This window comes from Pongo abelii, chromosome 15, assembly GCF_028885655.2.
Source record: "Pongo abelii isolate AG06213 chromosome 15, NHGRI_mPonAbe1-v2.0_pri, whole genome shotgun sequence".
NCBI lineage: Eukaryota > Metazoa > Chordata > Mammalia > Primates > Hominidae > Pongo > Pongo abelii.
This window is the reverse complement of record NC_072000.2, coordinates 53,806,861-53,951,039: the sequence shown is the minus strand read 5'-3', so window position 1 is coordinate 53,951,039 and position 144,179 is coordinate 53,806,861. Positions and strand designations below refer to the sequence as shown.

The 144,179-nt window shown below is 41.7% G+C and overlaps 3 protein-coding genes, 1 long non-coding RNA gene and 2 other non-coding genes across 11 annotated transcripts; 3 read left to right on the top strand and 3 right to left on the bottom strand.

Moving 5' to 3' along the window:
* The first annotated feature begins 7,084 nt into the window (after positions 1–7,084).
* LOC112128853 (U6 spliceosomal RNA) lies at positions 7,085–7,190 on the top strand. Its single transcript, XR_002911309.1, has one exon. It is a non-coding gene; the product is annotated as a U6 spliceosomal RNA (small nuclear RNA).
* A 4,788-nt stretch (positions 7,191–11,978) lies between these two features.
* On the bottom strand, positions 11,979–15,928 carry ARF6 (ADP ribosylation factor 6). The gene is made up of 2 exons (XM_002824721.5): positions 15,790–15,928; positions 11,979–15,689 (listed from the first exon to the last, which is right to left on the bottom strand). Exon 2 carries the CDS (start codon positions 15,206–15,208, stop codon positions 14,681–14,683), a length of 528 nt encoding a protein of 175 aa, XP_002824767.1. The 5' UTR covers positions 15,209–15,689; positions 15,790–15,928; the 3' UTR covers positions 11,979–14,680.
* Positions 15,929–46,056: 30,128 nt separating this feature from the next.
* LOC129049894 (uncharacterized) lies at positions 46,057–48,985 on the top strand. The gene is made up of 3 exons (XR_008513269.2): positions 46,057–46,393; positions 46,599–46,781; positions 47,665–48,985. It is a non-coding gene; the product is annotated as an uncharacterized LOC129049894 (long non-coding RNA).
* Positions 48,986–55,329: 6,344 nt separating this feature from the next.
* Positions 55,330–130,687, top strand: NEMF (nuclear export mediator factor). 5 transcript variants are annotated; one of them, XM_024231393.3, is made up of 33 exons: positions 55,330–56,107; positions 56,927–56,995; positions 57,140–57,242; positions 62,838–62,963; positions 67,842–67,990; positions 70,512–70,579; positions 74,266–74,352; positions 75,228–75,301; positions 76,450–76,520; positions 76,601–76,676; positions 77,379–77,441; positions 79,309–79,386; positions 79,473–79,681; positions 79,928–80,119; positions 80,381–80,444; positions 82,749–82,837; positions 92,787–92,890; positions 93,595–93,657; positions 101,559–101,671; positions 106,142–106,199; positions 106,710–106,768; positions 106,864–106,984; positions 108,747–109,026; positions 109,766–109,808; positions 109,936–109,985; positions 113,510–113,663; positions 119,858–119,935; positions 120,088–120,285; positions 122,669–122,701; positions 124,086–124,186; positions 124,271–124,314; positions 124,402–124,481; positions 124,693–130,687. In XM_024231393.3, exons 1-33 carry the CDS (start codon positions 56,049–56,051, stop codon positions 124,768–124,770), a joined length of 3,234 nt encoding a protein of 1,077 aa, XP_024087161.3. In that variant the 5' UTR covers positions 55,330–56,048; the 3' UTR covers positions 124,771–130,687. The 5 variants fall into 5 exon arrangements, with proteins under 5 accessions (XP_024087161.3, XP_024087162.3, XP_063571906.1 ...); XM_024231394.3 differs by lacking the exon at positions 93,595–93,657; XM_063715836.1 differs by having other exon boundaries at positions 124,402–130,687.
* LOC112128848 (U6 spliceosomal RNA) lies at positions 68,878–68,980 on the bottom strand. The gene has a single exon (XR_002911304.1). It is a non-coding gene; the product is annotated as a U6 spliceosomal RNA (small nuclear RNA).
* Positions 90,454–141,269, bottom strand: KLHDC2 (kelch domain containing 2). 2 transcript variants are annotated; one of them, XM_054530639.2, is made up of 14 exons: positions 140,541–141,269; positions 137,504–137,583; positions 134,479–134,596; positions 131,152–131,267; positions 130,847–130,928; positions 130,612–130,695; positions 129,447–129,527; positions 129,316–129,374; positions 128,828–128,937; positions 128,372–128,444; positions 126,692–126,779; positions 126,555–126,607; positions 94,749–94,870; positions 90,454–91,450 (listed from the first exon to the last, which is right to left on the bottom strand). In XM_054530639.2, the coding sequence occupies exons 1-14, from the start codon at positions 140,691–140,693 to the stop codon at positions 91,317–91,319; spliced, it is 1,353 nt and encodes a 450-aa protein (XP_054386614.2). In that variant the 5' UTR covers positions 140,694–141,269; the 3' UTR covers positions 90,454–91,316. The 2 variants fall into 2 exon arrangements, with proteins under 2 accessions (XP_054386614.2, XP_002824766.1); XM_002824720.6 differs by lacking the exons at positions 90,454–91,450; positions 94,749–94,870 and adding an exon at positions 126,011–126,319.
* Positions 141,270–144,179: the final 2,910 nt, after the last annotated feature.

The following is a 144,179-nucleotide window of genomic DNA, read 5'->3' as shown; positions in this document are numbered from 1 at the left end:
GCTCACTGCAAGCTCTGCCTCCAGGGTTCACACCATTCTCCTGCCTCAGCCTCCTGAGTAGCCGGGACTACAGGTGCCCGCCACCACGCCTGGCTAATTTTTTTTTGTATTTTCAGTAGAGACAGGGTTTCACCGTGTTAGCCAGGATGGTCTCGATCTCCTAACCTCGTGATCCACCCGCCTTGGCCTCCCAAAGTGCTGGGATTACAGGTACGAGCCACCGTGCCCGACACCATTTGAGATTTTTAAAGTTTCAAAAATAAGCCAAAATACAATGCATTTATTTCAGTTATGGGCTCAGGGTTCCGAAGAAATAATTCATGACTAGGAAAAAAACTCCAGCATATCAAATAGAAATATGATGTGTCAGTAGCTACCAGCATTCTAGGTTTATCCTAAATCCAATGAGTCATCAGTTATTAACCTCAAAAAACTTGTTTTAAAGGCAGATTAAGAATCACTATTGGTTACCTAGAGCTAAATATATACACAGAGATACTGATACATTACCCATATTTTCAAATCACTGCATGTCTTTTGGTTTGAAGAATATACCCACTACGTTTTTCTACTGAATATTTGTTGAAACAATACAAGAATCCAGCCGGGTGTGGTGGCTCACGCCTGTAATCCCAGCACGTTGGGAGGCCCAGGCGGGCGGATCATGAGGTCAAGAGATAGAGACCATCCTGGCCAACATGGTGAAACCCTGTCTCTACTAAAAATACAAAAATTAGCTGGGTGTGGCGGCACGCACCTGTAGTCCCAGCTACTCGGAAGGCTGAGGCAGGAGAATTGCTTGAACCCAGAAGGTGGAGATTGCAGTGAGCTGAGATCACACCACTGCATTCCAGTCTGGAGACAGAGCGAGACTCCGTCTCACAAAAAATAAAAATAAAAATAAATGAATCCAAGTAATATTACAAGGTTTCTCAAAACAAAAAAGAAACTTATTTTAAATTCACTGATATCAAGCAAGATTTTTCAAATAATTCAACATTAAGCTCTCCAAGTCAAAGCCCCAGAAAAAGGAAAGTTATGGTTTATAGTCACTGACTCATTTCCTTAGATGATTCAACCTCGTGGCCTTAACACTGACTCGTCTTCCTCTCTCCCTTCCTATTTTAATTCAGAATGGGGGAAAAATAAAGCTTTTAATACTTTAGAGCTAGCTTTTCACATCATAATCTTTTTAATAAACCAAATCTTTCTACAAGCTTTTATACACTTTTAAAATTGAAGTCCTATCATATAATTCAATGAACAGTGGATCAAACTCAGAACATGCTACACAGACTTTTCTAAAAGTTATCGAAAAAATTCAGGAATTTTTTTTCCACTTCTTAAAAGTGAATAGTCAAATGGTCACTGGCACAAAGATGACTTCATTAAAATGTATGTTTTCTGCTACCATGCACAAACCTCTGAAAATAAGCCTGTCCTTCATCTTGTTTTTTTCATGTATTCTTTAAATATTTATACATCATAAAAGTTGAGTTCCTCATGAATAAGTTCATGAGTTTACCTAATGCAAAGTCCAAGACACAAAAAGAAATGAAGAGAATTAAACACAAACACACCAAAGGCACGTATTCACATGCCCATGACTGTGGGCCAAATGCACAGCAGAAACAGGATATATCTAGCTCCTCTCCAAGTAAGGGCAAGACAAACTGTAAAGGGTTCAGTAATCACCTGGCACTAATGTTGCTGTTGAAAAAGAGCAACTTGCAAACAATGCCTTCATCAAGAACACATAGATAGGTATAGCTCTAACTATAATAATATGATGTACCCCTACCTAATAACACAGGATGGGAGACAGCAACAGTTTACTCTCTGCTTTCTTGCCCCTTGTGCCTCACCCCCTACCTCAAAGCCTTTCTCTTCAACCAGGCCCTCAGGTGCTATTGAATAACTAAAGAAGAATGATTGAGGGTTATTAAAAGTTGCCAACTCCCTCACTCATTGCAAGGAAGCACCTTCCTCATATACTTCAAATAAGACCCCGCCCCTCCAAAATGTTGCTTTGTCTTCAGGAGCACGCACAAGCACCTGACAGGGAACAAATTAGAGGAGAGAACATATCCTATCGAGAGAAGATTGAAGTTCAAAAAGAATTCTTTAGAATTGACATTCAAAAGTCATTGGGACCTGGCTGGGCACCTGTAAACCCAGCACTTTAGGATGCAGAGGCGGGCGGATAGCCTGAGGTCAGGAGTTCGAGACGAGCCTGGCCAACATGGTGAAACCCTGCTAAAAATTCCACTAAAAATACAAAAATTAGCTGGTGTTGTGGTGCATGCCTATAGTCCCAGCTACTCAGGAGGCTGAGGCAGGAGAATCGCTTGAACCCAGCAGGCAGAGGTTGCAGTGAGCCGAGATAGCACCACTGCACTCCAGCCTGGACGACAGAGTGAGTGAGACTCCATCTCAAAAAAAAAAAAAAAAAAAAAAAAGGCATTGGGCCCTTCCTTAATTAGAAAGATTGAGTGAAATGGCCAGAAACTAGTTTGCAGTAGAGACAGGAGGCAATAGAGAAGCTGCTAATAGGAGTGTTCCAGAAAGCTGGTGACAAAGAGAAGATGATAGATGTTAAGGGTGTGATAGCCAGAGGGAGATGTGTGTTAAAGTTTATAAAAACACTTTAAGAGAGTCATTTAATTTTCAAAACATTGTTCAGGTGGGATTATAGGTATTGATGGTTGGGGGGTGGAGTGTGAAATGAGGAACACATGCTACTCAGTTTTCTAGAGGTAAGGAAAATTTGCAGAAACAATGCATTTGAAAAGGAAGTAATCTTGGCCGGGCACAGTGGCTCACGCCTGTAATCCCAGCACTTCGAGAGGCCAAGGGGGTGGATCACGAGGTCAAGAGATAGAGACCATCCTGGCCAACATGGTGAAACCCCATCTCTACTAAAAATACAAAAATTAGCCTGGCATGGTGGCTCATGCCTGTAGTTGCAGCTACTCGGGAGGTTGAGGCAGGAGAATCTCTTGAACCCGGGAGGTGGAGGTTACAGTGAGCTGAAATGGCACCACTGCACTCCAGCCTGGGTGATAGAGTGAGACTCTGTCTCAAAAAAAAAAAAGGAAGTAATCTTAATGCTGTTAGCTTTTTTTTCCCCCATAGTTAAGAGTCTCCCCTTGGAATAACAATGTCCAAGTAATTGTAGTCGCATTATAATTACAAATGTAGATGATGGTGTCTCCTGTCTCAAAAATGTAGAAAGTGAGCTTATGGTGGCTGTAACTAGATATTTGTCCAGTAAAATCATAATAGTTAGTGATATAGCTGAGACTAGACTCAAAATTTATTTGTATTTATCATTCAAATAGCCACGGAGTGAAATTTAAAAGAATTTCTAATATGGAGGCACCATGCTGATTAGCTTAATCCCTATTTAACTAAAATAGTTACATTTACTATGAAACTTCCCTTAATATTTGCAAACTTAGGTTTAATACTTTATCAGCACGAGTTCTGAATTGTAGGATATTTTCTTCCACAGTAATTTAGGAGTTAGAGGAAAAAATATCTACAGGATGAGAAAACGGAGTACAGAGTTAAATAACAGTACATATTACTGAATAAATATTGTGTGCCTGTCAGCATGCTATGGGCTTTAGATGTAATTCTCACAACAGATCAGCACAATAGGTAGTATCATCTTCCATTTCACACATAAGAAACTTGATGCACAAACGTGTTATTTGTCCATGATACCACAGCTAGTAAATATACTCAAGCCTAAGTCTTGTTGACTTCAAAGCAATAGCCTTGAGGAAGAGAGGCTCCTAACAAATTGCTGTGTGTGTGTGTGTGTGTGTGTGTGTGTGTGTGTTTTAAGCATTGAATCCAGTAGGACATGGTGGCTGTGATGCAACAGATCTGTCATTAATCCGATTTATCTTGCTAATAGAGCCTAGTATGGCACCTGGAACTTAGTAGGGTTTCAGTAAATGTTTGGTGAATAAATGAATCAATATATATACAATATTTTAATCATTTCAAATATTATTTCTTTGGGGAACCTAATATAAAACATGTAGGCTGGGTGCGGTGGCTCACACCTGTAGTCCCAGCACTTTGGGAGGGCGAGGCTGGCAGATGACTTGAGGTCAGGAGTTCGAAACCAGCCTGGCCAACATGGTGAAATCCTGTCTCTACTAAAAATACAAAAATCAGCCGGGCGTGGTGGCATGCACCTGTAATCCCAGCTACTCGGGAGGCTGAGGCAGAAGAATTGCTTGAACCCAGGAGGCAGAGGTTGCAGTGAGCCGAGATTGCGCCACTGCACTCCAGCCTGAGCAACAGAGCAAGACTCTATCTCAAAAAAAAGAAAAAAGAAAAAGAGAAAAAGTATAAGGTATATGTTTTATCCCAGAGACTTGACTTTAGGGTCTAAATTCTTTCTGTAAAGGGCCAAATAATAAATGTTCTAGGCTTTATGGGCCATAGGGCCTCTGTCACAAACTCTGCTGTTGTGCAAAAGCAGCCATAGACAATACACAAATGAATGCCTGTGGCTGTGTTCTGATAAAACTTTATTTACAAAAACAGAACAGTGGGACCAATTTTGTTTACAGGTCATGGTTTGCCAACCTCTGGCCTAGAAAAATTCATCATATCTAAATCATCTCAACTGGTATCCCCTACTATAGTTACTTAAGTTGCAGGTACAGTATGGGAAAAAAAAAAAAATCACCCTCTAAGAATGAGCTGTCCAGTATGATTGCCACTAGCCACATGTGGCTATGGAGAACTGAAATGTGGCTAGTCTGAATTGAGATGTGCTTTAAATGCAAAATACACATTTGAATTGTGAAGATTTGGTATGAAATAAAGAATGTAGAGCTGAGCATGGTGGCATGCACCTGTAGTCCCAGTTACTAGGGAGGCTAAGGGCAGAAAGGATTTCTTGAGGCCAGCCCCGGCAACATAGCAAGACCCCAGTCTCCAAAAAAAAAAAAAAAAAAAAGTATGTAAAATATCATTAATAATTATTTCACACTTTGGGAGGCTGAGGCAGGTGGATCACGAGGTCAGGAGTTTGAGACCAGCCTGGCCAATGTGGTGAAAACCCCGTCTCTACTAAAAAATACAAAAAAAAAAAAAATTAGCTGGGCATGGTGGTAGGTGCCTGTAGTCCCAGCTGCTCGGCAGGCTGAGGCAGTCGAATCACTTGAACCCGGGAGGCAGAGGTTGCAAGACTGTCTCAAAAAAAAAAAAAAAAAGGGAGCCCGGTGGCTCACGCCTGTAATCCCAGCACTTTGGGAGGCTAAGGTGGGTAGATCATGAGGTCAGGAGATTGAGACCACCCTGGCTAACACGGTGAAACCCCGTCTCTACTAAAAATACAAAAAAAAAATTAGCCGGGCGTGGTGGCAGGCACCTGTAGTCCCAGCTACTCGGGAGGCTGAGGGAGGAGAATGGCGTGAACGTGGGAGGCGGAGCTTGCAGTGAGCCGAGATCGTGCCACTGCACTCCAGCCTGGGCGACAAAGCGAGACTCCGTCTCAGGAAAAAAAAAAAAAAAATATTTTCATACTGCTGACATCTTGAAATAATATATTTGATATATTGGGTTAAATAAAACTATTAAAATTAAATTCACTTCTATTTTTTAAATGTGAGCACTAAGAATTTTAAATTACATATGTGGCTTGCATTATGTTTCTATCGGGCAGCACTGCTCTAAGAATAGTTACAAAAGAGAGAATCCCTAACAGATTCAAACTCTTTTTCAGCACTGCAAACAAAGTACTTTACCCAATTATCAATGTCTCTCCATTGAAGTATGCTATATATCCTGATTTCTACCAATGGTGTTGTCATTATCTTTTATGTAAGAATTAAGATCAAGGCCAGGCCGGACACAGTGGCTGACACCTGTAATCGCAGCACTTTGGGAGTCCGAGGCGGGCGGATCACGAGGTCAGGAGTTCAAGACCAGCCTGGCCAACATAGTGAAACCCTGTCTCTACTAAAAATACAAAAGAAAAAAAATTAGCCGGGCGTGGTGGCAGGCTCCTGTAATTACAGCTACTTGAGAGTCTGAGGCAGGAGAATCGCTTGAACCTGGGAGGCATAGGTTGCAGTGAGTCAAGATCGCGCCATTGCACACCAGCCTGGGCGACAAGAGTGAAACTCCGTCTCAAAAAAAACAGATCAAGGCCGGGCACAGTGGCTCACACCTGTAATCTCAGCACTTTGGGAGGCTGAGGCGACCGCGTCATCTCAGGTCAGGAGGTCGAGACCAGCCTGGTCAACATGGTGAAACCCCATCTCTACTAAAAATACAAAAATTAGCCGGGCATGGTGGTGGGCGCCTTGTAGTCCCAGCTACATGGGAGGTTGAGACAGGAGAATCACTTGAACCTAGGAGGCAGAGGTTGCAGTGAGCCAAGATCATGCCATTGCACTCCAGCCTGGGTGACAGAGCGAGACTCTATCTCAAAAACAAAAAGAATTCAGATCACAATTGTTAACTCTTTCTTCCTCCATAAGTAACATATTTCACCAATTTATTTCATTATCTCACTTCTTTCTCATTTTCTCTACAATGTACTTGGCCCTCATTTTCTCAACTGAATTATCAACAAAGTCTCCTGAAAGGACTTCTTTCTTCCAACCTCTATCCATAATCTTGATACATGATTCTGTACAAAGCTACTAAATACTCCTAAACACTGTGACTCTCTCCTGCTATCTATTTATCTATCTATATGCACAGAAAGATATGTGTGTATATATATTTATTTATTTATTTATTTATTTACATATGTAAAAATTCAGTGGCTCCCATTACACACAAAACAATATCCAAACTACTTGGTAGAGTTCTTGAGGGTTCCTAAATATCTTTTTAAACTTACGTTTTGAATCATACCTCCTTTCCTACCACTCAAAGTCAGATACAGGATTGTAGGTAAAATATAGGATGGCCAGTTAAATTTTAACTTAAGTTTTAGTATATAATTTATATATATAGTATATATAATTTAATATATAATTTTAGTATATTGCTTGGGATGCACTTGTACTAAAAAAATAGTTTATCTAATTGAAATTTAACTGGGATGCTCACTTCAGCAGCACATATACTAAAATTGGAACAATACAGAGATTACATGGCCCTTGTGCAAGGATGACACAAATTCATGAAGCATTCCATATAAAACTTTTCTTAAAAGAAATCTATATATAAGTATACAAATAATCAGCTGAGTGAAAATTTTCACTTTTCCCATTTTCACAATGATCTGTCAAATTCACTATCAAGCAGTCAAATTTGGTTTTTACAGAAAAAAAAAGTCCCCTAAGTGCCTAATACTGTGTTTTCCACTGTACAAAAGAGTGAAATTATACAAGGACTCAAAACTTATTGATGGCCGGGCGCGGTGGCTCACGGCTGTAATCCCAGTACTTTGGGAGGCCGAGGCGGGCGGATCATGAGTTCAGGAGATCGAGACCATACTGGCTAACACGGTGAAACCCTGTCTACTGAAAATACAAAAAAATTAGCCGGGCGCAGTGGCGGGCGCCTATAGTTCCAGCTACTCGGGAGGCTGAGGCAGGAGAATGGCCTGAACCCGGGAGGCGGAGCTTGCAGTGAGTCGAGATCGCGCCACTGCACTCCAGCCTGGGCGACAAAGCAAGACTCCGTCTAAATAAATAAATAAATAAAACTTATTGATGATAAAATAAGAAAATTATGGGAAATTTACTTACGGCCAGGTATTTATAAGAAAACATACAACAAAAAAATACTAAGAACATGAGTAAGCACTGGTTCACCTTAGTCACATTCATAGTACAGCAGAGACTACCTGAATCCAAATTCAGGCTCTGCTACTTATTAACATATACCTCTATATGCGTCAGTTTTTTCAACTATAAAATGAGAGCCCTATCTCCCACGGTGGCTGTGAGGATTTAGAGAATTAATACCCATTCAATGCTTAGAACAATGCCTGACACATGGCAAACATTCAGTAAATGCTAACTCTTACTATTCTTAGAATATTTCTGAGTTTGATTTCCTTAGGCCTAACTCCAACCTAGGACTTATTCATAAAACCAACTTTTAAAAATAAACACGTGGGCCAGGCGCGGTGGCTCACACCTGTAATCCCAGCACTTTGGGAGGCCAAAGTGGGTGGATCACCTGAGGTCAGGAGTTCGAGGCTAGCCTGGCCAACATGGTGAACTTCCATCTCCATTAAAAATACAAAAAAAAAAAAAAAAAAAAATTAACCAGGTGTTGTGGTGCACCTGTGGTCCCAGCTGCTTGGGAGGCTGAAGCAGGAGAATCTCTTGAACCTGGGAGGCGGAGGTTGCAGTGAGCCAAGATCGCGCCACTGCACTCCAGCCTGGGTGACTGAGCGAGACTTCTTCTCAAATAAATAAATAAATAAACAAACACATGGGCAGGGCACGGTGGCTCACACCTATAACCCCAGCACTTTGGGAGGCCGAGGCGGGTGGATTGCCTGAGCTCAGGAGTTCGAGAACAGCCAACACGGTGAAACCCCATCGCTACTAAAAATACAAAATTAGCTGGGCGTAGTGGCGCATGCCTGTAATCCCAGCTACTCGGGAGGCTGAAGCGGGACAATCACTTGAACCAGAGTGGGGGATGTTGCAGCGAGATGAGATCCAGCCACTGCACCCCAGCCTGGGCGACAAGAGCGAGACTCCATCTCAAAAATAAATAAATAAATAAAATAAGAAATAAAGACATGCAGAGAAAGCACTTTGGTTTGCCTTATTATAACAAACTTCAAAGATCCAAATTTCTGCTCTACCACGTTTTTTTCCCCCTCATATGCTTTAACCTTCTCAGGCTATTCAGCTGTAATGGAGAACAACTTTTATAATCATAAATAACTAGTTTCACATAGGTCTTTCTATGAACTACAAATGTTTTCATTTTTTTAAAAGCTCATTTGTAAATGTCCTCAATAAAATTTACTTCCATAACTTCTGCTAGATTAGATTACTTTGTAGTAGTGTAAAAGTTATAGGTTTCACAACTTTGTAATAGTTTAAATAGTTTAAAATATAGATTTCTCATCCTACTAGTAGAAATTATTTAGTATGATTTAGTATTAATATATAACCCTCTAGGCAAGAAATAATCCATGTGTGAAACAAATTTTCCTAGTTTATACTGGTTAGAGAAATAATACTGGAAGAAACCAAATATCATGCACCATAAGTTTCCACATCAATGAAAGACTTCCCCTTACAAACTTTCTCCATAAAAATAATAGACTTATGACTTAATTACGGCAACAGTGGATAAAAAAGCCACAGTTAAACGATGTTATCTGAACCTACACCAAACTAATCTAGGTTATCTGGAAGAAAGGACACTTAACAGAGAATCACATTTAACTTAAATCCAAAGACCAGTAAAACTACCACAAAAATAAAAGAAATATTTAAAATGAAGTGACTCACGCAGTTTTAAACAACTGTGTTAAAATCAAAACTGAGAAACTACTGATTTCACGCATTTAAACTCATTTAGAAAAAAAATCCAGGTTAAACTACTCAATAACAAGTCTTAGCTCACTAAATGTATAAAATGTGGAAATTCTATGTCACTGTGTGCTAAATTTTTTTTTTTTTTGAGACGGAGTCTCGCTGTGTCGCCCAGGCTGGAGTGGCAGTGGCCCGCTCTCGGCTCACTGCAAGCTCCACCTCCCAGGTTCATACCATTCTCCTGCCTCAGCCTCCCGATTAGCCGGGACTACAGGCACACACCACCTTGCCCGGCTAATTTTTTGTATTTTTAGTAGAGACGGGGTTTCAGTGTTAGCCAGGATGGTCTCAATCTCCCGACCTCGTGATCCGCCCGCCTCAGCCTCCAAAAGTGCTGGGATTACAGGCGTGAGCCACCGCGCCCGGACTGTTTCCTAAAATTTTGATTAGATTCATTTAACAATGGTCTTTCACTTTCAATTATTCGATTTCCTATAAATTTTGATAATGTTTTAAAAATTGGCTTTACACTTGAGGTTAAGCTTTTCCTAAGAGCCAGACAGTAAACATTTTAGGCTTTTCAAGCCATATACTGTCTGTCACATATTCATGGTTTTCTCTTACAAACTTTACAAATCCTTTAAAAATGTAAAAACCATTCTAGCACAGTCCCTATAAAAAACAGGCTGCAGCCAGATTTGCCCTTGGCCCGTTTTCCCACCTCTACTTTACACTATACTATTCACTTTCTGTGTGACTATGTCGATTATACCAATATTAACATTTCCTCAAGTATTTGCTCAAACATCACCTCAATGAGGTCTTCTCCGAACACACCTACCTGTTCCCTAATATGTGTACATATATAACATATTGTATAATACGTAGCATATAACCTAACAGACTTTTACTTATCATCTGATCTTTGTTCTCTGCCCCCAACCCTCCAGGTAAGTTCCATGAATACAGATTTTTTGTGTTTTTTTTCACTGTCGATCTCCTGCACCTAAACAGTGCCAGGCATATTAGTAGGCTCTCAATAAAAAAATCTACCCTCACACTTATAAAACAAATACTATGGACAAAATATGTATTCTATAACAAATGAAAGATATTCAAGGACAAAACTGACAAATACTTTCATTTTTAAATTCTTTCAACTAGTCATAAAACATTTCAAATAAAGGGGGAAAAGATTAAAATTTTTATTTTCCCACAATGTGAGGTTAGTTCTTATAGTCTAATTCTCTTGAAATTTACCATTACTTGAGTTATATTTAATTGCAAATTTGCTTTAATTCCTAAATCCCGCTCCAGACTTGTTCTGCCTTCTTTGATCTCACCTCTGTGTTCCTTGCCTGTTCAGCTCACTAATCTAGTCTGGCAACTTTGGTTTGGCAAAGCAAGAAGTTGCTTTGCCTCTTCTATGGCTCCATCTCCCAACATTCCATTTTTGTAAACTCTCTAATATTGTAACCTTTACTAATCCTTACCATTTAATTAAAGCAAAAGGCTAGATACTATTGAATATTATACTCCAAATATATTATGTTCAGTGACTAATCACTTAAAAATTTCTTATAATTGCTGTATGTGGTTTTACAAATACAGTTTTTACCTATAAGGAAAGATACAACTTACCTTACTTGTAATCCTGATACACATTGCGCAAGGTACTGAGAAAATAACTTTTGGAATTTTGTAAGCTCCATCCCCATTCAGATTATGGCTACTTCTAAACTTATATTAAAACATAAAAACCCATTCATGGGGAAAATATTTTCTACTGCTAGCACTGAAAAATTGATACTATGTCACAGTATCTTAACCACAGTACTAAATATATTAATAAATATTAATATGGGGTTAAATCATACTAGAGATCACATGAAGACATTTTAAATTCAAACTATAAAAATTGCTAATATAGGAGGAAAGGCTTACAAGAATGTCTTTCAAACCCTTTTATCCAACAAGTTATTCATCTTTTACTTTTCTTTCTTCCAACCTTATCCTGTATGATACTATTTTACTTCCTAATGAATACAATTTTGCCATTTCAATAGGACAAACAATTTGAGCTCTAAAAGAAACTTTGAAATCCAAAAGTCTATAAAGAATTAAGACCTGAACTTAAGACTTAAGGCCAATTCTTTAGACACAATTCTGTACTTCTAAAAATGCTAAGGTTGTAATTTGGAAAAAAACAGAATAAAGACTGCTATGGGACCTCAAATTTTAAAAATCGTTTAACTGTGGTATTCTAAATTATCATACAATCAGATTAAGTTGGTGGAACTAAAACAGGGCAAATTACCTCAAATAGCCAGCATTTACAAGAACCAAATTGATTTTTTTTTCTTACAAAAGTCAGGCAACTTCCAAATTAAGTCACTTTTTACCATATACCCTGGAGAATAACATGGCCCGACACACCACACGTCCCACTTATCTAGTTCAAGCGAGTAACATAACGTGAGAAACTGCACTGTGTAATTCCTTTATTTTCTGCATATTAGTGCTTTACCAACACTACAACCATAAAGAACACAATTCCAAGTACTGTACTTTTTAGTTTGGGGAGATCACAGTCTACAGACTCATTTACTTATATTAAACAAGATTAACCTCATTCAAAACTTACTGCAGTTTATAAATTCACATAAATACAGAAACAGATGCAATTAAACAACTTCAGGATCTTATTTTTAAAATTCTTGGATTATAATTTTTTCTGCAGGCTATAATTACCTGCTCCAGTCACCAATGGTTATTGTTCAATTTAACTACATCAATTATAAACCTCTTATATCCTTAAAGAAAATTTTAAGTGAAAATTACAATTTCTTACCAAAAGGTTTAGGGTTTTCCAAATTTCAAATATTTGCTTCCCCCTCCCCCCTTTCCAGTCGAACATTTCAAATAAACTAAAAATAACCACATCTCACCTGCAACATTCAATAATAGCAATCACTTGATGTATAAAATTTTAACTATGCCCCCAGTTATTTTAAGACACAAAAAAATGGCCGCCTACCAATCTGTCTTCACAAGTTAGAAATACTACATTTAAGATTTAACATGAGGGTTTCAAGTTTCCTCCAGTTTAGGCATTTATACCTTTGTGCTTGTTTTGTTTCAGGATGTTACTATAGCATTGATATTGGATAACCCATATTTATATACTTTAAAATGCAATCATTTAAAACACTAAGAATTACATTTATGGTGGAGCTTTGGAAATTTTAGAAAGCAACCAGTGTTCTTAGATGTGTTTATCAGCCTCATTTCTAGAGCTTTTTCTACTAAAGTGAAACTGAGAACTTCATACTTTAGCTGTATCTTGAAATCAAAAAATCCCTCTGCACCAACAGGAGCCTACATGAGAATACCCTTTTGCATCTGCTTTAAGTAAAATGTTTGTCAAGAGTTTTACTTTGAATAGTTCTTTTTTTATAGTCTTACACTTCTCATACATCTTTGGTAAAAGCTCCATTATACAATATGGCCAAAGCGTGAAGGACCAATACTGTCCAACTATACCATGATACCCCGCTCAATTTTAGTTTTCAGACACCCTCATAAACAAAACCCACTCCACCTTTTCCTGTATACTGCCTTTGCAGTCTACATTTCTGAAATTCCCTATTTAATTCCTTGAGGATCACTAAAATTAATCCTTAAGGCTATATAGGAACCAGATGCTGCTTTACAATTCTGCATCAAGCATTAACATTTGGTTCAAAATATTATCATAGTGGTCGCAATCCAGTTACTGGTCCTAACCAGCTAACCAAGTAATCTTGTTAGGATCTGGATATCACCAGCGAACACACTGCTTACACATGAAAAAAAATAAGTTTACATTCATTGTCATCTGTAGGTTCTTTCTCTTCATCCTACGTCCCCTTTAATAGTCATCCCTCAAGTCTACACATCATTCATTCATCACGCTTCCTTCCTTAAAGGAGACAGTGTACTATTGAACCAACAGGATATCTTTTTTATTATTTGCATGAGTTAATCCTACAAACAAAATTAAATACCTCTTTTATAAAACATCTTTTCCAGTGTTCTAATTGATGGAGATGCGGATCACTCATCTATAAAAAATGACTTATAGCTTCAGCTTAATCAGTTGCTATAATGTGAAAACAGGAATGTGTATTTTTTTCAACTAGGTAAAAGGTGCATATAATTTGAATTGTTAAATGCTTTATTAATGAACAAAGTAAACCTTTTAGTAATTTTTAAATTACTGGTCTTAGGCGTTTGAAACAAGGTAAAAGTATTTCTGGAAAGAGTCTATTTTCAAAGTTTAAAAAAGAGGAAAAACAGCAAAGTGGCTAACTTTGCAGTGGAAAGAAAAAGTGTCCTTCATGGGTTACACTTTCGTATTTTTATGCAGCGTTAAATTAGCTACGTTATGGGGAACTTGGGTTTTATTCCTACTCATGCATGATGTATGTTTCAGAACTTACTTGCTGTCATTTCAGAGAACTTCTTACATTACCTGTTTAACATACTGAGGTGCAACTGGAACATATTACAATATTACTCATTATTTGCCACTGTGGGCTAAGTTTACTATACTGATCTTAGATATAAAAGGTCACATTTGAAATTACTAAGTTAGAACTCATAGGGAAGGAGGGGGGGAAGGCCTTAAATATAAAAGACAAACGGCAGTTTGATTAAGCAATAATTTTCAGTTTACTAGATGAAACAGACTTGCAACATAGTCTGCATGAATGCAAAATAAGCCATCTACAGCAAGTGATAAGGAAACTGGGCAAAAAAGCAAAAAAGCATACATAGGAAAATGAAAGATTCTCTCGAAATAAAAAAAATCAAACTATTATTACAAAGGACTTTACCAAGAACTGCTGTGTTTCCCCCATCCCATCTGCTGGAAGTCAACAAGAGCGTCTAGCAACTTTGTGTTCATGTCAAATCTCAGATCAGAGCATCCTAACGCAAAGCCAAAAAAAAAAAAAGGAAAAAGAAAGGGAAACAAACAAAAGAGAAAACCCCCAAGCCCCCTCCCCACCAAACTGTAGAACAGTAACTCCAGAGTTCAAATTCAAAAGAAGAGAAAGTGGCGATTGAAAGAGGTGATGGTGGCGATAATCCTATGAATGGGTTTTTGATTTCTCTCCTTCCAGGGGATGGGTGGAGAATGCTCATTAAGATTTGTAGTTAGAGGTTAACCATGTGAGCCCCTCATAGAGTCCGTCCCCTGAGGTGGCACAGGAGGGCTGCACATACCAGTTCCTGTCCCGAATCCGGGTCAGGCCCAGTTTCTCCTGGATCTCGTGGGGTTTCATGGCATCGGGCAGGTCCTGCTTGTTGGCGAAGATGAGGATTATGGCGTCCCTCATCTCCCGGTCATTGATAATGCGGTGCAGCTCCTGGCGAGCCTCATCGATGCGGTCGCGGTCGGCGCAGTCCACTACGAAGATGAGACCTTGGGTCCCAGTGTAGTAATGCCGCCAGAGCGGCCGGATCTTGTCCTGGCCGCCCACATCCCATACGTTGAACTTGACATTTTTGTAAGTCACCGTCTCCACGTTGAAACCCACAGTGGGAATGGTGGTCACCGACTGGCCCAGCTTCAACTTGTACAGGATTGTTGTCTTGCCGGCCGCGTCCAGGCCCAACATGAGGATCCGCATTTCCTTGTTCCCGAAGATTTTGGATAGCACCTTCCCCATCGCGTCGGAGGAGCCGGGGCCGGGGGCATTCAGGTGTCCCGGGTCCCCTCAGCCAACAACGCCGCCGCCGCCGCGAAACCGAAAGGAAGCCTCCCGGCCGCGAGGGCGCCTTTGCGGCCTGCGTGGGAGTTGCCTCCTAAGGGCAGAAGCCCAGGCCCGCCGCTCACTCGGGCATCACCGACCGCACAACTTGATTCCTCCAGTCGCCGCCGCCACCCGGGCCCTGAGTCTGCGCCGGGAGCCGCCGCCCTGCTGAGGCGCGGCCCGGCCCGGAACTGCCCTTCCCCCCGCAGGCGCCGCGCGAGCGCCGCCGCGGTTCCCGCTCCTCCGCCTTCCTCTCACCGCGAGGGAGACTGCAGCCCTCCGGCCCGCCCGCCGGCCTGCGAGCACTGGGCTCACCACCGACCCAGGACACCCGAGAGGCAGCGCGGCTCCGGGGCCCCGTCAGGTCAGGGATCCTCGCGGGAACTCGGTGCGCTGCCTGCAGAGAAACAGAGAGGGAGAAGGGAGTTACCGCCAGAGCTCCACAGAGGAGCGAAGACCGAGGTGGCCCGCCTTTCCAGCTCGGCCCAGGGGGTTACCTCCAGCCGCCGCCCCGAGCGCGGGCTCCCTCCGGCCTCCAACTCCTCCTCCCAGTTCTGCCGCCGCCGCTGCCGGAAAAGGCGCCGAGGAAACCGCCTCACTTCCCCTCCCGACCACGCAGGCGCAGTAGAGGCCGACCGTTCGGACAAGAGCGACCTCTGTAAGGAGAGCTGCCCGCGCGCCTAGCGTCATGGGCGCCACGCGCCGGAGGGGCGGGGCTACGGGGGCCTCGGAGGGCTCGCAGGTGCGGCCGGCCCAGAGCCTTCGAACCTCGGGCTCTGACCCGCGCCCACCTGTGGCTCTTCTAGAGTTTCCTTCCCTGCTTTTCTCTTCTGCGCTCTGCCCTCCCCTGCCCACCCGAACCAGGGGAGCAGATCTACTGGGGGGCTCCACAGGGTGGGGCCCACGGGCAGCCTGCTCTCTCCACGACCCGAGCTGCCTCCAGGCCTGTTGCCAGACCTCGGTGCCCGCCAGATGCTCTGCGAGTTCCCTCCGCCCGCCCCAGCCTTCCCGCACCCTCCGCGCACCCTGAACGTCCCCGGGAGGCTCTGTTCGTTTTTTTTGTTTGTTTGTTTGTTTTTCCTTTATCGCAGCCCCTTCTTGGCTTCCTTTATCCCTTGAATTTTGTATGTTTCCTGAAAGACACGTGGGAGGCCAGTGTCTCGTGTGGAATCTGCCAGTCAGTGCAGCGCTTTCCCGGAGTTGAGTTTACTCTGCAGCTCTTTTGAATGTTTGAGCCCTGTCTGCCTATAGGTCTCGTCAAGAGCAGCCCATGTTTCTTAAAAACTGCAGTATTATCAAGAGTTCCTGTGCCTTGCCGCGTTTTCACCTTTTTAGACTGCGACATCTGTTCATCTTTAAAATATAATTTTATCTTATATGGTTAGTAGTAGTTTCTCACCCACTACTCATTCTTAACTTTAAGAAGCCTAGATGGTAAAGCATGGAATTTAGAATATAGAACGACCGCTTGTATGGCCTGGATCTGGGCACTTAACCTTACTAAGTTTATCTCGTGTAAACTGACCTTGCTAACTCACGTGAGGCTTAAATAATACAACGTGGAAGACCTCAGGGCACATTTTTGGTTTTTTTGGTTTTTGTTTGTTTTTTGAGACGGAGTTTCACTCTATCGCCCAGGCTGGAGTCCAGTTGCACAATCTCGGCTCACTGCAGCCTCCTCATCCCGGGTTCAAGCAGTTCTCCTGCCTTAGCCTCCGGAGCAGCTGTAATTAGGGCGCCCACCACCACGCCCGGCTAATTTTTGTATTTTTAGTAGAGACGGGGCTTCACCATGTTGGCCAGGCTGGTCTCAAAGTCCTGACCTCAGGTGATCCACCCGCCTTGGCCTCCCAAAGTGCTGGGATTACAGGCGTGAGCCACTGCGCCCTGCCGAGGACACATTTTTGTATCAAATGGTTAATGATAAAATTAGACTTAAATAACGTGAAGCCTTCAAATATCAAGGGGAAAAAAACAGGAAATGGGTATCTTTGTTTAAAAAGCAAGATGCTATAAACAGCATATGGTAACATACTGTTTTTATTAAACAAATTTAAAAAATTAGATAATGGTAGATAAGTTATGATAACCTTATAAACGTCATTTCAGCCGGAAATAAACTTATTAAACATTAATATTCTAACAACTATTTCATTTACTTTCCATTTACCGTAAGATGAAGCACTGTCATAAAACTGAAAAGCTTAGGAGTCTGAAGATTGGGGTTCAAGCGTCATCCCCAACCCCACCTCTCTATTTTTGGGACAAGGTCTCGCTCTGTCACCAAGGCTGCAGTGCAGTGGTGCGATGTCAGCTCACTGCAGCTTCAGCCTCCTAGGCTCAAGAGATCCTCCCACCTCAGCCTCACGGGTATCTGGGACTAAAGGCGTGCACCACCACGCCTGACTAATTTCTCTATTTTTTGTAGAGACAGGTTTTGCCATGTTGGCCAGACTGGTCTGGAACTCCTGGCCCCAAGTGATCTGCCCGCCTTGGCCTCCCAAAGTGCTGGGATTACAGGCATGAGCCACCGCGCCCAGCCCTTTTTAAATTTTTATCTAGGCACCTGGGTTATGTTTCTGTGTTTTGTGTTTTTGTTTTTTGTTTTTGAGACAGAGCCTTGCTGTGTTGCCCAGGTTGAAGTGCAGTGGCTCGGTCTCGGTCTCGGCTCACTGCAACCTCTGCCTCCTGGTTCAAGCAATTCTCCTGCCTCAGCCTCCCGAGTACCTGGGACTACAGACATGCACCACCACACCCGGCCAATTTTTGTATTTTTAGTAGAGACGGGGTTTCACTGTATTGGCCAGGCTGGTCTCAAACTCAACGTCAAGCCTCAAGTGATCCGCAGGCCTCGGTCTCCCAAAGTGCTGGGATTAGAAGCGTGAGCCACCAGACCTGGCCTGGGTTATGTCTTAAATTTTAAACAGATGAATGCTCCAACAGCTAAGTATAGAAAAATCTTCCCTACTTTTCGACTCAAAGCCTGTAAATGAAGAGATTTCTGGAATTTACATGCAAACCAGGCTTCCCTAGAGAATGCCATTTCATAATTTTTTAATCTCTTCAACAACCACATATGTTTATGATATTCCTGACTAAAATAGTATAAATAAAATACTATAATTTTTATTCATTTATTTATCATTATTTTTTGTAGACACAAGACTTCACTATAACCCAGGCTGGTCTCAAACTCCTGGACTCAAGCAGTCCTCCTGCTTCAGCCTCCAAAAGTGCTGGAATTACAGGCCTAAGCCACTGTACCCAGCGAATACTATATCTCATAAGAAATACGTTTACTTGTAAAAAAATGGCTTAGACCTAATTTTTGTTGTTGTTGTTGTTTTTCTTTGAGATGGAGTCTTGCTTGGTCGCCCAGGCTGGAGTTCAGTGGCGCAATCTCGACCCACTGCAACCTCCATCTCCCGGGCTCACGTGATTCTCCTGCTTCAGCCTCCTGAGCAGCTGGGGCTACAGGCATGTGCCACCAAGCCCAGCTAATTTTTGTATTTTTAGCAGAGGGTTTCACCATATTGGCCACGCTGGTCTCGAACTCCTGACCTCGTGATCCACCCGCCTTGGCCTCCCAAAGTGCTGGGATCACAGGCGTGAGCCACCGCGCCTGGCCCTCTGTTTTTAAATTGGAATTAATGTATTCTCTAACAATAGTACCACACACTGTTTACCCTAATTTCTGAATTCTTATAGCTCTTAAAAATCACTCATTCCATAAGACCCTGTCAGGTATTTCTTTTTATCCCATCAAGTACCAAGGATGACTCTGACCACATGACAAAGGTGGTCTGACCATGCACTTGTTTGATGATGATTTTATCCCATTTATCATTTCAAACCCTTAGGTCAGACTTACCCAGAGTTGAACACTATTTTAAAGAAGGGATAAATCCTGGGAAATCTATTAGCAGTAGAAATAAAGTGTAAATAAAAAGTTATAAGAAAGTGTATCTTTAGAAAAATTGCTAACCCTGCCAGACATAGTGATTCATGTCTGTAATCCCAGCTATGCAGGAAGCTGAGGCAGGAGGATCCCTTGAGGCCAGTACTTCAAGGTCAGCCTGGGCAACATAGCGAGACCCAATCTCTACCAAAAAAAAAAATTTTAATTAGGTCTCAAAAATAAATAAATAAATATAAATAAATAAAAACAGAGCCGGGTGTGGTGGCTCACGCCTGTAATCCCAGCACTTTGGGAGGCCAAGGTGGGCGGATCACGAGGTCAGGAGATCGAGACCATCCTGGCTAACACGGTGAAACTCCATCTCTACTAAAAATACAAAAAAAAAAAGAAATTAGCCGGGCGTGGTTGCAGGCTCCTGTAATCCTAGCTACTCAGGAGGCTGAGGCAGGAGAATGGCGTGAACCCGGGAGGCGGAGCTTGCAGTGAGCCGAGATCGCGCCATTGTACTCCAGCCTGGGTGACAGACCAACACTCCATCTCAAAAAATAATAATAGGCCAGGCGTGGTGGCTCACTCCTCTAATCCCAGCACTTTGGGAGGCCGAGGTGGGCGGATCACCTGAGGTCAGGAGTTCGAGACCATCCTGACCAACATAGAGGAACCCCATCTCTCCTAAAAATACAAAATTAGCCGAGCGTCGTGGCACATGCCTGTAATCCCAGCTACTCGGGACGCTGAGGCAGGAGAATCACTGGAACCCAGGAGGCGGAGGTTGCAGTGAGCCAAGATCACAACACTGCACTCCACCCTGGGCAACAAGAGCGAAACTCCGTCTCAAAAATAATAATAATAATAACTTTAGATGCTACATAGTGCTGTTTCAAAGAGAGAATAAATGAATTAATAAAAAATGAATGGGGAAGAGAAAGAAAAGAAACAAGAAGAAAGGAAAAGAAGGAAGGAAAAGAAGAGAGTTGTATTGAAAAGTAGAGCTTGGCAGTGTTGTAAACGATATCTTAATCCAAAACCCAGATTTAGGTTGGAAAGGTAAAATTCCTTAGAAAATTATAACCAGGTAGGTTCATGTGAAATTTCCTGCTCCATATCCTCTGTTTAAATTTTACTTTATAAACACACATTATATATATACCAAGAACAAACAATGGAGCAGCTTCTATGGTGTTCAGAACCTTTGAACCATCAGCATATAATTGTCTGTAGTAGCTCCTACTTTAAGATACAGTTCTGAGCATAATGACCAAGATTTATGAGTGTGGAAATGGTTGTAAAATCCTAAGTAAATGTTACAACAATTTTACAAGAACTAAGCCGGACACAATTTATGAGTTTGTTTCCATTTCAAGTAAGAAAGATTTATCTTCAGTAGAGTTAGAAAGAGACTCTGTCTCAAAAATAAAAATAAAATCGATTATATGTCCACAAATAATAGTCAAATAGCATAACCTGCTGAGTTAAAGACTGGCTTCAGGCCTGGTGTGGTGGCTCACACCTGTAATCCCAGCACTTTGGGAGGCCATGGCAGGTGGATCACCTGAGGTCAGAAGTTCCAGACCAGCCTGGCCAACATGGTGAAACCCTGTCTCTACTAAAAATACAAAAATTAGCTGGGTGTGGTGGTGCGTGCCTGTAATCCTAGCTACACAGGAGGCTGAGGCAGGAGAATCGCTTGAACCCAGGAGGTGGAGATTGCAGTGAGCTGAAATCACGCCGCTGCACTCCACTCCAGCCTGGGCGACAGAGTAAGACTCCTCTCAAAAAAAAAAAAAGACTGGCTTCAGAGGTAACATTACAGTTTCTTAAACCTGAGTCATTGGGGGCTATGCCCCTCTCTGGTGAATTAGGGCAAGAGTTCCTCTGCTGTCTCACTATGGGATGAAGGTCAGCTACCCTGTGTACCGACTTTCCAAATTAACTGAATTAATGCCAGAAAAGGAAAGTCTAGAGCCTTTGAAGCAGTTTCATTTCCAAATGTAAAAATGGGTCTTTCTGCTGCTTATTATATCTTTTTAACATTACAGGAAAAACAAATCATGAATTCAATGTACTTACATAGTTACGTTAGAAGGCTGACCTGGAACATCATAACAATTTTGATGTGGATAAATCTTTAACAGTATATCAAAGATTCTAGGTGTAGAGCAAGTTACTCAATGTGTTTAACACTCTTAGGATGTCTTTAGAAACTGCCGCCCCCATCCACAGGAATACAGGAGTAGACTCCTAGCAGTCCTGGATTTTCTGTGGGATTCCTCAGCATGTACATCTCTGGCCATACCAACTGGACCACAGGTAGACTCATTATCCTAATTGGCTAAATGGATTTTTTTTTTTTTTTTGAGACAGGGTTTTACTCTGTTGCCCAGGCTGGAGTGCAGTGGCACAGTCTCGGCTCTCTGCAGCCTCCACCTCCCGGATTCGAGCAATTCTCATGCCTCAACCTCCCGAGTAAGTGGGATTACAGGCACGTGTCACCACACCTGGCTAATTTTTGTAATTTTAGTAAAGATGGGGTTTCACCATGTTAGCCAGGATGGTCTCGAACTCCTGGCCTCCAGTGATCCACCTGCGTTGGCCTCCCAAAGTGCTGGGATTACAGGTGTGAGCCACCATGCCCAGTCTGGATTTTTATTCCTAAGAATTTAGAATCAGATCTGAAGAAATACTGTGCCAGTCCGTCTTTTCCCAGTGGATGCATCTTACTAACTAGAGACTGTGTAACAGCCATATTCCTGTTTTGAGTACTGGCAGGCAGACAGAGGTTAGTTTTCAGGGAGAAAGAAAGAAGCAGATGTGTGGAGAAAGCAGAGATGAAGCAGAGACTATTCCTGACACTCCAGACCCTTACTAGGGTCTGTCTGCATACCAATCACTGAGTTTCATGAAACACCCTAGTTTTGGGGGGTTTTTTTGTTTTGTTTTGTTTTGTTTTTTGAGACAGTCTCACTTTGTGGCCCAATTGGAGTGCAGTGGAGCGATCTTGGTTCCACTGCAACCTCCGCCTCCCGTGGTTCAAGCAAATTCTCGTGGTTCAAGAGATTCTTGTGCCTCAGCCTCCCGAGTAGCTGGGACTACAGACGCGTGCCACCACACCCGGCTAATTTTTGTATTTTTAGCAGAGATGGATTTTTGTCATGTTGGCCAGGTTGGTCTTGAATTCCTGCCCTCAAGTGATCTACCCACCTCTGCCTCCCGAAGTGCTAGGATTACAGGCATGGGCCACCGTGCCCGGCCACATTACTTTTCTTTTTGCTAAAGCAAGCTCTAATTGGCTTCTGTTACATATAAACAAAGGCAATAGTTTTACAAAACATGTCAAGAAGAAGCAATGTGCAAGCAAAACAAAATTTTAAAGTAAATGCATCAAAGTCATAGATGTTAATACTTCAAGAGAATTATATGTATATGACCACCATTAGAATTAAAGGGGTAGGGTGGGCTATTGATAAATCTAATTCAGTTTATAAAGAGCACTGAAGTCCTGGATTTTTTTTTTTTTTTTGAGACAGTGTCTGGCTTTGTCATCCCGGCTGGAGTGCAGTGGCACAGTCGGCTCACTGCAGCCTCTGCTTCCCAGGCTCAAAAGCTCAAGAGATCCTCCCACCTCAGCCTCCCAAGTAGCTTGGAGTACAGAAGTGAGCTGCCACATCTGGCTAATCTTTGTGTTTTTTGCAGAGACGGGGTTTCACCATGTTGCCCAGGCTGGTCTGGAACTCCTGAGCTCAAGCAATCCACCCACCTTGGCCTCCCAAATTGCTAGGATTACAGGGGGATTACAGGTGTGAGCCACTACTCCCAGCTTGACCTGGCCTTTTGACCTGTGCTTGAATTGCTTTATAGAGCGCTTAGAATAATTTAATGTATTCCTCATACCATAACAATAGTTGTCTTAATGTGGGAATAGAAAAAAAAATCACAGAGTCACTGGAGTTTTTCAGCCAGTATTATTTGCCCTAAACAAAAGGTAAGCATAAAAATTAATACAATAGAATTCACTTCTAGGGAGATAGAGTAGGCATACTTTTTCCAATTCTTTTTCTAAGTACAACTAAAAACCCGAGGCATTACAAATAAAAGAAGCATAAGAAGACTTTGACAGCTGGAGAGAAGGAGGCAGGCTGGCTAGCGACCTGGAGACCCAAGGAATGACTTAGTGGTAAGTTTCTTGCTGCTCTTTTGTCCTCATATCTTCCAAACCTGGAACTTAAGAAGTTGAAACCTTGAAATATGAAAGAAGCTCCAAGAAAGCCTTCTCTCTTTAGCCAAATGATGAGGAAAGGTCAGGAAGACAGACAGCCAAAGGACCAGAAGAAAGCCTAGAAAGGCAGAAAACTTTTAGAAAATAACCATGTCAGCCAAACACCAAAGAAAAATCTGTAGCCCCACTTCCACCAATGGTAATAAAGGCCAGGTGGAGAGCTATCAACCTAAAGGGAAAAAACTGAGGCAATCTTAATATAAGTAGAGAGTTTACTTGGGCCAAGTCTGAGGACTGCAAACCAGGAGTATAGCTCCAAGTTGCTCTGAATATACTCTAATTAGCGGTCATTACAAATGTGTTTCTTTTTCTTTCTTTCTTTTCTTTTTTTTTTTTTTTTCCTGAGACGGAGTCTCACTCTGTCGCTCAGGCTGGAGTGCCGTGGCTCGATCTCGGCCCACTGCAACCTCTGCCTCCTGCCTCAGCCTGCCGTGTAGCTGAGACTACAGGCATGCACCACCACACCTGGCGTCTTTTTTTGTATTTTTAGTTGAGATGGGGTTTCACTATGTTGGCCAGACTGGTATCAAACTCCTGATCTCCAGCGATCCACCTACCTAGGCCTCCCAAAGCGCTGGGATTACAGGTATGAGCCACCGTTCCCCGGCCACAAGTGTATTTCTAAAGGAAATAAAAGAGGCAGTTCCTAGATTGTTTACCAAGAATTTACATTAAAATAATTTAAACTATTGATTGGCTATACATTGTTCATTGTATCACAAGTTCCAGGAACATGAAGACAATGGGTGAGGCAGCTAGTCCGGAACAAAATACTAGTCAGGAACAATTGCCCCCAGCCTGGAGTGATGGCTCGCTTGAGCTCAGGAGTTCGAGACTTGGGCAACATGGTGAAACCCCGTCTCTACAAAATACAAAAATTTAGCTGGGTGTGGTGGCGCATGCCTGTAGTCCCAGCTCCTCAGGAGGCTAAAGTGGGAGGATTGCTTGAGCCCAGGAAGTTGAGGCTGCAGTGAACAGATATTGTGCCACTGCTCTCCAGCCTGAGCAACACTAAAAAAAGCCCCCAGACATGAGTGGGGAGGTGCCTGAAGGCCCATACTCCTGTCTCTGGGCCTGAGAAGTTTCACATACCTCACAGAACTCAGGCTGTTCGTAGCTGTCTTTCTTTTCTTAGAACCTAGGCATCCGTACTTGCCAGGCTCTTAATGAGGTGCCCCAATCTCTTGTCTCCTCACCAAGTTGAGTAGGGAACAGGGTTGTCCATCCCCACCAGGTGATAATGAGCCCCACCTAAATTCTTGGTGTCAATGGAGATGACTTGGGGAACCTGGATTTCCACCTTCCTTTGGCAGTAGGAGGCATCGTACCCCGCCCTGCTGGGGTGGATCAGAGGAGGCCTACTGGAAAGTCAGGATTTTCACTATAAGGAATCCAGTTCCCTCTCCCACCACTGCTTCCTTCTGATATTGTGATATATTAATAAGAGATCTATATTTGATTTTTAGTCCCGTTTCTTGCACAAAACTTCTGAGACCCTTGGAATTTCCTGACTGATAGATGTGAGGGGAACATCTTTTGTTATTCATCACGTTAACTAAAAATGAAATCCTAAGCCCCGCAACTGACTGAATGAACCACCTCTTGGCCAAGAGGACTCCAAAGAAACCTTAAAAACTGAGTTCCCGGCTATAATGAGATAGGAGGTCAGACATGCCTCTTTGTACCCCCTCCCTGTTGCAATTTAGACACAACTGACCAGCATTGATGTTAAAATAGAGAGCGTAAGATTGACAAAAAAGGTTGGGCACAGAGCCTCGTGTCTGTAATCCCAACACTTTGAGAGCCTGAGGCGAAGGATTGCTTGAGCCCAGGAGTTAGAGACCACCCTGTGTAACTGCCCAATGGGTTCGTTCACCTTGCCCACTGTTTAGGCAGAGCCGATTTATCAAGACAGGGGAATGGCAATAGAGAAAGTTATTCATGCAGAGCCAGCTGTGCCGGAGACCAGAGTTTTATTGTTATTCAAATCAGTCTCCCGGAGCATTCAGGGATCAGAGTAGGATTTTTGTTGTTGTTTTGTTTTTCATTTATTTTGAGAGGTGGTCTCACTCTGTTGCCCAGGCTGGAGTGCAGTGGTGCGATCTCACTGCAACCTCCGCCTCCCAGCAAGGGAGGCAAGCGATTCTCCTGCCTTAGCCTCTCGAGTAACTGGGATTACAGGCGCGCCATCATGCCAGACTAATTTTTGTATTTTTAGTAGAGATGGGTTTTTGCCATGTTGGCCAGGCTGGTCTCAAACTCCTGACCTCAAGTGATCCGCCCGCCTCTGCCTCCCAAAGTGCTGGGATTACAGGCGTGAGCCACCCCACTGAGCCCAGGATCGGAGTTTTTAAGGACAACTTGGTGGGTGAGGGGGCAGCCAGTGAGGCAAGAGTGCTGATTGGTCAGGTAGGAGATGAAATGGAAGGGAGTTGAAGCTTTCCTCTTGGGCTGAGTCAGTTCCTGGGTGGGGGCAACAAGATCACATGAGTCAGTTTATCAGTCTGGGTGGTGCCAGTTGATCCATCAAGTTCAGAGTTTGCAAAATATCTCAAACACTGATCTGAATCTTTACAATAGTGATATTAGCCCCAGGAGCAATTTGGGAAGGGTCAGAATCTTATCGCCTCCAGCTGCATGACTCCTAAACCATAATTTTTAATCTTTTGGCTAGTTTGTTAGTCCCACAAAGGCAGCCTAGTCTCCAGGCAAGAAAGGGGTTTGTTTTGGGAAAGGGCTGTTATCATCTTTGCTTTAAACCATAAACTAAAAACTAAGTGCCTCCCAAAGTTACTTTGGCCTACGCCCAGGAATGAACAAGGACAGACAGGAGATTAGAAGCAAGTTGGAGTTGGTTAGGTTCAGATCTCTTCCCCTGTGTCAGTTCCAATTTTGCAATGGCGGTTTTACCTGAACACCACAGGGAGACCACCCTCCCACCCTCTGCATCTATAAAAGTAAAATAAAATAAAATTAGGTGGTCATGGTGGTGCACACCTGTGATACCAACTACTTGGAAGGGTGAGGTGGAGGATCGCATGAGCCTGGAGTTCGAGACTGCAGTAAGCCATGATTGTGCCCTGGCACTCCAGCCTGGGTGACAGAGCAAGACCCTGTCTCAAAAAGACTGACAGAAGGGCACAGTAGCTCACGGCTATAATCCCAACACTTTGGGAGGCCGAGGCGGGCAGATCACCTGAGGTCGGGAGTTCGAGACCAGCCTGACCAATATGGAGAAAGCCCGTCTCTACTAAAAATACAAAATTAGCCAGGTGTGGTGGCGCATGCCTGTAATCTCAGCTACACAGGTGGCTGAGGCAGGAGAATGACTTGAACCTGGGAGGCGGAGGTTGTGGTGAGCCAAGATCGCGCCATTGCACTCCAGCCTGGGCAAAAGAGCGAAGCTCCATCTCAAAAAAAAAAAAGACTGACAGAACAGATTATGTTTATGGTAATAAGATACAAATTATAAACAGGATCTAAGGCCATGCCAGGCAAGTATTAAGCCATGCACTCCTACACTAAGAATAACCTATGTCCTAACCACCACAAGGTTTTTCTTTTTCTCTAGCAGCTAAATAAGCACTGGCCTTGAGATAAACAATGTTGAAGCAGTTGCAGCTTACAACCACCAGATGCTGACCAACTGACTTTGTTCCTTAAGCCATAACTACAGCTGTGATTGGACAAGAGATTGATTTCAGTAACTCTCCTGATAAGAAGACCACTGACCAAGGACTGGGTCTGGCCAGTTTACGTAGACTGCACGCTTAAAAGTCCTTTTGTGTCCTGAAAAGACCTTTGATGAATAGGGCCTAACCGTAATACATTTAAATGTTAAGTCTGCACCCCAAGGTGAACATAGTTCATATGTAACATGCATGTTTATTCAACATGCATGCACCAGGACCACCTTCATGAATATTCATAGCTCCTCCTCTAGCCTGTTAAATATGTATGTTTAGCCAACTCCTTCAGCATAAAGCTCCTACCCCAGCCCCTCCTCTTTTGAAATGCCTGTTTCCAGGTCTCTACTGGAGGCTGCGCTTCCCAGCCTCTGGGATGGCCACCTTACAGGCTGTAACACTTTACAAGAAATAAAGTCTCCACTTCTAAATTTATAAATCTTGTGATTTTTTTTTAAGTTAACAGTAATAAGCCCATTTAACCATTCCTGAATTTATGCTAATGAGGTAACTCTTAGAGGATAGGGGTTAGTTGCCAGAGGAACCAACCCTGGATAGAATGTTCAGTCCCACACCTTGAACTCCAGGGAAGGGAGAGGATCTTAGTCACCAATGGCCACTCAATTAATCATGCCTATGTAATAGAACCTCCATAAAATCCCTAACCGACAAGGTTTGGAGAGGTTCTGGGTTGGTGAACACACTGAGGTGCTAGAAGGGTGGCACCTCTAGCAAGGGCCTGGAACCCTCATACAACCCATCCATTCCTATACCTTGCCCAATGCATCTCTTTCTTTGTTTTTGTTTTTGTTTTTGAGACAGTCTCACTGTGTTGCCCAGGCTGGTCTCAAACTCCTGGACTCAAGCAATCCACCCACTACCACTTCTCAAAGTGCTGGAATTACAAACGTGAGCCACTGTGCCTGGCCCCAATCCATCTCTTTCATTTTGCTCTTCCTGAATTGTATTCTTTATAATAAATGGGTAATTGCAAGTAAAGTGCTTTCCTGAGTTCCTCGAGCCATCCAGCAAATTATCAAGCCCCAGGAGGGAGTCATGGGAGCCCCTGATTTATAGCCAGTGGGTCAGAAGTACAAGTCACAACTTGGAATTTGAGACTGACTTCTGAACTGGGATAGTCTTGTGAGACTGAACCCTTAACCTGTGTGGTCTGTGCTAATTCTGGGTAGTTACTGTCATAATTGTAGTACACCCGACTGGGATCTAGAGAGCTGGAGAATTGCTTACTGTGAGGGAAAACTCCACACATTTGGTGTCAGAAGTTTCATGAGTGTGCAGGAAAACAGTTTTTTTCTTCTTCTTTTCTTTTCTTTTTTTTGAGACAGAGTTTCATTCTTTTGCGCAGGCTGGAGTGAAGTGGTGCCACCTAGGCTTACTGCAACCTCCACTGCCCTCCAGGTTCAAGTGATTCTCCTGCCTCACCCTGCCTAGTAGCTGGGATTATAGGCGACTGCCACCACACCCGGCTAATTTTTTGTATTTTTTGTAGAGACAGAGGTTTCGCCATGTTGGCCAGGCTGGTCTCAAACTCCCGACCTCAGGTGATCCACCCACCTCGGCCTCCCAAAGTGCTAGTATTACAGGTGTGAGCCACCATGCCCCGCTGGAAAACAGGTTTTTTTCTTTTACTCCCTCACCCCCGATACCAGCCTCCCTTGTGGTATAGAGTCAGTGAAAACCCCATGGGAAGCATTAATGTATTCCTACGCTTTCCAGCCAGGGAGCTATCACTGGAGGCCTAGTGGGGAGCGAGTACTCCCACCCTCACCTTGTAGTAACAAGCAGCCACTCCTAGGTTGTCAACAGAGGCCAAATGAGGAACCTGGACATCTGCCCCCATCTGGCAGTAACAAGGTAGTGCTCCTCTTTCTTTGCTGGTGTTAAGAGGAGGCCAGCTAAAACAGAAGTTTAAGTAAGATCCAGCTGGGTGCAGAGGCCGGGTGGGGTGGGTCACACCTGTAATCGCAGCACTTTGGGAGGCTGAGGCCCTGCAGATCACCTGAGGTCAGGAGTTCAAGATCAACCTGGCCAACATGGTGAAACCCCATCTCTACAAAAAATACAAAAAATTAGCTGGGCATGGTGGCATGCACCTGTAGTCGTAGCTACTCCAGAGGCTGCGGCGGGAAAATCACATGAACCCAGGAGGCAGAGGTTGCACTGAGCCGAGATCATGCCACTGCACTCCAGACTGGGCAACAGAGCGAGACTCTGTCTCAAAAAAAAAAAAAAAAAGAGAAAAAGAAAAAAGCTGGGTATGGTAGTACAGGTTTGTGATCCCAGCTATTTGGGAGGCTGAGGCATGAGCATGAGGATCGCTTGACCCCAGGAGGCAGAGGTTGAAGTGAGCTGAGATGGCGACACAGTGAGACTCCATCTCAATAAATAAATAAATAAGATTCATTGCTTAACAATGGGGAATCTTAATTAAAAATTAAAATTAGGCCAGGCAGGATGGCTCACACCTATAATCCCAGCAGTTTGGGAGGCCAATTCGGGTGGATCCCTTGAGGTCAGGTGGTTGAGACCAGCCTGGCCAACATGGTGAAACCCTATCTCTGCTAAAAACATAAAAATTAGTTGGGCGTAGTGGCATGAACCTGTAATCCCAGCTATTTAGGAGGCTGAGGCAGGATAATAGCTTGAACCCGGGAGGCAGAGGTTGTAGTGAGCCGAGATCCTGCCACTGCACTCCAGCCTGGGCAACAGAGGGAGACTCCATCTCAAAATAAATAAATAAATAAATAATTAATTAAATAATTAAATAATTAAATTAAAAATAAATAAGATACAGAGTCTTATAACATAATACTCAAAATATTCAGGTCACCACCAAAAATCACTTGTCATAACAATATCTCAAATTGAATGAAAAAAGACAATAAATGTCAACATCAAGATGAAAAAGATGTTAGAATAATATGACAAAGTTTTTACTGCAGCCAGCATAAAAAATGCTTTAATTAGCAATTATGAACACACTTGAAACAATTAAAAAAATAGTCTCAGCAAAGAAATAGAAAGTCTCAGCAGAGATAAAGAAGATATAAAGAAGGGCTGGGCACAGTGACTCACACCTGTAATCCCAGCACTTTGGGAGGCCGAGGCAGGAGGATCATTTGAGGCAAGGAGTTTGAGACCAGCCCGGACAACATAGTGAGACCCCCATCTCCACAGTTTTTTTTAATTTTTAAATTCTTCTTGAGACAGAGTCTTGCTCTGTTGCCCAGGCTGGAGTGCAGTGGCATAATCTCGGCTCACTGCAGCCTCCACCTCCTGGGTTCAAGCGATTCTCCTGCCTTAGCCTCCTGAGTAACTGGAATTACAGGCATGCGCCACCAGGCCCGACTAATTTTTGTATTTTTAGTAGAGATGGGGTTTCACCATATTGGCCAGGCTGGTCTTGAACTCCTGACCTCAGGTAATCCACCCGTCTCGGCCTCCCAAAGTGCTGGGATTACAGGCGTGAGCCACTGCACCTGGCTCCATCTCTACAATTTTTAAAAAAATAGCTAAAAGAAGTCGGAATTTCTCTAAACAGAAAGGAAAGGATTTTTTTTAAAAAAAGGAATGTTGGTACATCAGGAAGCAAGAAAGAACATGGTAAGCAAAAATATGGGTAAATGCAATCGATTTTTCTTCTCTTGAGTTTTCTAAGTTATGTTTGATGATTGAAGCAAAAGTTATAACTCTCCAATGTAGTTCTAAATGTATGTAGAGGGCATAGTAAAGACAATTATTGCTCAAGTCCTTGCTCATAAAGAAAAAAGAAAAGGGCTGTGTGCGGTGACTCATGCCTATAACCCCAGCACTTCGGGAGGCCGAGGCGGGTGGATCACCTGAGGTCAGGAGTTCGAGACCAGCCAGACCAACATGGAGAAACCCCGTCTCTACTAAAAATACAAAATTAGCCAGTTGTGGTGGCGCGTGCCTGTAATCCCAGCTACTTGGGAGGCTGAGGCAGGAGAATTGCTTGAACCCAGGAGGCGGAGGTTGTGGTGAGCTGAGATTGCACCATTGCACTTCAGCCTGGGCAACAAGAGCGAAACTCTTGTAATAATAAATAAAATAAATAAAATAAAATAAATAAATAAGACAATTATAAGCAGAGAAGAATAAAAGAACATAAATATCAGCAAAAACTGAGGACTGAAAGACAACATATCACATATCTTATTATCAAGTGCCCATGGAACGTATACCAAAATAGACCATACCCTGGGCCATAAAACAAACCTCAACAAATATATAAAGAATTGAAGTGGAGCCGGGCACGGTGGCTCACACCTGTAATCTCAATGCTTTGGGAGGCTGAGGCGGGTGGATTTCCTGAGGTCAGGAATTCGAGACCAGCCTGGCCAACATAGTGAATCCCTGTCTCTACTAAAAATACAAGAAATTCGCTGGGCGTAGCGGCAGGTGCCTGCCTGTAATCCCAGCTACTAGGGAGGCTGAGGCAGGAGAATTGCTTGAACCCAGGAGGCAGATGTTGCAGTGAGCTGAGATTATGCCATTGCACTCCAGCCTGGGCAACAAGAGTGAAACTCCATCTCAAAAAAAAAAAAAAAGAAAAAGAAATGATACAGAGTATGTTCTCCAGCTACAATGGACTCAAAGTAGAAATCAATAACAGAAAGGTAGGAGGGAAGTCTCTAAACAGTTGGAAAATAAACAACGTGCTTCTGAATAATCCATGGGCCAAAAAGTAAGTCTCAGGGAAATGAAAATACTTGAAATAAATGAAAACGAAAATGAAAATGCAGGCCAGGTGTGGTGGCTCATGCCTGTAATCCCAGCACTTTGGGAGGCCAAGGCAGGAGGATCTGTTGAGCCCAGGAGTTCAAGACCAGCCTGGGCAACATAGTAAGACCCCATCTCTTAAAAAAAAAAAAAAAAAAAGCCAGGCTTGGTGGTGCTTGCCTATAGTCCCAGCTACTCAGGAGGCTGAGGCAGGAGGGTCACTTCAGCCCTGGGGGTGACAGGTGGCAGCTAGCCTTGATCACATCACTAAACTTCAGCCTGGGCAACAGGTCAAGACTTTGTCTCAAAAAATAGAAGAAGAAAAAAAAAAAAAAGAAAAAGATGAAAATACAACATATCAGGCTGAGGCAGGAGGATTGCTTGAAGCTAGGAGTTTGAGACCAACCTGGGTGACAAGGTGAGACCCTACCTCTATGAAAAAAAAAAAAAGAAAAGAAAAAGAAAATACAGCACATCATAATTATAGGGACACAGCTAATGTACTGCTTAGAGAGAAATTTATAGCACTAAATGCACACATTAGAAGAGGAAAACTCATAAACGAATATTCTAAATTCCCATCTCAAGAACCTACTTTAAAAAGAGCAAAATAAATCCAAAGCAATAAAAGGAAAGAAATAATAAGAATAAGAGCAGAAATCAATAAAATTGAGAAGAGAAAAACAATAGAGAAAATCAATGAGACAAAGAGCTTGTTCTTTGGAAATATCAGTTAAAGCAACAACTGCTATCATGACTAACAAAGAAAAAAAGAAGGAAGACATAAATTACCAATAACAGAAATGAAACATAAGATATCACTATAGACCCTGCAGATATCAAAATAATAACAGAATGCTACAAACAACTGTATACACATACACTTGACAACGCACATGAAAAGACCAATTTCTGAAAAGCGCAAAGTATCCCAACTCACCCAATATAAAATAGATAATTTTAGTAGCCTATTATTATTATTAATTTTTTTCTTTTTTTGAGACACAGTCTCACTCTGTGGCCCAGGCTGGAGTGCAGTGACGCGATCTCGGCTCACTGCAACCTTCGCCTCCCGAATTTAAGCGATTCTCGTGCCTCACCCTCCCAAGTAGCTGGGATTATAGTCACCCGTCACCACACCCGGCTAATTTTTGTATTTTTAGTAGAGACGGGGTTTTGTCATATTAGCCAGGCTGGTCTCAAATTCTTGACTTCACGTGATCCTCCTGCCTCGGCCTCCCAAATTGCTGGGATTACAGGCATTACGGGTGTGAGCCACTGCGCCCAACCTAGTAGCCTGTAATTATTAAGGAAACTGAATTTATAATTTTAAAACTGCCAAAAAAGAAATCTCATGACCCAGATGGTTATAGGATGCATCTTTATGTTCCAGGAGATTGCTACCCAACATTTTAATAGTTTCAGGAGATGTAAGAGGAGGGAATACTTCTCAGTTATTTTGTGAAGTTAATACTAAAACCAGATAATTCAGTACAAATAAGTGCACACACACACAAAGAATATAAAACTACAGACCTATATTTCTTTTCTTTTCTTTTTTTTTTTTTTTTCCAGACAGAGTCTCACTCTGTTGCGCAGAATGGAATGCAGTCATGGGATCTCGGCTCACTGCAAGCTCCGCCTCCCGGGTTCAAGCGATTCTCCTGCCTCAGCCCCCCTGAGTAGCTGGGACTACAGGAGTGTGCCACCACGCCCAGCTAATTTTTGTATTTTTAGTAGAGACGGGGTTTCACTATGTTGGCCAGGCTGGTCTCAAACTCCTGACCCTCATGATCTGCCTGCCTCGGCTTCCCAAAGTGCTGGGATTACAGGCTTGAGCCACCCCACCCAGCTGGACCTATATTTCTTTTTTCTTGTTTTTTTTGAGACAGAGTCTCCCTCTGTTGTGATCCTGCTCACTGCAACCTCCACCTCCCAGGTTCAAGCAATTCTCCTATCTTAGCCTCCCGAGGAGTTGGGACTACAGGTGTGTGATACCATGCTTGGTTAATTTTTGTATTTGTATTTTATTATTATTATTATTAATTTATTTATTGAGATGGAGTCTTGCTCTGTCACCCAGGTTGAAATGCAGTGGCATGATCTCTACTCCCTGCAACCTCCGCCTCCTGGGCTCAAGCAGTTCTCTTACCCCAGCCTCCCGAGTAGCTGGGATTGTAGGCACTCCCATCACTCCCAGCTAATTTTTGTATTTTTAGTAGAGATGGGGTTTCACTATGTTGGCCAGGCTGGTTTCGAACTCCTGACCTCAAATGACCTCCCAAAGTGCTGGGATTACAAGTGTGAGCCATCTATATTAATAATTCATACAGATACAAAAATCTTAACAAAATATTAGCAAATAAAATTTAGCAATATATAAATATAATCATATACCACCATGAAATGGAGTTTATTTCAGGGATGCAAGAATGTTTGAATATTTGGAAATCATGTAATCCAATCAATGGGATAAAGAAGAAAATTTGCCTATAATCCCAGCACTTTGGGAGGCTGAGGTGGGCGGATCACTTGAGGTCAGGAGTTTGAGACCAGCCTGGCCAACATTGCGAAACCCTGTCTCTAATAAAAATACAAAAATTAGCTGAGCTTGGTGACACGCGTCTGTAGTCCCAACTACTCCAGAGGCTGAGGCAGTAGAATTGCTTGAACCTGGGAGGCAGAGGTCGCAGTGAGCCGAGATCATGCCACTACCGTGCTCCAGCCTGGGCGACAGAGTGAGACTCTGTCAAAAAAAAAAAAAAAAGAAAGAGAGAGAGACAGAGGGGGAGAGAGAGAGAGAGAAAGACAGACAGAAAGAAAGAAAGAAAGAAAGAAAAGAAAGAAAGAAAGATCACTTGATCATTTCTATTAAGGCAGAAAAAGTATTTGACAAAATTTAGCACCTACTCATAGTATAAAATTTTATGAAAAATAGGAATAGACAAGAACTTCCCCAATTTGATTTTTTTTAATCTTGAAAGAAAGAAGGAAGGAAGGAAAGAAAGAAAGAAAGAAAATAAAAGAAAAGAGGAAAGAAAGGAAAAGAATATCCCTACAGTTAACATACTTAATGGTAAAAAACTGAATGCTCTCCCACTAAGATCAGAACAAGGGAAGATGTTCAACCTCACTGGTTTCGTTCAACATGGTGCTGAAAGTTCTAGCCATGCATTAGGGCTAGAAAGTGAAATATTAATAAAGGCATATAGATAGGGAAGGAAAAAATAAAACTGTTGCTACTTGTAGAAGATGTTATTTCCTACATAGAAAATCCCAAGAAATGTGAAAACACAAACCTCCCACAATAATGAACTGTATTTCAGCCAGGTATGGTGGCTCACGCCTATAATCCCAGCACTTTGAGAGGCCGAGGTGGGTGGATCATGAGGTCAGGCATTCGAGACCAGCCTGGCCAACATAGTGAAACCCTGTCTCTACTAAAAATACAAAAAATTAGCCAGGCCTGGTGTCAGGCACCTGTAATCCCAGCTACTCAGGAGGCTGAGGCAGGAGAATCACTTGAACCTGGGAGGCGGAGGTTGCAGTGAGCCGAGATTGTGCCACTGCACTCCAGCCTGGGGGACAGAGTGAGACTACATCTCAAAAAAACAAATAATAATAATAATAATCAACTGTATTTTATATACTGGCAATAAACACATGGACACTAAAATTTTAAATACAATATTTGTATTCACTCAAAAAATTGAAATATACAGAATGTATATATCAAAAACTACAAAACACAAAAGAAATAAAATAATATCTAAACATATGGGAAGATACATTATGTTCATGGATTGGAAGATTCAGCATGGTAAAAATGTTAATTTCCTCCAGGTTTAGTGCAATTCCTATTAGAATCCTAGCAAGATTTATTTTGTAGATATAGACAAGATTATTCTAAAATTTATATGGAAATGCAAAGGAACTAAAATAGCTAAAACAGTTTTCAAAAAGAAAAGTGGGAGGAATCAGTCTATCCAATTTTAAGATTTATTACATAGCTAGTAATCAAGACTGTGTCATCTTGATGGAGGTTTAAGCAGATCAGTAACACACAATGGAGAACCCAGGAATGAACCCAGACAAACATGCCCAACTGTTAAAATGTATGTAACATAAAATTTGCCATTTTAACAATTTCTTTTTTTCTTTTTTTTCTTTCTTTTCTTTTTTTTTTTTCTTTTTTTGAGACGAAGTCTCGATCTGTTGCCCAGGCTGGAATGCAGTGGCATGATCTCAGCTCACTGCAAGCTCCACCTCCTGGGTTCATGCCATTCTCCTGGCTCAGCCTCCCAAGTAACTGGGACTACAGGTGCCCACCACCAGGCCTGGCTAATTTTTTGTATTTTTAGTAGAGACGGGGTTTCACCATGTTAGCCAGGATGGTCTCGATTTCCTGACCTCGTGATCCGCCTGCTTCAGCCTCCCAAAGTGCTGGGATTATAGGCGTGAGCCACTGCGCCCAGCCAACCATTTCAAGTGTATAATTCAGGAGCATCAATTATGCTCACAATATTGTACATCCTTCACTACTATTTCCAAAACTTTTTCAACACCTCAAACAGAAATTCTATACCAATTAAGTAATAACTCCAGCCTGGGAAACATGGTGAAACACCATCTCTATTTAAAAAAATGCAAAAAGTAGCCAGATGTGGTGGCACACAGCTGTAGCCCCAGCTATCTGGGAGGCTGGAGGTGGGAGGATCACCTGAGCCAGGGGAGTTCAATGCTGCAGTGAGCCACTTCCCTCCAGCCTGGGTGACAGAGTAGGACCCTGTCTCAAAAAAAATGAAAAGTAAGATAAGATAAAAATTCCTAATTCCCTACCCTAATTCCCAACCTCTGTCTACTTTCTATCTCTACATATTTGCCTGTTCTACAGATTTCACATAAATGGATTTATTTGTCCTTTAGTGTCTGGCTTATTTCACTTTACATGTTTTCAAGGCTCATTTATGTTGTAGCATGCATCAGAACCTTATTCTTTTTTATGGCTGAATATGAATATGAATCACATTTTGTTTACTTATTCATCTGTTGATGGACAGTTGAGTTGTTTCCACCTTTTGACTATTGTGAATAATGCTGTGACAAACATTAATGTGAGTATCTGTTTGAGTGCCTGCTTTCAGTTCTTTGCCGGTTCTATACCTAGGAGTGGAATCACTCAATCATATGGTGATTGTATGTTTAACTTTTTGAGGAACTGTCAGACTGTTTTTCACAGCATCTGCACTATTTTACATTCCCACCAGCAATGTATGAGAGTTCCAGTTTCTCCACATCCTTGCCAACACTTGTTATTCTTTTCTTTGTTGTTTTTGTTTGTTCGATTGTTTGTTTTCAGACGAGGTCTTGCTATGTTGCCCAGGCCGGCCTGGAACTCCTCGGCTCAACAGATCCTCCCATCTCAGCCTCCTGAGTAGCTGGGACTACAGACATGCACCACCTGCCCAGTTCAACCCTTGTTATTTTCTGTTTTGCTGTTGTTATTTTAATGATCCTAGTAGGTATGAAATTGTATCTCTTGTGGTTTTGATTGCATTTCCGTAATGACTAATGATGTAGAGTTAATGAATGAATGAATGCAGAAAGGGACCTACTATTTTAATAAATCTTATGCTCAAAAGGGGATAAATCACTCTTCTAGTTTATATTATTATTATAATGTACAAGAATATTAATATTTGTTTTTATAATGATAATAAATCATAATAGCATTTGTATATAATGGTTTTGATTATACAAATACTCTTGTAATATGCAATATTGTTTATCCATACATTGCAATGACTATAGACTGTCTCTTTTAACAATATTGTAACTGATGTGTAGTGGTTTTGCCTTTATTTGTTTCTTGCCACACCCCAGGCTATACTCCCCCTTGGAAAATGAGCTGTGTCACAAAATGAATTAGAACCTTGTCAGCAAGGAGTTTCAGTTGAACAGACACAGGCAGCATGTGCCTTCAGTATTCTCTGTATAAATTGGACTGCTTTTCCAGTTCATTAGCCCTAAAAGCAAACCCTGAGAAAAGTGTGAATTCCTTTGGTCATAAAATATCATACATATAGGCCTGGAGCAGTGGCTCATGCCTGTAATCCCAGCACTTTGAAAGGCCTAGGCGGATGGATCACCTGAGGTCGGGAGTTTGAGACTAGCCTGACCAACATGGAGAAACCCCGTCTCTACTAAAAATACAAAAAAAAAAAAAAATTACCCAGGCGTGGTGGTGCGTGCCTGTAATCCCAGCTACTTGGGAGGCTGAGGCAGGAGAATCGCTTGAACCCAGGAGGCGGAGGTTGCGTTGAGCCAAGATCGCACCACTGCACTCCAGCCTGGGCAACAAGAGCGAAACTCCATCTCAAAAAAGAAATGTATCATACACATAAACCGCCTGGGCACGGTGCGTCACGCCTGTAATCCCAGTACTTTGGGAGGCCGAGGCAGGCGGTTCACTTGAGGGTAGGAGTTTGAGACCAGCCTGGCTGACATAGTGAAACCCCATCTCTACTGAGAAAAAAAAAATTAGCCAGGCGTAGTGGTGCACATCTGTAGTCCCAGGTACTCGGGAGGCTGAGGCAGGAGAATCGCTTGAACCCAGGAGGCAGAGGTTGCAGTGAGCTGAGATCGCGCCACTGCACTCCAGCCTAGGCAACAGAGTGAGACTCCATCTCAGGAAAAAAAAAAAATCATACACATAAACCATAGTGTAACAGAATATATTTTTAATTATTAACAATGTGAATTGTGATGACATACTGTATGTGTAATGCATCCCCTAGCAAGTACCTATGGTGCTATTTGTTCAACCACCGCATCATAAACTGTCAACAAAGTAATATTTAAAAACTGTCTAAACCACATGCATGAAAGCTTAAAATCTCCCCCTCCAAAATAAAAGAAGTGAAAGTAGACTGTCATATGAACCTCAAAAGGCCATTTATAGCCTCAATGTTCTTCCATTTGTTCATAAGGGGAGGAGGTCTAGGGGAAGATATTACTCTATGTGGAGGTGGTGAGGAGAGTAATATCTTCCCCTAGACCTAGGGAAACCCTAGGATTTTTATACTAATCATGGCTGGGGCCAGAGGACATGCAAAATTAGACATTAACCCCATCACTCTTCTACTCAGAAATTATGTCCTGTCTTCCAGGTCCAAGATGGATAGACATAAACCTATATATGATTAAACTGTCTGCATCACGTCAAGCAAATTGTTTCATTTTTTACACTTTTATTCTCAAAACTATTATTTTCCCCCCATATTAACTAATAGTTGACACACTGGGACACCTAGCACATAGCAGATCTCAATACTTATTTATTGAATGAGTAAATGAGTGGTTTAGGCAAATAATGTTATCGTGATCCTCTCTTACCTTAGTCAGTGAAAGCTGTATGCAATTTAAAGTATTTGTTTTCTTACCACAATCTAGGCACGTTCAAATGTATATAAACACACACACACACACACATATATATACATACATATATACTTTTTGAGACAGAGTTTCGCTCTTATTGCCCAGGCTGGAGTGCAACGGCACGACCTCGGCTCACTTCAACCTCTGTCTCCCGGGTAGCTGGGATTACAGGCGCCCGCCACCACGCCCAGTTAATTTTTTGTATTTTTAGTAGAGACGGGGTTTCACCATGTTGGCAAGGCTGGTCTCGAACTCCTCACCTCAGGAGATCCACCCACCTCTGCCTCCCAGAGTGCTGGCATTACAGGCATGAGCCACCGCGCCCGGCTGGCCAGTTCAAATGTATTAACCTCAGCATATAGTCAGCTTGGAGAATAGAAAGTCAAAGAAAGGCAAATCAATTTGCCAATTATTCTGAATGTGTGACATTAGCCTAAATCTACAGAGTCCCCAAACAAAAGAAGCACTCTTCAAAGTTAGCTAATGAAAATGAAGCATTTTAAATATTTTCAAAATGAATAAATTATATACAACATAAAGCTTTTACCACATTGGTGTGAACAGATAGAATCAATAGTTAGATAAAGTGTGTTAAATATCAGGATATTAATGTATAGAGTTTTGGTTTGGGGACATGATTTATTACCCGTCAGATCAGAATCAATGTAATAAATAGTCTTGCTGTAATGGAGTTCTACTAAGATCTAAAATGTCAAAACATTTCGGCAGAACTGTCATATGGAAATCAAAGCATATTCAAATGGGAGAAAATAGACCCCGCAAGTTTATTTATAGGCCTAGCAGTGTAACATTGGATAAGGAACTTCAACTGTTCTCTCTTAGGATTTATTCTGATATTTAAAAGCCTGTCACAAGAAATGTGTTTCTGGATCGATTAAATATTGTGTATTAACCATATTAAAGGTTCTTCCTACACGCAGGGTGTTGTCCAGAAGAAAACGTGTTTTCTGTCAAACTGTAATTCCGGTTAATCCACTGCTTGTTTATTAAATGTAATGGAATCAGGGACAACCCACAGGGTATGTCCTAAAATGCACATAATAACCCGTCGCAATGAAAATCCTGCCAGCAGCAGTAGACGACTCCGCTGCAGCGAGCTGAGAACAGGCACCGTGTCAAGGGTGGGGGAACTGTCGGCGCCGTGGGAGGACGCAGCCCAGGGCTGAACCGCCACACCCAGGTGACCGAGCTCAGGCTGGGTAATTTGTCAGCCGGGCCCTCTGGCGGCCCTGCCTCTTCACCGCGCCCCGCCGGCGGCCCTGCCTCCCTCCCCCTCCCAGTTGCTGGCGGCCCCACCTCTTCTACACCCCGCCTGCGGCCCCGCCTTCCGCCCGCCCACTTGCTGGTGGCCCCGCCTCTCCCACACCCCCGCCGCCAGCCCCGCTTCTCCCCAACGCTTCCGCCGGCGGCCCAGTCCCTTGCCCTGGGACCCCAGCCTGTAGTGTTTGGAGACCCCGGCTCCTCATCTATTTCTCTTGATCTGGGGTCCGACTGGCGATAGTGTCCGCAGTGCGCCCCTTTCTCTTGGTCGTCCATGACCTCCACGTCGTCTTTTCTTCAGCTGCGTTGGGCCCCCTCCTCGGGTGTTCTGTCACGGCCCAGAAATCAGGGCCTGAGCGGCTCAGGTTCGGCCTCAGCCTTGTCTGGTACCCCTTCCCTGGGGAAAGCTGAGAAGAAGGACCAGACTCAACCTGCCCACAAGGCTTCTTCCCTTACCAGGACAGAAAGCCTTTTCATATGACTCCATGCTCTTTGTTTAACGTCTCTAAAGGACTAATTTACAAACTTTTGAGCTCCATGGCATGGAGTTTTTTGTAGACAGATTGAGACATCCCATTTGAGATGAGGTTATTATCCAATGTTTAATGCCACAAAAATAACTTTCATACAGGTTACTTTTTTTTTTTGAGACAGATTCTTGCTCTGTTGCCCAGACTAAAATGCAGTTGCACGTCTCGGCTTACTACAACTTCTTCAAGCGATTCTCCTGCCTTAGCTTCCTGAATAACTGGGACTACAGGCGCGCACCACCAGGCCAGGCTAATTTTTGTATTTTTAGTAGAGATGGGGTTTCACCATGTTGGCCAGGCTGGCCTCGAACTCCTGTCCTGAAGTGATCCGCCTGCCGGGGCCTCACAAAGTGCTAGGATTACAGGCGTGAGCCACTGCGCGCGGCCGTATAGAGGTTACATTTTGAACAAGCAAAGCCCCATACAGCCAGACACGGCCTTGTTTTTTGCACTGTTAAAAAGCAAATGGCTGGCCGGGCGCGGTGGCTCATGCCTGTAATCCCAGCACTTTGGGAGGCCGAGGCAGGCGGATCACGAGGTCAGGAGATCGAGACCATCCTGGCTAACACGGTGAAACCCAGTCTCTACTAAAAATACAAAAAAAAAAAAAAATTATCTGGGCGTGGTGGTGGGCGCCTGCAGTCCCAGCTACTCAGGAGGATGAGGCAGCAGAATGGCGTGAACCCGGGAGCCAAAGCGTGCAGTGAGCTGAGATCGTGTCACTGCACTCCGGCTTGGGCGACAGAGCAAGACTCCGTCTCAAAAAAAAGCAAACGGCCAATTTGAGGTTGTGCATAGCTGACTTAGCACTGGATACTATGCCAATCACTAATTCATAAAACAATACAGGTGAAATATATAGAATAGTAAAGTGGTGATTAGTGTGACTGATGGTGGTTCAATTTAAATAGTGATAAATTATGATGCATCAAGTCAAAAGATTATAGGGCCACCTGGTCGGGAGCAGTGGCTCACACCTGTAATTCCGGCACTTTGGGAGGCCGAGGCAGGCAGATCACCTGAGGCCAGGAGTTCGAGACTAGCCTGGCCAACATGGTGAAACCCCCATCTCTACTAAAAATACAAAAATTAGCTAGGTGTGGTGAAGCCTGCCTGTAGTCCCAGTTACTCGGGAGGCTGAGGCAGGAGAATCGTTTGAACTGGGAAGGTGGTGGTTGCAGTGAGCTGAGGTTGCGCTACTGCACGCCAGCCTGGGAGACAGAGCAAGACTCTGTCTCAAATAATAATAATAATAAAAGATTATATTGCCACCAAAAGCATAGTGACATGTGGGAAAGAAAAGCGAGACACAGATGTTTTATTTACAACATAATTTTAATAAAAATAGGTATGCATGGCTGGGCGTGGTGGCTCACGCCTGTAAGCCCAGCACTTTGGGAGGCTGAGGCGGGTGGATCACCTAAGATCAGGAGTTCAAGACCAGCCTGGCTAACATGGTGAAACCCCGTTTCTACTAAAAATACAAAAAATTAGCCGGGCATGGTGGCACGTGCCTGTAATCCCAGCTACTCAGGAGGCTGAGGCAGGAAAATCACTTGAACCCAGGAGGCGGAGGTTGCAGTGAGCCGAGATCACACCATTGCACTCCAGCTTGGGCAACTGGAGCGAAACTCCGTCTCAAAAAATAAATAAATAATAAAAATAAACACAGGTATGAATATAAATACAGATTGTAGAATAATACAGAACTCAAACTGGAAAATCAGACTCTTCTTAGAGGATACTGAGGATGGTTCAGCCCATTGGGGTGCCCTGTAGATACTTGGAGCTCTTTTGGTTCCTGCTCTGAGTTCTGCTTATCTAGGATTTTCTTCTGTGAATCTCCCTCTATTAGTTAGAGTACAGAGTATGCTGTAATAATAAAGAGACCCCAAAATATAGTGATTTAATTGAGATGGAAGCTTATTTCTCATCTAACAGTCCAGAGGTAGGAGTGGTGGAGGTTATAGGGTGGATCAGCTTCATTAATTCATCCATGGACTCTGCTGTTTTGGTTTTATTTTGGTTTGGTTTGTTTTTGTTTTGTTTTGTTTTTTGTTTTGTTTTGTTTTCCAATCCTGCCCCTTCTGCATTCACTGGTTTCTTTCCTCTTGACCCTAGGTATTTTTCCTAATTTGCATGGTTAAAGGTGGGGCACTGCAGTGGATCTACACTGGCGCCACCTAGTGCTGGAGAAGGCCAAAAGAGCGAAAGTGGAGGGCAACCGATTTCTTTTTAAGCAAGTGATGCAGAGGGCACATACAACTTTCATTCATATTCCATTAGTGAGAACTTGACCACACTTGGTTGTAAGGAAATCCAGGCAATGTGGTCTCTAGCTGGGATTTCATGTGCCCAAGTAGCAATGTATTAGCATTGTAAAAGGGGAGAACCGACTTTGGGGGACAACTAACATTTCATGATCTGCCCATTTTCTTCTGACCAACTTCCTTGAGATAATTTTCTTTCTTCTGAATTTCCTAAAGAGAGGTTCGTTTACTTCAGTTTACAGACAGTCCTTGTTTGCAATCAATGTACCTTAACTGATGCCTCATTCTTCAGGCCCTAATTTAAATGATACCTCCTAAAAGAGGCTTACCTGACTACATTCTCAAAAGCAGGTGCCCCACCTGCTTCCTACCACCATTGTTTATATCTCAGTACTGTGCTTCCTTCACCAGCACTTATCACAGTTTGAAATTATAATTTGTTTTGCTAAGTTTTTGTCTGTCTCTTCCACTGTCTCTTTTCTTCACCACCACATCTCTATCACCTAGTACAGTGCCTGTCATTGGATAAGTAAAAAGTAAATATTTGGTATTGAATGGATGAAATAGTAGTCAAGGATGACTCTGAGAGTTCTGAAGTGAGCAACTAAACATACTGATGAGCCAGGCACGGTGGCTCACGCCTGTAATCCCAGCACTTTGGGAGGCTGAGGCAGGTGGATCATGAGGTCAGGAGTTCAAGACCAGCCTGGCCAACATGGCGAAACCCCATCTTTACTGAAAATACAAAAATTAGCTGGGCGCGGTGGTGGGCACCTGTAATCCCAGCTACTGAGGAGGCTGAGGCAGGAGAATCACTTGAACCAGGAGGCGGAGGTTGCAGTGAGCCGAGATCGTGCCACTGCACTCCAGCCTGGGCAACGGAGCAAGACCCTGTCTCAAAAAATAAATAAATAAACATACTGATAAAAAGAAAAATTGGTCAAGCTTGGAAGAAGAGGAGAAGATGATCAGTTTTGTTTGCAGATACTGAATTTGAAGTTTTAAATGATTTCAAGGTGACATCCAGAAGGCAACTAAAAATGTGAATCTGAAGCTCTGGAAACAGCATCAGATTGAACTACAGATTTGAGAGCCTTGAGAATTGATTACATCACTCATGAAGAACACGGTAAGAGAACAGAGAACATTTAGGAGGGAACTGTAAGGAACAAAAACATTTGCTGGGTGAGCAGAAGAGAGAGCCTGGGAGGAAATATCAGGGGCTGTGAACAAGAACCAGGGAGAAGAAACGTTCAGGGAGGAAATAGCAGTCACAAGTGACAGAGATTGGTGGTAAATTATGTCACCTATGTCAGAAAGGGTTCCTTAGACCTGCCAATAGGAGGCTTGGGTATCGTAGCCTTAGCTAGAATAGTTTCAGTGGATTGGTGGGCTATGAACTGAAGAGAGAAGAAGCAAATGTAGCAATTGTAGAACATGGTTTGAAGAAGTGCAGCCATGAAAACAACAGACAGATTTCATTTAGAAAGACAGGCAAGGTCAAAGGAATTTTTTTGCTTTTTTTTTTTTTTTAAGAAGAAAGGCAGCTTGGAATTTGTATAAATGAAAGAGAGAGATAGGATGGGTGAAAATGATTGATGGAAGAATTTTGACCTACTGGGTTTGAGGTAGGAGGGGAAAACAGAAGGGTGCTCTTCTCTGAAGGTGTAAAGATAAATTTAGAGCAGGGAGAGCAGCAAAGAGTTGAAAAGTTTTTGTCTGTTGGCCTTCAATTTATCCATGAAGAAAGGAGCAACGTTATCTGTTACAAGGATGGAGGTGAAGGGGAAAGTCTGGACTGGTTTTTAGGAGACAAGGGGTGGGGGGTGAGGGAAAGACTATAGATTAAGAGGACAAACAGAAGGTCTGCTTTTGCAGATCTACTATGGTCGAAAATTATTTTTTCTTTCCTCTCCTCTATCCCTTCCTAACCTAAGCTTGTCGCAAAAAAGGCTTCAGGCTGCCAAATCCAAATTTTTCCACCAATATACCCCGATACTAGCTTTTTCTCCAAAAACAACGGGCAACTAACATGCAGGGCAGAGAAAACAAACAGTTGCCCCAGGCTTCCTTCGTTCGAATAGTGAAGACTGAGCTGGCCTCGGCACTGTTCAGACTCCCAACCTGTGCTACTGTGGGTTATTCTCCTTATAGTGCAGTCACCTCCTAAATGCTTGCTGAAAATAATGGAAGACTTCGGGCCAGATGTTTGCCTCTTAAGTAACGTCCTCCAAAAGATGCAGCACATATTTAAGGCCTGCTGAAGCAAGCAACGCTGAGGAACCAGGTTATTGCGTTTTTCTCTCGCTGCGTGTCCGGACGCCACACTATGAGCATTAAGCGCATACTGACCAATTTCTGTTAAGCAGGAACGTGGTGTTCGGATCAAAACACCGGGAGCCGCGGCCGCAACCGCGCCGGTAGGCTTCCGGGTCCCAACTCTGTAAGGCAGAACGGCTGCCCAGCTCGGATGACGCCACACTAACGTAGCCTCCAGACCGCCCAGTGTGGGTGTGTCCAAACCCACGTCGCCCGGCCTGGCCACCCCGCCTCCCCAATGACGTAACTGCACTACAGCTTCTAGTAGCTTTTCGCAGCGTCTCCGACCGCCGGGCGCGGTGGCGCGTGCCTGTAGTCCCAGCTACTCGGGAGGCTGAGGTGGGAGGATCGCTTGAGCCCAGGAGTTCTGGGCTGTAGTGCGCTATGCCGATCGGGTGTCCGCACTAAGTTCGGCATCAATATGGTGACCTCCCGGGAGCGGGGGACCACCAGGTTGCCTAAGGAGGGGTGAACCGGCCCAGGTCGGAAACGGAGCAGGTCAAAACTCCCGTGCTGATCAGTAGTGGGATCGCGCCTGTGAATAGCCACTGCACTCCAGCCTGAGCAACATAGCGAGACCCCGTCTCTTTTGCCCCCCTCCCTCATTGAGGGTACCTTTGTAAGTAGATAGTGTGTCTTTGAAGTTAAGAAGTTTGCCTCCTTTCCGGTTCATACGTATTAAAAAGCATACTAATGTGCGCATTTAAAGACGAGTCCTCTCTTCCTCTAAAGGAAAAAATATATAGAGAGACGTGTTACTGAGGTTTATAATTGGCTTTCTCTCTCCACTCTTATATTTATCCACTGTTTTATGTTTCCTTTAGCGCTAAATCTCACCAATTGACGGGATGCTTAGGGATTTGCAACCGCCTCATCGCTGCCCCCTACCTGCGCATATTCAAAACGTCTCTGCTAAAAGCTGTTATTACCCACAGAGCCAACAGGGGCCGCTCGTTTACCCACAGACAGTCGGAAAAAAATGGCCGCCGGATCACAGAGAGCAAAAAGTACGTTCTCTTCAAGAATTTCCGAGTTCTTCCCGCGGCCGTTCAGGATGCTGCTTGCAGTTACCAACACTATTCCCCTGCACTGAGTTGACCTGAGCTTCCCTGCCTACCTCCTGTCACGGATGTCACCTTCTTTCACCCCTGTCCTGTCAAGGTTTTTGCTTTAAAATGCTATAGACCAAAGACGGGCAAATCAACAGTCTTACACACAAATCCTTTCGTTCTACTTGGCTACAAGCAGGGCTAATCTTCCGAAGAGGAACCCCACTACTGCCTCCTTATAAGGGAAAAACTCCTCTCAGAGGAACCCAGAACGCCCTGTGATGACAGAGGTGAGGGGCCAGCGTGGCAGAATGCATCACCCTGTCTCCCCGCTTGCTTCTCTCTCCGTCGGATTGCCAAAAAGGGAAGGGCACCTAGACTCCGAAAAGTGATTGAAGCAAAGGGAGTTTAAACAACGCGCTCAGCCGCCTGGGTCTTGAACCCAGTGTTAATGAGAGCAAAAACCTCTGCATCCTCCACTGAGCTGTCCTTCAGCATGTCTCATAATCATGCTTCATTTAAAAAAAAATAAGTGAATAAGCTATGAAAGAAGACAACCTTTAAATTTTTCAAAAGTTCTTGGTGGTCTGTGATTAGAAATTTCATCTATATGAAATAACTGTTTTGGAGGGCTTACTGTTAAATTCAGGCATTTTAGGGCCAGTGGAAATTGGTTAAGCATTCACATCAGTCTTAACATTAATCTGATAATCTACTGGGAGTTTAAAGACTCTAAGCACTAAACACAGATTTTCCTCACTATCTATAAAATGAAAGAGGAAAGAAGCATTGTACTAAATTTTTTATAAAGCTAATTGTATTCCCCCCTTTTTTTTTGTAGGTAGTTCATTGCATTTTGAACAAGGATAACTGTCAGAAAAGATCCTCTTTGAATCGAACAGATATCTCCCCCATGGCTGCTTCTGGGTCTGCCCTCTGCAACCACATGGAAGAAGTCTGATTCCAGTTCTTCAGGACAACTTTTCAAGAATTTAAAAAATCACCTGCAAATGAATGCATTTTTACAAAAGGAAAATAGGTAGAGGTGCTATTTAAAAAAAAAATCTTTACCTTCTCACCAACCTTAAAATAAGAAGCAAAATAATTTTGGTATATCTTTTTTTTTTTTTTTTTGAGACAGAGTCTTGCTCTGTCACCCAGACTGGAGTTCTGGGGAGCGATCTCTGCTCACTGCAACCTCTGCCTCCCGGGTTCAAGCGCTTCTCCTGCCTCAAGCCTCCCGAGTAGCTGGGATTACAGGCACACACCACCATGCCCGGCTAATTTTTGTATCTCTTTTGTTTTTCACTAAATGGATCCCTGAATTGGACCCAGAATGACTTAGCTATGGATGTAAGAACTGCTTTTGAGTAGCTGCCTCTATTAGCCCTGAGGTTCCTACTTCCTGAATTCCATGACCTCTGGGATAACTCAGCTTTGTGGAACTGAGGTGTGATAGGCAGCATAATGACCACCTCCCCAAAGATATCTATGTGCTAACTAACCAAGGAATGTGGACAGCCCCTGAAGCTGGAAAAGGCAAGGAAAAGGATTCTCTTCAAGAGTTTCCAGAAGAAATTCAGCCCTCTTCACCCATTTGGTACTTCTGATCTCCAGAACTCTTAAATAATAAATTTGGCCGCGTGTAGTGGCTCACACCTGTAATTCCCAGCACTTTGAGAGGCCAAGGCAGGTGGATTGCTTGAGCTCAGGATTTGGAGACCAGCCTGCACAAAATGGTGAAACCCTGTCTCTACAAAAAATATGAAAATTAACCGTGTGTGGTAGTATGTGCCTGCGGTCCCAGCTACCAGGGAGGCTGAGGTGGGAGGATCACCTGAGCCCAGGAGATTGAGGCTGCAGTGAGTTGTTAGTGTCCCACTGCATTCCAGCCAAGGGGACAGAGTGAGACCCCATCTCAATAATAATAATAATAAATTTATGTTGTTTAAGCCTCTAAATTTGTGGTAATTTGATACAGCAAATTATCACAGAATAGGAAAGTAATACATGGGGGGAATCAAGCTCAGTCTGTAACTGACAAAACTCTGAGAGATCAGAAAGGTATCCTTTCAGTAACTGTCTTCTTGAACTCCTGACCTCAAGTGATGCGCCTACCTCAACCGTGCCCAGCCAGTAACTGTCTTCTTTAACATACTTGTACTTTAAAAAAAAAAAAAACTTTTAAGTTGAACACATTTTCACATTGATATTTTTTTCTGTGTGTGTGTGTGTGTGTGTGTGTGTGTGTGGACTACACTTTTAAGTTTTTAATTATGTTTAGGGTTAAGATTAGGGTTATGGTGGAATATTTTTGACATATAGTGACTTTAAACTTTTATGGGCTGGGCGCAGTGGCTCACGCCTATAATCCTAACACTTTGGGAGGCTGAGGCGGGCAGATCACCTAAGGTCGCGAGTTCAAGATCAGCCTGACCAACATGGAGAAACCCCCATCTGTAATAAAAATACAAAATTAGCCAGGTGTGGTGGTACATGCCTATAATCCCAGCTACTGGGGAGACTGAGGCAGGAGAATCGCTCAGACTCGGGAGGCAGAGGCTGAAGTGAGCCAAGAGTGAGCCATTGCACTCTCAGCCTGGGCAACAAGAGTGAAACTCGGTCTCAAAAACAAAACAAAACAAAAACAATACCCCTTTAATGTATTCAGATCTGTTAATCTAATCATTTATGTTTTCTGCTTTTGGTGTTTTGCTTTGAAGGGTCTCACCCATGCCAAGAGGATATAAATATTCACATAAATGTTTATGACTTTTATCTTTTAGAGTATGTACTTCACTGACTTAAAAATAACATTCCTAGGCCGGGCGCAGTGGCTCACGCCTGTAATCCCAGCACTTTGGGAAGCTGAGGCAGGCGGATCACGAGGTCAGGAGTTTGAGACCAGCCTGACCAACATGGCGAAACCCCGTCTCTACTAAAAATACAAAAATTAGCTGGGTGTGGTGGTGTGTGCCTGTAATCCCAGCTACTCAGGAGGCTGAGACAGGAGAATTACTTGGACCCAGGAGGTGGAGGTTGCAGTGAGCCAAGATTGTGCCACTGCACCCCAGTCTAGCAGTCTGGGTGACAGAGTGAGACTCTGTCTCAAAAAAAAATACATAAATAAATAAAATAACCTTCCTTGTCCAAAACAATGTTTTCTTATTCTAAAACTCTAATTTTTTTTTTTTAAGAGATGGAGTCTCGTTCCATCACCAGGCTGGATTGCAGTGGCATGATCATAGATCATAGCTCACTGCAGCCTCACTCCTGGGCTCAAGCCTTTTGCCACACCCTTCCAAGCAATTGGAACTATAGGCACATGCCACCATGCCCAGGTTAAATTTGTTTACTAGTAATATGAGAACTGTTAAAAAAAAAAATTCAGACAAATTAAATTTTTCAGAGTTTTTTTGAGCAAAGAATGATTCATGAACAGGACAGCACTCAGAACCAGAAGAGATTCAGAGAGTTCCACATTATGAGCAGAGAATATTCACAGATAGAGAAGGGAAGTGAGATACTGAAACAGCTTGATTGGTTACAGCTCAGTATTTGCCTTATTTGGACATGGTTTGCTTAATTAGCAGCCTGTGATTAGCTGAAGCTTGGCAGCTGTGATGGCTGAGCCTCAGCTATTTGTTACAAGAATATACTCGTAAGCTTTCGATTTGTTTACATACCAAATTGGATTATTGTTCAGTATTGAGGGACTCAAGGTATAGCAGCAGCCTTAGGCCAAATTTAATGTAGCAGAACTCTTACTTTCTTCTTTTTTTTTTTTTTGAGATGGAGTCTTTCTCTGTCACCCAGGCTACAGTGCAGCAATCTTGGCTCACTGCAACCTCCGCCTCCCGGATTCAAGCGATTCTCCTGCCTCAGCCTCCTGAGTAACTGGGATTATAGGCGCCTGCCACCGCGCCTGGCTAATTTTTGTATTTTTTTAAGTAGATAAGGGGGTTTCATCATCTTGGCCAGGCTGGTCTCGAACTCCTGACCTCGTGATCCACCTGCCTCAGCCTCCCAAAGTGCTGAGATTACAGGCGTGAGCCACCTCACCTGGCCCTTACTTCCTTTTTTAATGTATTTGCTTAAATCTGCCTATTTTTGTGTAATTTATTGCGTATAACAAACTACTCCAACATTTAGTAGTTTGAAAATACAATTAGGTTTTATTAGGTTTTATGACTTTGAGGGTCAGGAATTTGGAGCAAAGCTCTGCTGAACAATTCTCCTCCAGGTGAAGTTGATTGTGGTATTCAGCTGGTGGCTGGTCTAATTTGTAGGGCCCAAGATAACTGAATTCACATACCTCTGCCTTGACAGGCTTGGCTGTAAAGACATGCTCCTCTTCCTCTCCCTGTAGTCTCAAGGAGTCTCTACAGTAGGGTATTAGACTTCTAACATTGTAACTCAAGCTTCAAGAGGCCAAACTGGAAGCTACAAGTCTTATTAAAGGCTAGAGCCAAAAATAGCATAGTATCACTTCTGTTTACCGTGCTTTGTTGGTCAAAGGAATCACAGGCTAGCCTGGATTCAAAAATGGGAAGAGAACAGAACCTACTTCATGAGTGTTAAAGAATGTGTGGCCATTTTTAATTTCTATCATACCTACTCTAACTTCTTGGTTTTGTTGTTGTTGTTGTTGTTTTTGAGACAGAGTCTCGCTCGCTGTGTCACCCAGGCTGGAGTATATTGTTGCGATCTTGACTCACTGCAACCTCCACCTCCCAGGTTCAAGTGATTCTCCTGCCTAAGCTTCCCCAGTAGCAGGTGTTACAGGCCTGTGCCACCACACCTGGCTAATTTTTGTATTTTTAGTAGAGACGGGGTTTCACCATGTTGCCCAGGGTGGTCTCGAACTCCTGATCTCAGGTGATTTGCGCCTGCCTCAGCCTCCCAAATTGCTGGGATTACAGGTGTGAGCCACTGTGCCCAGCCTCTTTAATTTCATTTTAAAATTTATTTTGTTTTGTTTTGTTTGAGACAGGATCTCACTCAGTCACCTAGGCTGGAGTGCAGTGGCACACTCACAGCTCACTGCAGCCTCAACCTCCTGGGCTCAGGTGATCCTCCCACCTCAGCCTCCCTAGTAGCTGGGACTACAGGTGCATGCCACCACATCTGGCTAGTTTCTTATATTTTTTGTAGAGACTGGATTTCAACATGTTGCACAGGCTGGTTTCGAACTCCTGGGCTCAAGTGATCCACCTGCCTCAGTCTCCTAAAGGGCTGGGATTACAGGCGTGAGCCACTGTGCCTGGCTGTGTCGTACATATGAAACTGTGCATAAGACATACACATAATGTAAGTTTAAGGAATTTATAAAGTGAGAAATTATATAATTGGCATCTAGAAATAGAACTTCGCCTGCATCCCAGAAACCCGCACCCAAGTACCTTTCCTTTTAGAAATAACCACTATTCTGACTTCGTGGTATTCTCTTGTTATTCTTAATGGTTTTTAATACCTGAATATATCTCTAAATAATATTTGAACGGTCTTGACTACTAGAAAGTTCTTCCTTATGTTAAGATTTAATCCATTGCCCTAAAATTTTCTCATAAGTACTTTCTTTAACCCTTGGGGTTATAAATAACAAATTTAGCATTATTTTTACCCAGAAGAAATACAACTATTTTTTGCATTACATGGTTCCAATTGAATTCCACTATTCTGTTTGTTCCATTTGTATGTCTTTCTGGGAAACTATGATTCCCCAGTACACAACAATGTATTCTATCTCTGATTTACTCTCTAAGCATAGGACTGAAAAATCCCATCTCTCATTGTAGATCCCAGACATCTATTGATGAGGCCAAACATAGTGATGGTTAATGCTAAGCTTATAAGAGACTAAAATATCTTATATAAGACAGTGCCTGGGGCTCAGTTTAGGGCTACTGAAAAAATAAATGGGAATGGTTTCCTTATAAAAGGATGAGTTTGGTCCTCTTGTCTCTCTCATTCTCTCGTTGCCCTTCCACCATGGGATGTAACACCAAGAAAGCCCTTTCAAGATGCCAGTCCTTTGATCTTGGACTTCCTAGTCTCCAGAACTGTGAGGCATTAAATGTATGTTCTTTATAAATTACTTAGTTTGTGGTATTCTGTTATAGCCGTGTAAAATGAATTATGGCAACAAATAAAATTTGCATATATTTGAGGTGTATGTGTGTGTGTGTGTGTATATATATATATATTTCTTTTTTTTTTTTTTGAGACAGGGTTTCCCTCTTGTTGCCCAGGCTAGAGTACAGTGGCACAGTCTCGGCTCTTTGCAACCTCCACCTCCTGGGTTCAAGTGATTCTCCTGCCTCGGCTTCCCAAGTAGCCGTGATTACAGACGCCTGCCACCATGCCTGGCTAATTTTTGTATTTTTAGTAGAGACAGGGTTTCAGCATGTTGACCAGGCTGATCTTGAACTCCCAAGCTCAGGTTATACACCCACCTCGGCCTCCCAAAGTGCTGGGATTACAGGCGTGAGCCACTGCACCCGGCCAATTTTTTTTTTTTTTTTTTTTTTTTTTTTATTAGACAGGGTATTACTCTGAAGCTCCTGCTGGAGTGTGGTGGTACAATTATGGCCACCATGCCTTGACCTCCTGGGCTGAAGGGATCCTCCTGCCTCAGCCTCCCATGTAGCTGGAACCATAGGTACACGCCATCACACCTGGCTAATTTTTTAATTTTTTTGTAGAGATTGGTGAGGGGGCCTCATTATGTTGTCTGGGCTGGTCTTCTGTGCTCAAGCCATCTTCCAGCCTTGGCCTCCCAAGGTGTTGGAATTATAGGTGTGAGCCACCCAGCCCAGCCATGTGATGTTTTGATGTATGTATACGCTGTGAGATGATTACTGCAATCAAGCCAATTAACACATCCATAACCTCACAATTTGTATGTGTGTATTTGAGATCCACTTTCTCAGCAAATTTCTGTTTTTTATTTTAATTTAACTTTTATTTTAAGTTCATGGGGTATATGTGCAGGTTTGTTATATAGGTAAATTTGTGTCATGGGGTTTGTTTTACAGGTTATTTCATCACCCAGGTATTAAACCTAGTACCCATTAGTTATTTTTGCTGACCCTCTCCCTCCTCCATTCTCCACCCTCTGATAAGCCCCAGTGTGTGCTGTTCCCCTCCATGGGTCCATGTGTTCTCATCATTCAGCTCCCATTTATAAGTGAGAACATATGGTATTTGGTTTTCTGTTCCCGTGCAAATTTCAAGAATACAATACATTACTATAAACTATAATCAGCATGCTGTACATTAAGTCTCCAGAACTTATTCCACTTATAACCGAAAGTTTGTGCATTTTGACCAGTATCTTCCCATTTCCCCCACTTCCCAAGTCCTGGAAACCACGTTTCTACTGTCTGTTTCTATGAGAAACTTCTAGATTCCACATATAAGTGAGATCATGCAGTATTTGTCTTTTTGTGTTTGGCTTATTTCACTTAGCATAATGTCCTCCAGGTTCATCCATGTTGTTAAATCCATGCCAGTTGCAAACAGCAAGATTTATTTCTTTTTTAAAAGCTGAATAATATTCCACTGTATGTATGTATGTGTGTGTGTGTGTGTGTACATATATATTTGCACTCATTATCCGTTCATCCATTGATGAAAAGTAGATTATCCCTATATCTCGGCTATTGTGAATAATGCTGCAATGAACATAAACATATATCTTCAAGATAGTGATTTTGTTGCTAGATCACATGGTAATTCTATTCTTAATTTTGTGAGGAGCCTTTATACTGTTTTGCACAATGGTTCTACTAATTTACATTCCCATCAACAGCATACAAAAGTTCCCTGTTCTCCACATTCTCGCCAATGTTTTCATATTTTGGGCCATTCTGTATGGTTTACTGTACCGTATGAAAGTAATGCTGTGCAGTATGTGCTATAGCCATTTTTGCATCTACTGGTACCAGTTCTGAAATAGCAGCGGCGCCCTTTCTGTTTAGAGTCGCCTTCTGGTGGCAGGAATTCTGGTTGCTACCATGTGTAGCCTGCAAGCCTCTAGCAGCTCTTTGCAGCGACGCCGAGCGCCGGGCGCGGTGGCGCGTGCCTGTAGTCCCAGCTACTCGGGAGGCTGAGGCTGGAGGATCCCTTGAGTTCAGGAGTTCTGGGCTGTACTGCGCTATGCCGATCGGGTGTCCTCACTAAGTTCGGCATCAATATGGTGACCTCCCGGGAGCGGGGGACCATCAGGTTGCCTAAGGAGGGGTGAACCGGCCCAGGTCGGAAACGGAGCAGGTCAAAACTCCCGTGCTGATCAGTAGTGGGATCGCGCCTGTGAATAGCCACTGCACTCCAGCCTGGACAACATAGTGAGACCCTGCCTCTTTTAAGTTCTCACCTTATAAAGTATCCTTTCTTCCCATGCATCTATCCTAAGACAAAAGAAATGCAGAATTTACATTCTTACAGGACTATTTTCCTCACTACACTGTGAATCCCCCCTCCCACCCCACCCCCGTTGGGAATCTTCTTATTTTTATTTTTATCTTGTTTCACCATTATCTAGCTAAACACTTGCACATTCATGTTGCCAAGTGTTTATGGAGCACCGATTGTACACCAGGAATTGCGGTGAGTCTCAGGGGTATCAAGACCGAGGTTCGATGAGAATCCTGTAATCAACTGCAGAATGCTCCTTCGGAGAGCAGGACCCATCAAAATAGGAACTCCGTTTTGAGAGTTGGCCTTGATCGTTGAGGATAATCTTAGAAGGACCGAAGCAGTTCCGTTTCGTTACATTTCAAAATCTTATGTCAAAGTAAGCGCGCAGAAAGGGGTCCTTGCTCTTCTACACTGAGCCCTACGGCCCCCCGTGGGGAAATACTCCTGATAATCATCTCGAAAATTGTTTCGACCAGCAGGGGTCACTATGAAGGCTGGCCTGAGCCCAAAACACAAGGGGGCACGGTAACCAGACTGGTCCGTAAGGGTTCCAGGAAGGAATGCAGTTTCAAGAGAACAGTTTGAATCTTTATTCGAATTTGAGTTTTGGTACAATGAAGAGAGTCAACTGCAACTTGACAATCGAAATCTTCAGAAAAGCGACACAAATACGTTCGCCTCAAGGAATATTGGGTCTTCTGCGCGGCCGTAGAGCTCCTCCAAGTGCGCCTGCGCGGAAGAGAAGCGGCGTCGAGTCCGGCCGGGCAGTAGAGGAAATTGCGGTAGTGACCCTCGGACCTCGCCATGAAGACCCGCTTTAGCACCATTGACCTCCGCGCCGTACTCGCGGAGCTGAATGCTAGGTACAGTCCCCTAAGTGACCAGGCTCGTGCGGGGAGTGCAGGAGGCAAAGGCCGGGGTCCCATGGCGCAAACAGACCAGCTTGATGTGTTTCCTTATTTCCTTGTGCGTCTGTGGACTTGCCTAGGCCTGAGTGGGCAGGCGTGTGGTGTCTTTCCCGTGGCCCTTAGGATATCCCTGGGGGTCCCAGGCACCTCGTGCCCCATCCCCCGCGTCCTCCCAGCTCTCTGGCTTGCCCCGCTAGCGCGACGCTGTTGCATTGTTGGCCTGGGTTGTCCGGGTCGGGCAGGAAACGTTTGTTAAAACAGGAGACGCCAGAGTGGTCGTGTTTGCTCCAGAGGTTTCCAGACTGGAGGCTTGGTTTCTTGAACACCTCCCGCCCCTCACCCCAGAGAGGGAGAGCATCGCGGTTTTAGCTGGATTGAGCAGATTTGGACTGAGATCTGAATTCTAGTCTGGATTCTGTTATTCAGCCTTGTGAGCTTTGTCATGTTTTCGGGGCCCTCTTTTATCTTTTTTTTTCTCCCTTGTAATAAATTAATTGGATTATATTTTAGTGTATTTCTCCCCCAAAATTGGGTCATTTGGAAGATGCAAGCTATAGTGTGTTGTTCCTAGAGCGGATAGACCACTTCTGTTTTTAAATGGTTACTCTTAAGTTTTGAACTGAATCTCCAAATGGCTTTCGGACTCTTGCTCCCCGGCTGACTGCATATCCTTAGAGACTGAGATCCGCTCTTTCGAAGCTTTTATTAAATTATGTGTAGTTTTATGTTTCAGACAATAGTGTGATATGTTACATGTTTCCTTTATCTTTGCAGCTTGCTAGGAATGAGAGTAAACAATGTTTATGATGTGGATAATAAGACATACCTTATTCGTCTTCAAAAGTAAGAACATTTTATAGGCTTATTTTCTCTTTGACAATTAAGTATGAGATTACTGATTTTTTTTTTTAACCTGCATTTTAAGCCTGTTTAACAATTAGCTTTGGCATATACCCTAAAGAAAAATTCGACTTTTTTCTTCTACAGACCAGACTTCAAAGCTACACTTTTACTTGAATCTGGCATACGAATTCATACAACAGAATTTGAGTGGCCTAAGAATATGATGCCGTCTAGTTTTGCCATGAAGGTAAACTTGTTACACTTGAAGCTAAATTTTAAGAGATTGCTCACTAACAATTAAGTTTTTAATTGGGGTTTCTTTCACTGTTATGAATAAAGTGCAGATAAAATGAAGTTAAAGGGAGTGGTTGACAGATAATGGGTTGAATAAAGTGAATATTTATTAATTGACTTCTCCCCATTACCTTTCACATCCTGTTCTGCTCCAGATCTTCTGTTTCCACAGTCACTATTCGAGTTCAAGCTTTTATCACATTCAGCCTTACAGTTCCTTAATTGTAGTTCACTTCTCCACATCAAAACAATTCTAAATTAGACCAATGTTAATTTTTTGTTTGTTTTTGTTTGTTTGTTTGTTTGTTTTTTGAGAAGGAGTCTCGCTCTGTCACCCAGGCTGGAGTGCGGTGGCACAGTCTTAGCTCACTGCAACCTCTGCCTCCCAGGTTCAAGTGATTCTCCTGCCTCAGCCTCCTGAGTAGCTGGGATTACAGGCACGTGCCACCAGGCCTGGCTAATTTTTGTATTTTTAGTAGAGATGGGGTTTCACCATGTTGGCCAGTCTGATCTCAGACGCGTAACCTCAGGTGATCCGCCAACCTCAGCCTCCTGAAGTGCTGGGATTACAGACATGAGCCACCGCGCCTGGCCCAACATTAATTTTTTTAAAGTATAATTTTCATTAGTTACCTCACCTTTTATGATTTCCTAATTTCTAAATCCATATTCTATAGCCTTACATTCTTGGCTTTCTGTGTTCTTTCTCCTCCCTGCCCCACCTTTTTTTCCTAGTCTTGTCTTCCGGAGCTCACTTTTGTGAATCGTATTCCTCTGTATCCAGTCAGTATTTTTTTTTTTTTTGGAATCCTCACTGACATTAATATGTTACTAAGTCTTTTTACTTTTCTATTTTGTTTTTAGTATTAAAACACATTTTTACATGGGTGGGCATGCTACCCATTCTTTTATTGATGTAACATATAGATTGAAAATTCATGTGGTACACGAGACTTTCGAGTCACATATACTTAACTTCGAATTAATGGCTTTGTCAGAAAGTAATTTTATAACCTGGAAAAGTTACTTAACCTCTTGGAATTTAGTTTCTTTAAATGTAAAATGTGGATAGTACCTCCATCATGAAATTATTGGAGTAATTGAAATGACATATAAAACACCTAAAACAGACCGGGTGCGGTGGCTTATGCCTGTAATCCCAGCACTTTGGGAGGCCGAGGCGGGTGGATCACTTGAGGTCAGAAGTTCAAGGCCAGCCCAGCCAACATGGTGAAACCCTGTCTCTACTAGCCAGGCGTGGTGGCACACGCCTGTAATTCCAGCTACTTGGGAGGATGGGGCAGGAAAACCGCTTGAACCTGGGAGATAGAGATTGCAGTGAGCCAAGTTCGCACTGTTTCACTCCAGCCTGGGCGACAGAGCGAGACTCCATCTCAAAAAAAAAAAAAAAAAAAAAAAAAGGGCACCTGAAACAATACCTGACACATATTAGAACTCCATACATGTTCATTTCCTTCTTGCTCCGCTCCTTACTTTGGAAATGTATCTGTTATGGCATTGAGTTATTTCATTAGAGGCTTTACAGAGAAGAGCTTTACCCTGCAGCAATTTAGAGTCTGTTTTGGATTACAAATTAGGTAAGTGTTTCCATATCACAAGGGCTTTCACAAAATTCTCAGATTATTAAAGTTTAATTTATTTAATAGTAACCCAAAATAGTTCTTTTGGGGCCTGTCCTTAATAATAATGACAATAATAATGCTGCCTGTTATGTAGCACTTTTTAAGGCAGATGAATAATATGTATTTCATTTAAGTTGTTTAGCAACTCAATGGACTGTGAAGAACAAATACAATTTCAGTTTTATGGATGAGGTAACAGGCCAGTGAAATCGGACACTGGGATTGTGTAAACATCGCCAAATCAGACTACACTAATAGGTCAGTCACTTTAAAAAATACTTAGAATTCTATGGGTTAGGTGTACATGTCAATCTAAATGTATAGAAAGATATCCTCAATGGAGCAGACAATGTTAAGCACTTTATAAATCAAAGAGCTGTTACTGTTGTATGGCACAGGCAGAGTTATGTCTATTATGTGATAAATCACAGTGGTTGTTCCAGTATTCACATTTGGGGATGACAGCTATAGCTTTGTGGCACACAGCAGCAGGTTGATTTCACCAAGCTGTTGATAGGGAAATGAAACAAGCTTTAAATATGTACTATGTGTCCATCTGTACTCTCCATGATAAATAATCCCCTTTTTACTGTTCCTTTGTGTGAACTTCTGTCCTTTCAATGATGCCTTTTGTCTTTATTTTTCTTGAATAAAATTATTACTCTGGGACTCTGGAAGAACTGATTGTGATTTTCCTTTAGGGATTTAAAGATAGCCCTACATGTAGGTTACTGTTTAATCAAATCAGTATAGGTCATTCTTAAAACTACTGAGTTAAGGAGGAGCAGATAGTTTATCCTAGGAAGTTATTCTGCCTAAGTATGTAAGTATATAAAATGCGAATTTCAGTCAGTTTGAGCTGTAAGGTCTGGAGAAGAACTCTTACTTAGTTATGAAAATGTTAGCATTAATTTTTTTTCTTTTTTTTTTTGAGACAGAGTCTTGCTCTGTCACCCAGGTTGGAGTACAGTGGCCCAATCTTGGCTCACTGCAACCTCTGCCTCCTGGGTTCACGCCATTCTCCTGCCTCAGCCTCCCGAGTAGTTGAGACTACAGGTGCCTGCCACCATGCCCGGCTAATTTTTTGTATTTTTAGTAGAGACGGGGTTTCAGCATGTTAGCCAGGATGGTCTTGATCTCCTGACCTCGTGATCCGCCCGCCTCGGCCTCCCAAAGTGCTGGGATTACAGGCATGAGCCACCGTGCCCGGCCAGCATTAATTTTAATAATGAATTTATGTGTTTCTTGTTGTTTTTTTTCAATGTTTGTCAAGGAGTGGATTTTTTGTCTTTTTTTTAAAGGTGGTTTTAGATTAACTTCTGTAAAATTTGATTTGTATTTAAGTCTTTTTTTTTTTTTGAGATGGAGTCTTGCTCTGTCGCCAGGCTGGAGGGCAGTGGCACAGTCTTGGCTCACTGCAACCTCAGTCTCCTGGGTTCAAGTGATTCTCCTGCCTCAGCCTCCCAAGTAGCTGGGATTACAGGCATGCGCCACCATGCCCGACTAATTTTTGTGTTTTTAGTAGAGATGGGGTTTCACCGTGTTGGCCAGGCTGGTCTTGAACTCCTGACGTCGTGATCCGCCTGCCTCGGCCTCCCAAAGTGCTGGGATTACAGGCGTGAGCCACCATACTCAGACCGTATTTGAGTCTTGAAGAAAGCGTTGTTCCTTACTGGTCTTAACTAAGGGGTCTTTTATATTAAAAAATTAGAAACAATTGTAAGATATTTTAGAGGCTACAGAGTAGTCTTGTTACCAGTCCATGTCATACTTCAATATTTGTACAAAAAGACGGTACATGTAATCTAAAAGAATATGTATTGCCAAGTAAATTGTATTTGGATTTGACATGCTGATATTATTTTAATTGTTAATAAGAAAAAGAACCTTATGGCCAGGGATAGGAGGAAAGGGATTTAATAAAGAATGAGAGTTATTAACATTGAATTGAAATAGGTTATCAAAAGCTTAGAGATGATACCAGGAAAATTATCTTTGGGTTATACTAGTAAAGTTTGTAGGAATAAGCTGGGCACAGTGGCAGGGCACTTGTAATCCTAGCTACTTGGGAGGCTAAGGTGGGAGGATTGCTTGAGTCCAGGAGTTTGAGCCTTGCGTGGGCAACAGAGAGAGACTGTCTCTTTTTTTTTTTTTTTGAAACAGATTCTTGCTCTGTTGCCCAGGCTGGATTGCAGTAGTGTCATCTTGGCTCACTGCAACCTCCGCTGCTTGGGTTCAAGCGATTCTTCTGCCTCAGCCTCCTGAGTAGCTGGGATTACAGGCATGTGCCAGCACGCCCAGCTAATTTTTAGTAGAGATGGGGTTTCACCATATTGGCCAGGCTGGTCTTGAACTCCTGACCTCAAGTGATCCACCCACCTCGGCCTCCCAAAGTGTTGGGATTACAGGCCTGAGCCACCGCTCCTGGCAAAGACTCTGTCTCTTTAAAAAAAAAAAAAAAAAAAGGAGTAACTGGATATAAGGTGGTGGACTATTTACAGGATACCATAAGCCATAAGCTCATGGTCCATAGTTGATACGTATTAGAAATAGAATATTAGTGGAAACAATTAATTAATTTTGAACATAAATGAAGCACACAAAAGGGAAATTTGGCATACTTAGAAGTGTCATCAAAGAGACTTAAAAAAAATAAAGGGACTGGGCGTGGTGGCTCATACCTGTAATCCTAACACTTTGGGAGGCCGAGGTGGGCAGATTGCCTGAGCTCAGGAGTTCGAGACCAGCCTGGGCAACATGGTGAAACCCCGTCTCTACTAAAATACAAAAAATTAGCCAGGCGTGGTAGTGGGCGCCTGTAGTCCCATCTACTCCCGGGAGGGTGAGGCAGGAGGATTGCTTGAACCTGGGAGGCAGAAGTTGCAGTGAGCCAAGATTGTGCTACTGTACTCCAGCATGGGTGACAAAGTGAGACTCCATCTCCAAAAAAAAAAAACAAAAATAAATAAATAAAGGTTGGCTGGGCGCAGTGGCTCACACCTATAATCCCAGCACTTTGGGAGGCTGAGGTGGACAGATTACAAGGTCAGAACTTTGAGACCAGCTTGACCAACATGGTGAAACCCCGTCTCTACTAAAAATAGAAAAATTAGCCGGGCGTGGTGGCACACGCCTGTAGTTTCAGCTACTCGGGAGGCTGAGGCAGGAGAATCACTTGAACCTGGGAGGCGCAGGTTGCAGTGAGCTGAGACTCTACCACTGCATTCCAGCCTGGGCGACAGAGCAAGACTCTGTCTCAAAATAAAATAAAATAAATAAATAAAGGTTGTGGCTTTGAGTGAGGTTATTAGGACAACAACAAGGAATTTAGCAGTGGTATAAAGCAACAAAGCAAATTTTGCTATAGGTCCATCATTTTCTACTTAAAAATTGAAAATAAAAGCCTGGCTCAGTGGCTTACCCTTGTAATCCCAGCACTTTGGGAGGCCAAGGCAGGAGGATTGCTTGTGCCCAGGAGTTTGAGATTAGCCTAGGCAACATAGTGAGACCCTGTCTCTACAAATAATGAAACAATTAGCTGGGGATAGTGGCATATGCCTGTGGTCCCAATCCTCAGGAGGCTGATGCAGGAGGATCACCTGAGCCAGGGAAGTTGAGGCTGCAACGAGCCATGATCACACCACTGGGCTGCAGTTTGGGTGACAGAGTGAGACCCTGTCTTAAAAAAATGCAAATAAAACACCGTTTCAGAGTTAGCAGTGTTTATAATAAAATGTTTTACCTCTGATTATCATCTGCAATCTTATACTTTATGACTACACTGTTATTTACAACGTTTTAAATATTCCTGATGATAATGAAAAGAAGCTTATTTATAAACCAATACCAAATGGTTAGGAATTCACTTTTACTAAAAATGAATGCCTTTTTCTTTCTCTTGCTAGTGCCGAAAACATTTGAAGAGTCGGAGATTAGTCAGTGCAAAACAGCTTGGTGTGGATAGAATTGTAGATTTTCAATTTGGAAGTGATGAAGCTGCTTATCATTTAATCATTGAGCTCTATGATAGGGTAAGTTAAATTTGTGGGATATGGTGAAGGAAAATTCATTATTAATCATTTTGTAATAGTGCTATATAACATGAGTGGGGGAACATTTTTTTTCTGTGTCAAAGGCTGTTACTACCCTAGGAAATGGGTGCCACACAAATAAAATAAAATTTTCCAGTAATAACCTTCATTTTATCTGTAGGTCTGAGTTTAGGCAGACTTTAGCCATTTAGAATAGCCTTATGAATATAAGAGATTAAGATCTGAGAAGTAAATTATTTGGTACTTGACATTTCAGGACTAATATCATACAACCAGAAAATAGTCAAGTACGGTCATGCACTGATGCGCTGTATGTATAGTGATGTTTCAGTCAACAACAGACTGCATATAAACGTTGGTCCTGTAAGATTGTAATGGATCTAATAAATTCTTACTGCTTAGTGACATCTTGATCCTGACCCTGTGTAGGCCTAGGCTGGTGTGTGTGTTTGTGTGTTTGTTTTTAACAAAAACATTAAAAGTAAAAACAAAACAAAACAATTTGAAATGGAAAAAAACTTAGAGAATATGGATCTAAAGAAAGAAAATATTGTACAGCTGTACGATATGTGTTTTAAGCTAAGTGTTATTACAAGAGTCAAAAAGTTAAAAAGCTTAAAGTTTATAAAGTAAAAAATTCCAGTAAGCTAAGGTTAATTTATTATTGAAGAAAGAAAAACATCTTAAAAATAAATTTGGCTGAGCGCAGTGACTCAGGCCGGGAGCAGTGGCTCACACCTGTAATCCTAGCATTTTGGGAGGCCGAGGAGGGCGCATCCCCTGAGGTCAGGAGTTCGAGACCAGCCTGCCCAATGTGGCAAAACCGCATCTCTACTAAAAATACAAAAATTAGCCTGGTGTGGTGGTGCTTGCCTGTAGTCCCAGCTACTCGGGAGGCTGAGGCAGGAGAATCACTTGAACCTGGGAGGCAGTGGTTGCAGTGAGCTGAGATCATGCCATTGCATTCCAACTCAGGTGACAGAGTGAGATTCAGTCTCAAAAAAAAAAAAAATATATATATATATATATATATATATACATAAGCTTAATCTGGTCTGAAGTAAGCATAATTTTTTTAAAAATTAAAAAATAAAAAATTTAGTGTAGCCCAAGTGTGTAGTATTTATCAAGTCTACAGTAGTATACAGTCACCTCCCAGGCCTTCACATTTACTCACTATCACTCACCCAGAGCAGTTTTCAGTCCTGCATGCTCCATTCATGGTAAGTGCCCTATACAGGTGTTCCATTTTTAATCTTTTATACTAGGGATCTTCAACCCCTGTGCCACAGACTGGAACCGGTCTGTGGAACCAGGCCACACAGCAGGAGGTGAGCAGTAGTCAAGTGAGCATTACTCGCCTGAGCTCTGCCTCCTGTCAGATCAGTGGTGGCATTAGATTCTTATAGGAGCATGAACCCTATTGTGAACTGTGCATGCAAGGGATCTAGGTTGCGTGCTTTTTGTGAGAATCTAATGCCTGATGATCTGAGGTGGAACAGTTTCATCTGGAAACCATACCCCTGCACCCCCCATCCATGGAAAAATTGTCTTCCATGAAACTGGTCCCTAGTGCCAAAGGTTGGGGACTGCGGTTTTTTGTTTTGTTTTGGTTTGGTTTTTTTTTTTTTTGAGACAGAGTCTCACTCTGTTGCCCAGCCTGCAGTGCAAGGGCGTGATCTCAGCTCACTGCAACCTCTGCCTCCCGGGCTCAAGCGATTCTAGTGCCTCAGCCTCCCAAGTAGCTGGGATTACTGGCATGTACTACCATGTCCAGCTAATTTTTGTATTTTTAGTAGAGATGGGGTTTCACCATGTTGGCCAGACTGTTCTCAAACTTGTGACCTTGGGTGATCTGCTTGCCTCGGCCTCCCAAAGTGCTGGGATCACAGGCATGAACCACTGCGCCCGGCCTGGAACTGTTGTTGTAATACCATATTTTTACTGTACTTTTTCTATATAAATATAGAAATTTAGATATACTTAGATACACAAATACTTGCCATTGTGTTACAGTTGACTACAGTATTCAGTAACATGCTATACAGATTCCTAGCCTAGGAGGAATAGGTTATATCATATCTTTGGTGGATGTAGTAGGCTACGCCATCTAGGTTTGTGTAAGTATACTCTGTTACGTTCACACGACATTGAAGTTGCCTAAATGCATTTCTCAGAATGTATCCCCATTGTTAAGCAATGCATGACGTTGAGTCTGCCGCCTTTTATGCAATATTTTTTATTTTTTTGAGATAGAGTTTTGCTCTGTTGGCCGGGCTGGAATGCAGTGGCATGATCAGGGCTTACTACAAACTCGGCCTCCTGGGCTCAAGTGACCCTCTTGCCTTAGCCTTTCATGTAGTTGGTACCACAGATGTGCACCACCATACCTGGCCAGTTTTTTGGTTTTTTGTAGAGACGGACTCTCACTTTGTTGCCCAGGCTGACCTTGGACCCCTGGCTCAAGCAATCTTCCCATCTCAACCTCCTAAAGTGTTGGGATTACAGGGGTGAGCCACCACGCCTGGCTCTTTTATTCAATATATAATGTCTGTGAGATTCATTGATGTTGAGAATTCCCTTAGCTCCACATCCTTAGCAACATTTGGTATGATCTCTTAGAGCTCTTTATCTAATCTGATTATGAGCCCTTTGCTGATTATTTGTGTTGTAAATGTCCTTTTCTACTCTAACCTGAGTTTTTACTCTTTTCTTTTTTTTTATTATTTAATTTTTTTTGAGAATAAGTCTCGCTCTGTCGCCAGGCTGGAGTGCAGTGGTGTGATCTCGGCTCACTGCAACCTCCGCCTCCTGGGTTCAAGCGATTCTCCTGCCTTAGCTTCCCGAGTAGCTGGGATTACAGCCCAGCTAGTTTTTGTACTCTTAGTAAGACAGGGATTCACCATGTTGGCCAGTCTGGTCTTGAACTCCTGACCTCAGATAATCTGCCCGCCTTGGCCTCCCAAAGTGCTGGGATTACAGGTGTGAGCCACTGCGCCTGGCCTGGTACTAGTTTTTCAGCACTTAGTAATTTCTGGTTATCTATCTCTCTAACCAAGGTAAATGGTGGCTACATTTACTGAAGCCACTTATGTTGCAACCTGTCATTTCAGATGAATTTGGGATTACTCCCACCGTATTCTGTGACTATCTTGTAAGCAGTTGTAAGGCATTTTTGACTATTTTCATGGATGCTTCTTTGTATTTTAATTACACCTGTAAAGTAACTCTTATCTTCACTGTCAGTAATAAATTTGGAAGGTGGTATTCTTTTGTTAGCTTTATTTTCATTATGTTCCCCCTTCTTTTTTATTGAAAAGGTTATCTAGCAATATTAAATTTTAAAAAGTCTTTAATTCTAAATCTTTAAGAAGTAATTTCATTTTAGCCTACATATGCCTTCCATTTTCTAGGCTACAACTTTTCTGTGTGTCTTTGCTATGTTTTACCTAACATTATTTATATTTTCCTTTTTTTTTTTTTTTTAACATTGTTTCCATTAGGTAACCTCTTTCTACTATTTTGTTGTGTTGAGCTATCATAATTTAATTTCCCTAACTTTTACATTTAGGCTGTTTGGGCTTTTTTTTCTATTGTAAATAAATTTCAGTGAACATCTTTTTTTTTGAGACGGAGTTTCGCTCTTGTTGCCCAGGCTGGAGTGCAATGGCGTGATCTCGGCTCACAGCAACCTCCGCCTCCCAGGTTCAAGCCATTCTCCTGCCTCAGCCTCCTGAGTAGCTGGGATTACAGGCATGCACCACCACGCCTGGCTAATTTTGTATTTTTAGTAGAGACAGGGTTTCTCCATGTTGGTCAGACTGGTCTTGAACTCCAGACCTCAGGTGATCCGCCCGCCTCAGCCTCCCAAAGTGCTGGGATTACAGGCGTGAGTCCCCATGCCCAGCCATTCAGTGAACATCTTTAAGCATATTGCCTTTGGTTTTACTGGAGTGTTGGAGTTACTTCATTGGGCTACATTACCAAATGTGGAAATATGTGGGCAATTGGTATAACTAACTATATTGCTCTTGCCATGTAACTATTAATATTAAAAGACAAATTGCAGGTGAAAGTGTAATATGTTCCTTGCCTGGCTGGCTTCTGAAATTGACCACATTTTCTTTCTCAATTTTTTTTTTTTTTTTTTTTTTTAAGACAGAGTTTCGCTCTTGTTGCCCAGGCTGGAGTGCAATGGCACAGTCTCAGCTCACTACAACCTCCGCCTCCCAGGTTCAAGCGATTCTCATGCCTCAGTCTCCCAAGTGGCTGGGATTACAGGCATGCACCAACATGCCCAACTAATTTTGTATTTTTAGTAGAGACAGGGTTTCTCCATGTTGGTCAAGCTGGTTTTGAACTCCCGACCTCAGGTGATCCTCCCGCCTCGGCCTCCCAAAGTGCTGGGATTATAGGCGTGAGCCACCACGCCTGGCTTCTTTCTCAATTTTTAAGTAGTTTCAAAAATGATTTGCTTTGTTTTTTTCTGTTTTGTTTTGTTTTTTTATTTCTTTTTTTTTTTTTTTGAGACAAGAGTTTGCTCTTGTTGCCCAGCCTGGAATGCAGTGGTGCGATCTTGACTCACTGCAACCTCCACCTCCCAGATACAAGTGATTCTCTTGCCTCAGCCTCCCAAGTAGCTGGGATTATAGGCACTCACCACCACACTTGGCTAACTTTTGTATTTTTAGTAGAGATGGAATTTCACCATGTTGGCCAGGCTGGTCTCAAAGTCCTGACCTCAAGTGATCTGCCCGCCTCGGCCTTCCACAGTGCTGGGGCTACAGGTGTGAGCCACTGTGCCCAGCCTCAAAAATGATTTGAAAGAGCACTAAATTGTATTTTATTCTATTGCAGGGGAACATTGTTCTTACAGATTATGAGTACGTAATTTTAAATATTCTAAGGTTTCGAACTGATGAGGCAGATGATGTTAAATTTGCTGTTCGTGAACGCTATCCACTTGATCATGCTAGAGCTGCTGAACCTTTGCTTACTTTGGAAAGGTAAAGTGTTTTGTTTTTAAACACATTTCATATTGTATTAAAATGTACTGGGCAACATAATGAGACCCTGTCTCTTAAAAAAAAGGTAAAATGGGTCATATGTCAGAACGTGAAAGAACTGAGATAAAATATTTTGTTTTACTTAGATAGCATAACTCAATTTAGACTGTTTGAACTACATAAATGTGCATGTAAGCAATTAAGCCTTATTTGGGAGAGGCAAATGTATGTCTTTAGGTGTTTTTTTTTTTGGAGACGGAGTCTTGCTCTGTTGCTCAGGCTGGAGTGCAGTGGCACAATCTCAGCTCACTGCAACCTCTGCATCCCAGGTTCAAGCGATTCTCCTGCCTCATCCTCCTGAGTAGCTGGGACTACAGGCGTGCGCCACCACGCCCAGCTAATTTTTGTATTTTTAGTAGAGATGGGGTTTCACCATGTTAGCCATACTGGTCTTGATCTCCTGACCTCAGGCAATCTGCCTGCCTCAGCCTCCCAAAGTGCTGGGATTACAGGCATGAGCCACTGCACTCGGTTGTCTTTAGTTTTTTTAGAGGTGGTGTCTCACTCCCCCTTCCCTGAGGCTGGAGTGCAGTTGGCGTGATCATAGCTCACTGCAGTCTTGAACTCCTGGGCTCAAGCAATCCTCCTGCCTCAGCCTCCCAAGTAGGTGGAACTACAGGAGCACACCACAATGCCTGGCTAATTTTTAAATTTTTTTTGTAGACATGGGGTCTTGCTTTGTTGCCCAGGTTGGTCTCGAACTTGTGGCTTTAGCAGTCCTCCCACTTCAGCCTTCTAAAGTGTTGGAGTTACAGGTATGAGCGACTGGGCCCAGCCAATGTCTTTCTTTTTCATTTTAATTTTTTAAAATTTAAAATTTAAAATTAAAAAATATGGAACACTTAACAAATTTCATGTCATCCTTGTGCAGGGGTCGTGCTAATCTCTGTTTCGTTCTAATTTTAGTATATGTGTTGCCGAAGCGAGCCCAATGTGTTTTTTAGCTAAGTTTTGGGTTACTTCAAATAGTTATGATTTCTTGGTAAATTGAGGAGACTTATTAGCTACTCTGTGAGAAGACAGATGGGTATCTTGTGCAGAGGGCAAAGGGAGAGAAATTCTGGTTTACATAAGAAAAAGGGAAGTGTAGTGTGAGGTAAAGTGATGATTGTAGCTGTATTCATCACTTATTTTGTATTTCAGCTTTATTCCAGCTAGCTGGAAGGCCCTGCTGACTCATATTCTACAGCAGTGGTTCCTAAAGTTTAACATACATCATTTCTTTGTTCCTTCTCCACTCCCACTGCTTCACTTAACTAGCCTACATTAAATAAATAAATAAAGTTGATCAGGCACGGTGGCTCACGCCTGTAATTCCAGCACTTTGGGAGGCCGAGGAGGATGGATCACCTGAGGTCAGGAGTTCAGACCAGCCTGACCAACATGGTGAAACTCCAACTCTACTAAATTTAAAAAAAATAAAATTAGCCGGGCATGGTGGTGCATGCCTGTAATTTCAGCTATTTGGGAGGCTGAGGCAGGAGAATCTCTTGAACCCAGGAGGCAGAGGTTGCAGTGAGACGAGATTGCACCATTGCACTCCAGCCTTGGCAACAGAGCAAAACTCTGTCTCAAAAATAAAAAAAATTAAAAAAATTTACATGCATCAGCATTACCTGGAGGGCTTGCTAAAACATAGATTGCCACCCCCACCGTCTGCTAATTCAGTAGATCTAGTCTAGGACCCAGGAATTTGCATTTCTAACTAGTTCTCAGGTAATGCTGATGCTGGTATGGGGACCACACTGATGTACAGCATTCTTAAAAGTTGTTAGATACTGGCTGGGTGCGGTGGCTCATGCCTGTAATCCCACTGCTTTGGGAGGCTGAGGCGGGAAGATCACAAGGTCAGGAGATTGAGACCATCCTGGCTAACACGGTGAAACCCCGTCTCTACTAAAAATACAAAAAATTAGCTGGGTGTGGTGGCGGGCGCCTGTAGTCCTAGCTACTCGGGAGGCTGAGGCAGGAGAATGGCATGAACCCCGCAGGCGGAGCTTGCAGTGAGCCGAGATCGGGCCACTGCACTCCAGCCTGGGTGACAGAGCAAGACGCCGTCTCAAAAAACAAAACAAAAACAAACAAACAAAAAGTTGTTCGATGCTTAATTAGGTAAAGCCATTTTGGATATTAAGGTATGGCATGAAAATTTACAAACATTTAACTTTTACAGAAAAATGTCATTTTTATGTCATTTATATGTGGGCACATTGCTGACAATATGCCTTGGTCGAAAAAATACTGGTTTCTCTTAGAAAACTGCCATTCAAGAACCTGTTAATCTTGGATAAATTACTTTTATGATCCATTTTCTTACAACAGGAGGACGAATTCCTGTTATGTTTCAGATTATTGTAAAGACCAGGTGAACTGATACAGATGAAAGTAGTATGAATATGAAGATTGCTGTAAGGTTTATTTAATATATGATAGTAAGAGGCATGTCAATTTTGTTTCACAGGTTGACTGAAATAGTAGCCAGCGCACCTAAGGGTGAACTACTGAAGAGGGTGCTTAACCCATTACTTCGTGAGTATTCCTGCAAATAGCAGTGAAATGTTTGCAAGACAGTGTGGTTTTCAGGAATATATTCAAATCTTTTATGGTTTTATTAGAAAATTTGAACAAGTGATCCTTGGAGTAAGTAGGAGTTTATTGTCAAAGAAAGAGAAGTTAAACCACATGAAGTTTGAGCTTTATCTATTAGGTTTTATTTAAAAGCAATGCAGATTGTGTTATCTAGTACTTCAGTGCTAATGGTAGTATTCTAAGAAATCAGATTTTTTCATTGTGAGTCTTTGATTTAATAACTAGTTAGCTTAGTTTTTTGTTTTGTTTTTTTTAATTGGTGGGTCTCAGGGCATCCCAGCATCTGACAGGTCCTTTTGATCCCAATAAGCATTTTTGATCCCAATACACTTTTGTACTTGAGAAGATCATCACTTAGACCTATATTAAGGAATCTAGAGAAGACATAGAGGGAGGCACGTACCATTGATTACTGAGCACTAGAGAGTTACTCTTCCTCTCTTATGAAATTAGAATGCATTCAAAAGTTATCTTTAGAACTTTCCAACTGTTAGTAAAGCATGTGTAAAATTTGTATGTTTAAGCCAGTGTCTCCCTGGCAAATGCAAATTTCTTTTCTTTTTTAATTTATTTTTTTGTTTGTTTTAGAAGTAGAGTCTCATTATGTTGCCCAGGCTGGTCTCAAACTCTGAGCTCAAGCAATCCACCCACCTTGGCCACCCAAATTGCTGGGATTATAGACGTGAGCCACCACACTTGGCCTTCCCCTGGCAAATTTCTGTTATGTTTGAAATCAGGTAGTACAGGTTGAACATTACTAATGTGAAAATCTTAAGCCTAAAATTATTAATTATTTTTGAGACAGAGTCTGTCTCTGTCACCAGGCTGGAGTGCAGTGGTGCAGTCTCAGCTCACTGCAACCTCTGCCTCCCGGGTTCAAGCAATTCTCCTGCCTCAGCCTCCTGAGTAGCTGGGACTACAGGCGCATGCCACCACGTTCAGCTAATTTTTTTTGTATTTTTAGTAGAGATGGGGTTTCACCATGTTGGCCAGGATGGTCTTGATCTCTTGACCTCGTGATCCACCTGCCTTGGCCTCCCAAAGTGCTGGGATTACAGGTGTGAGCCACCGTGCCTGGCCTGAAGTCTGAAACTTTTTGAACACAGACATGATGCCACAGGTGGAAAATTCCACACTGACCTTATGTGACAGCTATACAGAATTATTTAAAATATTGTATAAAATCACCTCCAGGCTATATTGTGTAAAGTCATAAATGAATTTTGTGTTTACACTTGGGTTGCATCCCCAAGATATCTCATTATGTATATGCAAATATTCCAAAATGTGAAAAAATCTGAAATCTGAAACACTTCTATCCCAGCACATCACATAAGGGATACTCAACTTACATGTCCTCTAACTGTTCACTTTTTTTTTTCAAAAGAGTTTTGGCATTTGGCATTTCAAAAGATCTTTTGCATTTCCCAAGGGTCTCGCTCTGTTGCCCAGGCTGAAGTGCGGTGCCACGAACACTGCTCACTGCAGCTTCAACCTCCCAGGTTCAGGCCATCCTCCTGCCTCAGCCCCACAAGTAGCTGGGACTACAGGAATGAACCCCTGGCTAATTTTTCTATTTTTTGGTAGAGACAGGGTTTTACTATGTTGTCCAGGTTGGTCTCGAACTCCTGAACTCAAGCAATCTGCCCGCCTCAGCCTCCCAAAGTGCTGAGATTACAGGCATGAGCAACTGCGCTCGGCCAGCATTTCCTTATAAAATTTAGAGTTGACTTGTTACTTTCTACGAAAAAAGCCTCGTAGGATTTTGATAAGGATTACATTATTACTGTTATTTGAGACAATCTCATTCTGTTGCCCAGGCTGGAGTGCAGTGGCATGATCTCAGCTCACTGCAACCTCCACTTCCTGGGTTCAAGTGATTGTCTTGCCTCAGCCTCCCACGTAGCTGGGATTACAAGTGTGTGCCACTACACCCACTAAGTTTTGTGTTTTTAGTAGAGATGGGTTTTCACCTTCTTGGCCAGGCTGGTCTTGATTACAGCTGTGAGCCACTGCCTGGCCTGGTAAGGATTACATTAAGTCTGTGGATCAGTTTGGGGAGAATTGCCGTTTTAACTGCATTGAGTCTTCTATGAAGAGAGAATGTCTGACTGTTTATTTAGATCTTTAATTTCTCTCAGTTAGATTTATTCCTAAACATTCTATTCTTTTTCATGCTATTGTCAGTGGAATTGTTTTCTTAATTTCATTTTTGCATAGAAATACAGTTGATTTCTATATATTGGTTTTTGTATCCTGCAAACCTGATAAACTTGATTATTCATTCTAGTAGGGTTTTTTTGTGGGTTCCTTAGGATTTTTTAACATACAGGATCATGTCATCTGTGAATAAGGATGCTTTATTTCTTCCTTTAGAATCTGAATGCTATTAATTAATTTGCCTTATTGTGCTAGCTACAGCCTCCAGTACAATGTTGAATAGCAGTGTGAGACTGAATATTCTTTCCTTGTTCCTGATCTTAGGGGGATAATATTCAGTCCTTCACCAGTAATTATCATGTTAGCTGTAGGTTTTTCATAGCTGTCCTTATAAGGTTGAGAATGCTCCCTCTATTCCTAGTTTATTGAGAGTTTTTATTAGGAATTAGTGTTTAATTTTGTCAAATGCTTTTTCTGCATCTACTGAAATGATATATATGGCTTTTTTCCTTTATTTTATCAATATGAAGTATTATATTAACCAGTTTTTGGTTGCCAAACCAACCTTGCATTCCAGGGATAAGTCCTCATTGTGGTTGAAGCCCATTAAATTCCTATAACTTGCACTGACTTTTGTAAGTTAATTGTAGTCTCAAATTTCTTTAAGGACTAGAATTGTCATTTCTTTTTTTTTTTGGATCGGGGGGTGGGGTGGGAGACAGAGTTTCACTCTTGTTGCCCAGGCTGCAGTGCAATGGCACGATCTTGGCTCGCCACAGCCTCTGCCTCCCGGGTTCAAGTGATTCTCCTGCCTCAGCCTCCCGAGTAGCTGGGATTACAGGCATGTGCCACCACGCCCGGCTAATTTATTGTATTCTTAGTAGAGACGGGGTTTCTCCATGTTGGTCAGGCTGGTCTCCAGCTCCTGACCTCAGGTGATCCACCTGCCTCGGCCTCCCAAAGTGCTGGGATTATAGGCGTGAGCCACCGCACCCAGTCTAAGAACTGGAATTGTCATTTCTAAGTAACACTTCAAAATAAGTAAACTTATTGTTTTCACCAGCCACTGTTATTGAGTAGATCATTGATATTGGGATATAAATTTGTGCTGTATTTTGAATGTTAAATTTTAGGCTGGGTCATGGTGGCTCACACCTGTAATCTCAGCACTTTTGGAGGTCAAGGTGAGTGGATCACCTGAGGTTAGGAGTTCGAGACCAGCCTGGACAACATGGTGAAACCCTGTCCCTACTAAAAATACAAAAATTAGCTGGGCATGATGGTGGGTGCTTGTGATCCCAGCTACTCAGGAGGCTGAGGCAGGAGGTGGGAGGTGGAGGTTGCAGTGAGCCAAGATTGCACCATTGCACTCCGGCCTGGGCGACGGGTAAAACTCCATCTCAAAAAACAAAAACAAAAAAGAATTTATAGGAAAATACTAAAAGTAATATCCTCTGCATTTATAGCCTATGGACCAGCTCTCATTGAACACTGTCTTATAGAAAATGGATTCTCGGGTAATGTCAAAGTGGATGAAAAACTTGAAACTAAAGGTATGTCTGCATGGTACATTTTTCATTTATTTCGTTTTTTTTTAAACTATGAAAATTTTCTCTGGGAAAGTAATAAGGGAGCAGGTGGTTCTAGAATGAAAAACATTTGACCGGGCACAGTGGCTCATGCCTGCAATCCCAGCACTTTGGGAGGCTAAGGTGGGAGGATCACTTAAGCCTGGGTGTTTGAGGCTGCAGTGGGTGGTGACTGCACCACTGCACTCCAGCCTGAGCAACAGAGTGAGACTCCCATCTCAAAAAAACCCACAAAAACAAATATCACCACTCTCAAAAAAAAAAAATTGAATGAGATTTTAGTGAATGTTTTAGTTTCTGCAATATACTAAATCAGTGCACTCATAAAATGACAACAGGTGCTGGTGGTGGTGTTTTGTTTTTGTTTGTTTTTATAAAGTGATTCTGATGTTTATATGGAGGAAAAGCATGTGAAAATGTTCAGGATAACTCTGGAAAATACTAGTAATGATTTACTATTATTACTGTCTGTGTAACCCTTCACGGATTAAAATATGAAGCTCTAGTAATTAAAACTATAAGTTTTTGGAGAAGGAATAGCATAAGGATTCCAAAAATAGTTTGAAATAATATGGGAATTTAGATTGTGAACAAAGTTCCTTTCAGGTCATGAAGGGAAAGGTGGATGATTCAATAAAAGCTACTTGGACAACAGGCTGTTCAAAATGTAACCATATATCCATATATACTGATTGTAAACATGAAATCACTATCTCTAATTTTCTTGAATGCTACATTATTTCGTAAGCACTTTCCTGTTTTTCTACATAGTTGTTTAGCCATGGTTAATTGACACTTGATTGGCACTCCTTTTTTCCTTTTTTTCCCCCCACCATTAGATATTGAAAAAGTACTTGTTTCTCTGCAGAAAGCAGAAGACTATATGAAAACAACATCCAACTTCAGTGGGAAGGTAGCACCATGTATACTTACTATATATTGTTGTGATTTATTTGGGTTTTCAGAAATTAAATGTTCATTAAAGGATCATTATATATACATTTTATTTTAATTTGGAAAATTGTTATCTGTAATATGCTTATTCCAGGATAGTTTTTTTGTTTTGTTTTTTGAGACAGTCTTGCTCTGTTATCCAGGCTGGAGTGCAGTGGCATGATCTTGGCTCACTGCAACCTCTACTTCCCTGGTTGAAGTGATTCTCCTGTCTCAGCCTCCCGAGTAGCTGGGACTACAGGCACGTGCCACCATGCCTGGACAGTTTTTATATTTTCAGTAGAGATGAGGTTTCACCGTGTTGGCCAGGCTGGTCTCGAATTCCTGACCTCAAGTGATCTGCCCACCTTGGCCTCCCAAAGTGCTGGAATTATAGACATGGGCCACTGCACCCGGCCCAGGATAGTGTTTTAAAAGTTTTTGTTGGTTTGTAAGTTTTTTTCTGTTCCCTGTCTTTTATAGAAAGTACAATGTCAGGTTAGTATCGGCTCTTCAGAAAAGTTGAGGAATTTACAATTATTTCTTTAGTTGTTTTAGATAGAGAAGCACATTTTCATTTGTCAGCCCTTTTCAAAAATGTTGTGATTTATAGCTCTCAACCATTAAATATTTTTTGAATTACCCCGTAGCTTATGAGTGTTTTTCTTCCCTTTTCAAAGTATAACTCTATTTATAGAAAATTAAAATTAATATCAGTCATAGAAAGTAAACCTTTGGATTAGGTGCAAATTAATATCAGTCACAGAAACTAAATCTTTAGTTGCGGTGGCTCACACCTGTGATCTCAGCACTTTTGGAGGCCAAGGTGGGCAGATCACTTGAGACCAAGAGTTTGACACCACCCTGGCCATCATGGCAAAACCTTTGTCTCTACTAAAAATACAAAAATTAGCCAGGTATGGTGGCACACACCTATAATCCCAGCTACTTGGGAGGCTGAGGCATGAGAATCGCTTGAACCCGGGAGGCAGAGGTTGCAGTGAGCTGAGAATACACCACTGCACTCCAGCCTGGGTGACAGAGCGAGCGAGACTGTATAAAAAAAAAAAAGTAAGTAAATCTTTGTTAATTATGAATAGGAATGATTTTAATATTGCATTTTTGTAGGGATATATCATTCAGAAAAGAGAAATAAAACCAAGCTTGGAAGCAGATAAACCAGTTGAAGACATACTCACGTAAGCATATAGGCATGGGTCAATTTGCTTTGGGTGTTTGTTAATGTTCTCAAATGTGATATAATAAATATGTTTTACAGGTATGAGGAATTTCATCCTTTCTTGTTTTCTCAACATTCACAATGTCCATATATAGAATTTGAATCATTTGACAAGGTGGGTTTTCCGTTCTGTTCCTTTACCAGTTAGTTAGCGTGATATGAGCTGTTAATATCAACTTGCTTCTATTGAGAAATTGAAACTATACTTGCTTTACATTCACTGTGAATCTGGGCGTTAAAGATCAGTGTCGTCACAGATACAGGCTGTTGGAAATAATTGTTGCCACTTTATTTCAGGATGAAGGACTAGAGATTTGAATTTCATTTGATTCTTGATACTGTTTAGCCATATAATACATTTACTGGAAATCTGTTCAAGTTCTTTGAGTGGTGTTATGAAACACAATGGAATCTAAAATTCTGTGTATGCAGCTGGGCATGCTGGCTCATGCCTATAATCTCAGCACTTTGGGAGGCCAAGGCAGGCAGATCACTTGAGGTCAGGAGTTCAAGACCAGCCTGGCAAACACAGTGAAACCCTGTCTCTACGAAAAACTACAAAAATTAGCGGTGTGTGGTGGGGTGCACCTGTAGTCCCAGCTATTTGAGAGGCTGAGGCAGGAGAATCACTGGAACCTGGGAGGTGGAAGTTGCAGTGAGCCAAGATCGCGCCACTGCAATCCAGCCTGGGCAACAGAGCGAGACTCTGTCTCAAAAAAAAAAAAAAAAAAAAAAAAAGGTAAAATTCTGTGTATGCAAGTTGAAGTAGAGACTGTGCTTTTTTTTCAGCTGGTTGTTTGTCTGTTTTTTTAATAAGGCCGTGGATGAATTTTATTCCAAGATAGAAGGCCAGAAAATTGACTTAAAAGCTTTACAACAGGTATGTATTATTAAAAGCACATATTAAACCAGCTAGTCTTTAGTGGTTTGATGGGTAGATGATACAGGAAAGGGTAGCCTTTTAAAAAGAGTGTAAGAAGTAGTACGGGAACTCTCTGACCTGCCTCTTTATTTATGATAAAGGTTTATGAAGAAGGTCCATGGGGGATTTTATTGTTGAAAAGTATGTCCTCATTTGTTTCATTGAGTATTTCAGATATTCTGTAAAAAAAGGAAAATACAGTGGGAATGTGAGGCCTATTATTTACACCTTAATGTGGTTTGCTCAGAACAACCCAAAGCTTCTCAAACATTGCTGTTAAGGAGATACTGTTTTAGGGAGATTTTAAATAGGCCAGAGGAGGGGATATTGTTTATCATTAAACTGTTTCTTTTTTAAATGGACTTTAAAGCTAGGTCTTAATATGTTTTCTGTGTATCATGACTCCAAAAGAAGTGATATACAGTATTTTCCCAGCACATTTGACCATGTTTTTAGAGCGTTTGCTGCAGAACAGTTTCATAAATTGTTAATAGTCACTCTTGATTTGAAGGGGATTTGATTTTTTCAAAAATAGTCTTAAAATATGTGTGCAAAAATTTCAAATTATTTGAGGCTGGGCGAGGTGGTGCACCCAGCACTTTGGGAGGCCGAGGCGGGCAGACCACTTGAGGTCAGGAGTTCGAGAACAGCCTGGCCAACATGGTGAAAACCTGTCTCTGCTGGAAATACAAAAATTAACGGGGTGTGGTATGGGTGTCCAGCTACTCAGGAGCCTGAGGCACAAGAATTGTTTGATCCTGGGAGGCGGAGGTTGCAATGAGCTGAGACTGCACTTCAGCCTGGGTGACAGAGTGAGACTCTGTCTTAAAGAAGAAAAAAAAATCAAATTGTTTGAATCCCTGTACCACTTCCCCTTCAGTTTTTAAAAATTAGTTAATCATAGCACAATTTCAAAGCAGGTAGGCCAGTCAAATGAATTATGTACATCACGTAATTACCACATGGTGGCAGCACTTTGGCTAGTAAACTGAACCCCATGGTTTCATGGGTGTCAAAATACTAGTGATTTATTTTGGTGATCATTTTGTGGGTTTTAATAGTCATTGTTCTTATCTAAATTTTAAAAAATATTTCATCTAGCATTTAAATACTCATTAATTGATGATATTACTAGTGTTAGAAATTTTGCCCCCAATTGATAACCTTGAAATGTAAATTATATATGATAAAATGCCATATAGAAGGTCAAATAACTACCATGAGCCTTTGTCTTATTAATTTAGGGGAAAAAGTTTCTGTAAAATACTGGAAATAGTTCTGAGAAAATCAAAAGTAGCAAAAAATACAAAGTCATTTGGTAATTTATGCTCTTTAGGAATGCATTCCCTGCCAGGTGCAGAGGCTCAGGTGTGTAATCCCAGCACTCTGGGAGGCCAAGGTGGGAGGATTGAGCTCAGACATTCCAGAGCAGCCTGGGCAACATAGCGGGACCCGGCCTCTGTTATTAAAAAAAAATAAAGAATTCCTTCTCCCGAACTTTACTTTTGTGCCGTAGGAAAAAATGTCTTGATTTCTGCCTGTTTGAATAATGCCAAGGGTATTAGGGATATATCTTATATACATAGTAACCTGTCATCAAAATCCCTTTCTATATAAGGAGTGGGAGTTAGGGAGACAGGAGAAGTAATTTTGGGGCATGGAACGCATTGTAGTGGGATAGGCCTAGGGTGGTAGACTATGGGAACTTCAGCCAGCTAGATAACAGCATAGATGGGGTAAGGATAGTGAGTGTTGGGAAGTAAGAGAGGGATGTCATGAGGTAGGAGAAATCTAATTTTTAAAAAATCTGTTTTGCCAATAAAAGGAAAAGCAAGCATTGAAGAAATTAGATAATGTTCGAAAGGATCACGAAAACAGATTGGAAGCTCTTCAGCAGGCTCAGGTATTATGTTTGGCTTTCTCAGTGCTTTTTCAAAAATGTTAACTTTAACTGGCAATGTAGTAAATGTGTGTGGTTTGTTTCTTAAGGAAATAGACAAACTGAAAGGAGAGCTCATAGAAATGAACCTACAAATAGTTGACAGAGCCATTCAGGTAGTTCGAAGTGCTTTAGCTAACCAGATAGATTGGACAGAAATTGGGTTAATTGTGAAAGAAGCCCAGGCTCAAGGAGACCCTGTTGCAAGTGCAATCAAAGAATTAAAACTACAAACAAACCATGTTACAATGCTGCTAAGGTAAGTTTGACTCTTAGTCAAGCAGTTAATGCTTGTCTTTATTTTGTTATTTTAATTGTTCACTGTATTAAACATTTTTTCTTCGTATTTTGAAATTCTCAAAGAAAAGGAGAAAACTAATTTAGATTAAAATAAATAATGAAACTTTCAGTACTGTAAACCATTTATAATTTTATTGAAGAAGAAAATTGAAAATAAAAGTGATGTCATTGACGTTAGTGAAATGCTATTGAATATTTTTAATAGAAATCCATACTTGTTATCAGAGGAGGAAGATGATGATGTTGATGATGACGTCAATGTTGAGAAAAATGAAACTGAACCACCAAAAGGAAAAAAGAAAAAACAAAAGAGTAAACAGTTGCAGAAGCCTCAGAAAAATAAGCCCTTACTTGTAGATGTTGATCTCAGCTTGTCAGCATATGCCAATGCCAAAAAGTAAGTCATTTAGCTTTACATTTTAGGCCAAGTATTATCTGCAATAAATTAAGGAATTAAGGACATTTAAAAAAATTTAAAATTTCACCTGTATATGCATACTTTTTTTGGGTGAAGATACTTTTTTAAATTTAGTTTTGTTAATTATACAGTTTGTTCTGATTTGTTTGGTATAATTTGAGAATTTGTCAAGTTAGAACTAAGTAGAAAACTGAAGAATAAATATTATACTCAAAATTTAAGAGAAATATGTTTTTCTAGGTATTATGATCACAAGAGATATGCTGCTAAGAAAACACAAAAGACTGTTGAAGCTGCTGAGAAGGTACTGAGTATTTCTTAGAGTGAATGTTAGTTGTTTTTGCCTGCTTAATTTAATGGACATAATTATTTCTTCTGTTTAAATGAGGTTTTCTAATTCAAAAGTATCTTTCAAACTTAACTTTGCTTTAAATATATGTATTTCCAGTATTTTTCCCCCCCCAGGACTGCTCCTCCCCTGTTCTTCCTCATCTCAGTAAATAACACCTTCATTTTTCTGTTCACTCAGGTTAAAAACGTTTGTGATATCCTGGACTCTTTTCCCATAAATCATGCAATCCATCAGTAAATCCTTTGGTTCTTTCTTTAAAGTACAGCCAGAATCTGGCTACTACTCATTATTTCCACTGGTCAGTCCCCTATCACCTCTGTGTTTACATGGACTATGACAGTAGCCTCTTGGATCTCTCTCCTCCTCATCTTTTCCCACTCCAGTCTGTTCTTCACATAGCAGCCATTGTGACCCTTTTTTTTTTTTGAGATGGAGTTTTGCTCTTATTGCTCAGGCTGGAGTGCAATGGCTTGATCTCAGCTCACTGCAACTTCTGCCTCCCAGGTTCAAGCGATTCTCCCACCTCAGCCTCCTGAGTAGCTGGGATTACAGGCGCCCGCCACCACACCCAGCTAATTTTTGTAGTTTTAGTAGAGACGGGGTTTCACCATGTTGGTCAGGTTGGTCTCAAACTGCTGACCTCAGGTGATCCGCCTGCTTCAGGCCTTGACCCTCGACCCCGCAAAGTGCTGGGATTACAGGTGTGAGCCACCACCCCTAGCCCCATTATGATCCTTTTGAATCAAAAGTGAAGACTGGGTGTGGTGGTTGACGCCTGTAATTCCAGCACTTTGGAAGGCCAAGGCTGGTGGATCGCTTGAAGCCAGGAGTTTGAGACCAGCCTGGCCAACATGGTGAAACCCCATATCTACTGAAAATACAAAAATTAGCCTGACATGATGGCGGGTACCTGTAATCTCAGCTACTTGGGCGGCTGAGGTGGGAGAATCTAATGAACCCGGGAGGTGGAGGTTGCAGTGAGCTGAGATCATCCCATTGCACTCTAGCCTGGGAGACAGAGCGAGATTCTGCCTCAAAAAATATATTAAAATAAATAAATCAAAAGTGAAGTCCTTTTTATCTTCCAGTTGCTTCCCATCTTAATACAATTCAGAGCCCTCCTCCTATCCTGCAAGAAGGACAGGAGATCTCCTCCCCTCTGACCTCATCACCTGCATTCCTCCTCTCATACACTCTTTCTGGCTACACTGGGATCTTAGCTGTTCATAAAATAATGACACATGCTCCCCTCTCAGGGTCTTTGCCCTTGCTGTTCTCTCTACCTGGAATTTTCAGTTTGACCCCTCTCTTCATTTACGTATCTACGTAAATGAGATTTAATCAGAGAATCCTTCCTTGACCACACATTACTAACGATAGTACTACCCTGAATCTCTCTCTTTATTTTGCCTTATTTTCTTCTTGAAAAACACTCCCCACAGCCCAACATATGTTTATTTGAATATTTTTTCTTGATTCCCTGTAGAATATAGATTGCATGAAAGTAGAATCTTTGTGTTGTTCATTGCTGCATCCCAATCCCTGGAATATTGCCTGGAACAGAGTAGGCACTTTAATAGCTGTTAAATGAGTGGCCATCACGACTTGGCCCTCTGTCTACAGCTTCAACCTCATTTCTTGACGTTTTGCCCTTGATTACTACTTGCTGGTCTTTTTTTTTTTTTGCTTATAGTACCCTTTTTCCTATTCTTTGCCTGATAACCCCGTTAGTCGTTGAGGATTCAGCTTAAATGTCATCTCCTCAGAGATACTTTCTTTGACCATAATCCAGTGTAAATCAGGTTTCCTTGTTATATTCCTATAGCATCTTTAGAAGCACTCACCATTATATATTTATTTAAAGGATTATATGATTAATAGTTGTCTCTTCTAGACCTAGTGGGGTGGGAGTGGGGGCTTTGTCCATCTTGTTCACTGTTGTATCTCTAACGGCATCTAGCCTAGAACCTAGCACCTGATAGATACTCAGTATCTAGAAAATGACAAGGTATTTATTAATTTGTAGGTCTTGGGCAAATATTTTCATGTAGTAATTCTTTGGTTTAGATTATTTTAATACTTAAGGCAAAAATATTTTCATTTCTTCATTACTTTCAAGTATGCGTATTTGTGTGTGTGTGTGTGTAGATTGTGCCATTTTGTGACATTTAAAAAATTTCTCGCCCCATTATTTACTTTGGTGTTATTTAAATACATTCTTAACAAATTGTTTTTAAAACTCTTTTCTATAAATAGGCATTCAAATCAGCAGAAAAGAAAACAAAGCAAACATTAAAAGAAGTTCAGACTGTTACCTCTATACAAAAAGCAAGAAAAGTATATTGGTAAGTGTTCTCTTTCAAATATAGTTTTTGTTTTTATTAAAATTATCCATGCACATTGTTTAGAAAAGTCAAACAGTTCTACAAAGCTTGTTACAAAACCAGTAGCTCTGCAATTTTTTGTCGGTTTGTTTGAGACAGGGTCTCCGTCACCCGGGGTGGAATACAGTGGCATGAACATGGCTCATGTAGCCTTGACCTCCTGGGCTCTAGCAGTTCTCCCACCTCAGCCTCCCAAGTAGCTGAGACTACAGGCACATGCCACTGTGCCCAGCTAATTTTTTAATTTTTTGTAGAGGCAGGGTCTCACTTTGTTGCCCAGGCTGGTCTCAAACTTCTAGGCTCAAGAGATCCTCCTGCCTCAGCCTCAGTGCTGGATTACAGGCGTACGCTTCTGCACTCAGCTAGTTCTCCAGTTCCTCGCCTTTACTGCTATTGCCTGCTCTCCGAAGGAAACTACTTTTAGCTCTTTTAGTTGATTCTTTTGATATTTGCCTTTATTTATCTTAGTAATATGTTTATATTGCTACTTCTTAATTTTTCTGTTTTATATTCTTACTAACTTCCCACTGGGAAAGATGAAGATTTCCCTCTTTCCACTTCCGTTCCATTACATACACACACAGTTACAGCATAATTTTCTCAAGATTAATAGCATTGGCATCATTATAAATATTTAAATTATAGTCATATAATTTATATGTCATAGCTGACCCACATAGAATTCTGTTTTCTTTTTCCTTCCTTGCTCAGTTTTAAAAATCTTCCCTGGAGTTACTAATTGTCATTTCATTTGCTTTTTATTTTTGTTCTTATCACTAATTTATCTAAATATTATCCTCCAAGTGTGTTGAGACATTGGAATTCAATCAGTATCATCTTGCAGAGGTCAGAAGTCTCTCCTGGAGCTTTTTGACTTACTTAATTTTATATTGGTTCTCTCTAAGCATCGTACACTTTCCTTTTATTGTTATCTTGGAAGTTATCTTTACCTTCCTCTGTTTTGGAAACTCTTTTCTGGATCTTATACTTCTTTCTTGGTCGAAAGAGTGTGTGTTCCAGAAGCTTCACAAGAAAGGGTGTATAGAAAGCAAAGTTTTTGAGGTCTCCAATGTATAAAACATTTTACTCTTATAGTTTGAGTGGGCTGGGCACGGTGGCCCATTCCTGTAATCTCAGCACTCTGGGAGGGTGAGGTGGGTGGACCTCTTGACCTCTGGAGTTCGAGACTAGCCTGTGCAACATGCCGAACCCCATCTCTTAAAAAAAAAAAAATTGAGTATAGAATTCTGTGAAAATATGTTTTCTTCAGACTTTTTTTTTGAGACGGAGTTTCACTTTTATTGCCCAGGCTGGAGTGCAGTGGCGCAGTCTTGGCTCACTGCAATCTCTGCTTTCCGGTTTCAAGCGATTCTTATGCTTCAGCCTCTGGAGTAGCTGGGATTACAGGCACCCACCACCACACCTGGCTAATTTTTGTATTTTTAGTAGAGATGGGGTTTCGCCTTACTGGCCACCCTGGTCTCAAACTCTTGACCTCGTGTTCCACTGGCCTTGGCCTCCCAAAGTGTTGGGATTATAGGCGTGAGCCACCATGCCCTGCCTCTTCAGAGTTTTAAAGGTATTGCTTCATTGTAGTAACTTGAGAAATCTGGTATTATTTTGATAGTTGATATTTTATTTTTTATTTTATTTTTTTGAGACAGAGTCTCACTTTGTTGCCCAGGCTGGAGTGCAGTGGCGTGATCTTGGCTCACTGCAACCTCCGCTTCCTGGGTTCAAGTGATTCTCCTGTCTCAGTCTCCCGAGTAGCTGGGATTACAGGTGCGCGCCACCACGCCCAACTAATTTTTGTGTGTTTAGTAGAGAAGGGTTTCTGCCATGTTGTCCAGGCTGGTCTCTTAACTCCTGGCCTCAAGTGATCTGCCCGCCTCAGCCTCCCAAAATGCTGGGATTACAGGCTTGAGCCATCACACCTGGCTGATAGTTGATATTTTACATGAAACTTGTTTTTGCCTTTCTACAAGCTTGTAGATATTTCTCCCCTCCCAATGTTTTCTCCAAATTTTTCAAAATTTTACAATTGGGGTTGGTGGTGATGTTTTAATCCATTATGTTGGATACTTTGTGGGCTGTTTTAATTCAGAAACTTTCAATTCTGAGACATTTTCTGGAAATAGTTCTTGAAAAACTGCCTCTGCTTTCTTTTTTCTTTTCCTTCTGGAAATCTTGTTTTTAAGATATGGAACCCCCTAGACCAGTCCTCCAATTTTGTTGTATTTTCTGTTTTCAAGTCTATCATTTTGCTCTACATCCTGGGAGTTTCCTCAGCTTTATCTTCCACCAAATCCTTCCACTGAATTTTTTATTACTTCCTATCATGTTTTTAATTTTAAGAACTCTCTTCTCAACATAGTGTTCCTGGCAAAAAAAGAGAGGACTTTTTTTTTTGTTCTTGGAATATACCCTTTTTAAAAAAATAAATAAGTTTCTGCTTTAGTTTCTTTTAGCTCTCTGAGAATAGTTTTGATGTATTAAATTTTTTTAGTATTCTTTTTTTGCAAGTCTCTGTCTTCTCGAAGTTGTTTCTTTTTAAATTTTTAAAAATTATATATATTTAGGCTGGGCACGGTGGTGCTCACCTATGTAATCCTAGCACTTTGGGAGACAAAGACAGGTGGATCACTGGGAGTTAGGAGTTCGAGACCAACCTGGCCAACATGGTGAAAACCCATCTCTACTAAAAATACAAAAAAAATTAGCTGAGTGTGGTGGCAGGTGCCTGTAATCCCAGCTACTAGGGAGGCTGAGACACGAGAATCACTTGAACATGGGAGGCAGAGGTTTCAGTACGCCGAGATCGTGCCACTGCACTCCAGCCTGGGTGACAGAGCAAGACTCTGTCTTCAAAAAAAAAAAAAAAAAAATCTCTAAGGGGACTCTGATAATGCTAGACTTCTCAAAAACAAAAAGTTAAAGTCATGAAGTCCCCCTACCCCACCACACATACTGATTGGAGACCAGAAGTTAATGTGTTCAGCAGACATACTCCCTTTCTTCACTTAACATGGCGGTAGTCTTTCCACAATCTGTTACACACATAGACATTGTCATCCTTTTCATCCCTGCAGTGTGTAAATGAGAGGAAAGGGGCCACCATTACCTTTTTTTTTTTTTAAGTAGAGACGGGATCTTTCAGTGTTGCCCAGGCTGATCTCGAACTCCTGGGCTCAAGTGATCCTCCCACTTCAGCCTCCCAAAGTGCTGGGATTACAGATAAAATGGCCCTACCATTATTACTTTTTTTTTCTTTGAGACAGAGTCCTAGCTCTGTTGCCCACGTTGGAGTGCAGTGGCGCGATCTTGGCTCACTGCAGCCTTCACCTCCCAGGCTCAATGGATTCTCCTGCCTCAGCCTCCCAAGTAGCTGGGACTGCAGGTGTGCGCCACCATGCCCGGCTAACTTTTGTACTTTCAGTAGAGATGGATTTCACCATATTGGCCAGGCTAGTCTTGAACCCTGACCTCAAGTGATCCACCCTCCTCATCCTTCCAAAGTACCGGGATTATAGGCATGAGCCACCGCACCCAGCCCATTATTAGCTCTTGATACGATACTTTCAGAATCTGAAACGGAGAGGGTAAGGAACTTAAGCGAAGTTATGCAGTGACCAGAGGACAACGCATAAGTGCTGACAGGTTTGAGGAATGACTCTGTCATGGCACCAAACTCAAAACGTATTCATTAACTTTTCTTTGAGCCATAAAAAGGATCAAATGTGTCATTTCAACAAACACACAAACACTTGCCTGCCGTCAAACAAAAGGAAATGGGTGCCAGCCACAGTGACTTATGCCTGTAATCCCAGCACTTTGGGAGGCTGAGGCGGGCATATGACGAGATAAGGAGTTCGAGACCAGCCTGGCCAATAAGGTGAACCCCCGTTTCTACTAAAAATACAAAAATTAGCCAGGTGTGGTGGCTTGTGCCTGTAGACCAAGCTACTCGGGTGGCTGAGGCAGAAGAATCGCTTGAACCTGGGAGGCGGAGGTTGCAGTGAGCCGAGATGGTGCCACTGCACTCCAGTCTGGGCAACAGAGTGAGACTCTGTCTCAGAAAAAAAAAAAAAAAAAAAAAGGGTGGCTGAAGTGGCACTCTAATCCTCTGAAATCATTTCCCAAAGGTAATTAGCTAATGGGTATCACAACATCCTACACCCTCAGAGCAAGTGAAGGGAGGGCACTGGACCAGATGCTCACAAACAAAAACACAGATTTTGGGTACATGCAATTGCTCTACCTCAGGGACATCAACATTCAGAACTCTCTCCTTTTCAAGATGTTTCTATAAAGACGGGGATAGGCTGGGTGCGGTGGCTCATGCCTGTAATCCCAGCACTTTGGGAGACCATAGGCGGGCAGGTAACTTGAGGTGAGGAGTTCGAGACCACCCTGGGCGACATGGCGAAACCCCGTCTCTACAAAAATACAAAAATTAGCTAGGTGTGGTTGTGCGCACCTGTAGTCCCAGCTACTTGAGAGGCTGAGGTGGGAGGATCACTTGAGCCTGGGAGGCAGACGTTGCAGTGAGCCAAGACCGTGCCACTGCACTCCAGCCTGGGCAACAGAGCGAGACTCCATCTCAAAAAAAAAAAAATATATATATATATATATATATATATATATATATATATATATGGGTGTGTGTGTGTATATATATATATATATATATGGGTGTATATATATATATGGGTGTATATATATATGGGTGTGTATATATATATATGGGTGTGTGTATATATATATATATATTTAAGGTCTATAATATGTTTTTATTATATACATATGCATAATGAAATGAAACAGTCAAGCACATTAATATATCCATCATCTCACGTAGTTACTCTGTTTTTTGTGTGTCTTGTAAGAGCACTTAAAAATCTACTCTCAGCAAATTTCCAATATATAATATGGTATTGTTAACTGTATTCCTCATGACATATATTGGATGTCTAGTTACTCATGTTACTGTAACTTGTTAGTTTTTGACATACCCACATCAGCCCTACCGCACCCTCCTTTTCTTTTTTTCTTTTGGAGACAGAGTTTCGCTCTGTCGCACAGGCTGCTGAGTAGCTGGGACTACAGGCACTTTTTTTTAAATGTTGCTTTTGTCTCCATCTTTCATATTAGTGTCTGGTGCTCCTTGATTGTCTGTTCAACGTTTTACATTTTATGGTAGGGTATTAAAATGCTGATTGGAAGTTCCCTGGGTGGTTGGGCTTGTGAAATGATCTGTGTTGGCCATTTTGTGTAGAATCCTCATTGTTTTTAGCCCTTTTCCCCTTGAGCTAGTTTCATTTCCCGGAAAAGATTCTTTTTTTCTCCTGCTTGTAAGGTGAAGACCTGGCTGCTGCAGCATTTGGGGAGCCCAGTGGAAATAATAGGCTGAGAGTCTTAGGATCCAGTAATTCATTTACTTATTTGCTGCGTTTTACATATATTACTCCTGATTATATAGCTGTGCCACATTTACCCTTGTCCAGAGATCTTCTTTATACCCTTTCTAGAGAAATTAACCTCTGGCCTTCTGTTAGGAAATGGAACAGGAATTAGCCGGAAAGAACATATATGGAACTAACTGCTTCTTGAACAGACTCTCAGCCAGTCCTCCTGTTTTCATTCCCATCTTAAACTCTTATTTCCTTAAGTGTTTGTGCTGCCATTTGTTTAGCCTTTTATGAGTTTTACATTGCAAATTTAGTTATTGCTTTTTTCACCATCAGCTTAGGATTCAGCTTCTTAAGTCTGATCACAGCCGGGCACGGTGGCTCACGCCTGTAATCCCAGCACTTTGGGAGGCCGAGGCGGGCGGATCACGAGGTCAGGAGATCGGGACCATCCTGGCTAACACAGTGAAACCCCGTCTCTACTAAAAATACAAAAAAAATTAGCCGGGCGTGGTGGCGGGCGCCTGTAGTCCCAGCTACTCGGGAGGCTGAGGCAGGAGAATGGCATGAACCCAGGAGGTGGAGCTTGCAGTGAGCCGAGATCGGGCCACTGCACTCCAGCCTGGGCGACAGTGCGAGACTCTGTCTCGAAAAAAAAAAAAAAAAGCCTGATCACTTGTCCATTTGTTTTCCAGCTTTCAAAATTTGGTTATATTTGTCTCTTCTCCCTCTCTGTTTTGTTTGACATCTCTGTTGATGAATAGAATTATCCTGTAGTTTTCATTTCTGGTAATGTTCTTGTTGGGTATTGGTATCAAGGTCATATTGCCTCATAAAATAAGTTGGAAAGTGTTCCTTTTTCAATTGTTCTTAAATAGCTGATGAAATTCACCTGTGAAGCTGAGTGAGTAGTCCTGGAGTTTTCTTTGGGAAAGCTTTTCATTGCAGATTCAAATTATTTAGTAAATGTAAGGACTGTTCAAATTTCCTAGTTTTGGTAAGCAGTGTTTTTTTAAAGACTTTGTCTAAAGTTTAAAATATATTGGCAGAAAGTTTATAATATTCTTCTGCGAATTTGTCCGTTTCTCCTTTTACTTCTGCCAGTTTTTGCTTTTTATATATGAGACAATGTAATTAGGTGATAAAACTATATAACTGTTATGTCTTCCTAATGAATTGAGTCTTTTATCAACTTTAATGAAATGTCCTTCTAACTTATAACTATTTTTTCCTTCTTTGTCAGGTGTAACTAGATCAGCTTTCTTTTGGTTAGTGTTTACATGGTATATCTTTTTTATTTGTTTGTTTTTTGTTTTTTGAGACACAGTCTTGCTCTGTCACCCAGGCTGAAGTGCAGTGGTGCAGTCTTGGCTCACTGCAACTTCTGCCTCCTGGGTTCAAGCAATTCTGCCTCAGCCCTCTGAGTAGCTGGGATTACAGGCGCCCGCCACCATGCCTGGCTAATTTTTCTATTTTTAGTAGAGATGAGGCTTCATCATGTTGGCCAGGCTGGTCTCAAACTCCAGACCTCAAGTGATGCACCTGCCTTGGCCTCCCAAAGTGCTGGGATTACAGGCATAAGCCACCATGCCTGGACTATCTTTTTTCATCATTATATTTCAACCTTTCCATCCATATATTTTAAAGGAGCATCATATATATCATTGTCATTGTTTTCCAGTCTGACAGTCTTTGCCTTTTACCTGGGCATTTAATGCATTTATATTTAATGTAATCTCTGATATATTTGGGTTTAAATCCACCCACTTACTGTTTGTTTTTTGCTTATCCCATTTGTTCTGTGTCCTCTTTTGTCTTCATTATTGCCTTCTTTTGATTGACTACTTTTTATTGACTTGTTGGCTATACATTCCTTTACTAGGATGATTACAAAATACATCTTTGATTTTTCTCTCCCATTCTTTTTGTATGTCTTTGTCTTTTTACAAACCTCTTTACTATCAGTAGGGGAATGGTTAAGTAAGTGTAGTGCATCCATTCAGCAATGAAGAAAATGTACTTTTAGGTGAAAAAAGCAATATGCAGAACAGTTTGTGCTATGTCTAAAAATGTATCGGGGAAACCCACCCCCAGTATTTCAACATAGGTTGGTTCTTTCTATTTTCCGTGTCAGCCAGCTGAGAAATAAAGAGAAAGAGTACAAAGAGAGGAATTTTACAGCTGGGCTGCCAGGGGTGACATCACGTATCGGTAGGACCATGATGCCCACCTGAGCCTTAAAGCCAGCAAGTTTTATTAAGGATTTCAAAAGGGGAGGGGGGTGCGAGAACAGGGAGTAGGTCACAAAGATCACATGCTTCAAAGGGCAAAAAGGAGAACAAAGATCACATGCTTCTGAGGAAACAGGACAAGGGCAAAATCAGAAACTCCTGATAAGGGTCCAACAAAGATCACAAGGCAAAGGGCAAAAGCAAAGATCACAAGGCAAAGGGCAAAAGCAGAATTACTGATAAGGGTCTATGTTCAGCGGTGCGCGTATTGTCTTGATAAACATCTTAAACAACAGAAAACAGGGTTCGAGAGCAGAGAACCCTGACCGCAAATTTACCAGGGTGGAGTTTTTTCCCCACCCTAATAAGCCTGAGGGTACTGCAGGATACCAGGGTGTATTTCAGTCCTTATCTCAACTGCGTAAGACAGACACTCCCAGAGTGGCCTTTTGTATAGACTTCCCCCCCCCACCCCCCCAATGCATTCCTTCCCCCAGGGTATTAATTATTAATATTCCTTGCTAGGAAAAGAATTTAGTGATACCTTCCCTACTTGCATGTCCGTTTGTAGGCTCTTTGCAGGAAGAAATACATGGCTCTATTTTGTCCAACCCTGCAGGCAGTCAGACCTTATGGTTGTCTTCCCTTGTTCCCTGAAAATCGCTGTTATTCTGTTCTTTTTCAAGGTGCACTGATTTCATACTGTTCAAACACATGCTTTACAATCAATTTGTACAGTTAGCACAATTATCACAGTGGTCCTGAGGTGACCTACGTCCTCAGCTTATGAAGATAACAGGATTAAGAGATTAAAGTGAGACAGGCGTAAGAAATTGTGAAAGTATTGTTTGGGAACTGGTAAATGTCCATGAAATCTTCACAATTTATGTTCCTCTGCCGCAGCTCCAGCTGGTCCCTCCGTTCAGGGTCCCTGACTTCCCACAACAAAAAAGAGAAGATTAGGATAAATATTTTAGCTTTTCTATGTATAAAGAATCTTGAGATGGATACTCAGGAAGCCAGTCACAATGGCTCCCTCTTTGGTGTAGTGACAGGAACTGAAGGGGGGATGCAGGATCTCTCACTATCTTTTTTATATATATATATATATATATTTTTTTTTTTTTTTTTTTTTTGAGATGGAGTCTCACTCTGTTGTCTAGGCTGGAGTGCAGGGGCGCGATCTCAGCTCACTGCAAGCTGCGCCTCCAAGGTTCACGCCATTCTTCTGCCTTAGCCTCCCGAGTAGCTGAGACTACAGGCACCCGCCATCACGCCCAGCTAATTTTTCATATTTTCAGTAGAGATGGAGTTTCACCATGTTAACCGGGATGGTCTCGATCTCCTGAGCTCGTGATCTGCCCACCTCGGCCTCCCGAAGTGCTGGGATTACAGGCGTGAGCCAACGCGTCCAGCTGACCTTTTTTATATAAGTAAAAGATTTTATTCAACCATGAGTATGTGTTACCCAATCAAAAAGTCAGATTAGAAAATAGTAAAGTCCTTTCGCTATTATATTAGGGAGTTTAAGTATCTGTGCTTAGTCTACCATTTTTAACCAAAAGTTTTAAAAACTGTGAATTAAATCATACAGAAGATAATCTCTGTAGTCATATATAATGTAGCAAGTACTTATGTTCATCTGTCTTGCATGTCATTTTCTAAATGTCATACAGATAATATACTCCATACTTTTTATCTTGCAGGTATTAATCATGAAAACCCAAGTTATTTTGTCTTTTGAGAAAAGTTGTAATTTTACCCTCCTAAAGACAATTTTTGGTCTTTTGTGTTTAAAAAAATGTAAAGAATATCATATATAAAGATTAATTACGTTCATTTATTGAGAGCAGAGTGGGAAAACAACATTTCTTTCTTATTAGTGGTCTAAAGCCTATTCAGTGGTCTAAAGCCTATTCAGTGCCTCACTAAAAGAAAGCTAAACCTAAGGACCATATGACATTTTATACTTTTGCTTTATGAAATTTATTGTTAGAAGTTGAGTTTAAGAAGGCTATATGGAGTAAGGAGATAACTTTTTTAAACATAGAATTTAATTTCTTTTTTCTAAGACTGTCTTAAGAATATCCTAGGGCAATTTGTATTATAGGTTTTTAGTAAAATTCAGCTTGATGCCTTAAAAAAATTAAACCATCAACTTGTCTTAAACTACACAGGCAGGATAGCTTCCTGTTTTGTTTTGTTTGCAAAAAGGGTATGAATTCAGGCAGCTATAAAGAAAAGTTAACTTTTTTTCTTTCATTTTGATAGGTTTGAGAAATTTCTATGGTTCATTAGCTCAGAGAACTATCTAATTATAGGTGGACGAGATCAGCAACAGAATGAAATAATTGTGAAAAGATACTTGACACCAGGTAGGTAAGATTAAAATTCGGAAAAATTTTCTCTTAAATGTTTGAATCATTTATCTCAATATTAGGCATTGATTTTCTTGTTATACTCTTTTGTTTGATAGATTTAACTAGTAGAAAGATTTGATGCATGATGCTTCATGGTTTGTTGCATATGTGTTTTGATGCTTTTAGTTCTTAAGTGAATATTCCTAAAATGGTATTGCTGAGCTAATCTGCATTGTTGGACTTTCAGTACTCTATTACATTAACAGAATAACTTTCAGTCTTCAAAGTTATTGTAGGTCAAATTTTTAAAAGCTTACTGTTGCGGTGTTAAAGTTTGCAATCATTTTTCACACTTAGAAGTAGGACTTGGCCGGGCGTGGTGGCTCACACCTGTAATCTCAGCCACTCTGGGAGGCTGAGGCAGGTGGATCACCTGAGGTCAGGAGTTCAAGAACAGCCTGGCCAACATGGTGAAACCCTGTCTCCACTAAAAGTACCAAAAAAATTAGCTGGACGTGGTGGTGCACGCCTGTAATCCCAGCTACTTGGGAGGCTGAGGTGGGAGAATTGCCTGAACCTCAGGGGCAGAAGTTGCAGTGAGCCGAACTCGCGCCACTGCACTCCAGCGTGGGTGACAGAGCAAGACGCCATCTGAAAAAAAAAAAAGGAAAAAAAGAATTAGGACTTAAAGTGTCATTTTTTATTTGTCTGTATTTAAGGAGACATTTATGTACATGCTGATCTTCATGGAGCTACTAGCTGTGTAATTAAGAATCCAACAGGTAATATATTTCTTTTTATTCAGAACTCGTGTTCCTTTCTTTAAAATATTTCTAGTGTGACTGTAAGACAAAAATTTAATAGAGGGCCAGATGTGGTGGCTCATGCCTGTAATCCCAGCACTTTGGGAGGCTGAAGTGTGAGGATTATTTGAGGCCAGGAGTTTGAGACCAGACTGGGCAAGAAAGTGACACCTCATCTCTAGAAAAATTTTTTTAAAACGCTGGGTGCAGTGGCATGCACCTGTAGTCCCAGCTACAGAAAGTTGAAGTGGGAGGATCAGCTTGGGTGACAGACTGAGACTTTGTCTCTAAAACACACACACACACACACACACACACAGAGACACACGTAATAAAAAAAGATGTAATGATAAAAGGATCAGTCTATCAGGAAGATGTAACAATTATAAACATATGTGCCGCTAATAACAGAGTCCTAGAATGCATAAAGCAAACCTGATGGAATTGAAGGGAGAGAGAGATAGTTCTACAGTAATAGTTGAGGACTTTAATACCCAACTTTCAGTCATAGTTAGAATAACTGGACACAGAATCAGCAAGGAAATGGAAGACTTGTACAACACTATAAACTAAATCTAACAGACATCTCTAGAATACTCTACTTAACAGCAGCACCATACAGGTTGAGTATCCTATCTGAAATGCTTGGGACCAGAGTGTTTTTATATTTGAAGTATTTGCATTATACTTACCAGTTGAGCATCCCAAATCTAAAAATCACAGGTTCAAAATGCTGCAAAACGTTTCTAGCAAACTCCAGTGGGCATTTTCTTTGAGTCATCATGCTGCACTCAGAAAGTTTTAGATTTTGGAGCATTTTGGATTTTCAGATTTGGGGTGTTCACCCTGTATTCTTAAGTGCACATGAAATATTCTCTGGGGTAGACCATAGGATAGTCTATAAAACAACCCTCGGCCAGATGCAGTGGCTCACACCTGTAATCCCAGCACTTTGGGAGGCTGAGGCAAGCAGATTATGAGGTCAGGAGGTCAAGACCAACCTGGCTAACATGGTGAAACCCTGTCTCTACTAAAAATACAAAAAATTAGCTGGGCGTGGTGGCACACACCTGTAGTCCCAGCTACTCGGGAGGCTGAGGCAGGAGAATCGCTTGAACCCAGGAGGCAGAGGTTACAGTGAGCTGAGACGGTGCCATTGCACTTCAGCCTGGGCAACAGGGCGAGACTCCATCTAAAAAACAAAAACAAAAACAAGCCTCAATACATTTAAAACTATTGTAAAACTATTGAAATTAGACAAAGTAAGTTTTCTGACTATAATGGGGTGAAATTAGAAACCAGGAGTAGAAGAAAATGTTTTAAATTCATAAGTATGTGGAAATTAAATACCACAGTTATAAATAAGCAGTGGAACAAAGAGGAAATCACAAAAGATGCCACAAAACACTTTGAGATGAATGAAATGAAAATACAGTGTATCAAAACTTATGAGATGCAAGAAGAGCAGCCCTTGGGGGTAATTTATAGCTGTAAATGCCTATATTTAAAAAGAGGAAAGATCTCAAATCAGTAACCTAACTTTGCACCTTAAGAACTAGAAAAACAACCCAAAGCAAGGAGAAGGAAGAAAATAGTAAATATTAGAGTAGAAATGAATAAAACAGAGAATAGGAAAAAAATAGAGAAAATGAACAAAACCCAAGTTGGTTCTTTGAAAAGATAAACAAAATTGATAAACCCTTGGCTAGACTGACCAAGAAAATAGAGGACTCAAATCCCTAAAATCAGGAATGAAATAGGGAACATTACTACAGACTTTACAGATATTGAAAGGATTATAAGGGAATACCATGAACAATTATATGCCAACAGATTATGTAACCTAGATGAAATGGACAAATTCCTAGAAAGATATAAATACTAAAACTGACTCAAGAAGAAATAGAGAATTGAAATAAACCTGTAAGTACAGAGATAGATTAATAATAAAAATATAAAAAAAATACTCATCAAAGAAAACCTTAGGCCAGATGGCTTCACTGGTGAATTATAAAGAAGGTTGAATGCCAGTTCTTCACAAACTCTTCCAAAAAATAGGATCAATGGGAACACTTCCTAACTCATTCTACAAGGCCAGTATTACAAAACCAAAGATAACACAAGAAAACTACAGACCAATGCTGGTTATAAATATAGACAAAAATCTTTGACAAAATATTAGCAACTGAATCTAGCAGCATATTAAAATGACTATATACCATGACAAAGTGTAATTTATCTCAGGAATGAAAGGTTGGTTCAGTATATGGAAATTAATGTAATACAATCTACTAATAAAGGACAAAAAGCACACATGGATTATCTCAACTTATGAAGAAAAACCATTTGACAGAATTCAACATTTGTTTGTGATAAAAACACTCAGCAAACTAGAAATAGAAGGGATATTCCTCAACTTGGTAAACAAGCATTTATGAAAAACCCACAGCTAACAATCATACTTAATGCTGAAAGATTGGGTACCTTCCTCCTCCCATCAGTAATAAGACAAATGTCTGTTCTTGCCGTTTCTATTTAACATTATACCTGTGGTTCTATATAGGTCATTAGGCAACAAAAAGAAAAAAAATCCAAATTAGGCAAAAGTAAAACTACCTATGTTTACAGTTGATATGATCTCACACATTTAAAAAACCTAAAGGATCCACCAGTAATTATCAGAGCTAATAAACAAGTTCAGCAATGTCCAGGATATGAGATCAGTAAACAAAAATCAGTTGTATTTCTATACACTAACAATGAACAATCTGAAAAGGAAATTAATAAAACAATTCAATTTATAATTAGCATTAAAGAGAATAAAATACTTAGGAATCAATTTACCAAAAGACCTACAACACTTATAGATAACAAACTATAAAATTATTTTAAGGAATTAAAGACCTAAATTGGACATCCCATGTATATGTATTGGAAGTCTTAATATTGTTTTGATAGCAGTACTCCCCAGCAATCTAGGAATTCAATGTAATCCCTCTCAAAATTGCAGCTGCTTTTTTTTTTTGTTTTGAAACAGGGTCTGCTGTCACCTAGGCTGTAATAAAGTGGTGCGATTGGCTCACTGCAGCCTTGAACTTTCAGGCTCAAGCGATCCTCCCATCTCAACCTCCTGAGTAGTTGGGACCATAGACACATGCCACTGTGCCCAACTTATTTTTGTGTTTTTTGTAGAGACGAGGTTTTGCCATGTTGCCCAGACTGGTCTCGAGCTCCTGAGCTCGAGCAGTCCATCCACTTTGACCTCCTGAAGTACTGGGATTACAGGCATGAGCCACGGCCCCTGGCCCTGCATTTTATTTTGTTTTATTTTTTCAGAGATGGAGAAGCTGATTCTAAAATTCATGTGGTAATGCAAGGAGACTCAGATTATCCAAAGCAGTATTGAAAATGAAGAGCAAATTTTGAAGGACTCATGTTTTCTGACTTTAAAGCTTTCTACAGAGTAACAGTAATCAGGACACTGTGGTACTGGCATGAGGATGGACAAATAGATCAAGGGATAGAATTGAGATTCCAGAAATAAACCTGTAGTTTATGGTCAGTTAATTTTCAGCAGGGGTGCCAAGACCAATGGGGATAGAATTTCCTCTTTCTTTTTTTCTTTTAATTTTTTGTTTTTGGTTTTTTGAGACGGAGTCTTGCACTGTCACCCAGGCTGGAGTGCAGTGGTGCGATCTTGGCTCACTGCAAGCTCCGTCTCCTGGGTTCACACCATTCTCCTGCCTCAGCCTCCCGAGTAGCTGGGACTACAGGCGCCCGCCACCGCGCCCAGCTAATTTTTTGTATTTTTAGTAGCGACCAGGTTTCACCATGTTAGCCAGGATGGTCTTGATCTCTTGACCTTGTGATCCGCCCGCCTCAGCCTCCCAAAGTGCTGGGATTACAGGCATGAGCCACCACACCCAGCCTCTTTTTTTAAATAGACATTTTTTTCAACCAGTTTTAGGTTCACAACAAAATTGAGCAGAATGTGTGTGATTTCCCACATACCCCCTGCTGCATACATGCGTAGCCTCCCCTGCTATCAATATCCCCCACCAGAACGGTACATTTGTTACAACTAATGAACCTACATTGACACATCCTCATGGCCCAGAGTCCATAGTTTGCATTAGGGTTCACTCTTTTTTTTTTTTTTTTTTTGAGACAGAGTCTTGCTCTGTTGCCTAGCCTGGAGTGCAGTTGTGTAATCTCAGCTCACTGCAACCTCTGCCTCCCGGGTTCAAGCGATTCTCCTGCCTCAGCCTCCAGAGTAGCTGGAATTAACAGGCATATGCCACCACACCCGGCTAGTTTCTGTATTTTTAGAAGAAACAGGGTTTTACTATGTTGGCCAGGCTGGTCTCGAACTCCTGACCTCAAGTGTTCTGCCCACCTCGGCCTCCCAAAGTGCTGGGATTACAGGCATGAGTCACCGAGCCCAGCCAGGGTTCACTCTTGATGATGTATATAGTCTTTGAGTTTGGACAAATGTATAAAACATGTATCTGCCATTATCATACAGATTTAGTTTGGCTCTGCTAAAAAAATCCTCTGTGCCCTGCCTGTTCATCCCTCTCTTCCCCCAACCCCCGACAACCACTGATCTTTAAAGGCTGGCTTCTTCACTTAGTAGTATGCTTTTATCTTTCCTCCATGTCTCTTCATGACTTGATAGCTCATTTCTTTTTATCCCTGAATAATATTCAGTTGTCTGGATGAACCACAGTTTATCCATTAATCTACTGAATTTGGTTGCTTCCATGTTTTGGCAATATGAATAAAGCTACTATAAACATCTCTGCAGGTTTTTGTACTGATATAAGTTTTCAGTTCATTTTGGTAAATACCAAACATCAAGATTGTTGAATCACATGGTAAGAGTATTTTTAGTTTTATAAGAAACCACTAGACTGTCTTCTAAAGTGGCTATACTTTTTAACATCACCACCAGCAATGGGAGTTCCTGTTGTTCCACTGCCACCAGAATTTAATGTTGTCAGCGTTTTGGATTTTGGCCATTATCATTGATGCATAGTGTATTTCAGTGTTGTAATTTGCATTTCCTTGATGACATATGATGCAGAGCATCTTTTCATATGCTTATTAGATATTCATATGTATATCTTTGATGCAGTATCTGTTAAAAGTCTTTGGCCCATTTTTTAATTGAGCTGTTTGTGTTTTTACTGTTGAGTTCTAAGAGTTTTTTTATATTTTAAATAACAATCTTTTATCTGCTATGTCTTTTGCAAGTATTTTCTGCCAGTCAGTGGCTTAACTTTTTAACAGTAGTATGGCACTACTAGATATCCATATGCAAAAAATTGAAGTTAGACCTCTTAATCACACCATTTATAAAAATTAACTTAAAGTGCATCCAAGACCTAAACTTAAAAGCCAGAAGTATAAAGCTGCTAGAAGAAAACAAGGCATAAATTTTCATGATCTTGTATCATGCAGTAATTTCTTAGATATGATACCAAAATCATAAGTAATCAAACAAAAAACAGGTAAGTTAGACATAAAATTAAAAACCTTAATTCAGCCCGGGCACGGTGGCTCATGCCTGTAATCCCAACACTTTGGGAGGCTGAGGCAGGTGGATCACCTGAGGTCAAGAGTTCGAGACCAGCCTGGCCAACATGGTGAAACCCTGTCTTAACTGAAAAATATGAAAAATTAGCCTGGTATGGTGGCGGGCATACCAAGCTACTTGGGATCCAAGCTACTTGGGAGGCTGAGTCAGGAGAATCGCTTGGACCCTAGAGGTGAAGGTTGCAGTGAGCTGAGATGGCATCATTGCACTCCAGCCTGGGCGATGAGTGAAATTCTGTCTCAAAAAATAAAATAAATAAATAAAACCTTAATCCAAAGAACATTATCAAGAAAGTAAAAAGACAACCCACAGAATAAGAGAAAATATTTGCAAATCATTTATCTGATGAGACTAGTGTCCAAAGAATTCCTAAGTTTCAACAATAGAAAGGGAAGTAACCCAGCTGAAAAATGAGCAAGAGATTTGAATGGATATTTCTGCAAAGATACGTGAATGGCCAACAATCACATGAAACGATTCTCAGTATCATCAGTCATTAGGAAAATTGAAATCAAAACCACAAGATACCAGTCAGGCGCTGTGGCTCATGCATGTAATCCCAGCACTTTGGGAGGCAGAGGCAGGTGGATCACTTGAGGTCAGGAGTTTGAGACCAGCCTGGCCAGTATAGTGAAACCCCATCTCTAGTAAAAAAATATATATATATAAAAATTAGCCGGGCGTAGTGGTGCATGCCTGTAATCCCAGCTACTCAGGAGGCTGAGGCAGGAGAATTACTTGAACCCAGGTGGTGGAGGTTGCAGTGAGCCGAGATCGTGCCACTGCACTCCAGCCGGGGCGAAAAGAGCGAGACTCCGGCTCAAAAAAAAAAAAAAAAAAAAATCACAAGATACCACTTTATACCCACTAACACGTGTTGGTGATGATTCTGGAGAAAACAATAATACGTGTTGGTGATGATGGTGGAGAAAATAGAATACTGCTCGTAGGAGTGGACAATGATACAGCTGCTGTGGGAAGTGGTTTGGCAGTTCCAAAAAATGTTAAACATAATTGACCCAGCAATTCCTCTCTTAGGTATATACCCAAGATAAGCAACGGTATGTGTCCACACAAAACTTGTTTGCAGATATTGATAGCAGCATTATTTATAATAGCCAAGAAATGGAAACAATCCATATGTCATTCAATTAATGAATAAACAAAATGTGGTATATCCATATAACGGAATATTATTCAGATTTACAAAGAACAGAAATACTTATATGTGCTTTTAACATGGATGAACCTTGAAAAACATTAAGCTAAGTGAAAGAAGCCAAACCTAAAATGCTGTGTATGATTATATTTGTATGAAACGTCCAAAATAGGCAAAACCATAGAGACAGAAAATAGATTAGTAATTGCCAGGGGCTGGGTACAGAGGAGAAAATGGGGAGTGGCTGCTAATGAATATAGGGTTTCTTTTCTTGGATGATGAAAATATTCTGGAATTAAATAGTATTGATGGTCATGGTCACACAGCATTATGAATATACAAAAAGCCATTGAATTGTGTACTTTAAAGGGGTGAATTTTATGGCATGTGAATTGTACCCCAATTTAAAAATATTTGAAATCTAACCATAAGGGACATGTTATTGATATATGCTCTTCATGTTCATTATTCAGCCAATCTATTTTAATTTTGGAAGTCTTCAAACTTTAAATGGATTTCTCTAAATTATCTTTTCTGGAGTGAAGTTAGAATTATTGATGTGAGAGGATATTTCTTCTCTGACATGTTTTATTTATGTAGGTCATTTAAAAGCTTTCTCTGTAAATAGCAATATTAAAAATACATTTTTAATTAAAATAGTAACTTTTTATAATGGTGAAGTAAAAATGTATTAGTATTTAAGATATATGATTGACCAGCTGGGCTCGGTGGCTCATGGCTGTAATTCCAGCATTCTGGGAGGCTGAGGCGGGTGGATCACGAGGTCAGGAGTTCAAGACCAGCCTGGCCAAGATGGTGAAACCCCATCTCTACTAAAGATACAAAAATTTAGCCGGGCCTCGTGGCGGGCGCTGGTAATTGCAGCTACTTGGGAGGCTGAGGCAGAGAATTGCTTGAACCCGGGAGGCGGAGACTGCAGTGAGCTGAGATTGCGCCACTGCACTCCAGCCAGAACAACAGAGCGAGACTCCGTCTCAAAAAAAAAAAAAAAAAAAAAAAAAAGAGATATCATTGACCCTGTCATGCGGCAGGTGATTTTCATATCTTGCTCTGGAGAAAGTCCATACTTTGGTATTGAAACATTATGCATTGTTATTCCAGGAGAACCCATCCCCCCACGGACCTTGACTGAAGCTGGCACAATGGCACTTTGCTACAGTGCTGCTTGGGATGCACGAGTTATCACTAGTGCTTGGTGGGTGTACCATCATCAGGTAATAAGGGCTCTTGTCCTTTTTCTTAATTTGCTAAGAGCTACTGTGTGCCAAATTTTGAGAGTATAGAAGTAAATAAAGCAGACAAGGCTCAATAGAGCTAACATTTTTTTGGTAGAGGAAAATATGTACATAATGTCAGGTAATAAGTGCTATGAAATAGTATTTTTTAAAGCATGGAAGGGGATAGAGAGTGATAGGGGATACCGTTTTGGATGAAGTATTGGGGGAACCTTTCTAGGAAGGTAGGATTTGAGCAGAGAGGTAAATGAAGAGAGAGTGATCCACACAGTTATACAGGATAAAGAGTGTTCCAGTTATTATTGATTATTATTGGCATACTGACCTAAAAGGCCTTTCTCGTGTTCATCTTTGTTGGAATATTCTGAATTCTCTTGGGCCCTTCCAGAAAAGTAGGCATATCCTGTTCGTTTGTTTTTTAAATTCACTTGTTTTTATTAATTGCCCTTCTTTGTGGTTAATGATGTTGTTGGGTTTTTTTTGCATTTTTTTTTTTCTTTGTAGAAATGAGGTTTCACCATGTTGGCCAGGCTGGTCTTGAATTCTGACCTTAAGTGGTCCTCTTGCCTCAGCCTCCCAAAGTGCTGAGATTACAGGCGTGAGCCATGGTGCCTGGCCAGTGCTGTTTTGTTTGGTGATACTTCATTCCATATTTGACCTCACATTGCTATTGATTTCTTATCATACTTTTGAGAATTATAATTGATGATGATGTACTTTTATAAGTTCCTAAAGCTGTACAGTAGGATAAAAAGAGTTCAGTTTCATTATACTCCCTTAGATTTAGTTTCATTTTTATATCTTTTTATATTTATTATATGCTGTGCTGTGCTGTTGTCATATAGGGGGATTATAAATTGCTACCACCCTTCCTTCCTTCCTTCCTTTCGACGGTCTCCCTCTGTTGCCGAGGCTGGACTGTACTGCCTTGATCTTGGCTCGCTGCAACCTCCCTGCCTTGGGCTCCCGTGATTCTCCTGCCTCGGCCTGCCGAGTGCCTGGTATTGCAGGCATGCGCCGCCACGCCTGACTGGTTTGTGTATTTTTGGTGGAGACGGGGTTTCGCCGTGTTGGCTGGGCTGGTCTCCAGCTCCTGACCTCGAGTGATCTGCCCGCCTCGGCCTCCAGAGGTGCTGAGATTGCAGACGGAGTCTCGCTTACTCAATGCTCAATGTTGCCCAGGCTGGAGTGCAGTGGTGTGATCTCGGCTCGCTACAACCTCCACCTCCCAGCCGCCTGCCTTGGCCTCCCAAAGTGCTAAGATTACAGCCTCTGCCCGGCCGCCACCCGGTCTAGGAAGTGAGGAGCGTCTCTGCCTGGCCGCCCATCATCTGGGATGTGAGGAGCCCCTCTGCCCGGCCGCCCCGTATGGGAAATGAGGAGCGCCTCTGCCCGGCCGCCACCCCGTCTAGGAAGTGAGGAGCGTCTCTGCCTGGCCGCCCATCGTCTGGGATGTGAGGAGCGCCTCTGCCTGGCCACCACCCCGTCTGGGATGTGAGGAGCGTCTCTACCTGGCCGTCCCGTCTAGGAAGTGAGGAGCGCCTCTGCCGGGCTGCCCCATCTGGGAAGTGAGGAGCGCCTCTGCCCGGCTGCCCCGTCTGGGAAGTGGGGAGCGCCTCTGCCCGGCTGCCCCATCTGGGAGGTGAGGAGCGCCTCTGCCTGGCCGCCCCGTCTGGGAAGTGAGGAGCGCCTCTGCCGGGCCGCCCATTGTCTGGGATGTGAGGAGCACCTCTGCCCGGCTGCCCTTTGTCTGGGAGGTGAGGAGCGCCTCTGCCCGGCTGCCCCATCTAGGAAGTGAGGAGCGCCTCTGCCTGGCCACCCTGTCTGGGAGGTGAGGAGCGTCTCTGCCCGGCCGCCCCGTCTGGGAAGTGAGGAGCTCCTCTGCCCGGCTGCCCATCATCGGGGAAGTGAGGAGCGCCTCTGCCCGGCCGCCCCATCTGGGATGTGAGGAGCGCTTCTGCCTGGCCGCCACCCCGTCTGGGAAATGAGGAGTGCCTCTGCCTGGCCGCTGTGCAATCTTCCAAGTGTAAAGTGACAGCCTTTCTGCAGGTGTACCCAACAGCTCCGAAGAGACAGCGACCATCGAGAGCGGGCCATGATGACGATGGCGGTTTTGTCGAAAAGAAAAGGGGGAAATGTGGGGAAAAGAAAGAGAGATCAGATTGTTACTGTGTTTGTGTAGAAAGAAGTAGACATAGGAGACTCCATTTTGTTCTGTACTAAGAAAAATTCTTCTGCCTTGGGATGCTGTTAATCTATAACCTTACCCCCAACCCCGTGCTCTCGGAAACATGTCCTGTGTCAACTCAGGGTTAAATGGATTAAGGGCGGTGCAAGATGTGCTTTGTTAAACAGATGCTTGAAGGCAGCATGCTCCTTAAGAGTCATCACCACTCCCTAATCTCAAGTACTCAGGGACACAAACACTGCGGAAGGCCGCAGGGACCTCTGCCTAGGAAAACCAGAGACCTTTGTTCACGTTGACCTTCTCTCCACTATTATTCTATGACCCTGCCACATCCCCCTCTCCGAGAAACACCCAAGAATGATCAATAAATACTAAAATAAAAATAAAAATAAAAAATAAATTGCTACCTCAGTGCTGTTATAAAAGTGGTTTTAATTCTTTTATTAAGAAATTTTTAGAATGAAATTTAGTGTGTTTTTAATCCCTTGTTGGTTTTTTGTGTTTGTTTGTTCGTTTTGAGATGGAGTCTTGCTCTGTTGCCCAGGCTGGAGTGTAGTGGCGCAGTCTTAGCTCACTGCAGCCTCCACCTCCTGAGTTCAAGTGATTCTCCTGCCTCTGCCTCCTGAGTAGCTGGGACTACAGGAGTGTCCCACCATACCTGGCTACTTTTTCTATTTTTGTAGAGATGGGGTTTTGCCATGTTGGCCAGGCTGGTCTCAAACTCCTGGCCTCAAGTGATCCTCCTGCTTTTGCCTCCCAAAATGCTGGGATTACAGGCGTGAGCTAGCACACTCAGCCCCTTGCTATTTTAATAACTATGACTAATAAAGATACTCTCAAGATTTGGGGGTTTCACAGATGTATAATTTTTTTTTTTTTTTTTTTTTTTAAATGAGATGGAGTGTTGTTCTGTTACCCAGGCTAGAATGCAGTGGCGTGATCTCGGCTCACTGCAATCTCCGCCTCCTGGGTTCAAGCAATTCTCTGCCTCAACCTCCTGAGTAGCTGGGATTATAGGCACCCACCACCACGCCTGGCTAATTTTAGTAGAGACAGGGTTTCACCATCTTAGCCAGGCTGGTCTTGAACTCCTCACCTCACGATCCACCTGCCTCAGCCTCCCAGAGTCCTGGGATTACAGGTGTGAGCCACTGTACCTGGCCCCAAATTTTTTTTAATTATGGGATAAGTTTACTCACTTTCTGTTTTGCCAAAATAGGATATATTTTTAAAAATCTGCTATTTCATATAGAGAAAGGTTACTTTTGCCTCATGCCTGTAATCCCAGCACTTTAGGAGGCCAAGGTGGGCAGATCATGAAGTCAGGAGTTCAAGGCCAGCCTGGCCAATATGGTGAAACCCCTTCTCTACTAAAAAATACAAAAATTAGCCGGGCGTGGTGGTGCACACCTTTAATCCCAGCTATTTGGGAGGCTGAGGCAGGAGAATCTCTGGAACCTGGGAGGTGGAGATTGCAGTGAGCCAAGATTGGGCCACTGCACTCCAGCCTGGGTGACAGTGCGAGACTCTGTCTCAAAAAAAAAAAAAAAAAAAGCAAAACTTTATTATCAAAAACAGTATCTTAGACAAGGATTTTATTTAATAAATAGAGCTTTGTTTTAGTAAACATAGCTTTATGATAAGCTCATTAACCTATCCTTAGTTTTCTCATTACATCTCATGCTGGAAGAGATGAGTGGACCAGTTCTGGCTGTCATCCATGGCATTTGAAAATTATTGCTGGGCATGGTGGCTCACGCCTGTAATCCCAGCATTTTGGGAGGCCAAGGCAGGCGGATCACAAGGTTAGGAGTTCAAGACCAGCCTGGCCAACATAGTGAAACCCCGTCTCTACTAAAAATACAAAAATCAGCCGGGCATGGTGGTGCGTGCCTGTAGTCCCATCTACTCAGGAGGCTGAGGCAGGAGAATTGCTTGAACCCAGGAGGTGGAGGTTGCAGTGAGCCGAGATTGTGCCACTGTACTTCAGCTTGGGCAACAGAGTGAGACTTCATCTCAAAAAAAAAAAAAGAAAATTATTGATGTAGTGGATTCTTTGTTTTTTCCTTTGTTACTTCCAAAGGCTTATCTGTCATTAAAGGGGTATCTTTCCCTTTAGTATTGAGAATTTATACGAAATTATAAACTTTTCAGAAGACAGTGTGGCTTACTTGACTCTGACTTTACTTTCTCCTCAAGTGGAAAAAGAAAACCAGAGTATTTTTTTAAATAAGAATATAATGTATTATTGTATTCTTCAGGTATCTAAAACAGCACCAACTGGAGAATATTTGACAACAGGAAGCTTCATGATAAGAGGTAATGTCTTGACAGGAAAAATATCGCTAGACTTGTCAATGGATTATGGAGACAGGTTTGAGGACAGTTTACAAATACTCTTAGAACAGAAACGAATTACTCGGATTTCCTATATGAAGTCTGCTATGAAGTAAAGAAATTTTTGCCTTGGTGTGACAAGTTTAGTGTTTGTCATATCTTCTTCGTGTATATTTTTATTGAGGGCAGTGCACTTTCACATAGTTTAGTTACAAGGGTAAGAAAGTATAGCCTGAACTTATTTCTGAAAATAGAATATTCAGGGTCTGACTGACCCAGAGTGTCAGAGCAAGTGTGTATATTTTTTTCTTCTTAATAACTGTTCCTATACATACTGCCCAGTTCTATAAATGGGAAATGTTATTCTTGACATGGTAAAAGACAAAATGGATATGACCATTAGTGTCATCTGACACTAATTTTTTTTTGGTTTACAAGCAAAAAGTGGAGAAAACTGATTTTTAAAGCATTAATGTACATTATCTTTTGTAGGAAAAAAGAATTTTCTTCCTCCCTCATATCTAATGATGGGGTTTAGCTTCCTTTTTAAGGTACTCTTCAGCTTCTTGGTTGTTTATTTATTTTTTTCCTGATTTTCATTAGTCTTGTCTGAAGCTCCGTCACTGAAAAATAACTATTTCTTTAGGTAGATGAGTCTTGTGTTTGGAGACATCGGGGTGAACGAAAAGTCAGAGTACAGGATGAAGACATGGAGACACTGGCAAGTTGCACAAGTGAACTCATATCAGAGGAAATGGAACAATTAGGTAGTTTATAGATTTTAAGAAATTAGCTTGTGATGTTTTCTGTTACCTAGTTTTGCTTCTAAATCCTTAGAAGATCATGTCTCTTTTGGGATACTCTAAATTTCAAAAAAAAACCCAAAAACCCAAAGTACGTGCTGTTTTACTGAATTTTTTTTTTTTTGGAAATGCTAAATATACTTATTCTAGTGAATTTAAAAGTATTTATCAGGCCGGGCATTGTGACTCATGCCTGTAATCCCAGCACTTTTGGGAGTCCGAGGCAGGTGGATTGCTTGAGCTCAGGAGTTTGAGACCAGCCTGGGCAACATGGCAAAACCCCATCTCTACCAAAAAAATCAGCCAGGCATTGTGAGCGCCTGTAGTCCCAGCTACTGAAGAGGCTGAGGTGGGAGGATTGCTTGAACCTGGGAGGCAGAGGTTACAGTGAGCCTAGATCACGCCACTGCCACTGCACTCCAGCCTGGGCCACAGAATGAGACCCTGTCTCCGAAAAAAAAAAAAAAAAAGTATTTAATTGGATCCATACTAACATACTTTAATGTATGTTTATATAGTGAGACTTCAGTATTTAATGGGTAATGCATAAATGTGTTTAACAAAGATAGACTTAGGTAAATGTGGATTAGCATTTAGTTTTGGGTTTAGGAATTACAAGTGATAGATGAATTTATAAAGTGCAGTGTCTCATGAAATTTGGCTTGATTTAATAAAATATTTGTTTCAAGTAGAGAGCAATTATAGTTGCTGGAATAAATTCACCTGCTACCTGAGGGAACTAGGGAAAATATTCCCACTAAACAAACTACTTTTGTAGTTATTCTCTCTGCTAAGGTCATTCCTTTTTACAGGTAATATTGCATTGTTTCATTTACTATTACTGTTGTGCTGCAAGATTCTGTTGATTGAGGCTCACTATTTCCCTGGGACTGTATAAAGTGCCTTATTTACATTCTTTTCTTTTTTTTTTTCCCCCCCGAGACGGAGCCTCAGTCTGTCACCAGGCTGGAGTGCAGTGGCGTGATCTTGGCTCACTGCAACCTCTGCCGCCCAGGTTCAAGCAATTCTTCTGCCGCAGCCTCCCAAGTAGCTAGGATTACAGGCGCCTGCCACCACCCCTGGCTAATTTTTGTATTTTTAGTAGAGACGGGGTTTCACCATCTTGGCCAGGCTGGTCTTGTACTCCTGACCTCGTGATCCACCTGCCTCGGCCTCCCAGAGTGCTGGGATTACAGGCATGAGCCACTGCGCCTGGCCTATTTACATTATTTTCTATTCTCACAACCATCCTTGTCAGATGAGTGGTGGCGTCTCATTTTGCAGGTGAGGCAGTAGACCCTGTTACTACTATTAGACAGTGTTCCTTTTGCAGAAGAATGAGCACCTGCTATGTGGGCGTTATATAATATGTATTTAAGTTTTTATGTGCAAATTATAATAAAAGCAAAAGTTATGCAACTAATTTTGCTGTCTTGCTTTTTGGAAATACCCAACTAAGGCACGGTTGTGGTTTTCATTGTTGAAAGGGTAGCAATGTCCAAGAAATTTATTGTGGTAAAGGATTGTGGAGATCATTTAGTTCAACCTATTCATGATACAGGTTATTCTTTTGTCTAAGAGTACCCTTTGGGAATGATCAGGCACTTTTCTGTTGATTTTTTGGAGAAATATGGGAGAAACAGTGGAATATTTTTATGACATTTTTAGGAAATCACCTGGCTTGGTTGGTAGTCCCACACTGACTTTCCTTATGAAAATTCTACAGATGGAGGTGACACTAGCAGTGATGAGGATAAAGAAGAACATGAAACTCCTCCTGTGGAAGTAGAACTCGTGACTCAGGTTGACCAAGAGGATATCACTCTTCAGAGTGGTAGAGATGAACTAAATGAGGAGCTCATTCAGGAAGAAAGCTCTGAAGATGAAGGAGAATATGAAGAGGTTAGAAAAGATCAGGATTCTGTTGGTGAAATGAAGGATGAAGGGGAAGAGACATTAAATTATCCTGATACTACCATTGACTTGTCTCACCTTCAACCCCAAAGGTAATTAAAAAATAAAATGTTACATATTATTGTGTAAGCTGAGAATGATGATGAGGTAATCCTTACAAAGATATACCAAGATTGACATCAGTACTTTTACCCTCCATTGTCTTAATACTTTTTCAACATTTGATTGGGTCTCTCTGCAAAGAAATTCCCAGGACCAGGGTAGAAAAATACAGTGCATATAGAGTGGCCAAACTAGATCCAAATAGAAACAAGTAAATGGTTATAAATGCTAAAAACATAACAAAGGCAATTCCATCAAAGAAATGTGTTTTAGTCTATATAATGTTTTGCAGATCATCAGGTGAATAGTCCATAGTTATAAATGCATAATTAACGTAGGGGTAATTCAGAACAGTCTAGGAGTCAGACGGACCAGTATTGGGTCTTAGGGTGTGTCCTTGGGAAAATTACTTTGTGTTTAAGCTTTAGTTTCCTTCTTGGTGAAAACAGAATGGTATCCCTTTCATAGGGATTTGGTGAAGGTTTTATGCGTGTATACCATCTGGCAGTGCCTGACACACAGTAAGTTTTCAATACACGTTACCTATTTAAAAATGTATATGGAAGTGTGGAGAGAGGAGCAATTTGGTTGTATGTTTTTCTCACTTTCCACATTTGAAAATTTGTTGGATTGCCAGTACTTAAGAGTATGATATGGGAATGTTTTGGGACTTTGTAAATGAATGTCTTTTACAGGATAGTAGAGACTCCCTTCTGTTTATTTTCATAGGTCCATCCAGAAATTGGCTTCAAAAGAGGAATCTTCTAATTCTGTAAGCTATTTTCAGTTTTATGAAGAACATCCTATTCTCAGTGAATAATTTTCTACTTTTTAATACTACTTTTCAAAAAAGTTAATAGCAGTGATATTTGCATTTGCTTGTTTTTTTGTTTTAATAGAGTGACAGTAAATCACAGAGCCGGAGACATTTGTCAGCCAAGGAAAGAAGGTAAACACATCTGTGTTAATTAACTAAAAAGCATGTTTTTCTTTCTTTTTTAATTGATAGCTCAGCTACCACAGATTACTTAGCTGTTTAAAGACTTCCTTCATTGAATTTACCAAGATTTAGCACAAATTTTTAGTTTTTAATATTAAGCTCTAATACATTTTTCTGTTTAAGGGCCCTAATCTGTAACTATAATCAATGAAATAGACCTAGTAGAGTAAGTCCTCACTTAACATTTTTTCTTTTTTTTTTTTGAAACAGAGTCTCGCTTTGTTGCTCAGGCTGGAGTGCTATGGCGCAGTCATGGCTCACTGCAGCCTCAAACTCCCAGGCTCAGGCAGTCTCCTGCTTCAGCCTCCCGAGTAGCTGGGACTACAGGCGCATGCCACTACAAAAATTTTTATATTTTTTGTAGAGACAGGGTTTCATCATGTTGCCCAGGCTGGTCTTGAACTCCTGGGCTCAAGTGATCCTCCCACCTTGGCTGCCCAAAGTGCTGGGATTACAGACATGAGCCATTGTGCCCGGCCTTCACTTAACATTTTCTTTTTTTTTTGAGATGGAGTCTCGCTCTGTCGCCCAGGCTGGAGTGCAGTGGCATGATCTCGGCTCACTGCAAGCTCCACCTCCTGGGTTTACACCATTCTCCTGCCTCAGCCTCCCGAGTAGCTGGGACGAGAGGCGCCCACCATCATGCCCGGCTAATTTTTTGTATTTTTAGTAGAGACGGGGTTTCACCGTGTTAGCCAGGATGGTCTCGATCTTCTGACCTCGTGATCACCCGCTTTGGCCTCCCAAAGTGCTGGGATTATAGGCTTGAGCCACCGCGCCTGGCCCACTTAACATTTTCAATAGGTTCTTGGAAACTTGGACTTAAGGGAAACAATGTGTAATGAAACCAGTTTTGCCATGGGCTAATTGATATAAACAAGAATTAAGTTCCTCTGGCATATTTTTGGTCACAAAACCATCACCAAGCTTCTAAATAAAGACCGAAAACTCTTCTAATATTAAACATTAAAATAAATGTAAACTGTACATATATTTAAGAAAGATTAATGAAAGTGAGCAAGATAATTATTTACCCAATTTTTGGTAAATCAATGAGTGATGGCAGTTGTAGTGGTAGTGGGTTAAATCAAGGACTATTTGCAAAGTGAAAATTGTAGAGTACCTCCTACTACCATGAGGTTCAAAACCAAAAATGTGGCACATTCATTCAGCACTTTCATACTACATGGTTGATTGTTGTACATTTGTATGACTATAGTTTATGAATTTTTGACAATCATTTTTATTAAGTCATTCATTCATTCATTCATTCATTTTTCAACCGCTTATTCCAGTTAAGGGTCATTGGTGGCTAGAGCCTATCCTGGCAGGTCAGGGCAAAAGGCCAGAACCAACCCAGAACAGGATGTCATTCCATTGCAGGGCACACGTACCTGCACTCACTCATGCTGGGATAATTTACACACGCCAGTTAACCTGACATGCGCATTTTGGGATGTGAGAGAAAACCTGAGTACCTGGTGAAAACCCACACAGACATGGGGAAAACATGTAAACTCTGCACAGATGGTAGCCGTGGCCAGGAATCAATTTTGTTCTCATTAAAGTTATAACAACGATGTTGAATGAAATGATGTTGTTTGAGGACTTGCTCTAATAAGACCTTTTATTACATAAATGTGTACAATAATGATTTCAGTGTATTACATAGACTAGTTCTAGGGTGATATTGTCAGGAATAAATATGAATACCTGAAATTAAGTAAGTTTTATGTAAGGTAGAAGACTTGATTTTTTGTTTTTTGTTTTTTTTGAGACAGAGTCTTGCTCTGTGGCCCAGGCTGGAGTGCAGTGGCCGCGATCTTGGCTCACTGCAAGCTCTGCCTCCCAGATTCATGCTATTCTCCTGCCTTAGCGTCCCCGGTAGCTGGGACTACAGGCACCCGTCACCACGCCCGGCTAATTTTGTTTTCGTGTTTTTAGTAGAGATGGGGTTTCACTGTGTTAGCCAGGATTGTCTCGATCTTCTGACCTCGTGATCCACCCACCTTGGCCTCCCAAAGTGCTGGATTACAGGTGTGAGCCACCGGGCCTGGCCAATTTTTTTTTTTTTTTTTTTTTTTTAATAGCAGGTCTCAGGAAGCAAGTAGAAGCAAGGGAAGGGTGGAAGGGAAGGGAACAACTACTGTAGGGTGGGAAAGACTAAGAAAACTAAAGCACTCCAGGAAGAGGCCCTAGAACGGAATGGACAATAAAGCCTTTTCATTTGAGAAAGATAATGATTAAACAATTACAGAGACTGAGCACATAGCCCTGTGCTAGATACTTACTGAGTATACAAAGAGGTAAAGTATAAAGCTCATGCCTTCAAGAGGCTTTTGAGTCCTGGATTCAGGAAGTAGTCATAAATATGTAAATAGTGTCTGAAAGTGATAAAGTAGTTCAAGAGTAAGAGATTGCTGTGAGTTCAGATGTTTGGGGAAATAACATCAGAAGTACACCTTAAAAGATATGTTAGCAGTTAAGTAAATGAAGGAGGGAGACTCCAAGAAGAATTAGCATTAACAAAGGGGAGTGCTTCTTTGGGATAATATGCATAGTGCTTTGGGGAAATGATAAATAGACTGAGTTGGAAGGAAGAGAAAGTTTGTGTATTAAATGGTAGATGATATGATTGGAGAAGTAAATTTGGACTAAAAGTGGAGTACTTAAAAGCTAAGGATTTTGGACTGTACCCTTTAAAGTGATACGAAGAGAATGTGACATAGGCAAATGATTAAGGAAGATTAATATAGAAGTTAATGGCCGGGTGTGGTGGCTCACGCCTGTAATCCCAGCACTTTGGGAGGCCAAGGCGAATAGATCACCTGAGGTCAGAAGTTCGAGACCCGCCTGACCAACATGGTGGAACCACATATCTACTAAAAATACAAAGTTAACTGGGTGTGGTGGCACAAACTCCGTTTTAAAAAAAAAAAAAATTCAGAGTATGTAGACTCTGGAGGAAGTCTGGGTGGGATGTAATGAGGACCTGAACTAAGACGTTGGCATTGGGAACAGAAAGAAGAATACCACAGTAATAAAATTTACCCTTCCTTCTTAACCTGTGTGTTTTTTAATCCATTTAGTCAACCAACCAGTCAACAGATGTTTTATTGAATGCCTAAGACCTGCCAACGCTATGTTGGTACAAAGACTACAGATCCCAGTGCCTGGCCATCAAGGTGTTCAGGGGCAAAATGTGCCTAGTGAGTAAGGATGAGTCAGGGGTGACAATATGTTGAGCTTGGATGATGGAAAGAAGGATAAATCCATGAGAGATGAAAAACTTTCATCTTTTTCCCACATGATGATTTTGAGCATCTTTGTATTTTCTAACTTGGTGATTATCAAGTGAAGCAGAAGCCATGACCATTTATATACTGTATATGTGCCTTTCCCATGGAACTTTTTTAGGGCACTAAGAATTTCAAATTGTAAGAATGAAATGTTTCCATATCTTTTTTATTCAGGGAAATGAAAAAGAAAAAACTTCCAAGTGACTCAGGAGATTTGGAAGTGTTAGAGGGAAAGGATAAAGAAAAAGAAAGTACTATACACATTGAAACTCATCAGAACACAAGCAAAAATGTTGCGGCTGTGCAGCCAATAAAACGAGGACAAAAGGTAAACTTCAGGATGATCTATATGGTTCACAGTTAAGTTGTGAGGTTCTTTAATTTTTTAAAGTTGAAGTGAAATAGAAAATGTAGGCCAAAAAATAATCCTGTGTAATTTCCTTTGACTAAAAATTAGTTGAGTAGATACAGCATTTAGGGAACATAGAGATCACTATTAGAAGTTCTTTAGACTTTGAAGATCATCTGCACAGAAGCTCTCATTTTATCTGGAAGAGTAATAGGAGATTATGGCTTGCCAAAGTCACCCAGCTTGTTAAGTAGCAGAGCTGATATTTATTGAGAATTTAGCTCAGTAATTTTTCAATTTTGGTTAGAGTTCTTAGATATTTTGCTAAAAGCGGACGATGAAGAAAGAAGTACTTATGATAGAACATACTCTTTCCACACCGCCCCCGCCCCCACCCGCCTGCTGTCAGCTCCCCCAGGATAGTCTTGCCCTGTCACCCACGCTGGAATGCAGTGGTGCAATCAGGGCTCACTGCAGTAGCCTTAACTCCTTGGCTCAAGTGATCCTCCCATCTCAGTCTTCCAAGTAGCTGGGACCACACAGGTGCATGCCACCATGCTCAGCTAAATTTTTTTTTATTTTTTGTAGCGATGGGGTCTAACTATATTGTCTGGGCTGGTCTCAAACTCCCAGGCTCAAGTGATCTTCCTGCCTCACCCTCCCAAAGTGCTTGTAACTAGAGGTGTGTTAGCCACCATGTCTGGTTACGATATAATACACTCTTCAAAATGCTGTAGCAGCCAGGCGCAGTGGCTCATGCCTGTAATCTTAGCACTTTGGGAGGCTGAGGCAGGTGGATCACTTGAGACCAGGAGTTCAAGACCAGCCTATCCAACATGGTGAACCCGATCTCTACTAAATATAGAAAAATTAGCCAGGCATGGTGGTACATGCCTATAGTCCCAGCTACTCGAGAGGCTGAGGCAGAAGAATTGCTTGAACCCAGGAGGCGGAGGTTGCAGTGAGCCAAGATCACGCCACTGCACTGCAGCCTGGGTGACATGGTGAGACTCACCTGTCTCAAAAAAAAAAATGCTGTAGCAGTATAAAAATGAGGGAATTATGGGCTAATTTATCAGTGTACCCCTTTTAAAAGTTGAATTTCTTTTCAATGTTTTTTTTTTTTTTTTTAGTGACAGGGTCTTGCTCTGTTGCCCAGGCTGGAGTGTAGTGGCTATTTACAGGCATGTTTGTAGCATACTACAGCTTTGAACTCCTGGGCTCACGCATTCCTCCTACCTCAGCCTCCTAAGTAGCTGGGACCACAAGTGCATGCCACCACACTAGGCTATAATCTTTATAAAGATGTTTTATGATCTTTCCTTCTTCCATAGAGGTCAGATTTTCCTATGCTTTTTTCCAGTGAGCTGCAAATGACATGTGCATAAGGAAGGGAAGACTCAACATAATAAAAATATAAATTCCCCTCATATATAAATTCAACATGACTTTAATCAGAATTGAGATTTTAATGCTTGATAAAATAATTCTAAATTTATTTTGAAAGGAGTAAATGCTTGAGAATAGCTAAGGAAATGAGGGATTTCCCTATGAGGTAGTAAAATATTTAATGCTAGAATTTTTACAACAGCACATTATTAACGTAGGAATAGCTAGACAGAAAAAAGTGAGACAGAATAAAATCTAGACACAGGACCACTACCTGATATTTAGCATTTTAGTATGTGATAAAATAATATGCAGATCATTTGAGAAGATATGAAATATTCAAAATGATGGCTAACCATGTGAAAATGGTATCAGTGAATTGCAGGTGGAGAAAGTAAAGAACCACCAATAAAATTAAAAAACAAATGGCAAATCTGGAAAAAAAAAGTGATGAAAGAAATGCTGTGTAAACCTAGAGAATTTTTTTTACCCATCACATTAATAGATACTACATTGTCAATCGTTCAGTAAATGTTTGAGTGTACAACATGGGAATTCCAGTCAAAAGTCTTAACAGTGCTTCTGCCCTTTGACTCAGCAATTCCTCTTATAGGAATTTATCCTAAAAAAAAATTATGGGTATGCACTGAGGACGTTGAAGTTTACAAAAACTGCAATTAATCTTAAGTGTACAACAATATGAAATAACAATAAATGATGCATTTTTACAATGAAATATTCTGCAGATAGGTTAAGTTTCAAGGCAAATCCTGATAGAATGCTTATTAAAATACACTAAATTTTTAGATTATTTTCTGGGGAATTGTCATTTTTACCACTTTGAGTCTTCCTGTGGAAAACTATAATTGTGCAATTATAAAACTATAATTGAGCAATCTGCCCGCCGCAGCCTCCCAAAGTGTTGGGATTACAGACGTGAGCCACTGCGCCCTACCTATTTTTAAAACTTTCATTTCCTAGTTGCTACTTGCTGGTACATGGGAAGACAACTTTCATGTTGATCAAGTAATGGGCAGTCTTAATAGAGCACTTACTAATTTTAATACTTCATCTGTAGGCAGTCATATCGTCTGCAAATTATGGCTTTTCTTCTAGTCTTAGTATCTTTATTTTCCCCATTTTTTTTTGCAGTGACTGAAAAGCAAAAATATAGTGTTTCATAGAAGTAGTAATCGTGTATATATTTGTTAATTCCATTAAAGGAACTGTTTCTAAGATTTTATTATTGCGGGATGTTTCCTTTGGGTTGTTGGAGGACACCTTTTTGAAAGTTATTTTTAATAACGATGAGTTAAATGTTACTGAATGGTTTTTCTGTATCTATTGCATTCTTTTTGTTTGTTTTTTTGTTTTTGAGACAGGGTCTCACTCTGTTGCCCAGGCTGGACTGCAGTGGTATATGGTTATGGCTCACTGCAGCTTCGATCTCCTGGGCCCAAACCATCTTAATACCTCAGCTTCCCAAACAGCTGGGACCACAGGCATGTGCCACCATGTCTGGCTAATTTTTATTTTTATTATTTTTAGAGACAGGCTCTTCCTATTTGCCCAGGCTGGTCTAACTCCTAGGCTCAAGTTATCCTCCTGCTTGGTCTCCGAAAGTGCTAAAATTACAGGCATGGGCCACCATGCCCAGCCTATTGCATTATTTTCTCTGTTAATCAGTCAGTATGGTATATTAGTTGAGAAAAATCTATTAATTGGCCTCCAATTTCTCATACTGTCCCTGCCTGGTTTTTGTGTTTACATTATACCAGTTTCATAAAATAAGTTTAGGACCTTTCCCTGTTTTTCTGCTCTCTAGAACTTTGTATAAAATGGAGATTGTGGCTGGGCACGGTGGCTCATGCCTGTAATCCCAGCACTTTGGGAGGCTGATGCAGTTGGGTCACCTGAGGTCAGGAGTTCAAGACCCGCCTGGCTAACATGGTAAAACCCCATCTGTATTAAAAATACAAAAATTAGCCGTGTGTGGTGGGACCTGTAGGTCCCAGCTTCTTGGAGGCTGAGGCAGAATTGCTTGAGCCTGGGAGGCAGAGGTTGCAGTGAGCCAAGGTCATGCACTGCACTCCAGCCTGGGTGACAGAGCAAGACTCTGTCAAAAAATGGAGATTGTTCCTTGAAATTGGATAGCATTTGCTTATAAAACTAGACCTAATGTTTTGGGTTTTGTGAGGAGATTTTTTTTTTTAGACTGGGTCTTACTTCGTTGCCCAGGCTGGGATGTAGTGTTGCAATCTTGGCTCACTGCAGCCTCGACCTCCTGGGCTCAAGCAATCCTCCCACCTCAGCTTCCCTAGTAGCTGAGACCACAGGTGTGTGCCACCATGCCCGGCTATTTTGAGGAGGTTTTTAAGAACTAATTTCAATTTCTTTAATGATTTTAGGTTTATTCGGGTTTTCTGGGATTTTTTTTGAAGTTGGTTTTCCGAAGTTGTATTTTCTAAGAAACTCTGTTGTCATCAGGTTTTCCATTCCTCAGTCCTGTTTATTGGTAACAATATTCTTTCTCAGTTTTTTTTGAGGTACAGTGTACATAGTAGTAAAATGCACAAATCTTTGGCTCAGTGATTTTTTTTTTTTTTTTTTTTTTTTTGGAGATGGAGTCTCGCTCTGTTGCCCAGGCTGGAGTGTGGTGGCACGATCTCGGCTCACTGCAACCTCCGCCTCCCGGGTTCAAGCAATTCTCCTGCCTCAGCCTCCTGAGTAGCTGGGACTATAGGCGTGCGCCACTACGCCCAGCTACTTTTTGTATTTTTAGTAGCGACAGAGTTTCACCATGTTGGTCAGGATGGTCTCGATCTCTTGACCTTGTGATCCGCCTGCCTCGGCCTCCCAAAGGGCTGGGATTACAGGCGTGAGCCACCGTGCCTGGCCTCAGTGAATTTTTATAAGCACACACATCTGTGAAACCACCACTCAGATCCAGATACTTTACTTGGAATGTTTCCAGCATCCCAGAAGGCTCATGCTTGCTTGCCAATTTCTTTTTCTCTTTTTTGAGACGGGTTCTCACTGTGTTGCCAGGCTGGATGGAGTACAGTGGTGTGATCTCAGCTCACTGCAACCTCTGCCTCCTGGGTTCAAGCGATTCTCCTGCTTCAGCCTCCTGAGTAGCTGGCACTACAGGCACACACCACCACACCCAGCTAATTTTTGTATTTTTAGTAGAGACAGGGTCACTTATGTTGGCCAGGATGGTCTCGATCTCCTGACCTTGTGATCCACCCGCCTCGGCCACCCAAAGTGCTGGGATTACAGGCGTGAGCCACTGTGCCCAGCCAGAAGGCTCATGCTTGCCACTTTCTAAGAATATCCCCACATGACTTTTTTTTTGTTTTTTGAGACAGAGTTTTACTCTTGTTGCCCAGGTTGGAGTGCAATAGCATGATCTCGGCTCACCGCAACCTCTGTCTCCCAGGTTCAAGCAATTCTCCTGCCTCAGCCTCCCAAGTAGCTGGGATTACAGGCATGCACCACCACGCCTGGCTAATTTTTTTTGTATTTTTGGTAGAGACAGTGTTTCACCATGTTGGTCAGGCTGGTCTTGAACTCCTGACCTCAGGTGATCCACCCACCCAGACCTCCCAAAGTGTTGGGATTACAGGTATGAGCCACCGTGCCAGACCCTCACATGACTTTTGGATCCATAAGTATGCATTTCTGTTCATATACATATGAGTGGAATTTTCTGGGTTGTGGCATACATGTTGTTTGCCTTTGTTAGATCCTGTCAATCAGTTTTCCAGAGTACCTGTATCAATTTCCCACCAAGCAGCGTATGAGAGTTCCAGTTGTCCCCCATCCGTAGTAACACTTGGTATTGTTAAGTTTTCTTTTTTCAGTCATTTAAGTGTGTATATGCTGATAGCTCATTTGGCTTTTGTTTCATGTCCCTGATGACTAATGATATTGAACACTTTCTCATGTTTTTTGGACCTTTGTATATCCTCTTCCAAAGCGCCTATTTAAAAAATTGGTTTGTCCTGTCTTTCTAGTTGATGTATAAGGGTTCTCTGCAATCCTGAATACAAGTCCTTTCTCGGATATATGTATTGCAAGTGCTTTTCACACTTTGGGGCTTGCTGTTTTTCACTTTTTAATAGTCTTTTTTGATGAGTAGCATTTTTAAATTCTAAATGAGTCTGATTTATCAGTCTTTTACGGTGTTTGTGTCCTGTTTAGGGAAGTCTTTACAATTTTCAAAATGTGTTATTTCGGTTCCAGTTAACACAGTTAATCAAGACAAAAATCTCTAGGGTGGGACTTAGATGTTTATAGTTTAAAACCCCTAGAGTGATTTGGGGATGTAATCAGGGTAAAGAATCATTGGTTTATTTAATAAAATACAGTCTTGAAAGCCTCTAGAATAAGTGCTAGCCTAGCTTTGCTGCTTTATTTCCTGTTCTTCCTCCATGTGTTCCCTGACTCAAACCAAATGTGATGACTTGCTATTACTGTTCTCTTCCTTTTTAGACTTGCTTTTCCAATACTGTTTTACTTTATTTCTTCCTCACAGTTCTTTATGTTTTGTTAATGTATTCTTACTTCTCTGTGTATCTTCTCTCCACTCTATGGTAAATTCCTTGAGGATGAGGACTTCGGTTATCCAACTTTGTAGCCTTCATATTGTTTATTATAATGGTGCCTTATTCAGTAAGCATTTTTGACAGAGAATATAAAGTAACACCATTTCTTTGCAAGTATTTGTTGACATTTTTTTGCTGCTGAATATTTCCAACCAAAATCTTCTGATTTTGTAGAGTAAAATGAAAAAAATGAAAGAAAAATACAAAGACCAGGATGAAGAAGACCGTGAACTTATCATGAAATTGCTGGGGGTAAATAACATCTAAAAACATTTTTTCTTTTGTTTTTCAAATGGGCATCTAGCCCACTGCCTAGCGTATGACAGGCATTCAATACATTTTTGTTAAAATATTCACAGTATTGAAAATACAACACTGACTGATGTTTCCTCTATGAATTAAAGTCTGCAGGTTCAAACAAAGAAGAAAAAGGGAAGAAGGGGAAGAAAGGAAAAACAAAGGACGAACCTGTGAAGAAACAGCCCCAGAAACCCAGAGGTGGACAGAGGGTCTCTGACAACATTAAGAAAGAAACTCCGTTCCTTGAGGTTATAACTCATGAGTTACAAGACTTTGCTGTAGATGATCCACATGATGACAAGGTAAGTCTACTATACATGTGGGCTTCTGCTTCTTAATTAGGGTGATTACCCATCCGGGGGTTCTCAGGACGTGAGACTTTCAGTGCTAAAAACAAGACAAGTGAGTAACCCTATTCTTAATGGAATGTCATCCAGAAATACAACCTGAAAGACTAAAATTGCAGTATCTTATCTAAGCATGATAATGGTAGTACTGATAGCTGATAACAATTTTGTTACAAGCCTTTAGGAAGTAATCAGTTTTACAGAGAGAAAAACTGATGGGAACTGAGTTAAATTAAGACAGAGAGGCCTGGCACGGTGGCTCACGCCTGTAATCCCAGCACTTTGAGAGGCCAAGGCAGGCAGATCACAAGGTCAGGAGATTGAGACCATGCTGGCTAACGTGGTGAAACCCTGTCTCTGCTAAAAAAAAAAAATACAAAAAAATTAGCCAGGTGTGGTGGTGAGCGCCTGTAGTCTCAGCTACTTGGGAGGCTGAGGCAGAATAGCGTGAACGCGGGAGGCAGAGCTTGCAGTGAGCCGAGATCGCGCCACTGCACTCCAGCCTGGGCAACAGAGCGAGACTCCATCTCAAAAAAAAAAAAAAAAGGAGAGAGAATTGGGATTGTCTTGAAGATGAGTAGAAAATAAATTTTTACTTTCTCTAAGCTTTTCTATAGGAATCTATGCCATATGGTCGTACATAATGTTGAAAATGGGTACACCATTTAAGAGCCAAGTACTTTGCTTACAAAACCAGTGAGTTCGTATTTTTCCAGCTAAGATGATTGCCTAATTGTTTTATTAACAGTACAGCAAGCCCAGCCTTCTGTATATCTTCTTACATGAATATGTACATCTTGAATTTTTTTTTTTTTTTGAGGCAGTCTCGCTCTGTTGCCCAGGCTGAAGTGCAGTGGCACAATCTCGGCTCACTGCAACCTCCGCCTCCCGGATTCAAGCAATTATCCTGCCTCAGCCTTCCGAGTAGCTGGGATTACAAGCATGCACCATCACGCCTGGCTAATTTTTGTATTTTTAGTGGAGATGGGGCTTCACCATGTTAGCCAGGCTGGTCTTGAACTCCTGATCTCAGGTGATCTGCCTGCCTTGGCCTCCCAAAGTGTAGGATTACAGGCATGAGCCACGTGCCCAGCCTGTTTATTTTTTAATAACTTGGTTTAAAATACAGGCCAGATAAAAAATTTTTACTTTTGTCACCAGCATTTTTTTTTTATGTAAAGCTTGAGTTATAATTGTGTGCTCAGTTTAGTGCAGGTAATGCTTACAGGGATTCTGTATTACTATTTTCTTTTTTTTTCCCGCTGAACAGTTGTTGTTTAGTAATACTAAAACTCATTTTGGCTCTTAAAATTTGTACATTATTCTTATGTTCTATAAATCCTAGACTCACAAATACTTACTAGAGGTGTTAATTATTAATGTTCTTTCATGAGTAGGTGCTATGGTCTAAATGTTAATATCCCCCCACAATTCATATATGGGAAGCTAAATACCCAGTGTGATGGTATTAAGAGGTTGGGCCTTTAGGAAGTAGTCACGAGGGCTCTTCTGTCATGAATGAGTGCCCTTTTGCCATGTGAGGACACTGCAGTAAGGTGCCATCTTTTTTTAAGATGAAGTCTCCCTATGTTGCCCAGGCTGGTGTCGAACTCCTGGGCTCAAGAGATCCCCTGAGCTTGGCCTCCCAAAGTGCTGGGATTACAGGTATGAGCCACCACACCCAGCCTAAGGTGCCATCTTTGAGGCAAGCCCTTATCAGACATTGAATCTGCTGGTGCCTTGACGCTGGACTTCCCAGCCTCCAGAACTGTAAGAAGTAAAATTTCTGTTGTTTATAAATTATACAGTCTAAGGTATTTTGTAACAGCAGCCTGAACAGACTGAGACAGTCGGTTATCTCCAGATAGATTTTTCTTAAGCAAACAAAATTAAGCATATTTTATGGGATATGGAGAAAATTTATCCAAAACTGTTGAACAGATATTTAAAAATAAAAGTTCTGTTGACCAGAATTCTCCATTTGCTTTTCTCCTGGCAAACTTATCAACCTTAGTTGTCATTTTAAATTGTCCTTTTAACTTTTGCTGCTTTAAGATATACTTTATATGAAAGTTTCAGTTCCCACCTCCTCTACTTCAGAGAACTACCCTTCTTCTCTTGAATGACACTACTTGCTCAAGTAATAAACACAGACACACACAAACACACATACGAATCCACTTCAGTCTTAGGTAGAATATAACCTTGAGGCCCCCTATCCTGTGGGTCAGAAATGACAGTCTGGTTATATCACTGTTTCTTTCTCCTTATGGTTTAATGGTGTGGAATTTCATTTTACATTATAGCTGACATTTTTATTTTTATATGTTTGGAACAGGAAGAGCAAGATCTGGATCAACAGGGAAATGAGGTATGATTTTATGTTGGGGTTCCTACTGCAACACTGTGATTACAATTCAGTTCCCAGAATGTTTGAAACACAACTTATTAAAACTTAAAAACCTAAGACAAGACTGCAGGCTACGAAGTCAAACTTTCGGGGTCTTAATCCCAATTCTGCTATATGTAACCGTACAAACTTGGAAACATTCTTTGTGCCTCAGTTTCCTCATCTGAAGAATGGCGATAATGTCCCTACCCAGGAGAGGGTTGTTTTGATAACTAATGTATGTAAAGGGCATTTAGAAAAGTTTATGGCACATAGCAAACACTCAAATATCAATTATACTTCAGCACCAAGCATTCTGTCCTAAATCTAAGTTTATTCATATTGTAAAATAAATGGGGGCAATCTCACAGGCAGCACAGCAAATAAGAACTCTGGGATTTCTCCTTAATAATGGGTAAGAGAGAAGGCTGTTCTAGTCCAGGGTTTCTCAACTTTGGCACTATTAACATTAGGGGTTGGTTAATTCTTTGTTGTGGGGTCTGTCCCATTCATTATAAAATGTTTAGCGACATCCTTGGCCTTTACCCACTAGATCCCAGTAGCAGCCCCTACCTCTTCCTTCTCACCCCTCATCGTGTCAACCAAAACTATCTCTAGACATTGCCCATTGTCTTCTGAGGGCAGAATCTCCCCAGGACGAGAAATAGTGGTATAGCCAAGGTATTAGTCCCATTTCCATGTGATAGGACTTAAATCTATTTGTGGTTATTATTGCATCATTTTAATCCACAACAGGTTTCTGCAACTCAGGTAATATCCAATAGTTTTTTTCCTTTTCTTGAGACAGGGTCTCTGTCACCCAGGCTGGCGTTACCCAGTGCAGTGACAGGATCATGGCTCTCCACGTCTACCTCCTGGGCTCAGGTGATCCTCCCCCACTCAGCCTCTTGAGTAGCTGGGACTACAGGCACCCACTATACCCAGCTAACTTTTGTATTTTTTGTAGAGATGGTGTTTCTCCTTGTTGCTCAGGCTGGTCTTGAACTCCTGGGCTCAAGCGATCCACCCACCTCAGCCTGAGCCTTCCAGAGTCCTAGGATTACAGGTGTGAACCACTGCTCCTGGGCCTTCCTTCTCTTAAATGTAACTGTAGGTAGGATTTTGAAAATTATTGTTCTTATTACTTATTATGCTAGGCAAAAATTAAGTAGTAAAGAATATATTTAAACATTGGTCTTCAACTCTTTGGAACTATGAAGCAGAGTTTAAGTACCGCTGTTCCAGCTTAGATGGTATGTGTATCAGGAAAAGATAAAAAATATGTTGAGATATTAATTCAAGTGTTTTAGCATTTTTTTAAAAGGGCGTATAAATTGCCTTTGTAACTGTGATTTTCCCTTTTTAGGAAAACCTGTTTGATTCTTTGACAGGCCAGCCACATCCTGAAGATGTACTACTGTTTGCCATTCCAATATGCGCCCCTTACACCACCATGACAAACTACAAGTAAGTTACCATTAGTTGACAGAACGGCTTTTGTGGATTGTTTTGTAACATCTATTTAGTAACACATGTAATTCCTTTTTAAAGATACAAAGTGAAACTTACTCCTGGAGTGCAGAAAAAGGGAAAAGGTATTTAAATTTGTTTTTTTGAATTATGATTTTAAACAGTTCAGTGACTTAACAGTAGATTATTCTTACTCTTTTTTGTATTTACAGCTGCAAAAACAGCCTTGAATAGTTTCATGCATTCCAAAGAAGCAACAGCAAGAGAAAAAGACTTATTCCGCAGTGTAAAGGTAAAGTTCTCCTTCAGAAAAGGAATGTGGAGACTGACAGTACAATTTAAACTGTTAGCAGTTTTTTGTTATTTTAGTAGAAAATGCTGTCTTATTAGAAGCAGTAAAACCATTTCATCTAAAAGTTTAGAAATGTTTTTCTTTTTTGTCATAAAAGAAACATGATTGACCATACAGGATGTGAAGATATTCAGCAATTTTCTTTTTTTAGGACACAGATTTATCAAGAAACATTCCTGGCAAAGTGAAAGTGTCTGCACCCAATCTTCTGAATGTAAAAAGGAAATAGCTGAAATGAAATTCTAAAATATTTGAGAAGAACCAATTTTATAGCCTTTTGGAAGTTCAAAGATGAAAGCACCACGTATCAGGACTTCCGCATTATAAAAATGAACTAAACATTGCCTTGCTATATTCACCAAAAGGACTTAATTCTTGTTTTTTTCCCAGTTTTATATAGAGGAAACACTGTCTATGATAGGATTTCCTAAAGTATTTGTGGACAGTTAAATGCTAATTATATACATCTATAGTTATTCTACATTTTCTTGAAATTTGGGAGGTTAATACCAAGTATTCTTTTCATGATGTAAAGAAACTGAACAGTGAAGTGGCTTGACTGCTTAAACTATTGGCTTGGTAAGTCTACTGTATATAACATCTAAATATATATTACAGGCCAGCCACAAGGGGTTTAAATATTTAGGATTGTGTCTTGAAAACTAAGTATTGGAGTAGATTTTCTTCTGCTTTCATCGATACTTGTCAAAAAATATATTAGACCAAAATGTAAAATATAAGTAATAATTCTCATGACTCAGCTTAATAACTCCTAGAAGAAATTGGTGTTAATCATTTCTATTCATTTGTAGACCTTCAGGTTTGATCTTAATTTTTTTCCTTGTAGTCTGATTCAGTTCTGTACCATTTTAATTTCCACCTTTAGTAAGTAATTACCAATATAGCATGTTACAGAGTATCTTAACCTATAATACCAGAAGTGCATTTTAGGCTTACCACTAAAGACTCTGACCCACTTTTCCTCTGTCTCTTAACAGAATGGAAAATGAAGTCATCATTATTTCCATTCCTTCATGAGCTATAAAACTTATTAATTAATTAAAAAAAGACTTTTTAATTGACTGGACAACACTTGCCTGTATTCAGCATGACCACTTGCTCCAGCCCCTACACTGAAGCATTAAGGTCAAAGTACTAAACAGTTGTTGATCCCTCCACACTTTGTTTTCCCAGCTTCGTCATAATGTGAATATTAATGTTTAAAAAAAAAAAAAACAAAACCTTTATTATATTAACACTAGGTTACATAACTATAGACTACTCTTGCCATTAAAAAAAAAAATCTATAATGTTTTTAAAAAATGACTTTCAGCATTTTGATGATGGTAAGACTATAATGTTTCTACAGATATATATCCTGAAGTTACCGAAAAGGAAACGTAGCAGCCATTCTTCAGGGTAAAAAGCTCAACCATTACTTTTCTTTTACTTTAATAGAGGACAGCTACTGGTGTTAAATACATTTATTGTAAACTTTAGACACAAAAATAGGTTCTCTAGGCCATTCACATGCACATTAAAACCAACAGGTGCAAACTACAACAATGCATATAATTATACAAATGATGCCACTCTGTGATGTTTACAGGATTGCTGTCCATGCAAGGTGATCATAGGCATTATTTATGAAGCCTTAAGATCCAGAAGTGTTGTTACTACCAAACCTCTGATTAACACTGTGAAGTAAGTGTTTTGGAAGGCAGTTCCATGAGTTGGCTAACATTTCTTTAAAGCAAATGACTGCTTCTAAGCTTAGCCTGAAAGTGGACAAGGAAAGAGAAAAGTAATTTCAGTTTACTGTTTGGAAGTACATTCACTTGAAAAACTACATAAAACATCCCTCTTTCTTTCTTCAAAGATTTTCTTAGGAACTGGTTAAAGCAATGAAGTTTTATTGCCCTTAAATAATCCATAAACCTAGTTTTTTGAGAGTGCTAAGTCTTAGGAAACACAATTTTAAATAATCTAAGTGCCAAGTACAAAGTTACTTACCGTACAAGAGATTTTGGTTGAACTGAAAATATTAGTATTTCATTACTGTGTGCCTGAAAAATAAATAGGAAGAACACATTTAAAAGCAAATGCTTTGCAAGTAAGTTTCAGTAATAATATGAAGGTAGTATACTTACAGCTCTGTGATGGACAAGCAAGTTGTTGGCACATCCACCGAAAACAATCACTTCTCCTTCATCGCTGGCACAAGCTGTGTGCCATAACCTGCATTTAAAACAAAAACTTGAGTTTGAAGTCACCCAGAACACCAGTTGGCCATTTTATACTACCACACAGAGCTATGAAATAAACACTAGCGCTCTTAAGGTAGTTCAGACCAAAACATCATGGCGAGAAGTAAAATCTTAAAGGAAAGTAGCAAAAGCAGATCAATCAATATCTATTTTATCTGGATATTATTTTCTCTCTCTGATCGTTCTCATTTATGCAATGAGGAGTTTGAACTGAACGATCTGTTCTCTAGGTCTTTGTTAACAATAAAAATCGTATGGGAGCTGAGTGGTATATGCCTTCTTCTTCCATAGGTAGGGCCAACTGGCCTTACACAGAACATCTGAGGGATGGTGAAAGCCCTGCTTGAGTAAACTATAAAGTCTCAGAAAGCCTGGTAGTTTTATGGAGAGATCATTTGTGCAAACTGAAGTCTTACTGGCATGACTATACTTGGTTTAGAGGCTTGGGGAAAAAATGCAGGCTTTGAACATGAATTTTGACTGTATCATTTCCTTTAGCATTTTGTTTTGAGATTAACGAGAAAATTATCGGTGTTTAATAACTTCTTTTTTTTGGATGATTTGATTTCTTCATCTTTGTTATACAGTGCTACTGCAAATCTAATTGACAGTTCTTGTTTTTTCCCCATGTATTTTTTTTTTTTTTCCTAAGAGACAGAGTCTTGCTCTGTCACCCAGGCTGGAGTGCAGTGGTGCAATCTCAGCTCACTACATCCTCTGCCTCCTGAATAGCTGGGACTACAGGCATACGCTACCACACCTAGCTAATTTTTCTATTATTTGTAGAGATGGGGTTTTGCCAAGTTGCCCAAGCTGGTCTTGAACTCCTGGGTTAAAGCACTCTGCCTGCCTCAGCCTCCAAAAGTGCTGGGATTACAGCTGTAATCCTGTAATACCACTGCACCTCACCTCCCATGTGATTAAGGTTTAAACATTTTACCCATTCCAGCACCTCTACCCTTTTTTTTTTTGGAGACAGAGTTTCACTCTTGTTGCCCAAGCTGGAGTGCAATGGCACGATCTCAGCTCACTGCAACCTCTGCCTTCCTGGTTCAGGCAATTCTCCTGCCTCAGCCTCTCAAGTAGCTGGGATTACAGGCATACGCCACCATGCCCAGCTAATTTTGTATTTTTACTACAGACGGGGTTTCACCATGTTGGCCAGGCTGAACTCCTGACCTCAGGTGATCCACCTGCCTCAGCCTCCCAAAGTGCTGGGAATACCGGCATGAGCCACCACGCCTGGCCGACCCTCATTTTTAATAAACTTAGATGCAGTTCAGCTCATTGAAGTGAAAAGCTTGATTGTATATTTTAACTATGTGTCAGTTTTATAATGGAAGGAAGAAGCCAAAATAAAAATCCAGCCCTATTCTTCATACACAGATGATGGAAAGGAGATCATTCGATACTAGGATAACATTGGTTTTCTTTTCTTTGAGAAGTAATTCAAACCTTAGTGAATGCTGAGATTTTTATAAATAAGAATGCTGGATATAATGCAGCCAAAACCTCAATTCTTATGTCTTATGCATATTCAGTACATGAATTGCCTTTAAATACCTTGGTTTTTCAGTATATGGATGATTAAATTGTATCCATTCATTTTTACTGATGCAGTAAGTCCAGGCATCACCTGAGTCAAGCAAAGAAATGAAGTATGTTAGTCTGTCAATATGCCATTGACATTTAAAGGGCACAGCTTTGGCAAGAAAGGTAATAGATCATGAGCAGATACAGAGAGTATATTTTCTTTTTTTTTTTTTCCCCTGCAATTAGCCAAGTAAGCCCTTTGCATGTTATAGCTCTTCAGCAGGGCTCTTAAGTGCTCCAGGTTCTTTATTGAACAGAAGTATGCCATATAGTACAATTACAGCTATGTTACAGGATGAAAATTAATTTCAAACCTTCCAACCAACCCTATAAGCCGTCTCATCAGTCTCTCTAATAGACTCATTTTCAGCTATTAGATATGGACGATATATGATGATTTCATTATCATATTTTTCAAGGACTTACTTAGTGGCTGTTTATCAGTGGTAAATCCTCCAAAGAGAAAAAGATGATCTGAAGAAACTGGTGTTAGTGAGTGCCAAGATCGACCAACTGGGCATATGCCTTGTGGAATTCTGAAAATAATAGCTAAGTTACAATATCTGCATTTAGAAGCAGCTACTGTATTTTTAAGTTTTCTTTTAAAATTTATATGTACATGTTATGAAAAAAGAGACCTTAAGTTTAAAAAGGCTTCTTGGTATAAACTACATGCTTTATACTGAAATATTTTCTTTGAAGTTAGGATCAACTTCAGACCTTTTCTTTTCAACAAACACTGAGCACATGCTGGAAACACAAAAATAAAATTCATTCCTTAAGGACCTAGTAATTATGTTTATTTAATTTCATAGTTAAAGAAAAGTTAAACAAGGACATTATATACCAATAGTAGGGAATATAGGGTAAAAACAATCTGAATTTTGGAGAAATTTATCTAAAGTGATACCTACAATTCATTCCACTCCCATGTATCCAGATTAAGATAGTGAAGATCATTCATTCTAGCATCCTAAAAAAGGATAATTAAGTTACCATTTTGAAGAATTCAAAAGCAAGTCATTGAAGTTCTTTGAATACTTACTCGATATCTGCCTCCAAACACAAAGCCTCTATTTCCGACAGTTGCACAGGCATGGGCAGCACGAGGTGAAGGTGCTTTACCCTATTAGAGTCACATAAGCAAGTTAGTGAACTTTTTATAAACAGGTAAAATACCAATGTCTACTCTGGATATGGCATAAGAATATGTAAGGCACTTGAGCTTTTAAAAGTTGGAGTGTAGACTTCTAGACAACAGTCATACTACAAGCTGACTACCAAAACTGGGCATTTTAATTTTCTCTTTTTGAAATGTGTTACTGAATGGGCTGGCTAACATAATAGGCTGCTTTATTTTTTCTCTTTTAAAATAAAGGCTGGCATATTATATCTGTCAGAGGGAAAAGAAATATAATTATCTGTGTCAGAGGGAAAAGAAATCTAATATTTAAGTAATACAAGTTGCAATCTAGTACAGAGTTATTTAATTACAGGTTGAGTATCTGTAATCGGAAAATCCAAAATATGAAATGCTCCAAATCTGAAAATTTGAGTGCCAACATGATGCTGAAAGGAAATGCTCATTGGAGCATTTCGGATCTTTGGATTAGAGATAGTTGACTGTTAAGTATATAATGCAAATATTCCAAAATCTGAAACACTTCTACCACGTAAAATGTATTAGATAGGTTGGGCACGGTGGCTCATGCCTGTAATCCCAACACTTTGAGAGGCCGAGGTGGGCGAATCACAAGGTCAGGAGTTCAAGACCAGCCTGGCCAATGTGGTGAAACCCGTCTCTACTAAAAATACAAAAAAATAGCTGGGCGTGGTGGCGGGCACCTGTAATCCCAGGTACTCCGGGAGGCTGAGGCAGGAGAATCGCTTGAACCTGGGAGGTGGAGGTTGCAGTAAGCAGAGATCCCACCACTGCACTCCAGCCCAGGCAACAGTGCGAGACTCTGTCTCAAAAAGAAAAAAAAAGTATTAGATAATAGATGCTGGGTTAGTCATTTCATACATTCATTAAACTTCTGAGTTCTAGATTTCTTGGAAATCATTAAAGTTATGGATCTTCTCCCCAGAAAACAAGAATGAACTGTCACTTTTACAGTATCTTCCAACTGTGGTGCACCCCTCTCCCCTACCCCACCCCTCCCTGCTGTCTCTAAGTATCCTTAACAATTCATTATTCTTTAGTAACTCACAGTAGTTATAGGCTGGCTCCAGGTAAATGTTTCAGTATCTAAAATATGTACATGATCATTCCATCCTCTTGGATGACTTGAATTCTACAGAAAATAAGAATCTGCGTTATTTTAGAAATGATATTTATAAAATTAGATAGCCTGCCTGATTAACAAAGAAAAATGCATAAAACTTATAAAATGTATTATTTCAATATATTAAGGAGGCCATATGCAAATACGAAACTTCACTTACCCAAAAAGATGTTTCATCGAATTCAAAAGTTCCCAATACTTTATCTTCAGGCAAATATCCATACCCTCCAAAAAATATTAACCTGTTGGGTGAAAAACCAAGACACTAAAAATTCAAATACCCATAGGATAGGATACAAGCAATTTATCTTAGGTGCTGTGTTAAATGCTTTCATGTGTTAATTCAGTTAATCTTCATATGGGCCCTATGAGGTATGTTCTGTGCAAATGTTTACTGGCTAAGGATACCTGAATGGTAAACCACTTTACACATAAAAACCCAAACCTGTAATGCTGCCAACTCACTTGTTTTTATATACCCAGACACCAAGTTTGTCCTTTGATGATGGAGGAATTCCTTGGCAATCAATTCTTTCCCACTGTAACACTCTGTCTGTAGACCTTGAATCCAGCATGTAGAACTGTCAGAAACAATGATTTCAGTTAGATTTGGTTATATGAAAGAAATTCAAGTTTAGCATTTAATTTTACTATACTTTATGATAAGAGTGCCATCTAATTCAGTGCTACTGAAATTGTGACTGCAGACTGGCTGCCAGACTGCTCAGAGTCCAGATGAGGATTCTGTGACTGAATACCAATTTCCTAAGTCACTAAGCACACTGTTAGCTCAACTAATTTTTTTTTCATAGTCACACTTTATTTTTTTTAAGAGACAGGGTCTCTCTTGCCCAGGCTGGAGTGCAGTGGCACAATCATAGATTACTGTTACCTAAACTCCTGGGCTTAAGTCATCTTCCCACCTTAGCTTCCCACATAGATGGACTACAGGCATGTACCACCATACCTGGCTAAGACAGCCATACATTTTCTTTTCCCATTTTTATTTTTTTATTTTTTATCTCAATAGGTTTTGGGGGAACAGGTGGTGGTTGGTTACATGGATGAGTTCTTTTGTGGTGATTTCTGAGATTTTGGTGCGCTCATCACCCAAGCAGTGTACACTGTACCCAATGTGTAGTCTTTTATCCCTCACCCATCTATCACCCTTTCCCCCTGAGTCCCCAAAGTCCACTGTATCACACTTATGCCTTTGCATCTTCATAGCTTAGCTCCCACTTATGAGTGAGAACATACGGTGTTTGGTTTTCCATTCCTGAGTTACCTTCACTTAGAATAATGGTCTCCAGTTCCATCCAGGTTGCTGCAAGTGCCATTATTTTGTTCCTTCTTATGGCGGAGTAGTATTCCCCGGTATATATATGCACCACATTTTCTTTATCCACTTGTTGACTGGTGGGCATTTGGTCTGGTTCCATATTTTTGCAATTGCAAAATTGTGCTGATAGCCATATATATATATATATATTTCTTCTTTTTTTTTTTTTTTTTTTTTTTTTTTGGTGGGGACAGAATCTCACTCTGTCACCCAGGCTGGAGGGCAGTGGCATGATCTCGGCTCACTGCAATTTCTGCCTCCTGGGTTCAAGCGATTCTTGTACCTCAGCCACCCTACTAGCTAGGATTACAGGCATGCACCAACATGCCCAGCTAATTTTTGTATTTTTAGTACAGACGAGTTTTTGTCATGTTGGCTAGGCTGGTCTCAAACTCCTGGCCTCAAGTGATGTGCCCACTTGGGCCTCCCAAAGTGCTGGGATTATAAGCATAAGCCACCACACCCGGCCCTGATATAGGGACTCTGAATTGTAGTTATTTATTTTATGGGTATCAGAATGGTATTACCCAAAAAAATTAGGTTTAGTAATTTTACCTTTAAATTCAATTTAACAAATATGTGTTTGGTGTCTATTTAACTCTAAGATTAAAGAGTTAATTGAGTTAATCCTTAATTAATCTCTTTAATCTTAAAAGATCAATACTTAAAAGATTAAATATTCATCTTTCCTTTAAAGGAAAGATGCAATTGAATATATCTGACCACTATATATTTTTTACTTCTCTGAGACACCCAAGCTTCCATTCAGTCAAACTTAAAACACACAACCCTAGCCACTCGACAAACTACTACTGTTTCTGTAACTACCTCCATAAAACCACAGCTTGTCTCCTCCCCCAAGCTTTTAAGTTGTGTCAGTTATTATTCTCCCCTTTGGCTCTGAAATACATATGGCTCAATGATAGCCTATAGATGTGCCTCACAGAATCTTTCAGGCATAGAACTCTTTCTTCAAGCAAAATACTAAGCAAAAGCCCAACGTATACAAACAAAAGTGGAGCTACACTTGTTAAAATGGAGGAGGAAGGGGCAGCTTGGAGCCTACCTAACACTATATGCTCCTCCCACGGGTGTCCCAAGGCATCTCAAACCCCTGAAGTTTCTAGGAACATAGTTTGAAACCATCTCAGCCACATGTTCCATCCACTTGGAATTTCCATAATTAAGACATTTGCTGCCGGGTGCGGTGGCTCACGCCTGTAATCCCAGCACTTTGGGAGGCTGAAGCAGGTGGATCACCTGAGGTCAGGAGTTTAAGACCAGCCTGGCCAACGTGGCAAAACCCTGTCTCTACTAAAAATACAAAAAATTAGCTGGGCGTAGTGATGCATGCCTGTAATCCCAGCTACTCAGGAGGCTGAGGTACGAGAATCACTTGAACCTGGGAGGCGGAGGTTGCAGTGAGCCAAGATTGCGCCACTGCACTCCAGCCTGGGCAACAGAGCGAGACTCTGTCCCTGTCCCCCCCCCCCAAAAAAAAAAAAAAAAAAAAAAAGATATTTGCTTGTATCTCTGTTATCTTGGCTACTCCTTCCAATTTTATTATTCAGTTCAAGCATCACCTCTTCGGTCAAGATTTTCCTTGTTCTGTTCCCTCATCCCACCAAACACAATGTCAAAGTTTTCAGATTCAACAATACTTACTGAGTTATTTTCTATATGCCAGGTGCTGTGTATCTCTCTAGCAGGTGCTACTGCAGTGGTTTACTTACTACATGTGTCCCTTCTAGAATGTGAGTTCCAAGAAGTGAGAACTATATCATTCTTTCTGTCTCCAGTGTCCAGCCAAGTGCTCAGCACATAAAGTGCTTACTAAGTTGCCAACTTAATAGACTCCTATGGATTCATTTATTTGGCAACTCAGTAAGCGCTAATGTATGTCATATGTATCATTTCTGATTGACTTAATCTGTCTCTTATTGGTCTGAAAGAGAAGAAGTGATATATTTTTTCCTACTTGGAACAAAATACGGCAAAGTCTGAACAGCAGTGTCTTTGGGCACCACTTTATAGGAATGTTAACACGTAAAGTTTTTTCAGTTTTACTTTATCCTTACAGCTTTCTGACTGGTTGCCTGCTCATTTTTACCCTTCCCTCCATTACATCTTGTCTTCATTTTGTCTGCAATTTTATTACTAATGTTCATCTAACATTTAAGGTTCTAAGAGAACAAGTAGCTGCAAAAAGCACAAAGAAAAACCACCCAGGAAGTTACTGCACACAGGTTACCAACAAAAGTTGATTTTACATAATGCCTAGGTAAATATAGATTGGCACACAAAATACTAAAATGCACATTCATATCATAATCAAGTACACATCATTTTTAACTATGACACAAATAAGTCTGGGCTAACCTTAGAAATTTGCAGTTGTTTGAAAGATAATAAGAATAAAAATGCCTCAAGCCATAATCCTTAGAAACACTAACCTTATTGGTATTGCCTCTTGAATGGTGTCCTCCAAACAAGTACAGCACCCTGTCTACACACACAGCACAGCTTCCTGACATAGAAGGAGGAACATCACCTTCAGTGTTGATTTTTTTCCTGAGGAGGAATAAATTAAATGTATGTAAGTTAAAGGGAAGAAATGCAAAAGTCTATTAATTTTTCTTCTTCTACTTATATCCTCACAATAAAGGAATAAAACGAGAAGGCGAGTAGACAGTGCCGCTAGGATCTCTCCTAGGTCTAAACTTAATTCAAGGAATGTGCTTTTCCCTCTTTACCCATTCCACAAACAGTGCCAGCTGGCCCCATGTGTACAGGCATGAGAGATTCTGAAAGCCTAAGTCATATTTTATTATTCTAGGAGCATACCATTTTATGTTTCTCAGACTAAATTGTTTGCTATTTATTTACATAGCCATAAGTTGTTTTGTTTTTGAGTGGGCCAGGGGCCCAGAAGGAAAACCTCAACATTCCCAGTCCTGATAGATTAATTCAGTGTTCTTTCTTCAGTCACCTTTTAGCCATTCATATGCATCAGATTCAGTCCTTTATGTAACACTACAAACAGGCAGTGCCATGTGCCAGGGATTCCTGAGTGCTTTGTATGTATGTATTAACTCATTCTGAATCTAAAAATTGATCTGAATCAACCTAAGGAATCTAAGATTTAAAATTCTAATAGTATACTCAAGGTCTTCTGCTAAAACTGTCAGATATAATAATATTTATCTTTGCTAAAAAAAAGTTTTAGAAGGCTCATTTTTTAAAAAGTTACTATTTTTGGCTGGGCACAGTGGCTCACACCTGTAATCCCAGCACTTTGGGAGACCGAGGCAGGTGGATCACAAGGTCAAGAAATCGAGACCATATTGTTTAACATGGTGAAACCCTATCTCTACTAAAAATACAAAAAATTAGCCGGGCGTGGTGGCGGGCGCCTGTAGTCCCAGCTACTCGGGGCTGAGGCAACAGAATGGTGTGAACCCAGGAGGCGGAGCTTGCAGCGAGCTGAGATTGCGCCACTGCACTCCAGCCTGGGTGACAGAGCGAGACTCCCTCTCATTTTAAAAAAAAAAAAAAAAAAAGTTATTATTTTAAAATAGAAACAGGGTCTCACTGTGTTGCTCAGGCTGGTCTTGAACTCCTGGGCTCAAGTGATCCTCCCACCTCGGCCTCCCAAAGTGCTAGGATTACAGGTGTGAGCCACCATACCTGGCCTTAAAAATTTTTTTTTTTTTTTTTTTGAGACGGAGTCTTGCTCTTTTGCCCAGTCTGGAGTGCAGTGGCGCGATCTCTGCTCACTGCAAGCTCCGCCTTCTGGGTTCATGCCATTCTCCTGCCTCAGCCTCCCGAGTAGCTGGGACTACAGGCGTGTGCCACCACGCCCGGCTAATTTTTTTTGTATTTTTTAGTAGAGACAGGGTTTCACCATCTTAGCCAGGATGGTCTGGATCTCCTGACCTCGTGATCCACCCGCCTCAGCCTCCCAAAGTGCTGGGACTACAGACATGAGCCACTGCGCCCGGCCCCTTAAAAATTATCTTTAAAAATATGTAGCATTCCGCTTTTAAGAGAATACAATTATAAATTTCCAATTCTCTAGAAAAGATTGAGAAACAGCTTCATATTAACACCAATTTGTTACATACAGAAATAATCATGACTTATTTTTAGTTTGTAACTCTTAAATGTTTTTGTTTTTTGAGATGGAATCTCACTGTATCACCCAGGCTGGAGTGCAATGGCATGATCTCGATTCACTGCAGCCTCTGCCTCCCGGGTTCAGGTGATTCTCCTGCCTCAGCCTCCCTAGTAGCTGGGATTACAGGCACCTGCCATCATGCCTGGCTAATTTTTGTATTTTTGTAGAGATGGGGTTTCACCATGTTGGCCAGGCTGGTCTTGAACTCCTCACCTAAGGTGATCCACTTGCCTCGGCCTCCCAAAAGTGCTGGGATTACAGGCGTGAGCCACAGCATCTGGCCTAACTCTTAAGTGGGACTACTATGCTAATTCTGAGATCTACAGTAAGTAAAATATTTAAAGCACAAAGTTCTCACAAAGCACACCATGGGGAAAACTACTTTGTAAATCCCCAACCATGGCTAACCCAGCATTTTGAGAAACACCTTGATTCTACCAGGGACATGCTCTTGACTACTACTGTTATGAAACTGCAAAAGATCATTTCAGATTATCTCCAGTTTACAAAAATGGCAAACTGGAGGTCATTTTGGTTTTTAAACAGAACAACACTATTTTTAAAAAGATTTGCATGCAAATTTTGAGAGCTTATTAAAATAGAATACCACCTTTATTTTTAGCAGATAAAATTCTATACAATCTAAAATCTAACAATTTAACCATTTAAATTCCTTTCCTTATTCAAGATATCATATAACAGAAGACTTAACATCTTGAAAAAAATGGAACATTTATTATCTTTCCATTATGGATCTGAAGCCTCTACATCTATTTTAAATATTACTATGATACTTGAGATAGAAATTTATTCTAAGTTCATAAAGTATCTAGTAACTACAGAACAGGTGCTAAATTAAGCTTAGCAGCTAAGCTAAAGTAGCAGAACAGTGTTTTTAGAATATATAAGTAGCTTAGAAAGGGTTTTACATTTTTTTCTTTGCAGCCATATCTGATTTGTTTGTTTTTGGAGACAGTTTTGCTCTGTCACCCAGACTGGAGTGCAGTGGCTCAATCTCGGCTCACTGCAACCTCCACCTCCCGGATTCAAGCGATTCTCCCACCTCGGCCTCCCAAGTAGCTGGAATTACATGTGCACGCCACCACACCCGGCTAATTTTTGTATTTTTAGTAGAGATGGTGTTTCACCCCAGCCTGGTGCCCAGGCTGGTGTTGAACTCTTGACCTCAAGTGATCTGCCCGCGTCAGCCTCCCAAAGTGCTGGGATTATAGGCATGAGCCAGCCACCGTGCCCAGCCCTTATCTGAATTTTTTAGTCCCCCTTATAATATCCACATTTACCATCTTCCAGTCTCCATGTTGTAGATCCATAGTTCTTCTCTAGGCAGATAAAAGTCATATAATCCTCTGACTTGATTACTCTAAGAATAAAAAAAATTGTAAATATAAAAACTGATATTTTAAAGAGGCACTACTGTATTTTTTAAATCGATCTTGAGATACTAATTTCATAATTAGTATGAAAATAGGTATTACAGTGCACAATCCTCCCCCACCTATGCCACACACTCAAGGCAAAGCTCAACATAGATAGCTCTTAATTCAGAATTTTGATACAGCAGTTGCAATAGTACAAGAAGGGATCTCTGGGAACTTTTTTTTTTTTTTTTTGAGTCCAAGTCTCTATTGCTCAGAATGGAGTGCAGTGGTGCGATCTTGGCTGGCTCACTGCAACGTCCACCTCCTGGGTTCAAGCGATTCTCCTGCCTCAGCCTCCTAAGTAGCTGGGACTGCACGCACTCATCATGCCTGGCTAATTTTTGTATTTTTAGTAGAGACAGGGTTTCACCATGTTGGCCAGGCTGGTCTCAAACTCCCAACCTCAAGCAATCCACCCACCTCAGCCTCCCAAAGTGCTGGGATTAGAGGCTGTGAGCCATTGTGCCCAGCCGAGAGATCTCTGGGAACTCTAAGGCAGCTTTATCCTGAACAGAACCATGCACCAAATTTCAGCTGCAAGACTTCAGGAGACTGCCTGTGCCATGGTCAGCAGGCTGTTACTGAAAGTGCCTGATCCACGCTAACACGATGCGTGGTTTTCTAGCCATGCCTTCCTTTCACCTATTCATTCTCTAAGCAGCAACAGAGAGGGCAGAACTGCAAATATGCAAAATATTAAATCCTTATGCAGAATTTTAAGTTCTTTGTTCTGCTCCATTTCCCTTCAGCTATTAATTCCTAACACAGACTGAGCCTACCATATGCCAGAGCTGAAAGCTATCCATGGATTGCTTTATTTAATCCTCACAACAACCCTAAAAAGTAGCTGATGTTATGAGAAAACAAGTTTAGGGTTTAAGTAATTTGCCCAAGGTTATTTATGAAGTAATGGTGGAGCCAGGATTCTATCCTTTCCCTGAACTTCAACAACTGCCTGACATTCCCAGCCTTTGACCCTAGCCACTTTCTGAACAATGTTGACACACTAAACGACTGCGGTTAGCCAAAAATGGGTGTCAAAGTCCAGCAAGCTTGAATATTAAACATACAGAAACAGAACAGCTGACCACGTATAACACTTCTTTTTCCACCCCACCAGTGATGAAGGGAAAAGGCTGGAAGCGGGCTGACCCACAGGGGACCAGCCTGTCCTGGGGAGGAAAACTGCCTACTATGTAGGAAGCCAAGGTTTATTGCCTTTGAAACAATCTCCAAGGACTTCTGTGCCTACGCTCAGGGTTCCAGCCACCAGCCATAAATGGGGAGGGCAGTCTGTTTCAGAACCATCCAATTCAGTGATTGTGCTGCTCCTCCCTGAATCGGCCCCAATCATCCAGGCCCTTTTAAATCCACAAGAAATATTCCACACTAAGAATCCTCCCCTGCCCCACTCCCAAAGTCTCATCCTCTCATGCTGTCATTTAAAATACAATTATGAATCAGGTAGCTTAGACAGAAGTGTGATTGACAGGTTTCTCCAGGGGAATTAATTTACATTTTTATAAGGCTGACTACATTCTTGCCCCCCCTCGCCCCCCTTCTTGCAATTCTCTAACCCTTTCTAAAGTATTTCTGAGACAGTTTCCTTCTTGTTGCCCAGGCTGGAGTGCAATGGCGCCGTCTCAGCTCACTGCAAACTCCGCCTTTCGGGTTCAAGTGATTCTCCTGCCTTAGCCTCTCAAGTAGCCGGGATTAGGGCACCCGTCACCACGCCAGGCTAATTTTTTTGTATTTTTAGTAGAGATGGAGTTTCACTATGTTGGCCACGCTGGTCTCGAGCCCCTGACTTCAGCTGATCCACCTACCTTGGCCTCCCGAAGTGCTAGGATTACGAGCCACCGCGCCCGGCCCCCTATTTTCTAACCACATTCATTGGAAACGGGGGAAAACACTGCAGATTAGTTAGGATTGGCAAAAAATTACTTTTGCAGTTAAACCAAATTAAAGTATCAGGACAGCTATCTTTGAAAGCTATCTCAAAAATGGTCAACTATGATCAAGTCAGCTGTACCATAAGCTAAAAACAATCACAAAGCAAGTCATCCAAGGCACGGGCGTGGGGAGGGCGGAGAACATTTTCAAGACCAAAGAGGAATTTTGTGGTAGGACTGGCTCAGAGCCATCCTAGCAAATAAAATTCTAGATTTCCGAGGTAGCAGGGTAAAGAAAGGCAACTGGCTTTAAACTGCTAACTAATCACGTTGTTTATAACCAGGGGATCGGAGAGTCAAAGAGCTGCACTCTGAAGTTCCTTTGCTGCTGGGGATTTTTTGGTTACTGGTGGAGCTTTTCCATTATCTTAATAGGGGTGTCTGCTGAAAAACTTCAACCCAGCTGAAGCCAGAAGGAAAATAGTCCTGATGGCCATTTGCACAGGCGGGAAGGCTGAATAAGGTGGTTCCTGTAACTTTTTGGAATTCCAGTTTTCCTACACCTCGGCCTCCCCGTAAGTGGGCAGCGGTTCCCAGCTCCAGAGGGTAAAGTCCTCGTAGGCCGTCCTGATAACGCGTCTGAGTGATATCACACACCGTCACCTTTCACACCCCAACCCTTCCGAATGCACCGCCCAAGCAACATTAACAGGGCCTTCCCCGGAATAACGCTCCAATGGCAACAACGGGGGTGGGAGTGAGTTGGCTTTGTGAGCACCAGGTTGACGTGACAGCAGCCCTGGAGGTTCCAGACGGGTTGGGGGACTCGAGAGAAGGAAGATTCCCGCGCGCAAGAAAAAAACAACCAACGGGCAGTGTCTGAGGTGGGGCGCGCGACGCAGGCGGGGAGCGCCCTCGGCGGCCCGCTCTGGCCTCCCCGCCTGGCTGCGAACTCAGAGCCGAGTCACAGCCGAGCGACGTCCGCCGCGGCCCGGCCACTCACTGACCTTGTAGCCGCCCCAGACGAACATGTGGCGCCCGTCGCTGACGGCTACGTGGCCGCTGCGCTCGGCGGGGCAGGCGAGCTCCATGGACTCATAGCTCTCGAAGGCTGGCCCAGGCAAGTCGTCAGCCCGCAGATCCTCGTTGCCATCAGCCATCTTGAGGCTGCACTTTTGCTAACCAACAATGCCCACACCCGCGAGGGGCCAAAGAAACAAAGGAAAAGGAGAGAAATGCACAGCGGCGCGAGGCAAGGAGAAGGCGGCGGCGAAAGGGACGGCGTTGAGGCCTCTCTGCCGCCTGCGCTCGCGTTTCCCAGCCTCCTCGGCCGAGGACGGCTCTCCGCCGCCGCCGGGGCACGCCTGCAGACAGCGGGGCCGCGAGCGGAGCCAGGCGGCGGCGGCGCGGGCCCGGGACTCGGGGCACTGCAGGGAAGCGGTCCGGGTCGGGCCGGCTCCCTCTTGCAGCCCGTCCGCCCCGCCTCCTGCAGTCCACGGCCTTGTTTACGCCGCGGCCGGAAGCCGCCAGTTCAGCTGACGCCGCCCGCCGAGCTCCGGAAGCGAGGCTGCAGCTCAGCGCCCCCAGCGCCGGGTCCTCCAGCCGCCGCTGCCTCTTCCCGCGCCTCCGCCTACGGCCTGGGCACCGCAGCTCTATGGGGCCCGGCGACTTCCAGTCGCGCTTCGAGTCTCCTTTCACTGAGGGAACCACCAGGATAATGTCCTGAATCGGTCCCTGAAAGCTTCTGAATTTTAGCCGGATTGCTGCAAATTTTTTTTTCTTCCCAAGAATTTCTATTCGTTTGATTGAGGGATGATCTCAGAGGGTTCACAGCCGGGGCAGGGGCACCAGAATTGCTCCACTAGCAAGTTTCTGGTCTCGCCTTAGAGTCGATGCAGGGCCTGTTGTTCTGCGGGCGCGAGGGCAGTCGCTCAGCTCTCACGCGGGGCCCAGCCCGATCCCCGGCGGCCTCTCCCGAGCTCCTGCAGCCCCTGCCGGGCGCCGCCTCTGCAGGAATCTGACGTTGCCGCCGCCGCCGCGGCCGGCAGCCTGGCTGCAGAGTTGGCTTGAAAAGCGTTTCCGAAGCCGTAACCACCCCTTTTCTTCAGAAAGGGAGGCGGATCCTTTTCACGCACACACAGCTTTCTCTTATTTTATATGATACCTTTCAATTGGGCCAAAAGAAAATTACGAGTTACTGTACTTGATACCTCACCTGTAAAATAGGGTGGGACAAAAATAACCTTAAATTCTTGATCTTACAGTGCCTCTAGAATTTATGGTGTTTGGTAGGAGGGGCGTGCTTCATTATCTCCATTTCCCTCATCTTCTGGTTGGGAGCACTCCATAGAAAAGGAATACTTTGAACAATAAAAGGCGCTTTTTAAATTATTAAAATGCTTATAGCCTGCCACTCCTCCCCTAGTGTGCCAGTGTGTTTACTTGAACTCAAGAACTTAAGAGGATTAATTAAAGCCTTCAACAAGGAAGCAAATCACCTTGAGGCTGTTAAGACCTTATCTGCCATCCACCCTGGTTGGTGCCCTCAAATCTGTCTGGCTCACAGAATTCCTTGCAGCAGTGTCTTCTCCCAGTCGAATTATGCTCGCTAGACTTTGGGGTTATCGAAGTTCCTTGTGAACCAACCTTGTGAATCTGATCGAGTCACTTAAAAACCTTGAGCTGGCTCCCGTCGTCCTTAGTAGAATCCAAAATTAATATCTCGGCTGGGCGCGGTGGCTCACGCCTGTAATCCCAACGCTTTGGGAGGCCGAGGCAGGCGGATCACCTGAGGTCAGGAGTTCGAGACCAGCCTGGCCAAAATGGCGAAACCCTGTCTCTACTAAAAATACAAAAAAATTACACAGGCGTGGTGGCCGGCTCCTGTAATCCCAGCTACTTGGGAGGCTCGGGCAGGAGAAACTGTTGAAGCTGGGAGGCGGAGGTTACAGTGAGCCAAAAGGGCACCATTGCACTCCAGCCTGGGCAACAAGAACGAAACTCCATCTCAAAAAAAAAAAAAAAAAAAAATTCATATCACAGTGCTGTGCAAGAAGACCCAGCATGGTCCAGACCCAGCTTGCCTTTCCAGCTTCAATTCCTGGCTGTGTCCTCCTTCTAGCTACGTTACTCTTCTATCATCGTTTTTGTTTTTTGTTTGTTTGTTCGAGAGAAGTCTCGCTCTTGTCCCCCAGGCTTGAGCGCACTGGCTCGATCTCGGCTCGCTGCAACCTCCGCCTCCCGAATCCAAACGATTCTCCTGCCTCTGCCTCCCAAGTAAATGGGACTAAGGCACCTGCCACCACGCCAGGCTTTTTGTATTTTTTAGTAGAGATGGGATTTCACCACGTTGGCCAGGCTGGTCTCGAACTCCTGACCTCAGGTGATCCACCCGCCTCGGCCTCCCAAAGTGCTGGGATCACAGGCATGAGGCAGCGCACCCAGCCTATATTTCGTATATATATGCCATTTAAAAAAATACTATAATATCCACTTTGATTTACTTATGTTTCAAACCATACTTTTATCCTACTTAGAGCAGTAACAACAAAAAGAGTCTCTGAAACACATTAATTAGTTGTACTATAAGCAGAGTTTCTCATTGTATCAAAGTATAGTTCCAAGCCCCGTGGGTACCTGGAGACCTTTTCAGGGGCTCCTTAAGGAACTCTCTTTTCTAACTATGTATCTGTGTGAGGCCAGATTTTCTTCACTTACGTCGGCCTGGCGCAGTGTCTCATGCCTATAATCCCAGTATTTTGGGAGGCTGAGGTGGGCAGATCACTTGAGGTCAGGAGTTCGAGACCAGCCTGATCGACATGGTGAAACCCCGTCTCTAGTAAAAAAATAGAAAAATTAGCCAGGCGTGGTGGTGGGCGCCTGTAATTCCAGCTACTTGGGAGGCTGAGGCAGAAGAATTGCTTGAACCTGGGAGGTGGAGGTTGCAGTGAGCCGAGATCATGCCGCTGCACTCCAGCCTGGGTGAGAAAGCAAGACTCTGTCTCAAAAATAAAAATAAAAATGCAAAACAATGTCATTCTTTTCAAAATTCTTTTGATTGGGAAAATAAAGTTATTTTTCATTTAAAATGTTATTTATGTTAACAATTTTGTTATTTTGTAATAAATTAAAAAATTTAAACATTAAACTAAATTAAAATTAGTGTTAATTTCTAATATGGCAGATATCAATAGATAAAATCCTCATAAACAAAAGCTCTTGGAGGAACTCAATAATTCTTAAGAGTGTAAAGGGCTCCTAAACTAAACAGTTCTCAAACTAACAGCCATCTCTGGTCATGGCTGGCATACAATCAGCAACTTAATTTTAAAAAGCAAAAGCACATTGTGGCCAGGCGCGGTGGCTCATGCCTGTAATCCCAGCACTTTAGGAGGTGAGGCGGGCAGATCAAGAGGTCAGGAGATCGATACCATCCTGGCCAACATGGTGAAACCCTGTCTCTACTTAAAATACAAAAAATTAGCTGGGCGTGGTGGCCTGCACCTGTAGTCCCAGCTACTCGGGAGGCTGAGGCAGGAGAATCGCTTGAACCCGGAAGGCTGAGGTTGCAGTGAGCTGAGATCATACCACTGCACTCTAGCCAGCGATACAGCGAGACTCCATCTCAAAAAAAAAAAAAAAAAAAA

Excerpts from the sequence above, each read along its gene's own strand:
- ARF6 (XM_002824721.5), bottom strand. The coding sequence starts at position 15,208 with ATGGGGAAGGTGCTATCCAAAATCTTCGGGAACAAGGAAATGCGGATC.
- NEMF (XM_063715836.1), top strand. The coding sequence starts at position 56,049 with ATGAAGACCCGCTTTAGCACCATTGACCTCCGCGCCGTACTCGCGGAG. Across the intron at positions 106,985-108,746 it reads AGAGGAAATGGAACAATTAG|ATGGAGGTGACACTAGCAGT; the intron begins GTAGTTTATAGA and ends AAAATTCTACAG. Across the intron at positions 109,986-113,509 it reads TTGTCAGCCAAGGAAAGAAG|GGAAATGAAAAAGAAAAAAC; the intron begins GTAAACACATCT and ends TTTTTTATTCAG.
- KLHDC2 (XM_054530639.2), bottom strand. The coding sequence starts at position 140,693 with ATGGCTGATGGCAACGAGGATCTGCGGGCTGACGACTTGCCTGGGCCA. Across the intron at positions 130,929-131,151 it reads GTCTGGGTATATAAAAACAA|GTTAATATTTTTTGGAGGGT; the intron begins GTGAGTTGGCAG and ends TTCACCCAACAG. Across the intron at positions 94,871-126,554 it reads CAACCAAAATCTCTTGTACG|ATGGAGTCTCGCCCTGTTGC; the intron begins GTAAGTAACTTT and ends TTTGTTTTTTAG.